We start from the raw sequence: 135,277 nt of genomic DNA, 5'->3' as shown, positions 1-135,277 counted from the left end.
GAATAGTGTACAGGGGGAGAGAGAATAGTGTACAGTGGGGAGAGAGAATAGTGTACAGTGGGGAGAGAGAATAGTGTACAGTGGGGAGAGAGAATAGTGTAGAGGGGGAGAGAGAATAGTGTACAGTGGGGAGAGAGAATAGTGAACAGTGGGGAGAGAGAATAGTGTACAGGGGGGAGAGAGAATAGTGTACAGGGGGGAGAGAGAATAGTGTACAGTGGGGAGAGAGAATAGTGTACAGTGGGGGGAGAGAATAGTGTAGAGGGGGAGAGAGAATAGTGTACAGGGGGAGAGAGAATAGTGTACAGGGGGGAGAGAGAATAGTGTACAGGGGGGAGAGAGAATAGTGTACAGGGGGGAGAGAGAATAGTGTACAGTGGGGAGAGAGAATAGTGTAGAGGGGGAGAGAGAATAGTGTACAGGGGGAGAGAGAATAGTGTACAGGGGGAGAGAGAATAGTGTACAGTGGGGAGAGAGAATAGTGTATAGTGGGGAGAGAGAATAGTGAACAGTGGGGGGAGAGAGAATAGTGTACAGTGGGGAGAGAATAGTGTATAGTGGGGAGAGAGAATAGTGTATAGTGGGGAGAGAGAGAATAGTGTACAGTGGGGAGAGAGAGAATAGCGTACAGTGGGGAGAGAGAATAGTGTACAGGGGGAGAGAGAATAGTGTACAGTGGGGAGAGAGAATAGTGTACAGTGGGGAGAGAGAATAGTGTAGAGGGGGAGAGAGAATAGTGTAGAGGGGGGAGAGAGAATAGTGAACAGTGGGGAGATAGAATAGTGTACAGGGGGGAGAGAGAATAGTGTACAGTGGGGAGAGAGAATAGTGTAGAGGGGGAGAGAGAATAGTGTACAGGGGGAGAGAGAATAGTGTAGAGGGGGAGAGAGAATAGTGTACAGTGGGGAGAGAGAATAGTGTACAGTGGGGAGAGAGAATAGTGAACAGTGGGGAGAGAGAATAGTGTACAGGGGGAGAGAGAATAGTGTACAGGGGGAGAGAGAATAGTGTACAGGGGGGAGAGAGAATAGTGTACAGTGGGGGGAGAGAATAGTGTACAGTGGGGGGAGAGAATAGTGTAGAGGGGGAGAGAGAATAGTGTACAGGGGGAGAGAGAATAGTGTACAGGGGGAGAGAGAATAGTGTACAGGGGGGAGAGAGAATAGTGTACAGGGGGAGAGAGAATAGTGTACAGTGGGGAGAGAGAATAGTGTAGAGGGGGAGAGAGAATAGTGTACAGGGGAGAGAGAATAGTGTACAGGGGGAGAGAGAATAGTGAACAGGGGGAGAGAGAATAGTGTACAGTGGGGAGAGAGAATAGTGTATAGTGGGGAGAGAGAATAGTGAACAGTGGGGGGAGAGAGAATAGTGTACAGTGGGGAGAGAGAATAGTGTACAGTGGGGAGAGAGAATAGTGTACAGGGGGAGAGAGAATAGTGTACAGTGGGGGGAGAGAGAATAGTGTACAGTGGGGAGAGAGAATAGTGTAGAGGGGGAGAGAGAATAGTGTACAGGGGGAGAGAGAATAGTGAACAGTGGGGAGATAGAATAGTGTACAGGGGGGAGAGAGAATAGTGTACAGTGGGGAGAGAGAATAGTGTAGAGGGGGAGAGAGAATAGTGTACAGGGGGAGAGAGAATAGTGTACAGGGGGAGAGAGAATAGTGTACAGCGGGGAGAGAGAATAGTGAGGAGAGAGAATAGTGAACAGTGGGGGGAGAGAGAATAGTGTACAGTGGGGAGAGAATAGTGTATAGTGGGGAGAGAGAATAGTGTATAGTGGGGAGAGAGAATAGTGAACAGTGGGGGGGGAGAGAATAGTGTACAGTGGGGAGAGAGAATAGTGTACAGTGGGGAGAGAGAATAGTGTACAGTGGGGAGAGAGAATAGTGTACAGTGGGAGAGAGAATAGTGTACAGTGGGGAGAGAGAATAGTGTACAGTGGGGAGAGAGAATAGTGTACAGTGGGGAGAGAGAATAGTGTAGAGGGGGAGAGAGAATAGTGTACAGGGGGAGAGAGAATAGTGAACAGTGGGGAGATAGAATAGTGTACAGGGGGGAGAGAGAATAGTGTACAGTGGGGAGAGAATAGTGTAGAGGGGGAGAGAGAATAGTGTACAGGGGGAGAGAGAATAGTGTACAGGGGGATAGAGAATAGTGTACAGCGGGGAGAGAGAATAGTGTACAGTGGGGAGAGAGAATAGTGTACAGTGGGGAGAGAGAATAGTGTACAGGGGGAGAGAGAATAGTGTACAGTGGGGAGAGAGAATAGTGTACAGTGGGGAGAGAGAATAGTGTACAGTGGGGAGAGAGAATAGTGAACAGTGGGGAGAGAGAATAGTGTACAGGGGGAGAGAGAATAGTGTACAGTGGGGAGAGAGAATAGTGTACAGTGGGGAGAGAGAATAGTGTACAGTGGGGAGAGAGAATAGTGAACAGTGGGGAGAGAGAATAGTGTACAGGGGGAGAGAGAATAGTTTACAGTGGGGAGAGAGAATATTGTGATGGGGGGCACTGGCTTCACATGCAGAGAATTCTCCATGGCTCTGTTGGCCTGTTGCCCCTCCTAATGGGCTCAGGGGCAATATACTGTAGTATGCTGGGAGAGACAGGAGGCAGAATACCCTTGGGGTGGTACGCAAGGGTGAGACACTTGGGGGTGGGTGAGACACTTGGGGGTGGGTGAGACACGGGGGGGGTGAGACATGGGGGGGTGAGACACTTGGGGTGGGTGAGATACTTGGTGTGGGTGTACCCAGTGTGCCAGAGCTACAAGGACACAGTATATGGGGGCGAGATTCTAGCCATTATGTGCCCCCAGGCAGAGGGACCCCCGATACGCACAGTGTCAGTATTCTCACACTTTTTAAGGTTTACACAGACTCCCCGTGTGTATAGAATAATTTATTGGGATTAATGGATGTCAGAGTACACAGCACTGAACGCGTTAGCACTGCCCCAAAGAGCTTACAATCTAACATGGAGCACACATATAGTCACTGGCTGCAGTTTAATACAAACTCCTTCCCGTAAACGTCATATAAAATATACTGCGCCGGATATACTCGCAAACAGCGTAAATGATAGTAAAGGATACTTTGGTTATATTGAGGGCCTGTTGGTGTTGGTGGGGTGGGGGGTAAAATGCATTCAGCCCCTAGGCCAAGCTTCAGCAGAAACGTGTCCCAGAAAGACATACTCTTTACTACTGTACAGCGCAGGCTGCAACCATCAGGCCTTACTCAGTTTCACTATACGGTGCCGTCTCTATATAATGGCCGCCCTGTGTGATTGTGGGTCGGGAGCAGGACAGAGACCCCTCTGACCATCATAGGGTTAACTCACAGTGTTTGTATATAACCCACCCCTCTATGGCCGCCTGTACACATGCGCGGTTACAGAGGAGGCATTTGCCAGCCTGTCACAGCTCACATCCCCCCCCTGTGGCCGTATGTGGTAGTTGCAGGTGCCCCCGGTGGGTATAACATGCCCCCTTTATAATGACTGCGCAGTGAAATGCCCCAAGACTACGGACCATACTTACCTACTTGCCCGATAAATAGCAACCCAAAGCACTAAATAGGGGTCCCACTGCGAGGGCTTCGGGTATTAAAAGCTAAAAGCGTAATCGGGCACAGCAGACGGGGAGAGCGCCCCCCCAGTGTGAATCGATCATATTCCGCCCCGGGCCGCCCGCCACTTCCTCATCTAGTACTCGCCGTCCCTCCATCTCACCTGCTTATATTTTATACATAGTGCCTGTACTGTATCCGCCGGATGATGGGCTATGCCGTTCCTGGCGGACTCCTCTCTCCTGATCTGCCCTTTTTTCCTCCCCCTTGCCACATACTGCCCCTCACATACCGTTACCCTTTTATTGATGTGTTTCTGGGACCCTCTGTTAGCACCCCCCAACCCAAACATTTAGCAGGCGGCCTTTTCTGCAGCTCCCCAAAAACTGTTAGCGACCGTCCTGATCCGTCCCCCACAATCCAGAATCCAGCCTGGGCCAATCAGAGTGCCCTGTATTGGAAGGATCTTGCTGACTGGACAGTGAAGACAGGTTGTCTGTACACCCACCTAGTAGCGCGTGTGGGGGGGGAATGTGGTGCGCGCGCGTGGGGGGGGAATGTGGTGCGCGCGCGTGGGGGGGGGAATGTGGTGCGCGCGCGTGGGGGGGGAATGTGGTGCACGCGCGTGGGGGGGGTGTGTGGTGCGCACGCAGGGGGGGGAATGTGGTGCGCACGCAGGGGGGAAATGTGGTGCGCACGCAGGGGGGGGAATGTGGTGCGCATGCAGGGGGGGGAATGTGGTGCGCATGCAGGGGGGGGAATGTGGTGCGCACGCAGGGGGGGGAGAAACCTTCTTGGATTGCCGGATTATTCCACAGAAAGAAACATGGAGAGGGCACAGGACACGCAACATCCCATCCACGCCTGGGTGGAAGGATAGAGCTGTGCTGATGTGGTCCTCTACACACGTGTGCAGTAACACAGGGACACACGTGACGTGGGAGGCAGAGCGCTACAGATGGTAGAGCCTGATGAACACTCGCTGCCGGACTTGGATGATGGAGCCCGAGCTCGGCCGTCCACAAAGAGCCAGCAGGGGGAATTATGGATCCTGAGCCCACCTGGGACATAACGGCACCCGATCGGTGAAGAGGAACTGAGTCAGGATCCTTCAGGGGATGGCGAGCACGGGGCCCGACACGCACCCTGGCAGAGGGTGACGATGGCTGAAAGTCCCGTGTGATAGGCGATGTATGGCACGCAGCACTGAAGGCAGTTCTAGGCTCTGCTTGCGATGTGGTTGAAGGGGGATGGTTCTGGTGGTCGCTGAGACGGTGGCGAAGTGGGGCCTCGCCGCTGGTACGGCCTTGGCGGTGGTGCTGGAGCCAGGCTACGCCGGCAGGTGACTCGGCCAACGTATGGTGATGCCGCATGGTTTAGATCAGTGCGAAGCATGGCGCGGAGGCTGGGGGTCTCCAGGCTTGCGGCCCCTCATCACGGAATACTCAGCAGAACCTCAAGCCAGCAAGGACAGGAGGTGATGAACTGGCGAGAGTAGCAGGAGCCCCAGCCTTTGGCGAAGCTGATGCGCACACTTCGGGGGTCACAGGGCCCGTCTCCCACCACTGGGTAGCCGGACAACGCCTGCTCGGAATCAAAGACCTTCACCGAATACCCAGGGAGCAGCTTGTGGACGGCCGGCCCGCGGGTGGCCACGGGGGCCAGGGTGGGGGAGTTGATGAAGATGGGGTGCTCGCTGCGGTTGTAAACCCAGACCCCGTCCTGCTCGTAGCTCAAGGTCAGACCCTGCCCTATCTTCATCCGTGTGCGTCTGACCACCTCACTGCGGCTTTCCGAGCCCAGAAAGCCCAGACAGAAGCCGCTCCCCTTGGGCAGATCATGGAAAATGTGGACAGTCGGCTCTGTCACGCTGTAGAGACGCCCCACGCGGGTCCGGTGTTCCCAGTAAGCCAGTTTGCACCAGTAGCCCTCCTTAGTAGAGCTTCTGGACAGAGTGGTGTCTGGCAGAGTGAGAAAGAAAGAGACCGTGAGGACGGACAGACAGCTGTCTGTACTAAACATTACATGGGCACAACTAGACTGTAAGCTCCTGGGACACTGTCTGCCATTATACCACTAGACTGTAAGCTCCTGGGACAGGGTCTGCCATTATACCGCTAGACTGTAAGCTCCTGGGGCAGGGTCTGCCATTACACAACTAGACTGTAAGCTCTTGGGACAGGGTCTGCCATTATACCGCTAGACTGTAAGCTCTTGGGACAGGGTCTGCCATTATACCGCTAGACTGTAAGCTCTTGGGACAGGGTCTGCCATTATACCGCTAGACTGTAAGCTCCTGGGGACAGGGTCTGCCATTATACCGCTAGACTGTAAGCTCCTTGGGACAGGGTCTGCCATTACACCACTAGACTGTAAGCTCCTGGGACACTGTCTGCCATTATACCGCTAGACTGTAAGGTCCTGGGACAGGGTCTGCCATTATACCGCTAGACTGTAAGCTCCTTGGGACAGGGTCTGCCATTATACCACTAGACTGTAAGGTCCTGGTACAGGGTCTGCCATTATACCGCTAGCCTGTAAGCTCCTGGGGACACGGTCTGCCATTATACCGCTAGACTGTAAGCTCCTTGGGACAGGGTCTGCCATTACACCACTAGACTGTAAGCTCCTGGGACACTGTCTGCCATTATACCGCTAGACTGTAAGCTCTTGGGACAGGGTCTGCCATTATACCGCTAGACTGTAAGGTCCTGGGACAGGGTCTGCCATTATACCGCTAGACTGTAAGCTCCTTGGGACAGGGTCTGCCATTATACCGCTAGACTGTAAGCTCCTTGGGACAGGGTCTGCCATTATACCGCTAGACTGTAAGCTCCTTGGGACAGGGTCTGCCATTATACCACTAGACTGTAAGGTCCTGGTACAGGGTCTGCCATTATACCGCTAGCCTGTAAGCTCCTGGGACAGGGTCTCCCTTCATGCCATTAGATAGTAAGCTCTTTGGGCTTTTATTAAATCCCTCCGCCCCTCTACTCACCGTTCCTCCCTCGGATGTTGCTCTGGGTGCCTCCTGCACTTTTGGTAGTAAAGCCCTCAGGCAGGGCTGATCGGGGGGCCCCTCTGCAGGATCCTGGGGCCCGGGGCTCTACAACTGGAAATGCAGACGTGACAAGGAGCGGGCGAGAACCAAACGGGGGCAGCAAGAAAGAGACAGGAGCGAATAGTTACAATAATGAGACAGGCAAAAGGGGTAATTCCTACGAGGGGGCAATTATTCAGCTATTAGCAAAATGTCTTCTGACCCCCCCCCGCGGTGAAATGCCCCCCAATGATTGCAGATTAGATGGAGACCAGCAGCCTTTGGGCAATGCATTTACCCTGCCTTAAAGTGCCCCACAGACCTGGAGCCGCCAACCGGCTGAAGTGGTACGGGTTGCAGCAGATGGAGGTCCCCTCCCTGCTCTTCCTCCAGAAGTTCTCACATTGGTTTAGCCGCTTCAGTTCCGATGCCTGCCTCAGGTCGGGCCAGCGATAGAGCCGGCAGAGGAGGACGTGGGGGGGCGAGCCCTGCTTCCCGGCCCTCGCCTCCCACGGCAAGCGGACGCAGCCGCAGTCCCAGCGCCCCTTGCTCTCCACCGCCTCCGCCAGCCGCCATAACTGCTCATCCTTCAGCTTCTTAAAGAGTTGGTGGGCCGCCGGACGCAGGGCATTGTGGAGGTCCTGGGGGTTTGGGGGTGCCCCCTCCCCCGGCCCCCGGCTCGGCGTTGTGCAGCGCTGCCTCCAAAGCTGCCTCGCAGAGACAGAACGGAACATAAGATGGAGACGGACCCCCGATGCGGCACGGAGCGCGCCGTGAGAGACCCTGCGGGGCAAAGAGACGGGGTCACTTTAATACGGGAGAAAGGGGGTAACGTTACCCCAGGGTCACTTTAATGCGGGAGAAAGGGGGCAACGTTACCCCGGGGTCACTTTAATGCGGGAGAAAGGGGGCAACGTTACCCCGGGGTCACTTTAATACAGGAGAAAGGGGGCAACGTTACCGCGGGGTCACTTTAATACGGGGGAAAGGGGGTAACGTTACCGCGGGATCACTTTAATACGGGAGAAAGGGGGTAATGTCACCCCGGGGTCACTTTAATACGGGGGAAAGGGGGCAACGTTACCCCGGGGTCACTTTAATACGGGAGAAAGGGGAAACGTTACCGCGGGGTCACTTTAATACGGGGGAAAGGGGGCAACGTTACCCCGGGGTCACTTTAATACGGGAGAAAGGGGAAACGTTACCGCGGGGTCACTTTAATACGGGAGAAAGGGGGTAACATCACTGCGGGGTCACTTTAATACGGGGGAAAGGGGGCAACGTTACCCCGGGGTCACTTTAATACGGGGGAAAGGGGGTAACGTTACCGCGGGGTCACTTTAATACGGGGGAAAGGGGGTAACGTTACCGCGGGGTCACTTTAATACGGGGGAAAGGGGGTAACATCAATATGGGGAATAGGTACTAACTGGATTTGGGTTCAAAATGTCTAAGAATTAACCCCTGAAAGGCTGAGACGTGACAGAGTCCCCGTCTGGGGGAAGTGACCCCCCCATCCTGTGTCTGGCTCCAGGACCCCCCCATTGTTATTTTCTTCCTTTCTTACCACAAGTCCCAAACCCGCCCCTCTCTCCAACCCTACGCTTTACAGCAAGACCCCTGTGTTAGAGAGTAAGACCCCAGTGTTAGAGAGTAAGACCCCTGTGTTATAGAGTAAGACCCCTGTGTTAGAGAGTAAGACCCCAGTGTTAGAGAGTAAGACCCCAGTGTTAGAGAGTAAGACCCCTGTGTTAGAGAGTAAGACCCCAGTGTTAGAGAGTAAGACCCCAGTGTTAGAGAGTAAGACCCCAGTGTTAGAGAGTAAGACCCCAGTGTTAGAGAGTAAGACCCCAGTGTTTTTTTTTTCTCCCTCTATCTAAACAGCTCGATAAATGCCTCAGTCTCTTCCGTTCCTATATTCTCTTTTCTTTACTTCTTAGTCATTCGCTCCCTCCCCCTCCCAAGCCTCCCCTCCTCATCTACTTCTTTCACTTGTGGCACCCTTATTTTTCCCCCCCTATATTTTCCCTCAATGGAATTTATATATATGTATATATAGTGGGAATTTATAATAGATAATATGCCCTAACTCTTAAAACTCCGTATGGATATGATACCTGTACTTACAACAGGATGGATTTTAAGATAGAGAATCTTAAAATGAATAAGTGTATGTTAATGTGTAGAATGAATGCTTTTTTTAAAAAAAATGTTCTAAAATATATAATGGTATCATTTAGAAAATCAGATAAACTACAAAAATGGTTACTTCTTTAAAGACCCCAGTGTTAGAGAGTAAGACCCCAGTGTTAGAGAGTAAGACCCCAGTGTTAGAGAGTAAGACCCCTGTGTTAGAGAGTAAGACCCCTGTGTTAGAGAGTAAGACCCCTGTGTTGGAGAGTAAGACCCCTGTGTTAGAGAGTAAGACCCCTGTGTTAGAGAGTAAGACCCCAGTGTTAGAGAGTAAAACCCCTGTGTTAGAGAGTAAGACCCCTGTGTTAGAGAGTAAGACCCCTGTGTTAGAGAGTAAGACCCCTGTGTTAGAGAGTAAGACCCCTGTGTTAGAGAGTAAGACCCCAGTGTTAGAGAGTAAGACCCCTGTGTTAGAGAGTAAGACCCCTGTGTTAGAGAGTAAGACCCCAGTGTTAGAGAGTAAGACCCCTGTGTTAGAGAGTAAGGTTAAAGCTGTACTAAAAGGTTAAACATCTCACCTCTTGTGTTGGGATTAGATGCTCTGGGATGTGATGATCGGGGAGGAAGAAAACATCCTGCAGATGAGTTACTGAACTGATGCCATCTCCTGTGTACACAACACACGGCACGATTACACACAACACAGCCGGGCAGTCCCCCACACAGCCGGGCAGCCCCCCACACAGCCGGGCAGCCCCCCACACAGCACCCCCTGCCCCCCCACACACAGCCGGGCAGCCCCACACACAGCACCCCCCACACAAACAGCCGGGCAGCCCCACACACAGCACCCCCTGCCCCCCCACACAGCCGGGCAGTCCCACACACAGCACCCCCTGCCCCCCACGCCACAGTGTCACCTGCAGCCCCCAAAAACAGTCACCCACTGACAGCCCTCCACAGACTATCCACCATGAAGCTTCCTACAGAGCGTCACCCACCGGCAGCTCCCTGCGGACTCTGTGAGTGTGTGTGTGCGGGACTCGGTTGGGTCGCGCAGTAAAGCTCGACGGGCTTCCTGTCCGGCCCCTGTCACCCCCTCCGGACTGCCCGCGTCACACGATGTCACCAACACAGACAGCGCCGTCTGAGGAGAGGAATGTGGGGGGGGGGGCGGGCGGCTGCGAGGCGTCATTAACTCATTCCCTGCCGGAGCATTGCCGCTCAGCTCCCTGGCACACAGAGAGTTAAAAGATGGGCTGGGGGGCTGCTATTGAACTATCTCACTGCCAGAGAAGCCGACTGCGTGCTGTGGCCCCCACGCAGGGCCAGGAGCTCAGTTCCGCAACGCATTTAGCATGCGCCTCTGCTAACACGGTGCTAAACCCACGCAGCTGCACCAACGTTGCGGCCTCCTGCGCACAGGGACGAGGAGGCCATACCGCCATCACATCTGCGCAGGTGACAGAACACGCAGGTGCGGCCGAGTACACTGACAGCAGAGCAATGTGGAGTAAGAACAGCTTAGGAGTTTTATATATGAAGCAATTCTAGTGCAAGGTGCTAAAAGCGGAGCAGTCGCCGTGGCAACCAATAGAAGCTAGAACCTTTATCCAAAGTTGATAGCTTTTATTGGAACAATAAAGAATAATATGTGGAACCTTAAAGGTCTCCTCTTCAGATGGAATCGTCACAACGTCACCCACAAGCCCATTTATATCCCACTTCACGCTGATATCAGAGCTGACATATAACATACGTGTAAATGCACATTAATTAAACATGACCCTGTGCCATACACCCCGTGACCCAGCACACAAGGGGTTACATATATCCGCATCCACTCACTTCCTTCCCTGCTCTGTTTACTCAGCCAGAGACTTCCCTGGGAGATAAGGGAGAGCTGCCTGGCGCCTGCTACGGCCCCGCTCCCCGCTAACGGCGTCCTGCAGGGTTCAGCACACCGCGGCCGGCACGCGGGGAGCCCGAGGGGCGCGCGCGGAACGGGGAGCCCGAGGGGCGCGCGCGGAACGGGGAGCCCGAGGGGCGCGCGCGGAACGGGGAGCCCGAGGGGCGCGCGCGGAACGGGGAGCCCGAGGGGCGCGCGCGGAACGGGGAGCCCGAGGGGGGGGGGCGCGCGGAACGGGGAGCCCGAGGGGGGGGCGCGCGGAACGGGGAGCCCGAGGGGGGGGCGCGCGGAACGGGGAGCCCGAGGGGGGGGGCGCGCGGAACGGGGAGCCCGAGGGGGGGGGCGCGGAACAGACTGCACAAGGGGCGCATGTGAGGTACGCGGGGTGATTGTATTAAACATGCATGGGATAGGGATACAGCTCCTGAATGTAACGGCTGGTTAAGGTTTGAAACAGAGGGGGTGAGAGGGCCGGTTGGACAGCCTCGTCTATCGGATGGAAGAGAACGAGACATTCTGCACAATCACAGCTCCAGACAGTCTGGGACCGCGGCACAGGGACAGGGGCCACAGCACAGAGCCGGGCACAGGGACAGGGACCACAGCACAGAGCCGGGCACAGGGGTCACAGCACAGAGCTGGCATAGTTAGGGGGCTGCGGCACTTTGGGGCAGTTGATACGCAGTATGGCGCAGGCTGGCACATTTGCAAAGGGCTGGGAGGTCTGAAGAGGGTGCAGTCGGCCCCCCCATCTCTCAGGGGCTGAGTGATAGCCGTGTCGCCAGCCTGCCTGTCCCCGTCGGGCCAGTCCTGCCCCTCGCTGGCTATTCAGGGCCTGGAATTTCCTCCCCGTCTCTTGCTTATCGTGTGCTTTCTCTGCCCTCGGCCGGCCGTCTGGGCCACGAGCAGGAGGGACCAGATTTGGATCCTGTCCAGTCTGTCCGCACTGGAACCCCCACAACATCCTAATCCCGGCCCCCTATGCTTCCTGCGGCCCCCGGAGCTGCCAGCCGGGGCAGGATGAGGCCTGCGCTTTATTTAGAGTTTGGTCACAATGAGACCGGGGGGGGGGGAATAATCCCAGGGAATACACCATTAATAGTTATTTGCCGTACTTCGACCCCAGCCAATCGGGGCCTGGGCTATGTCACCTAAACAGGCAGAGGCCAAGGAAATCAGGACCAAAGCATTCTGGCCCCCCAAACACTACATCTGTCCTGAAAAGCAGGCAGCCGGTTGGCAAAGCAGGACATTTGGGAGGCATGTTTTACACAAAAACAGATGCTCCCCCTCCTGGGAAACCCCCATTTGATGCTCATTAGGCCTCTTGCACCTCTGCTGGTAAGCAGTTCTCTGTTCTACTACAGGAAGAAAGAAGCTCATTTGTATGAAGGTGAAGAGACCTGTGAGGTTCGGGGGGCTCTGTGCACATGAAGAGACCGGTGAGGTTTGGGGGGGATCTGTGCACGTGAAGAGACCGGTGAGGTTTGGGGGGATCTGTGCACGTGAAGAGACCGGTGAGGTTTGGGGGGGGGATCTGTGCACGTGAAGAGACCGGTGAGGTTTGGGGAGCTCTGTGCACGTGAAGAGACCGGAGAGGTTTGGGGAGCTCTGTGCACGTGAAGAGACTGGAGAGGTTTGGGGGGATCTGTGCACGTGAAGAGACCTGTGAGGTTTGGGGGGCTCTGTGCACGTGAAGAGACCGGTGAGGTTTGGGGGGGATCTGTGCACGTGAAGAGACCGGTGAGGTTTGGGGGGGGATCTGTGCACGTGAAGAGACCGGTGAGGTTTGGGGAGCTCTGTGCACGTGAAGAGACCGGAGAGGTTCGGGGGACTCTGTGCACGCGAAGAGACCAGAGATGTTTGGGGGGCTCCTACTGATAAATCTGTCTGCATTGCGCCTCCTGCTGGTGACCACCCCTTACTACACGTCTGCCATCTAGTGACCACTTCCGGTATTGCACACGCAGCACAACTCCAGAGCCGAACGTACAAACCCAGAAACCGCCGGCAGATCGGCCCCCATCGGCCCATCTAGTCGCCAGTTTATCAGACGTTGGGCTCGTCTTAGATTCAGGAGCCATATGCCTATCCCATGCATGTTTAATCCCCTCACTGTATTACCCTCTAGCACTTCTGCTGAGAGGCTGTTCTACTTATATACTACCCTCACAGTAAAGTAAAAGTTCCTTGCATTCCATCTCTTGTTGTAATTTTTCTCCTCCTTGAAATGAATTTCAGTCTTTTACTTTGTTAAATCTCTCTCCCACCCCTTCTCTCGCTCTCCCACCCCTTCAATTAACCCCAAAGCAAAATAAACCAATTCTCACTGTAAAGGATACAAAACCAACGCCAGCAGATTATTACACTGCGCAGTAACTCTTTCACTGCCAGCGTTCCTGCTTCTCTGCCGCACGTCAATCCTCATTCTTACAGACAAAACACACACAAGGCAACCAAGTTAACACAATTTTATTTTTCGCAAACGCACGGCCCACCCCTACAACGGGATTAATACCAGACGGGAGGTGTCGCCGTGGGGTATCTGGGGGTAGTTCTGATGTCTGCTCTGATCTCCAGAGCCCCGGCTCGGGGCAGAGAAATGCTTTCACATAATGAAGGCGGCTGCAGAGAAGGGAGATGAACTCGCAGGAGTCCGAGGAAGAAGACACTGCAATAATCCTGCATGCAGCACAGCGAGGAGCAACGCTCTGCACTCAACCAGCACAACTCGAAAAACTCCGCGCCCCTCCAACACGGCAAGGGGACCACTCCGCGCCCCTCCAACACGGCAAGGGGGCCACTCCGCGCCCCTCCAACACGGCAAGGGGGCCAGGCTCCGCATTAATTCAGCATCCAGCCAGCAAAAAGAAAGGCTCTGCAGTAATCCAGCCCGGCAAGAAAAAGGGCTCTGCAATAATCCATCTTCCAGCCAGCCGGTAGAAAGGCTCTGCAGTAACCCGGCACTGCAAGGAGAGGCGCTCTGCAGTAATCCAGTATCAGCAGCCGTGCAGAGCGGGAAGGCTCTGCCACCATCAGTCCAGGAGCTCCTTCACACACCAGCAGCAGAGCAGAAAATACAAACACTCCTTGGCGCTCTGCAGAAACGTATAGCCATAATTCATTCCGGCGACGTTCTTGTACCGGGGGAAAGGTAACGTCATGTTCCGCAGAGCCTGTCCCAGGGAGAAGGGTGACAGGGGCAGCATGGGGTTCTGTGGCTGCGCGTGGCACACTGCGGGCACCAGGAACTGCCGTCGTTTCAGTGGAATCATTATGCCGTGCAGCCGCACCAGGGACACAATATATGAGCCGGGGCCCAGCCGCACAACAGAGCAGAACATCTGGGTCATTGTCCTGGAAAAGAACTGGAAGCTGCCGTCATCGTGTGACCATCACACGGGACACACGTGCCTTCCCTGCCCCCTCCCCAGAGCAGCCGGAGGGGGCAATGCCACGTCTGGTGGTCTTCACACCACATTATCTGGGTGAACGACTAACATTCCGGATACATCTCTGCCTTAACCTGAAGAAGCAGCAATTACTAGACAAATGCATCGTCACTCAAAGAGTTAACATCAGCAAGGCAGTCTGTAAATGAGGTATTTCCAGCTAAACAGGGGGCAGCGGGAGAGGCAGGCGCCCCCCGCGCGTGCGCTGCGTCAGCCGACTGGCAGCCTGTGTTTGGGATTTGCTGACACCGGGTGCCGCGAAGCTGCTGACAGCGGAGATGTCCCTGCCGTGGGGCTCAGTGCCGAGTACCTGGACGGCGCGCGACTATAATCTTTCCACAAGACAGATGTGTACACAATGGGTTAAACACAAAACCAGCTGATTTCTGCTGGAAAAGGCACTCAACACACAGTAAATAAAGTGACCCCCTCCTCCCATGGACCCCCAAAGGCACTGGTCCCCATGAGGTCTTGTGCGTATCTCGGAGGGCATCTTCTAGTCCGAATCGCAGCCCGAGGCGACCTGCAGACTAGCAGAAATATGGCAAAATGTAAGAGGGGAAAGGGAACAAGCGGGAGGCCAACAGGCAAGCGGGACGGGGAGGCCAACAGGCAAGCGGGACGGGGAGGCCAACAGGCAAGCGGGACGGGGAGGCCAACAGGCAAGCGGGACGGGGAGGCCAACAGGCAAGCGGGACGGGGAGGCCAACGTGACAACAGAGCAGACAACCGCAGGGGCAAGCAGTAAAGACGCAAGAGCTTTCAAACAAGCCATCTGTGCAGCGAGATGTCAGGACACGCTACACGTAGTTCAAACGGATCTGTGTGGAAAGATATGCAGGAAGCAGACTAATGAAATCCAGCTATGCCCGGCTGAGGGTGATGGGCGGATGCCTATGGGCCCTGAGAGTTCATTCTTATATGTTTTTCCAAGGTCTGCCCCTCCACTACCATGAAATTATCGTCACACAGACGCCATGTGCATTGTGAGAATTTCACTGTAGTACATGTGACATCACGCACTCTACACCCACCCACACGGCAGCACACGCACCCCACACGGCAGCACACGCACCCCACACGGCAGCACACGCACCCCACACGGCACTGAAAAGGGCTGCAGAGGAGGCATGTGTGCGAGCACCCAGCACAGGGAGCCATGATACATTACTTGCGCGAGGTGCGCTCATCCTCCTCGTTCTCCAGCATGTACGCCGGATGGAAGCTCTCGACCCCTGCCACCGTGGTGAACCTCAGAGAGGGGTTCTTGGTAGTGTTCTCCATGCTGCCCAAAGATGTGTAACTGCAGGGGGCAAAGAGACCAGGATCAGGCAAACAGTCACAACACACAGGAAAAGGGAACTAAGTGAACCCGTCTACTGAAAAGCAACAAAGAATAAACAAATCACGCGAAAAGACCAAGATACGCCCGGTAAGGGACATATTCCAAACATGAGGGGCAACGAGGTGGAAAGATGGAGCAGAGGAACATGAGACAGAGAAGAGTGAGGAGGCGATGAATCCGGACAATGAGACGGACAGTGAGGTCCTCACCCTTTGTCATACAGGATGCAGTAAGGAATGAAGAGGGTTCTGAGGAAATCCCAGATATTCCGATACGACCAGTCCTGAAAAACAAACGTGAGAGCCTCAGCTTTTAGCCACACACACCTGTGGGGTCAGAGGGCGCTGCAGAGTGGTGAGAAGGGTCAGTCCTGGCAGAAGACATCCAGAAGTCATACTTACAAGCAGTGGGTTGACCCTCATGTATTTTGGCCAGTCGGGGTCTGTCAAACACATGGGCGTAAGCGTTGCGGAGTAAGGGTCTGTGCGACGGGTCCCCATTAGTATGGCTTCCAGCTGCGGCTGTTCAGCCTTCAGATCCATGAGGGCCTGTTTGATGTCACCTTGGATAGTGTAGATATGAAGATTGTACCTGGAATTAAAGGCGAGAAGAGTCAGGGCACACGTCTAAAAGTATGACGCGACTCCCAGAAGACATGAAGTCAGAGCCACGCACACGTGAAGAGAACCGGAACCGGGTCCCGGAGGAAAACAATATAGATACGGATATTCAGAAGCTTCAGGACTGTTAGCTCCAGGGCCAAGAGGGAAGACCAACCATGTATTGCCTCTCAGGGCCCACCTGGCAGCATGGCACGTGTCATACCGTTATACACAGCGGGTGATCTTACTGCCACCATACCCCCCCTTCTTACCGTTTGGCGGTATCCTGCATGAAGAGCTCCATCTCCGGGAAGGGAGACACAATGCGGACGTAGAGAGCTTGAAGCTTCTCCTTGCGCTCGGGGTACTTCCTGGGGAGGAAGAGACAGTGAGAGTCTGCAGACATCTCTCCTGTCCCACGCGTTGCTGACAAGATGGAGGGAGTCTTACCTCTGTACAGCAGCGTGGTACAGGTGCAGGAGCGCAGTGCAATCTTTACCGCCGTTAAACGCCATGCAGATCCTATCCAGGCTGTACTTATTCAGAGCTTCTTCCACGGTCTGCAATGCAGCGGCAACCTTGACACCCAGAGGAGAACCTGCGCGGTAGGGGAGAGTCAGAATGAAACATCTGCTATAGGTTTATGAAAGGTCCAGTCATACGGGAAGTAAAGAGCCGTGACAGCCTAGCTCTCGGGGGACAGTACCTGACTGTGCCAGCTGATACACCTCGGCAGCGGCATGAGACACCGGGTCCTTCACGTAGGGAACCACGACTCCCGGCGGCAGCCGCTGGATCAGGAAGTTGTAGGCCTCTTCAAGCCGTGCTTCGGAGTCCGAGTCCAGAGTCAGCTGGACGCGATAGTAGTTGTTCCCCCAGTCGGGGTACGAGCCCAGACTGACGTGTCTGCGGAAGCAGGCGTTCGCTTCGTCCAGTACAGCGGCGATAGACATCTCGTCTGCGTTCACAAAGATCTCCCGGCAGTAAAAGCGGGTGTTCTCGTTCCGAAACAGATGGTCCAGGCCCTCCAGCGCACGCTCCATCAGCGTGGGAATACCCGGAAAGACGTACACATTGCGCACGCTGATGAGCGGGTATTTGAAGCAGTCGCCCGTCCGCTTATCGGTGCCGTAATTCAGCTTGGAGGACACGGGGATCCGCGCCAACTTCATCTCGGGACACCACGCATCGGACTTCCCAAAGAACTTCTGCACCAGGGAAACCAGCTCCGGGTGCGGGAACACGTCCTCCCCAAACGCCTTCGCCACGGCTTCGAAGGTGACATCGTCATGCGTGGGGCCGATGCCCCCAGAGGTTAGCACGTAGGTGTACCGGGGGGAGAAGGCGGCAATCTCCCCTGCGATGGCGTCCACGTCATCGGGGATAACGGAGATCCGGCTGACCTTAACCCCGATAGAACGAAGCTTCTTGCACATAAAGAAGGAGTTTGTGTCCTGCGTGTGCCCCTAAACCAAGAGACAGAATAATCAGTAGGGATGCTGCCCGACGGGAGGGGGCCATTTGTCTTATTCCACCCATTAGGACTCCCTTCCCACACACGGATGGACGGACAGACGGACGGATGGACGGACAGACGGACGGACAGACGGACGGATGGACGGACAGACGATGGACGGCTGGTGCCGCAGCGCAGCTCACCTTCAGGATCTCGTCCCCTATGATGATGATTCCAGCGGTCACGGCTCCCTCTTCGGACGGTTTGCTCGCGGGCGACTCTGTGCACATCTGGTTAGCAGACATGGCCAGGTGCGCATGCAGCCTCGTCAGCCTGGACACCGCTCTGCTTAACCACAGGCCACTGCATGCGGACATGAGGGGCCCCTGGGGCGAAAGCAACAATGTGAGATAAACACTAAGGGGGTGATCAGGGAAATCACTCCATCCGGGGGTCCCCGGCAAGCCTTGGCTGGCCACACACGTCATTAGGCAGCCATGAGGGGACTGTCGGGGCAAGCGGTTACACGCACGGGCCGGGGAGGGGGGGCGTTATCACTACATACAGAAATGTGTGGGTATTAGAGAGACCCCAGTAATCACAGGACACCCCATGAGTGACCCCCACATTCACCTCACCTGATTTCCGGGATGCTGTGCGATACACTGAAGAACTTTCCTGTTTCCCGCCCCGACCTATCACCATTCTGGCATCCCATTGGCTGCAGCAGCCGTTGCTCAACTAAACAGGAGCGAGGGTTGGCCAGCAGCTGCTTACGTAACGCCGGCCAGTTCTAAACACTGAGGAGGGCTCCAGGAACCCGGTCCGCGCCATTTTGCTGGAGTCCGAATACCAATCTCCGTGTTTATAAGGCTTCCCAAAAATGGCCGCTCGTTATGCAGATTAGAAATCACTCATGTGTCAGGGACTCTAGTGCTTAGAACATTGGATTTATGTATATAGCGCTGTTCGAATCAGTGGAATAACTTGAGTGAATTGGGGTTTATATTGTTATTTATGCCCAGAACAACAACAACAAAAAAAAATGTGTTACGGCTCAAACTGAAAAATAAACATTAGGTGTAATAGAACCTGCGCTATATTACACCGTTCACAATGGGAGCCTGGTACTGAAGATCACTGATCTTGGTCCAGAGAGGGGGGGGAGATCAGCTGCTGCCTAGCAATAGAGGTCCGACAGCGATAGAATTCCCATGGAGGACGGCGCCCCCTGCAGCAAGAAAATCTCAATAAAGCGGAGCCCATGTAAAACCAAACCACTTTATTCAAGTGAGTTGCAATAAAACACTTGCATCGTCGTGGTAACATAGATAGAGACAGACGGGACGCATCAGCAGCCACCGGCCGGCAATAACCAGCAGCGATCCACGCTCGATATCACCCACACACAATCCACACGCCATAAATATCCATTCCAGCCAATCGTATCCTTCCCGCGCTTCAGTCCAAAAGAGACGGTTATACGGACAGCCGGCACGGATCCGGAGAAGACAAGCTTTACGAGAAGGTGCTTGCAGCCAACGGGAGCAGCGGGGAGGCCTGCGCCTACGACTTCTGGGGCAATGGCCTTCGGAACAGTAAGATGTGGGGCTCTGGAGACAGAAAGACATTCATTAACACAGATTGCCAGCGCAGCCATCGGAACCCTTCTTGGGGATTGAACCCCGTACCAAATACAGAGAGCCCACATACCCCTCCCCGTGTCTCCGCATGGGGTATATAACTCACCGGGTTCATGGATCATGTAGTGCACCCAGCCCTGGCTCTGCTGAACCCCGAGATTCCTCCACTCCGTCTCAGACATGAGGTGTGTTTTAGGGACCAGCTTGGCGACGTCTTTGGGAAGCATGACATGGCTGCAAGACAAGAAGGAGTTAATACCACGGCAGGGGAGCGAAGCTTCCCGAACACCACACTTAATACAGACTGGCCCGTTACAGCCCCCCCGGTCTATCTCTGTTTAATTCCGCCCTCTGTCTAATTTCATTCTGTCCCGGACTCCAACCCGCTCTCTTTTACTTCTTTCATTGTCTGTCCTATACTGTCACTCACTTCCAGACCCTCGCTGCCAGCACGCCACCCCCCCAAAGCAAGACCCTAGCTGCCAGCACGCCACCCCTCCCAAAGCAAGACCCTCGCTGCCAGCGTGTCCCCCCCAAAGCCAGACCCTCGCTGCCAGCGTGCCCCCCCAAATCCAGACCCTTGCTGCCAGCACGCCCCCCTCCCAAAGCAAGACCCTCGCTGCCAGCGTGTCCCCCCCAAAGCCAGACCCTCGCTGCCAGCGTGTCCCCCCCAAAGCCAGACCCTTGCTGCCAGCGTGCCTCCCCAAATCCAGACCCTTGCTGCCAGCACGCCCCCCCAAAGCAAGACCCTCGCTGCCAGCATGCCCCCCTCAAAGCCAGCATGCCCCCCCAAAGCCAGACCCTCGCTGCCAGCATGCCCCCCCCAAAGTCAAACCCTAGCTGCCAGCATGCCCCCCCAAAGCCCGACCCTCGCTGCCAGCATGCCCCCCCAAAGCCCGACCCTCGCTGACAGCATGCCCCCCCCAAAGTCCGACCCTCGCTGCCAGCATGCCCCCCTCTCCAAAGCCAGACCCTCGCTGCCAGCATGCCCCCCTCTCCAAAGCCAGACCCTCGCTGCCTGCAGTCACAGCTGTCAGTCTGTCCTCTCTGTCGTTCATTAACGTTCACTGTACATCCAACACATTGAGGGGCAACAAGACCCCTGTACTACACCCGGTACACAACGACTTATAATGTCAGGGGCCACTCATTGGCAGCTTCCTCCGGTGGACCCCAATGCTGCAGCTTCCCCGCTGTCCTGGGAGGGTTACCCATTTATATCACACTGCCGGTTTCCATGACAACCACTCCTCACTTCGTAGTCTACCCCCAATTTACCCGCGCGCACACGGTACGACCTGCACCGCACAAGTTACCGCTCTCACCGGTACTCGAACGTGTCGTCATCATATTTATCCGAATAGTAAATCTGACGCGATGCGGCGGACATGGCGCGGCGACGATGCGAACTCTCCCTGATAGTACTGCCGCCCCTGACAGAGGCGCCCTGCCTGCTTCTGCTGCCCCAGTTTCCTCTGCAGGACTACACCTCCCGGTAGGCAACGCGGCGATCACGTGACAGGATGTGCGTGACGGCTCCGGCTGCGGTCCTGGTTGTTGACGGGTACCCGGAGGAGAAGCGGCGGCGGCGGCGGCGGCTCCTGTAGCGGCTCCTGTAGCGGCTCCTGTAGCAGCATGAACCGTGAGCGAGACTTGTCGCCTCTCCCCCCAAACAGCGTGCGGGCTCTGAATGACAAGATGTACAAAAAGCGGAAGGTGGCGGCCGGTCAGCGGCCAACTGTGGGGGAACCTAAGTCTCTGCCACCTATAGCTGTCCCCCCTGTCTCTCTCTGCCATATACAGGTGTCCCCCTGTCTCTCTCTGCCATATACAGGTGTCCCCCTGTGTCTCTTTGCCACCTATAGCTGCCCCCCGTGTCTCTCTGCCTCCTATAGCTGTCCTATGTGTGTCTCTGCCACCTATAGCTGTCCCATGTGTGTCTCTGCCACCTATAGCTCTCCTCCCCTGTGTCTCTCTGCCACCTATAGCTGTCCCATGTGTGTCTCTGCCACCTATAGCTCTCCTCCCCTGTGTCTCTCTGCCACCTATAGCTGTCCCGTGTGTCTCTCTGCCACCTATAGCTGTCCCCCTGTGTCTCTCTGCCACCTATAGCTGTCCCGTGTGTCTCTCTGCCACCTATAGCTCTCCTCCCCTGTGTCTCTCTGCATCCTATAGCTGTCCCATGTGTCTCTCTGCCACCTATAGCTGTCCCGTGTGTCTCTCTGCCACCTATAGCTGCACTCCCCTGTGACTCTCTGCCTCCTATAGCTGTCCCCCTGTGTCTCTCTCTCTGCCCCCTCTAGGTCTCTCTCTCTCTGCCCCCTCTAGGTCTCTCTCTCTCTGCCCCCTCTAGGTCTCTCTCTCTCTGCCTCCTCTAGGTGTCTCTCTCTCTCTCCTCTAGGTGTCTCTCTCTGCCTCCTCTAGGTGTCTCTCTCTCTCTCTGCCTCCTCTAGGTGTCTCTCTCTCTCTCTGCCTCCTCTAGGTGTCTCTCTCTCTCTGCCTCCTCTAGGTGTCTCTCTCTCTCTCTGCCTCCTCTAGGTCTCTCTCTCTCGGCCTCCTCTAGGTGTCTCTCTCTCTCGGCCTCCTCTAGGTGTCTCTCTCTCTCTCTCCTCTAGGTGTCTCTCTCTCTCTCTCCTCTAGGTGTCTCTCTCTCTCTCTCTCTCTCTCTCTCTGCCTCCTCTAGGTGTCTCTCTCTCTCTGCCTCCTCTAGGTCTCTCTCTCTCTGCCTCCTCTAGGTGTCTCTCTCTCTCTCTCTGCCTCCTCTAGGTGTCTCTCTCTCTCTCTCTGCCTCCTCTAGGTGTCTCTCTCTCTCTCTGCCTCCTCTAGGTGTCTCTCTCTCTCTGCCTCCTCTAGGTGTCTCTCTCTCTCTCTCTCTGCCTCCTCTAGGTGTCTCTCTCTCTCTCTCTGCCTCCTCTAGGTGTCTCTCTCTCTCTGCCTCCTCTAGGTGTCTCTCTCTCTCTCTCTCTGCCTCCTCTAGGTGTCTCTCTCTCTCTCTGCCTCCTCTAGGTGTCTCTCTCTCTCAGCCTCCTCTAGGTGTCTCTCTCTCTGCCTCCTCTAGGTGTCTCTCTCTCTCAGCCTCCTCTAGGTGTCTCTCTCTCTCTCTCTGCCTCCTCTAGGTGTCTCTCTCTCTCTCTCTGCCTCCTCTAGGTGTCTCTCTCTCTCTCTGCCTCCTCTAGGTGTCTCTCTCTCTCTCTGCCTCCTCTAGGTGTCTCTCTCTCTCTGCCTCCTCTAGGTGTCTCTCTCTCTCTGCCTCCTCTAGGTGTCTCTCTCTCTCTCTGCCTCCTCTAGGTGTCTCTCTCTCTGCCTCCTCTAGGTGTCTCTCTCTCTCTCTGCCTCCTCTAGGTGTCTCTCTCTCTCTCTGCCTCCTCTAGGTGTCTCTCTCTCTCTCTGCCTCCTCTAGGTGTCTCTCTCTCTGCCTCCTCTAGGTGTCTGTCTCTCTGCCTCCTCTAGGTGTCTGTCTCTCTGCCTCCTCTAGGTGTCTGTCTCTCTCTCTGCCTCCTCTAGGTGTCTGTCTCTCTCTCTGCCTCCTCTAGGTGTCTGTCTCTCTCTCTGCCTCCTCTAGGTGTCTCTCTCTCTGCCTCCTCTAGGTGTCTCTCTCTCTGCCTCCTCTAGGTGTCTCTCTCTCTGCCTCCTCTAGGTGTCTCTCTCTCTCTGCCACCTATAGCTGGAAGGTAAGGTACTCACAGTGCTGTACGCGTTACTCTGCGCTTCCTCAACGCCTAGGATGATGAAGTAAAAAACTCGCCAGTAAAGCCTCCTCTAGGTGTCTCTCTCTCTGCCTCCTCTAGGTGTCTGTCTCTCTGCCTCCTCTAGGTGTCTGTCTCTCTCTCTGCCTCCTCTAGGTGTCTGTCTCTCTCTCTGCCTCCTCTAGGTGTCTCTCTCTCTGCCTCCTCTAGGTGTCTCTCTCTCTGCCTCCTCTAGGTGTCTCTCTCTTTGCCTCCTCTAGGTGTCTCTCTCTCTCTGCCACCTATAGCTGGAAGGTAAGGTACTCACAGTGCTGTACGCGTTACTCTGCGCTTCCTCAACGCCTCCTCAACGCCTAGGATGATGAAGTAAAAAACTCGCCAGTAAAGCCGCTCAAAAAGCATCACGGGAGCCGGAGGCTGAAAAACTATTTTGAAAAAAGAAGGTGGTCTGTATAGTTATAGTTTTAGGGGGTCAGGCATAATATGTACGCGGGACAGAACACAGTCAAGCTGCCTGCTGGTGTAACGGGTAGGTGAGATACCTACGGTGCTGCGGGGCATGGGTTTGATTCCTGCTGCAAACACCTTACCTGCTGCATAAAACTAAATAAACACTGGAATGTTATATTTTTACATTAATTATATTTACATCGGGGACAAAAAACTAGGTGCTCTGCCTCCTGGTTCTAAGTCCCATTCGTCCTGACCCCGCACTCCTTTCACACTCCACCGATCATACTCATACACCGTTCAAACTCCATTGATCACACTCACACACCGTTCACACTCCACTGATCATACTCCACTGATCATACTCATACACCATTCACACTCCACTGATCATACTCATACTCCGTTCACACTCCACTGATCATACTCATACACCGTTCACACTCCACCGATCATACTCATACACCGTTCACACTCCACTGATCATACTCATACACCATTCACACTCCACTGATCATACTCCACTGATCATACTCATACACCGTTCACACTCCACTGATCATACTCATACACCGTTCACACTCCACTGATCATACTCATACACCGTTCACACTCCACTGATCATACTCATACACCGTTCACACTCCACTGATCATACTCACACATTCTCACCACAACCACTTGCCAGGACTCACAAAAATTAGAACCAGGGACCAACTACATGGCAGGCAAAGCACCCAGCACCGAGCCGCAAGAGCAGCAACCTGAACCAGCTCGTCCGTGATAGATATCCTCACATCCGCAGCTCTAAAACCTAAATCACACATACAGCGCCTACAGTGCTATATACTGACTCGGGAAACAAACCCAGAACCCTTCGGATCAAAGGTTAGGCGCCTAACCTCTACGCCACGAGATAGATGGCAGGCATTTGTCCCCACGGTTATTTAATGCCTGTTCCTGACTCACATATACGCATTGCCCGGCCTCATATATCTACGGGGAGGAAAAGCAGCCGGCTCTCTCTTGGCCTAATGGGTAGTTGTCTGACTCGCCCTGCGTAGCGATGCTGGTTTGATCCTGGGTGACTCTAGCGAGTGTTATAGCGGCTGTGCGTACGTTTAATGTATTTATGAGATCACATCCACTAAACACATTTTTATGGGAAAGCAGTAACTCCACACACCGGCTCTTCAACCAAGAGGAATCACACTGTTAGGGATATGAATGGGGGATTAATATTGTATCACGTATGCAGATTGTGGGGCATTTCCACTTAATAGGAACGCAGCCACAACAACACAAAGAGTGATTCCATGTTTTATCTCTGATCCGAAATTCTTTCAAATCCCCCCAAAATCCAGCCGATAAATTACATCACGGCGGAAGGTAATGGAGAGAGAATTTATTGTGAAAACGTGCATTTACCTTCTCAACATGAAAAGATCCCATTATCTGGCTATTATTCATCGGGTAACGGCTAGAACTCGCAGGGTTATGGCTCCAACTCATACCGACATGCAGCACAAGCATTACATCACAGAGCAGAAACATGTCCCACTCATCAAAATGACATCACCACGTGTACTCAGCAATACTGAAGCCAAAAATGGCATGTACTAGTCCGTTCTAATGTTACTAGTAATGGCAATTAATAAAGACGCGATATTTCCATAATATATGGATATTATTACTAGACGGAAATATTGGCAATCTTCCCGCACTAAATTCTCTGCTAAATACTGCGCTCGGCGTTGCCGTGGTTTCAGGATATCAGCTACCAACTCATAAGCCGTCGTGCTATATATCCCAAAACGGGATGAAATCCCTCAAAATTCAGATAATGGAAATAGTGTGGTATTTAGCAGCTGTTCTTGCCGGTGTCCAGCTGAAAAAACGCTTTAAAAGAATTTGATTCACCAAAACATTTCGATTTGCTAGGAAACAACATAAAATATTAAGAATATTTCACTCACACTCACCTGCAACATTGTGATGTCACTCACACAACTCTGCTCCCTCATGTTGTCCTGTTGATTTTGTTACACGCACTCAGCATCATCTTAAGCGTGCCACACTCACTGCCCTTCACTCACTCCACACGATGACGCCAAAGGATGTCAAATCACAGCGTCACACCATCAAAGCAGATATGTAATTACACAGTATGTCCACACGACGGCGCCAAAGTACAGCAAATTCCAACTTAATATTGTTAATGGGACTGTCATGCGCACAAGTGACCAGCAGGGGTCAGCATTTTCACGACATACAGTTCCATATGATATAAATGATTTATTTGATGCCAGACAGAAACGTGAACATTCTTTATGTGGAAATAAAAGGTTTGGCTTCACTGTGTAAAAAGCTCACTAACGGAGCGAACAAGCCATCAGGGAGTCTTTAGAATTTCTAGATGAGGATATCGGGACGGCAACAAACGCCGAAGAAACCATTCAATGTAACAAAGTATTTCTGTAAAAAAACACACAAAAACAGGCAAAATCTCCACCCCTTTGTGAATTGGCCACAAGAACGTGCAACAGGATCAGAGCATGGAAATGCCCTGGGTGTCCCACAGCGAACATGGGACTGGGCAGCCAGCCAAGCTGGGGCTTGGGACACAAGACAGCATTGGAAAAAAGTCTTCCCGATGTATAGTTGAAGTGGGAAGCCAGCCCTGTGCGATGTATAGTTGAAGTGGGAAGCCAGCCCTGTGCGATGTATAGTTGAAGTGGGAAGCCGGCCCTGTGTGATGTATAGTTGAAGTGGGAAGCCAGCCCTGTGTGATGTATAGTTGAAGTGGGAAGCCGGCCCTGTGTGATGTATAGTTGAAGTGGGAAGCCGGCCCTGCGTGATGTATAGTTGAAGTGGGAAGCCAGCCCTGTGTGATGTATAGTTGAAGTGGGAAGCCGGCCCTGCGTGATGTATAGTTGAAGTGGGAAGCCGGCCCTGTGTGATGTATAGTTGAAGTGGGAAGCCGGCCCCTGTATAATGTAAAACCTGCAATGGGAAAGAACCCCCCTCTCTGTTGTTTTCAGGACCGGGAAGTGTACAGCGCTGCAGAATATGATGGCGCTACATAAACCAATTAGTAATAACTGCCCTCGGGCCCTGAGTTGGCCGGGCGCTGCGGGAGGCAGATATCACGGCGGCTGAACCAGCAAACGATCCACTCCACGGACGCGTCTCACGGCCCCCACAAAGCGCTACCGCTCGGGAATCACTATAACCGTTTGTGGCACCCACAGCTTCCACGGCGCTGTACAACACAACACAACACCCTCCCACACACACACACTGTACAACACAACACAACACCACACACCTGGAGAGAGCGATTAACTGCGGGGCTCCTGGGAATCCTATAGAGAGATATATAAAGAGAGAGATGTGTGTAGGTGCAGCACTCCTTACGTGTGTGTGTGTGTGTGTGTGTGTGTGTGTGTGTGTGTGGCGGATGGAACGTGAATCAGCACCCCCACACTAAAAGGGTTAAAATGCAAGTGATGACATAACCCCTGAGCAGCCACAGCACAGGGCACTCACAACCACCCCCCCGACCAGCAACAGCAGAGGGCACTCACAACCCCCCCCCTCCGAGCAGCCACGGCAGAGGGCACTCACCCCCCCCCACCACCACCACCGACACAGGGCACTCACCTCCCTTTACTTGCACGTCTCTGTGCAGAATTATGAAAGATTTCTGGAGATAAAAGAATAGCATGGGGTTTATTCACTAAGGCCAGAGCTTGCACTCTTAGACATCACTGAGGCAGCCCTGTATACTGTATAGTTTAACGCTCCTCTGGTAACTTTCGCACGTGTACCCGGAGGGACAGTCCCCGTCGCGCGTGGACCCGGAGGGGCAGTCCCCGTCGCGCGTGGACCCGGAGGGGCAGTCCCCGTCGCGCGTGGACCCGGAGGGGCAGTCCCCGTCGCGCGTGGACCCGGAGGGGCAGTCCCCGTCGCGCGTGGACCCGGAGGGGCAGTCCCCGTCGCGCGTGGACCCGGAGGGGCAGTCCCCGTCGCGCGTGGACCCGGAGGGGACACGAGCGTGCATCTGTGCAAGGAAAGCCAAAGCAAGAGCCGGAGCACTTTATTTTCTTTACACGTGATTGGCTGAGAGGAGCTCCAGAAATAAAATCACAAAAACACAAAAAAAAATGCAAACCGCACACAACGCCAAGCGACTATGTACAAAAAGGAGCGCACGCTGTCCGCAAACGGCCCCCGCGCACCCAGGAGGAGCAGTGCAGCGGGTACACCTTACCTACCCACGGGACGGGCCCTGCAGCCCCGGGCCCTGTATGTGTCACCACGTACTAGATGTACACTGCATATACCCAGCACTCCTTACCTCTGTATAAAACAACACTGCTTGGGTTCCCTTTTCCCAGCATGCACCTGCCTCGGCTGTGATGTTTGCCAAACAGCCGTAAAGGAGCCGTCCCAGTGTGATACTTTACACCGATATACTGTATTAAACACTGGCTGTCGCAGCCCATCATACATCGTGGCCCCCAGCCCCGGGGGTCCGACCCGTTACCGCAGAAACCATACTTCGTCTCATTCACAAACTTCGGGCAGAATTATAGTTATGGGCCGTTGCTATGGAAACACAGACTTGCCAAGGTTTCTGAGACAGTGGAACTGCACCCTTATCACAGATAGATTTAGGTTTAAGAAACCGTCCTACTCCCTGACTTCACCGCGCAGGACCAAGGGCCAATACGGGTTATTTCCCTGCAGGGAGGCCTGAGCCGGTCCTGTATAATGCATGGATAAAACAGCAAGAGTTCTCCAAAGGCCCCTGATTTAACTATACATGATACAGGGGCTCAGCTTGCCAATTTAACTAAACATTATACAGGGGTCAGCTCACTGATTTAACTATACATGTTACAGTGTCCGACTCACTCATTTAACTACACATGTTACAGGGTCAGCTCCAGCCTGTCTGCAGGGTGAAAGAACACGAGGTCAGCCTTTCATGCCGCAGAGTGTTTTATGAGGAAAGATTTGTATTTAGTAAATCCGGCACGCGACAGGCGGCCCCCGCAGCGGCAGGCGGCCCCGTTTGTATCCAACAATTTCACAGCTTTTTCTGCTTTGTTTGCGATAGAAAAGAGAACAAAAACTAATAATTAAAACGAGTGACCCCGGTCTGTCTCGCTAAAAATCTTGTGCAGAAAAATATATATTTATAATAAACGTACTTTACATATATTTATAAGATTCGTCCAAAGGATGGGTTTAGTGGTAACGTTACAGCAACAATCCCCGTCCCTCCAGTGAAACTCATACAGTGACCTCGGGCTGGAGTCACAATATCTACCCAAGGCTGCCGGCTTCCAGTAACGGGAGCTCCTCACGTAACACGCAGCCGGGGCCATCGCCGCGTCCTCACGTAACACGGAGCCGGGGCCATCGCCGCGTCCTCACGTAACACGGAGCCGGGGCCATCGCCGCGTCCTCACGTAACACGCAGCCGGGGCCATCGCCGCTTCCTCACGCAACACGGAGCCGGGGCCATCGCCGCTTCCTCACGCAACACGGAGCCGGGGCCATCGCCGCGTCCTCACGTAACACGCAGCCGGGGCCATCGCCGCGTCCTCACGTAACACGCAGCCGGGGCCATCGCCGCTTCCTCATGTCTTAAGGAAATCCACAAATTGAGAGGCTGGCTACGGAAAAATCCTCCTGGCGACAGGAACTGGAAAGGGCGAGCCGGCGGCAGGAGAGTTTGTAGAAGGTAGTAACGGTGATACCGGTGGTTACGGTGATACCGGTGGTTACGGTGATACCGGTGGTTACGGTGATACCGGTGGTTACGGTGATACCGGTGGTAAGGCACCTCGGGGCTTTGGCTACTGTGGTGGAAAAGGCAGCGCCTCTACTCTGCAGCGATGATCTTGGAGGGCCGTATCCCGGCTGAGCAGTAAGACGTCCAAATCCCGTGGACCCTCAGCCAGAGTCACCTGGCCTTCACCTTCCAACCCCCGGCGGAGGAGCCGTGAACTTCCACACGCCTGTACGCGGGGCACAGACGGGTATCGCGGGGAGCCCCTCAGCTGTCGGTGCCGACAGTCTGCCGCTGCTTGATGAAGGCCATGCCGTGCGTGCGGAAATGAGTGTTCAGGTTGAGCTGGCTGTCGAAGCTCTTGTTGCACACCCGACAAGTGAGCTTGCCCTCCGAGGACTCGTCCGCCTTGGACGGGGGTCCCGGGTTCTCCTCCTCCGCGACGCCTTTCATTTTGTGGGTCATGAAGCGGTGGCGGTTCAGAGAGCCCTGCGAGGTGAAGCAGACGCCGCACTCTTTGCACTGATGGGAGCTCTCGTCGGTGCAGTGCTGCGGGATGTGCTGCCGGAAGTCTGCCAGGCTGCCAGTCTTGTACCCGCAGGCGCGGCACTGGAAAGATCGCTTGTGTTTCTGCGGAGCCGGCTTGGGCTTTTTGGGCTCGTCGCTGCCGGAATCATCTGAAGACAGTTTCCGTTTCTTAGATGAAGCCTTGGGAAGAGACACAAGAAAAGCATAAACACTTTTTGAACTGGAGGGCCCCCCACGAACAGCAGATACGGAAGTGAAATCCCTCGGCTGTCTTACGAGCCCTGCGAGTAACCAGCTGCCCCAGAGCGATCCAATCAGAGCGATCCAATCAGAGCGATCCAATGAGAGCGATCCAATCAGAGCGATCCAATCAGAGCGATCCAATCAGAGCGATCCAACCGTCACACTTTAAATGGGACCAGAGCTGGAAGTTGTGTTATTTGCGCCTCGACACCGAAAAGACCCAATCTGTGCGCTTCTTCGTTCACTCACTCACTCATTCATTCATATACTCACACAATGGCCGCTCAGCGCTGACACCAACGCGGTTTATCCGGATGCGGCCAGCGCACAGACCCCACTCAGCGTACACTCAATGCACACATTGTCAGCTCGTACCTGAGACTTTGTTCCGTTCCGAGACACTAAAACCTCCTGACTCCGAGCCTGGTCCGTGACCTTGATCCCGTGTCTGACCTGGATGTGCTTCTCCAAGATGAGGCGACTACTAAAAGTCCGCTTCCCCTCCGTACAGTACCTGCCAACCAGAGGGGGTGGGTCAGATTATCAGAGAGGGGCTGCGCTTCCACCGAGGACATCAATTTCACCGCAACTCAGCTACGAGTTTTTTCGAAAGCACGATAGCCTAGCCAGGCCGTAGCCAGGAACGCGCGGCCCCCCTCTAGGTACAGCGCGGCCCCCCCTCTAGGTACAGCGCGGCCCCCCCTCTAGGTACAGCGCGGCCCCCCCTCTAGGTACAGCGCGGCCCCCCCTCTAGGTACAGCGCGGCCCCCCCCTCTAGGTACAGCGCGGCCCCCGCTCTAGGTACAGCGCGGCCCCCGCTCTAGGTACAGCGCGGCCCCCGCTCTAGGTACAGCGCGGCCCCCGCTCTAGGTACAGCGCGGCCCCCGCTCTAGGTACAGCGCGGCCCCCGCTCTAGGTACAGCGCGGCCCCCGCTCTAGGTACAGCACGTCCGTAACTATGGGGTAAGAGGCATTATAGATTCACAGCTACCGGGAACCCATTAAGGCAGCGCATGCAGACATTCTGGCCACGAGTTACTAACCGGCACGGATAAACCCGCTTAATGCCCTCGTGATTCACACGAACGTGCCTCCGCAGACTGGGAGCCGAGCAAAAGGAGCGTTCACAGAGACGGCACGGAAACTTCTTCACCGACTGAAAAGAGAGAGACAGTCAGAGACACAAAACAGCAGGGAGCGCTCTCCCCCACGCACCCTACTGCCCCGCTCCACACAGACATAACCCGGGGAGCGCACCCTACTGCCCCGCTCCTCACAGACATAACCCAGGGGGAACACGCACCCTACTGCCCCGCTCCACACAGACATAACCCGGGGAGCGCACGCACCCTACTGCCCCGCTCCTCACAGACATAACCCGGGGAGCGCACCCTACTGCCCCGCTCCACACAGACATAACCCAGGGGGAACACGCACCCTACTGCCCCGCTCCTCACAGACATAACCCAGGGGGAACACGCACCCTACTGCCCCGCTCCTCACAGACATAACCCAGGGGGAACACGCACCCTACTGCCCCGCTCCTCACAGACATAACCTGGGGAGCGCACCCTACTGCCCCGCTCCTCACAGACATAACCCGGCGAGCGCACCCTACTGCCCCGCTCCTCACAGACATAACCCGGGGAGCGCACCCTACTGCCCCGCTCCTCACAGACATAACCCGGGGAGCGCACCCTACTGCCCCGCTCCACACAGACATAACCCAGGGGGAACACGCACCCTACTGCCCCGCTCCTCACAGACATAACCCGGGGAGCGCACCCTACTGCCCCGCTCCTCACAGACATAACCCGGGGAGCGCACCCTACCGCCCCGCTCCTCACAGACATAACCCAGGGGGAACACGCACCCTACTGCCCCGCTCCTCACAGACATAACCCAGGGGGAACACGCACCCTACTGCCCCGCTCCTCACAGACATATCCCGGGGAGCGCACGCACCCTACTGCCCCGCTCCTCACAGACATAACCCGGGGAGCGCACGCACCCTACTGCCCCGCTCCTCACAGACATAACCCAGGGGGAACACGCACCCTACTGCCCCGCTCCTCACAGACATAACCCGGGGAGCGCACCCTACTGCCCCGCTCCTCACAGACATAACCCGGGGAGCGCACCCTACTGCCCCGCTCCTCATAGACATAACCCGGGGGGGCGCACCCTACTGCCCCGCTCCTCACAGACATAACCCGGGGAGCGCACCCTACTGCCCCGCTCCTCAGACATAACCCAGGGAGCCCACCCTACTGCCCCGCTCCTCACAGACATAACCCGGGGAGCGCACCCTACTGCCCCGCTCCTCACAGACATAACCCGGGGAGCGCACCCTACTGCCCCGCTCCACACAGACATAACCCGGGGGGGCGCACCCTACTGCCCCGCTCCTCACAGACATAACCCGGGGAGCGCACGCACCCTACTGCCCCGCTCCTCACAGACATAACCCGGGGAGCGCACGCACCCTACTGCCCCGCTCCTCACAGACATAACCCGGGGAGCCCACCCTACTGCCCCCCTCCTCACAGACATAACCCGGGGGGGCGCACCCTACTGCCCCGCTCCACACAGACATAACCCGGGGGGGCGCACCCTACTGCCCCGCTCCACACAGACATAACCCAGGGGGAAGACACACCCTACTGCCCCGCTCCTCACAGACATAACCCGGGGGGGCGCACCCTACTGCCCCGCTCCTCACAGACATAACCCGGGGGGGCGCACCCTACTGGCCCGCTCCTCACAGACATAACCCGGGGGGGCGCACCCTACTGCCCCGCTCCTCACAGACATAACCCGGGGGGGCGCACCCTACTGCCCCGCTCCTCACAGACATAACCCAGGTGGAACACACACCCTGCTGCCCCGCTCCTCACAGACATAACCCAGGTGGAACACGCATCCTGCTGCCCCACTCCATCCAAGCATCAACCAAGGAGCGCACGCAGCCTATGCTTACACACGGTTATATTCGCAGTGCCCTTCAGCATATACGGTATTAACCCCAGAACCCCCATCACACACACTGTGTCCCTTTGCCTCACTCACCTTCCCATGCTCCTTTTTCATATGAACAACGTACTCGTCCCTCTCAGGGAACCACGAGTGGCAGATCCCACAGGTCCAGCAGTTGCTCCTTTGCCGCGGCCCCTCGGGCTTTCGGGCCTCTTTCGGCTTTCCTTTCTTACGCACCTCAGGAGAGCTCGGTGGGTCAGACGACGACGACTCCTCAGCCTCCTGCTCCGGTTCTAACTCAGGCTCTGGCTGCTTGGTCACAGGGATCTCCATGGGTTCTGGTTTAGGTGTGAGGGGCTCCGGGGTCTGAGGAGGGTCCTCCTTCACATGGCTGTTATGGGTGGTCTGCAATAGAGAAAGTGAGCTCCACACACGGCCAAAAACAAAATGGGGGCGTCAAAGTCTGAATACAGTGCGAGACCCCAGCAGGGAACACATGCAGAGCCACCACATCAGGCACTACATCCAAAAACGTTACCTTCAGATGTTCCAACATGGTCCGTTTCTGGGCGAACAAAAGCGGACACTCCGGGCACTTAAACACGCTGACCCTCTGATTGCCCAACTGCTGGTCGAAATGCGAGTGGTCCAGGTGGGAGCAGAGAAGAGGCTTGTGGGTGAAGACCGTGTCGCACATCGCACATTTATAAATCATCCTGATGAAAAGATAAATCGGGAAATAACGGTGAACGACGTCTTCGCATCCCACAAACGCTCAGGTCGGGGTCACTCCGCTTACACTCAAAGCGTGACACTTACTTGGCCTGCTGGCTGCTGAATCCTGGGTGCTGGGTATATATGTGGGCATGCGCGCTGGGCGCCGATTTAAATGCCATGGGACAGATGGGGCACTTGTGAAAGACCTCGCAGTGGGATGTCTGGATGTGAGACTTGATGGAATTCACCCCACCAAAAACCACCGCGCAGCTCTGGCACCTGGAAGGAGAGTCGCATGTTTAGGCCGCAGCATAGCCCCGCACCCGCACGCCGCCGCTTATCCTTCACTACCGCAATATTGTGTGTGCAGAGAGCTCGTATAACAGACTTCGCCTTCAGCTCCAAACACGCCATCTCAGACCTCCCCAAAAGAATAATAATAATAATAATAATAAGAAGAAGAAGCGAAAGCAAACCCAGAACGCCAACGTATCCAACAGAAACATGCGCAGGCCATACTTGTATCCGATCCTGCGGGAAAAGTGCAGACAGGTGTCTTTCAGGTGAGTCTGGAAGTTTTCGATGCGGAAGTTGCCGCCGCACTCGGGGCACACGTGAGGCGGGCTCAGCTTGTGCATTCGCTGGTGAGCTTCAAAGCTGCAGCGGTTGGGCATGATCATGGGGCAGAGAGAGCAAACCTGCAAAACACGGCAACAATCACGCCAAGGTTTTGTGGCGCAACATCTAGATTTCCGTAGCATGCTCTGCCGGTACAAGAGCAGCTAGCACACACGCACACGGAAAGAACACGGACAGAACGCGTTGGCAGAAGACTCCACTCACCGTGCTGCCTGACGCGGCGCCCGACCCCGGCTGCTGGAAGTGCACGGCCAGCCCTGCCTTGTTCTTACACTGCTCCTTGCACTCCAAACACCTAAACGTGGAGTAGATGGACTGGTCAGAGCCGCCCGGCACGACGTCCCCGCTTGCTGCATCTTGCGAGGGGCTTGGGGTGGCAGCTTTGCCTGGGGTCACGACGGTGACCGAAACCAGAGGTGTAACGTCAGGCTGTCCGATCATCTGCTCCAGGGCGATGGGCCTCATGACCAGATGCGAGCATTGCATTACCAGGCCGTTATCCTTGTGCTTCCGCGCATGAAGAAGCAAGCTGCATTTGTTGAAAAACACCAGGCGCTTGGTACAGTGGTTACAGGTCACCTCTATCCTCATGCTCCTCCGGTCATAGTGTCTGGCCAAGCTCTTCTCCAGAGCAAAAGAGTCGCCACACTCCAGGCAGCGGAAGCCAAACACCGGGAGGCTGAGACTGGACTCTGCCGGGGGGCTGAGGTTCGGCTTGTACGTCGGCAGCAGATTCTTGCTGTTCAGGATTTTGTTAAAGGTTTCCACGAGACTGGATTGCGTCCTGGAGATGACCGTGCCGGCGACCGCAGGAGATGCCTTCTGGGACTGCACCATCACGACGGTGGCATTGCGCTGCGGGCTGGCTGTGGTTGTGATGGAAGAGCAGGGCGACACCTGGTTGCCCACACTGAAATTACTCAGAGGGGAAGCGTTGGCCAGCGGCTGCTGCACCAAGTGAATAATGTTCTTGGTCACAACCTTGCTGGCCTTGGAAGGCATGACGACCGCTTTCTGCTGGGCCACGCTGGCCGCCATCAGCATTACACTGCTGGCGTTCTGAATGGTGGAGATGGGCAGAACGGAGCCCTTCAGTTTCACCCCGTTACCAAGCTGCACTTTCACCACTTGAGATGCTTCCGCCCTGGTTGGGCTGGAAACGTCATATTTGTCCCGTGAAGGTGCCTGCGCGACGTCTTCCTTTGCGTCTGTGACTTTCTCCTGGGGGGATTCAGACACCGGCTCCTGAGACGATGCTTCCGTTACCTGCATTGACGCGGCGGTATCTGAATCCGAGGAGACCCTGGTGACCGTTCGCGTGATGCTCCCTGACTGCGTCTTCACGGTCTTGATGCGGACTTTGAGTGGCCTTGACGAGCTTGAAGAAGGGGAGCTGATGCCGTCTTCATCCTCGCCGTCGCTGGACAAACTTTTCGGGCTCCAACACGGCTCCTCCTTTAAAGCTGCCATAGATATTGGAGGACTGCTTTTCAGTTCTGGTGGGGCATCTGGGAGGTCCTCAGCTGGCTCAGGGTCTACAGGACCCTTGAGGAAGTCATCCTCCGAGTACCTCGGAGGACTCCTCTTTTCAATGGCATCGGTTGCGCCGCTCTCAAGTTTCGGACCTGCTCCTGTCCAGGGCGGAATGGGAGAGTCAGCCTTAGGGTAGTGAACGGTGACAGACTTTAGGTGCTCCAACGGAGAGGCCTTTGGCTCCAGCCCCATTTGAAGACATGAGCCCCCCATTGTCTGATCATTGGGCTCCTCCTTGATGGTGGGGGGTCCCAGGCACAGCCCTAGAGAAGCATTCTCTGCAGTGACCTTGCCGACAGAAAAGGTTTGGGGACTGCTCCTAATGAGATTGTGGGTGCCTTCTGCTGCGGGTTCAACAGGAGAGCGACACAGTCCAGGGTCAGGTGACTCAAACACCGGCCTCTCCTTTGGCTTAAGATCACGGGATCTGTCGATCAGGTCTGAAGCGTGACTATCAATGGGATTTTCCACCGAAGCAAAGTCCGTAAAAAGGTCTATGGGCTTCACTCCTTTCCCCCTGTGCGCCCAGCTCTCCCCTACGCTGGAAGCCGCAGGGGCAGATTCCACAGGCCGTTGTATGGAGGATCTAATGACATCTGGGCCACTGAATCCATTGTGCAGGAGCCGAGCACCCAGGCCTGGGAGTTCCTTGCTGTGAATAACGTCCAGCGGGTCCACTTGCTCCGGACATACGGTGTTCTTGACTATGACGCTGACAGCCGTGATGTCTGCATGGGGGAGCCCGTGCTCGGCGCTCGCCGTATCTCCCACTTGCGGCTTGGCTTGTTCGTTGTCGTCGTCATCGTCCTCGGGCCCGGAGTGGATGGCCTCGTTCGCATCCATGTCAGGTATGTCAAAAGCAGCCAAGAGATCATCGAAGTCAGGGGTTTTCATATCGCCCATGGTGACCAACACAACAGCGCCTAGGGGAGAAGACACAGAAGAACACAGGTCACATAACCTGGTAACGCGTATAAATCTATACGGTTATTGGCCAAGCCCCCATGTAAACGATCAGAAACGTCTCGTTACCAGAACTTAACCTCGAGGCCCCCGGTAATTAAAGAAACGATACCCCGATCCACTAACAGGAATAATAATAAAAAACCCTCCGCGGTCTGAATCCAGCGGCCTCGCTCCTTACTGCCCTACACTCACAGCACAACAATGTCCCATTAACCCTTCCACCACGCCACGTGGAGAGCGTGACCGCCTGGCGGCAAAGGCAAGATTCTCCTTCAACCCGGCTCCCTTTATATCAATTTCGAGAGACACGGCCATGTAGCTCGCTCCAGAGCGCATGAGACAGAAGTGACGCCGACCCCCTCCCCCTGTGCAACAGGATCTACACATTTTGCCTCGTCCTGCAGACCCAAACATCTGTCGCGCCGGGGTGGTAAGGAAGGCACAAAAGCTGCTAGCCGTGAGTGCCTGCTTGGGGGAGGGGGCATCATACTTTGGCACTAAACCAGATTCAGAGAAGCGCCGCTTATCTAACCAGCAGAGGGGGGCATGTGGGGTCTCCTAGGGCGGAAACGTACACGTTAAGCACAGCCGCTCTGTGACTGCCCACGGTATCAGACGCATTCTTCCCCGGAGGAAAGTCTGTTACCCGGCTGCACGCAGGGCCACGTCCAACATCACACACTGCGCTCAGCATCACAGCACCCTTTCAGCGCCAGGTGCTGCAATGCGTTAGTTACCTCTGCTCTTGTTCAAAGCGTTCATAAACCTCCGCAGCTTGAGAAGAAAACGCACCGGGCCCTCGGCTGCTTGTTAGCTATCAGAGCGGGGCCCCCGCAGCAATCCCCAGACTCAGCGGGCAGCAGCCGATAAGGTGGGTATGCGGTGTTCGGCAGCGTCAAGGAATGCAAAAAGCTGCAAGAGATCAGCCAAGCGTTAAAGCCCCAGCGAGAGGGAGTGCCTGGGCAGGCGAGGGTTAATACACGGAGATGTCTCCAGGCTACTCCATGTGTCTTCTGAGATGCTCAGGATGCCCTTCCGGCCCGGGAAGGAAGTCTGCGGAGCTAGCCGCTTGCTGGGGCTGCAGGGAGGCAGTCTGTTCAGTCAGTAGCCACTTGCCGGGGCTGCAGCCTGATCAGTAGGCCCTGCCGGGGCTGCAGCCTGATCAGTAGGCCTTACTAGGCCTCCACAACGCCAACCTGTACCAGGAACTGCTCAGGTTTCATGCAAAGAAGCCAAAAGAGAGGGCCTGGTTAAACAGCAGCCAGTGTCATGTGACCGTGACATCACAGGGTCAGAGCAGCCACAGAAAAACATTCTGATCCTGCAGTGCATGCTGGGAAGCCAGGCTTGGAGTGCAGCTTTAACTCCGCAGCTGCTGGAGGCAGGAAGTGAGCAGACGGCTAGAACAGCTTGTGTGTGAAGAAAGCAAACGAGAGAGAATAACCATTACTGTTACCATCTGGTGAACACGACTGCTCTATGGTCTAAGTGAAGTATAATAGATTGCAAGCTCTGGGGACTCTCTCTAAAGTCATATCTATTATTATGCTGAGCTCAGCCCCCCCCCCCAGACTAAAGTGGTACAGACCTGCCCATCAAGTCCACTCTTTATTTACACAAAACAGCTCATTAGCAAATGCATTGTAAGGGAGGAGGGTTATCTGGAGGGAGGGGCAGTACATTCCCACTGTCAGGGGGCAATTACAAGCTTTAAGAGGCAACAACCCCCCCCCCCAAAAGACAGACAGGCGACGCCAATGTTCCTGCCCTACATCAAAAGGCATGATAGTCCACACTAATCCAGCAACAGATGGGGCCCCACAGGGCCCAGGCAGCTCCTCACACACTAACATATCAGAAGGATAAGCCCCTGCCTGTGAAACGGATACTAAGCATCAGCTCCCAGGCAGGGGAGGTTATTCCACTACAGGAGAGATGGCATGAATACATTTCATCGGACAGGAGAACAGCTTTCCTTGTGGCAGCGGCCCCCCACGCACACACGCAGGCGGGCAGCCATTTATGTTCCTGCGGGGGGTGCGGCACTCACCACCCTTACAGTCTCTTAGTCTAGAAATAGGGTCCAGCCCTAGAGCTCCAAAAAATAAATGGCAGCTGGCATATTAATAAGGCTTTCAGGACCTCGGAGGTCTTTTCTTCAGATAGAACGAAGAGGAGAGAGCAGGATCCTAAAGCCGGAGACAGGGCCCCCTCACCGTGCACCGATGGGGGGACCTCACAACTAACTAACCTCAGCCATCCCCTCACCGGCACAAACGACTGACCCCCAAACAGTGCTTGCGGCGCTAATAGAGCGCTACGCAGCCTAATACAGGCATATACACAGTAATTAACAAAGCTAAAGCCCCGCCCCCTTTAGGTTCCCTTCACCATAACCCTGCCCCCAAAGGGTTGGGGGACACCCTACACTTCCTTCGCCCCCTACATTTTGTAGGTAACCTCCCAGCTGCATATTTACCTTTGGGGCTGCAGTGCCCCCCCCGGCTGCCATCATTAAAAGGCACACAGCGGATGTAACACACGGACCTACGGTGGCTGAGCTGCCGCCATAACATTAATAGGCAGCTGGGGAGGCCCTACCTAGGCCCCGAGAAGCGGGACAGGAGTAGCAAAGAGGGCATAATTGTCTGACAGGATAATCACACACACCCCCATTTGTAGAAAGGGGGCTGCTGCCCCCAGGCCATAATATGCCACTATATTTGTCCCTGTAACCCTATCTTTAACATGTCACCCTCGTATTATAACCCCTCCCTCAGGGTTTCCCCTAACCCCCCCTGCACCTGAGGTAACCACATCCTTTACAATGTCCCCTTCTTATGCAGACCCCCTCCCCTAAGAACCCCAAGTCTCCCCGCTATATCCTTGCACTCCACCCCCCCACACACACACCTTACTATGTCCCCGCCCCCGCGGTCCTTCCATCTCTCCTATTCTCCTCAACTGGGCTACTCCCACTACGAGGCCTGCCCACTTGAAACTTCCAGCTATAGGTTTACCTCAGGCGGCCGTTTCCGGTAAGTCGGTCAGGTTTCCGGGGGTTTCCTGCACTGCTCACTCAGTCAGTTGGTCTGTCGTTAAACTCGCGATCTCGCAAACCCATTCGCGGTCACCCGCGGGATAACTCTTTGGCTTCCTCTGACCCCAGTCTGCAACCCCTGCCTCCCGAGATCGCCCCGGGCGGCACCGACCATCAATTGGCTGCCTCTCCCATCACTCGTAGAACGGTACGCCTCTCGCGTTTTCTTTTGCTTACCTCATTTGCTCTTTCCACGTCAATCGGACCGAGTCCCGCCCATTGTATTGGGCGCGCTAAGGAAATTGCATCAGTTAACAGGATGACGGGCCTGGTTCATTGTGCGCAATTCTATTGGCTGAACGTTTGCCACTGGGAACGCAATGGCTGTAGAGGCACGTCAGTCTTCTGTACCGAACTCTAATTGGCCAAGTACTCTGCTTCAACAGAGCCCGCCTATAGGCCCTGACTCTTGCAACTTTATTGACAAACGAAACAAACAAAACCTTAAATTAAGCACAGCGCACAGAGCTGTGAATCAGGCGTTAAAGGGACCGTTCAGGATGCGTGTTAAATACCCCGTGAATACTTTACTATGCATCTTGTCAAAGGGTTAAAAATATTTAAACTGCTTACCTGGTGGAAGCACCTGTGGTCTGACCGTTCTCGCCAAGCAGCCAATGGGTGGCATGAATCAAGCTGAAGAAAATGGGGGGCTACATCACATACATGTAAAGGGGGCTACATCACATACATGTAAAGGGAGCTTTCTGCGTGTCCATGTAAGAGGTTATGCCGTGTCAGCGATGGCCCTCGGAACAACCTGGACAAATGACTGACAGACAGGTGCCAAGCTGCCTCTTACCGTGAAGTAGCCTGCGAGGCAGAGCCGTGGCGTGACAGAATGTACACCGTTTAGCGGCCCTTTTTCCTCCCTGCTGTGGCCCTGAAGGCCAGGAACAAACAAGTAGCTTCCATACTTTGAGACTCTGCTTGACAGGCCAGTCCTTGAATAATCACGCGTCTGGCGGCCATAGCGTGAAGTCACGCTCCTCAGCGGTAGGCTGCTTCAGGACACACGCGTGTCCCATGTAGGGATCCGGCCGATTTTAGGGCAGGTCCAGTAATCTCAGCTCCACCATCTGTGCTGGCAAGCTATTCCCTGCATCCACAACCCTAAGAAAGGTTGCTTCACAGTTAAAGGAGTGAATGGATGGAGCGGCCGCCGTTTTTGGTATCAGCGCACTTTTCTCTGGGTCTTCCAATAAAGATATGGAACAAAAAGAGTCCTTGTGTCTCTAATCGGCCCCAGGGACAGAACAGAACAATGCCTCTCACAGTCTGCAGGTGCCAGACAGCTCAGATACCTGCCCCTGGGGGGGGTAAATGGAGCGGGGCATTTTGGGGGATGTGGAGAATGTGGAGAGCCATTCATCGCTCTACATAACAGAGACCTCCTGTTCCCAGGGCTCAGGTATCCGGCTCTTGGCACGGCCTGCGCCCCCATTATCCACACCGGCAACGTGATTTCCCCCCCCCCGAGAGAGGGGAGCGAGCGCAAAACACACCCGCCTCTGTGCTCCGCGGGAACGGTGGGAGAACACTGCATTCCCGCTCGCCATCCAGCACCCCAACACGCTTGCCATCCAGCTCGCCCACTCGCCACCCAGCACCCCAACGCCCTCGGCCACTCGCCACCCAGCACCCCAATGCGCTCGCCCACTCGCCATCCAGCACCCCAACACACTCGCCATCCAGCACCCCAACGCACTCGCCCTCCAGCACCCCAACACACCATCCAGCACCCCAACAAGCTCGCCCACTCGCCATCCAGCACCCCAACACACCATCCAGCACCCCAACAAGCTCGCCCACTCGCCATCCAGCACCCCAACAAGCTCGCCCACTCGCCATCCAGCACCCCAACACACCATCCAGCACCCCAACAAGCTCGCCCACTCGCCATCCAGCACCCCAACACGCTCTCCCACTTGCCATCCAGCACCCCAAGACACTCGCCATCCAGCACCCCAACACACTCTCCCACTCGCCATCCAGCGCCCCAACACATTCCCACTCGGGAGAGTCCCATCCGACGCCCCAACACATTCCCACTCGGGAGAGTCCCATCCGACGCCCCAACACATTCCCACTCCCGAGAGTCCCATCCGACGCCCCAACACATTCCCACTCCGGAGAGTCCCATCCGACGCCCCAACACATTCCCACTCCCGAGAGTCCCATCCGACGCCCCAACACATGCCCACTCCGGAGAGTCCCACCCGGGGCCCCAACACATTCCCACTCCCGAGAGTCCCATCCGACAACCCCAACACATGCCCACTCCGGAGAGTCCCATCCGACGCCCCAACACATTCCCACTCCGGAGAGTCCCATCCGACGCCCCAACACATTCCCACTCCCGAGAGTCCCATCCGACGCCCCAACACATTCCCACTCCCGAGAGTCCCATCCGACGCCCCAACACATTCCCACTCCCGAGAGTCCCATACGACGCCCCAACACACGCCCACTCCGGAGAGTCCCACCCGGGGCCCCAACACATTCCCACTCCGGAGAGTCCCATCCGACGCCCCAACACATTCCCACTCCCGAGAGTCCCATCCGACGCCCCAACACATGCCCACTCCGGAGAGTCCCATCCGACGCCCCAACACATTCCCACTCCGGAGAGTCCCATCCGACGCCCCGACACATGCCCACTCCGTGTCTCACACCTCTCCTCAGTACTGCAGGTAGTGACGGCCCCGCTCCCGCATCAGGTTTCTGGCTATTGATTGGTTAACAATGTGGTAAGGGTGGGTGGGTGTTACTGCATAAAGCCTCCACCCTCTGCCCAGCAGATCTTAGATCCTGCAGGCTCACCCGCAGCACACATACTACCATCCAAGAAACTGGCATGTCTGCTGAAGACAAGACCACCGAGTCCTGGCCAGCCAGTGCGCACCTGAAGAGCCCACCCTATGTAAGTAACCGAAAGGTACCCATCACCCACAGCCCCCATTCATGTAGGCAGCTTAACCAATTCAGTGCTGGAAACCATACATAGGTGGGCTTATTTCAGGAGAAATGCAAGTGACCTTTGCGCATGATGTGTACACAAGCAATGCACCCTGCGCACCCACCTTAATCATTGTTAAAATAGAAACTGAGGACAGTTTATTGGGAAGAAACCCTGTCCAGGGGGCCACAATCCTGTTGCATAACTCACAGACCACATCAGAAATCCACAGGGCAGACAGGAACAGCAGGAGCCCCCCGCAGGGCACCCAATCTATAAGAAACACAGACATGGCGTGATCACAGGGCACCCGATCTATAAGAAACACAGACATGGCGTGATCACAGGGCACCCGATCTATAAGAAACACAGACATGGCGTGATCACAGGGCACCCAATCTATAAGAAACACAGACATGGCGTGATCACAGGGCACCCGATCTATAAGAAACACAGACACGGCGTGATCACAGGGCAGCTGATCTATAAGAAACACAGACATGGCGTGATCACAGGGCAGCTGATCTATAAGAAACACAGACATGGCGTGATCACAGGGCACCCGATCTATAAGAAACACAGACACGGCGTGATCACAGGGCAGCTGATCTATAAGAAACACAGACATGGCGTGATCACAGGGCACCCAATCTATAAGAAACACAGACATGGCGTGATCACAGGGCACCCGATCTATAAGAAACACAGACACGGCGTGATCACAGGGCAGCTGATCTATAAGAAACACAGACATGGCGTGATCACAGGGCAGCTGATCTATAAGAAACACAGACATGGCGTGATCACAGGGCACCCAATCTATAAGAAACACAGACACGGCGTGATCACAGGGCAGCTGATCTATAAGAAACACAGACATGGCGTGATCACAGGGCACCCAATCTATAAGAAACACAGACATGGCGTGATCACAGGGCACCCGATCTATAAGAAACACAGACATGGCGTGATCACAGGGCACCCAATCTATAAGAAACACAGACATGGCGTGATCACAGGGCACCCAATCTATAAGAAACACAGACATGGCGTGATCACAGGGCACCCGATCTATAAGAAACACAGACATGGCGTGATCACAGGGCACCCGATCTATAAGAAACACAGACATGGCGTGATCACAGGGCACCCGATCTATAAGAAACACAGACATGGCGTGATCACAGGGCACCCAATCTATAAGAAACACAGACATGGCGTGATCACAGGGCACCCGATCTATAAGAAACACAGACATGGCGTGATCACAGGGCACCCGATCTATAAGAAACACAGACATGGCGTGATCACAGGGCTGCTGATCTATAAGAAACACAGACATGGCGTGATCACAGGGCAGCTGATCTATAAGAAACACAGACATGGCGTGATCACAGGGCAGCTGATCTATAAGAAACACAGACATGGCGTGATCACAGGGCAGCTGATCTATAAGAAACACAGACACGGCGTGATCACAGGGCACCCAATCTATAAGAAACACAGACATGGCGTGATCACAGGGCTGCTGATCTATAAGAAACACAGACACGGCGTGATCACAGGGCAGCTGATCTATAAGAAACACAGACATGGCGTGATCACAGGGCAGCTGATCTATAAGAAACACAGACATGGCGTGATCACAGGGCACCCGATCTATAAGAAACACAGACATGGCGTGATCACAGGGCAGCTGATCTATAAGAAACACAGACACGGCGTGATCACAGGGCTGCTGATCTATAAGAAACACAGACATGGCGTGATCACAGGGCAGCTGATCTATAAGAAACACAGACATGGCGTGATCACAGGGCACCCGATCTATAAGAAACACAGACATGGCGTGATCACAGGGCTGCTGATCTATAAGAAACACAGACATGGCGTGATCACAGGGCACCCGATCTATAAGAAACACAGACACGGCGTGATCACAGGGCACCCAATCTATAAGAAACACAGACATGGCGTGATCACAGGGCTGCTGATCTATAAGAAACACAGACATGGCGTGATCACAGGGCACCCAATCTATAAGAAACACAGACATGGCGTGATCACAGGGCTGCTGATCTATAAGAAACACAGACATGGCGTGATCACAGGGCACCCGATCTATAAGAAACACAGACATGGCGTGATCACAGGGCACCCAATCTATAAGAAACACAGACACGGCGTGATCACAGGGCACCCAATCTATAAGAAACACAGACATGGCGTGATCACAGGGCAGCTGATCTATAAGAAACACAGACATGGCGTGATCACAGGGCAGCTGATCTATAAGAAACACAGACATGGCGTGATCACAGGGCAGCTGATCTATAAGAAACACAGACACGGCGTGATCACAGGGCACCCAATCTATAAGAAACACAGACATGGCGTGATCACAGGGCAGCTGATCTATAAGAAACACAGACATGGCGTGATCACAGGGCACCCGATCTATAAGAAACACAGACACGGCGTGATCACAGGGCACCCGATCTATAAGAAACACAGACATGGCGTGATCACAGGGCAGCTGATCTATAAGAAACACAGACATGGCGTGATCACAGGGCTGCTGATCTATAAGAAACACAGACATGGCGTGATCACAGGGCACCCAATCTATAAGAAACACAGACATGGCGTGATCACAGGGCAGCTGATCTATAAGAAACACAGACATGGCGTGATCACAGGGCAGCTGATCTATAAGAAACACAGACATGGCGTGATCACAAGCGGGCTGCTGTCACAGGGCAGATGATTATTGACCCCGGGCTCTCGTTTCCCCGCAGCCGTTCCCGACTGGCCTGGATTTTCCCCCGTCCCCACCTCCGTCCAGCCGAAAGCTGCTCATAATGACGGTGGGAGCCGTGGCCGCGCTGGCCATCAGTGTCCTGGGAGTGCTCCTGGCCACTTACCTGGGGAGAGCGACCTGCAATCAGGTGAGATGGGGCCGGGTGGGTTACATGTCCCGCTGATCACGTGTCACAAACGGCTTCACTTTTAAGAAAGAAATAAAGGGAAGAGCCCACAGGACTGAAACTGCCCCATTACCCGCGGACTGTGTGTGCGCACACGGACATATACAGACACACGCGTGATCTGGTAATCGTGAGAAATGGGAAGAAAAGCATTTATTTGATTATTACCCCCGAAATGATTCGAGGTTGCACTTACCGCTGTTTAACCCTCCTGTGTCCGAGCAGAGAGACACGTCCGGGTACCTGCCACCACAGCTCAACGTCCAGAACGAAGCGTCGCTGCTGCTGGCCCTCAGCGATCTCACTGATCAGGGATCCACTCCAGGAATCACCTGCGACCTTAAAAACGTGAGCATAAGGGCTGCCGGGGGTATGAAGGCAGCGGAACGTTTACTCGGCTTTACTCTGCGTCAGACTGGAGGTCCGGGGACATCTCTGGTGACAGACGGGGGGGGGGGGCAACACACGCAGACACAGCCAATGACCCTCCATCTTTTGACCCCTAGCATCTGATGGTTTACCACGGACAACCCGAGGGATGTGTCGCCCGCCGGATGGATGCCACCGATGCCCTCCCGTCTTGCCAGGACCTTGAGATGTACTTCCAGGCAGTGCTGGTAAACAGTGGTCCATATCATGCGACGCGGGGGCATTTACGGGGTGCTGGCATTGTGACCCATGGACTCTCTCTCTGCAGAGGAACGTGACGCTGGGCCTGTCCCTGGACGTGCAGGTCGTGGCCGTGGGGACGCTGGGCAGCCTGGTGACTCTGCTCTGCAACAACAAGCCCACCTACCTACTAACTACTTCTCCACGTAAGTGTCCTCCCGCCCTGAAGCAGACACGTCACATACATGTTCCTGTGGCCCCGCCGTCTACGTATTGCTGCTAATTCCTGCTGTGTTTGCTTCCAGCTCCCAGCGGGGGCAGGATAAGCCTCAGCGCCTGAGGAAGCGAAACGCGCGGCCCCCCGGACAGGCACCGTGCACAGTAGACACCAGCAGCTCCCCCGCTATCCGTGCATGTCTGTCCCGACAAGGATATTATAAAGAAATGCTATGAGGGGCAGCCGTTTGCCAATAGTGCAGACTAACCCGCATCGCTTGCAGCCTCCGCTGCCAACGTTAAACCCCCTGCGCCAGGGTGGCCGCTCCCAAACAACACAGGGCCCCCCCCGTTCGAATCTCAAACTTCTGTTACAATCAATCCCAATAAAATTGAATCCTATTTACCGTTTCCTTCGCTTATTACACCGATTTCATCACACGATAAAATCGCCGAATAATCTTTCCAAGAGCAACGAGCACACTGCCAGCAACAGGCTGGCAACTGCAAACACAGAGAACGAGAAGCCGCAAGCATACTTCCGTACAGCCAGCCGCCGCAAGCATACTTCCGTACAGCCAGCCGCCGCGCGCCCTCCCGGACAGCCAGCCGCCGCGGGCCCTCCCGGACAGCCAGCCGCCGCGGGCCCTCCCGGACAGCCAGCCGCCGCGGGCCCTCCCGGACAGCCAGCCGCCGCGCGCCCTCCCGGACAGCCAGCCGCCGCGCGCCCTCCCGGACAGCCAGTCACAGCATGCAGGAGGGCATCTACGGCAGGCGCAGCGTAGGAGCGTTTGGCTAAACTATTCATCCAGCGATCAGAGGGATAAAGTGGGTTTTATTAATAATTACAGCAAGTAACAAATGTCATTATGCTAGACCTAGGAGCCCGTATATATAGTGAGCGAGTACGTCAGCGCCCGCCGCCGGCTGTCACTTTTTCTCCTCCTCCTTCTTATCTTTCTTTGTGTCCTTAGAGGCCTGGGAAGCCAATGACCCCATAGCGTTACGGATGGCCTCGTTATTGGGGTCCACACCAGGCAGGTTCTCCAAGACACTCTGAAGAAACTCCGGGTCCTGCATCACATCGTAATCTTCCTCCTCCTGCAGCCGCGAGAGGGAGAGAGAGAGAGGGGGGAGAGTCAGACGGACAGAAGACATAAAGGTGGAGAGAGCGCACAGAGCGGGCGCCGGGCGGCAGGCGGCACGCGTAACAGTAGGCAGCGTTAGTTGACCCCACCTTGGCCGGTTCGGATGTGTCCATCACCGCGCTGCTGTCCAGGTCACCCGATTCCGCCTGGCCAAACTCTGCAGGGAGCGATTATTAGGATCAATACATGAGTGGTATGTGGGGGGCTTTTTATTTGACCCCAAAGAAGGAGGCAATAAATCCCAGGCAGTCAGCCCTTACCCTACCGAGGAGCCCGATGATTCCAACAGAACGATCGGAAAAGCATATCTAATAAAACCACCAGCTTTAGGGTAACCAATTAACCAGCCCACAGAAACACCGCAAGTAACGAGCCTGTCCGTACCGGCCCCCTGTAAGGACATCTGCATGGCGTACGCAATCTGCTCGTCCTCTGTCATACTGCTGAAATCTGGCAAGCCGGTCCGGCCCCCCTCCTGCTGGCCGATGGTCATCTTCAGCAAAGCGTCATCCGAATCTGCAGGCACCAAACAAACGGCAAACCACAAGTCACAAGTCAGGGCAAACGTCCCCGGAGCCGGCGTTTCCAGCCCAAAGCTTCTCACCATCAGCAGCGGTAGAAGTTATTCCCGCCTCAGCGGCGGACACGGCTGCGGCCCTCCTGGCCTCCTCTTCCTGCCGCTGTCTCTGCTCCTCCATGGACACACGCAGGGCCTGAGGGGACACATAGCGGGAAGGAACCCATCAATACCCCTCACCATCCAAGCCACGCTAGGGCAAAGGGCAAGCTGATGGCCTGTAGCCCTTTGGCTGCCTCTGCTCCAATACAATGAATGAAAGCGGCATGTCTTTCGTCTACTCAAGAAACCCATCCTTACTTACATGAAAAGAAACGGATTATATCTTAAAACCATGTTTACTTAGCAGTCGCTATCCACTTCCACTGCTTTTAACTGCACCAGCCGGCCCCCGACAGCACAGGAGCCAAAAGCGCGCCCAAAGTGATTCTGCAAACCCTATAAGCACGCTGCAGCGGTTACTCGGGGCATAACGGGAAAGGAATGCCCCCGGCAGAGCTGACTTTGTGGGAAAGCGTTTAGTCCGGGTGCAGGGGGGGCGACACGGAGAGGTCAGGATCAGTCAGCACTCACCAAAGCCAGCTCTGGATCAGCGCTGGGATCCACTCCAAACTCAAAGTCACTGGCTCCCAGGCCGAGCATGGCACCTCCTTCTCCGGCCAAGATGGGGGAGCTGATGAGGGCGTCTGCCAGGCTGGGTCCTGGGGGGACGGTCACGAGGTGAGAGCCGGTCCCGTCCTTCCCGTTCAGGGTGTTTATGAACGCAGTCAGCTTCTCTGTGTTGGATTCCTGGGGGGTGGAATTGGAGGCACGAGTTACTCCATGACCCTGCTGCAGGGGTTCCTCTTAACGCACCGGGTCGTAAAGGAGCCCCCTGCTGCATCGATCAGATCACCAGCGATCGCACGTACCTCCTCTCCGAAGTTGATGATGTCGACACTGACTTTTTCTTTCTTTAGCCGTTTTGCCATTTTTACCAACTGGGGGGGAAAAAAAAGCATTATGTGGCATGAAAGGTTTGAGGGCCGCCCCTTCACGACAGCCTCCGTGGCGCAGGAGACGGTCTATTGCACGGAAAAGGAACGGCGTCTCCACTCACGTCTTTCTCATTGTCTTCCACTGGGCTTCCCACGAAGGCGATGATCCGCATCTTGTGATTCTTGCCCTGCCGATGCTTCAGAGCCAGCTAGAGACGGCAAGACACAGTCTAATCACTCACGGATCGAGAGCGTTCAGAGATTAGGGAAAGTATGGCGTGTGCCGGCATTCCCCGATCACGGCTACTCCGTGGGGCTCCGAGGCCGCGCGGTACTTACATGCGCAATGCGGATTCCTGTGCAGAAGCTGATCTTGCCAATCGGCTGCACGGAGTGAAGCTTGGAGAGGATCCGGCCGGTGTCTGGCGTCAGCGTGGTCAGCACCTCGCAGTTACTGGAAGCAGACATACGGTCATTTACACGGCACCCGCGGACAAGAGCACAGGGAGCATATGCGGGGAACAACTCCCCGCAAACAGCCCCAACTGAGCGTGTAATATCTGCAATCTTCTTATCAAAGCTATAAAAGCCCTGTTACAACCTTAAAATGAGTTAAACGGCCACTAGAACGGCACCGGGTCTCACGGGGTTAAACGGCCGCTAGAACGGCACCGGGTCTCACGGGGTTAAACGGCCGCTAGAACGGCACCGGGTCTCACGGGGTTAAACGGCCGCTAGAACGGCACCGGGTCTCACGGGGTTAAACGGCCGCTAGAACGGCACCGGGTCTCACGGGGTTAAACGGCCGCTAGAACGGCACCGGGTCTCACGGGGTTAAATGGCCGCAAGAACTGCACCGGGTCTCACGGGGTTAAACGGCCGCTAGAACGGCACCGGGTCTCACGGGTTTAAACGGCCGCTAGAACGGCACCGGGTCTCACGGGGTTAAACGGCCGCTAGAACGGCACCGGGTCTCACGGGGTTAAACGGCCGCTAGAACGGCACCGGGTCTCACGGGGTTAAACGGCCGCTAGAACGGCACCGGGTCTCACGGGGTTAAACGGCCGCTAGAACGGCACCGGGTCTCACAGGGTTAAACGGCCGCTAGAACGGCACCGGGTCTCACGGGGTTAAACGGCCGCTAGAACGGCACCGGGTCTCACGGGGTTAAACAGCCGCTAGAACGACACCGGGTCTCACAGGGTTAAACCGCCGCTACAGCGACACCGGGTCTCGCGGATGTCGGGGGATCGTCTCTAGCTTTAGGGCTGCGTGATCGAAGTGTTCATTTGCGAGCCCCCGGGGGCCCCGCCGCACGTACTTTGCTAACGTGATGAGCCCCACGTTGTTCTCGGGGTTGCTGCGCGTCTTCGAGTGACACACGATGTTAACGGCGTCCTGCTGGGCCTGAAGGCGCGTCGGCAAGAAGTCCCCATTCCTCATGTATTCGCTGTTATCCACACTGCGGGGGAGACAAAGGAAACGGGTGAGAGGGAGCAGTCCGGCAGGGGCCGACCGCCGGAAATCTAACCCGGTGACTCAGCATCACAGACGCCATGACGCCTGTGAACTGCCCCGTCCACCTCTCTCTGCCCCCCAGGTCTGTCCCCCTCTCTCTGTCTGCCCCCCAGGTCTGTCCCCCTCTCTCTGTCAGCCCCCCAGGTCTGTCCCCCTCTCTCTGTCAGCCCCCCTCTCTCTGTCAGCCCCCCAGGTCTGTCCCCCTCTCTCTGTCAGCCCCCCAGGTCTGTCCCCCTCTCTCTGTCAGCCCACCAGGTCTGTCCCCCTCTCTCTGTCAGCCCCCCAGGTCTGTCCCCCTCTCTCTGTCAGCCCCCCCAGGTCTGTCCCTCTCTCGCTCTGTCAGACCCCCCAGGTCTGTCCCTCTCTCGCTCTGTCAGACCCCCCAGGTCTGTCCCCCTCTCTCTGTCAGCCCCCCCTCTCTCTGTCAGCCCCCCAGGTCTGTCCCCCTCTCTCTGTCAGCCCCCCAGGTCTGTCCCCCTCTCTCTGTCAGCCCCCCAGGTCTGTCCCCCTCTCTCTGTCAGCCCCCCCAGGTCTGTCCCTCTCTCTCTCTGTCAGCCCCCCCAGGTCTGCCCCCCTCCCTCTCTCTCTCTGTCACCCCCCCCCCAGGTCTGTTTGTCTGTCTGTCTCTCTCTCTCTCTCTCTCTGTCAGCCCCCCAGGTCTGTCACTGTGCCAGTCAATCCCGGTGTGTCCCTCAATCTGTGCCCTGACTCCCCAGGATGACTCAGGGTTTTCGGGCCGACTCTCCTTCTCTCTCCCGCCTCCATCTCCTGAGCCGCCATTTAGATCTGGATTCCGGCTCCCAGGGGCTCTTCTCTCTCATCTAGAACCCCACGCCCTCACCCACCGGCCCCGCTCCTCACCAGACCATAGTACTCTCCAACACCATCTTGCTGTATTGTCACTGCGGCTCCGACTCTCCAACAACAAGCTCGGTCATTGGCTGACAGCCCTGAGCCAATCCCCACCCAGCCGACGCCGCTTCCGCCCGGCGCAAAAAGGCTGCCGGGAAATGTAGTTCACCTCTCCGAAGGGGTCCTAGAACCAATCCTGCACATAGTACTGCCTGCACCCAATAGAATACCTGCCAAGTGTCCCTGTTTAGATTGTCCATTACCCCCCCTTTCCCCCAAAACCCTGATACCCCTCTTTCCTCCCCTGATGCCCCTCTTTCCTCCTCAGTGTCAGTGAAATCTGAATTAGTGATCTGGTGACTCAGAGCTGCTCTGAACGGTTGTTTGAGTCAGTGAACTGGTGACTCAGAAGTGCTCTGAACGGTTCTTTGAGTCAGTGAACTGGTGACTCAGAAGTGCTCTGAACGGTTCTTTGAGTCAGTGAACTGGTGACTCAGACCTGCTCTGAACGGTTCTTTAAGTCAGTGAACTGGTGACTCAGACCTGCTCTGAACGGTTCTTTAAGTCAGTGAGCTGGTGAAGTTCATGAACTGGACATCACTAGTGTCCGCAATCCACACCCGCTGCCCGACGCGCCATTTAATGCAAATGTAATGTAGGATAACCTTTCACGAAGCCACTCAACGGCCTCGAGATATCTCGTGTAATTACAAAAATCCCATTCATCTGTATTTACATAGCTGATGTCGCCATCCTGTGGACATATTTTGTAATTACATATACTTCTAATCATTAAATGGCATTTAGACAACTGGTGGCGCCACCTTGTGGATGTTTTGTGGAGTTACACTTACTTCTCATCAAATGGCATTTAGGAAACGGATGGCGCCCTCCTGTGGAAATATTGTGGAATTACAATTACCTCTAATCATTAAATGGCATTTACTCAACTGATGGCGCCATCCTGTGGATGCATTGTGGAATTACATTTACTTCTAATCATTAAATGGCATTTAGGCAACTGATGGCGCCGCCCTGTGGCTGTATTGTGGAATTACATTTACTTCTAATCATTAAATAGCATTAAGGCTACTCATGGCGCCCTCCTGTGGATGTATTGTGGAATTACATTTACTTCTAATCATTAAATGGCATTTAGGCAACTGATGGCGCCGCCCTGTGGCTGTATTATGGAATTACATTTACTTCTAATCATTAAATGGCATTTAGGCAACTGATGGCGCCGCCCTGTGGCTGTATTGTGGAATTACATTTACTTTTAATCATTAAATAGCATTTAGGCAACTGATGGCGCCCTCCAGTGGAAATATTGTGGAATTACATTTACTTCTAATCATTAAATGGCATTTAGGCAACTGATGGCGCCGCCCTGTGGCTGTATTGTGGAATTACATTTACTTCTAATCATTAAATGGCATTTAGGCAACTGATGGCGCCCTCCTGTGGAAATATTGTGGAATTACAATTACCTCTAATCATTAAATGGCATTTACTCAACTGATGGCGCCATCCTGTGGATGCATTGTGGAATTACATTTACTTCTAATCATTAAATGGCATTTAGGCAACTGATGGCGCCCTCCTGTGGAAATATTGTGGAATTACAATTACCTCTAATCATTAAATGGCATTTAGGCAACTGATGGCGCCGCCCTGTGGCTGTATTGTGGAATTACATTTACTTCTAATCATTAAATAGCATTTAGGCAACTGATGTCGCCCTCCTGTGGAAATATTGTGGAATTACATTTACTTCTAATCATTAAATGGCATTTAGGCAACTGATGGCGCCCTCCTGTGGAAATATTGTGGAATTACATTTACTTCTAATCATTAAATGGCATTTAGGCAACTGATGGCGCCCTCCTGTGGATGTATTGTGGAATTACATTTACTTCTAATCATTAAATGGCATTTAGGCAAGTGATGGCGCCGCCCTGTGGCTGTATTGTGGAATTACATTTACTTCTAATCATTAAATGGCATTTAGGCAACTGATGGCGCCGCCCTGTGGCTGTATTGTGGAATTACATTTACTTCTAATCATTAAATAGCATTTAGGCAACTGATGGCGCCCTCCTGTGGAAATATTGTGGAATTACATTTACTTCTAATCATTAAATGGCATTTAGGCAACTGATGGCGCGGCCCTGTGGCTGTATTGTGGAATTACATTTACTTCTAATCATTAAATGGCATTTAGGCAACTGATGGCGCCATCCTGTGGATGCATTGTGGAATTACATTTACTTCTAATCATTAAATGGCATTTAGGCAACTGATGGCGCCGCCCTGTGGCTGTATTGTGGAATTACATTTACTTCTAATCATTAAATAGCATTTAGGCTACTCATGGCGCCCTCCTGTGGATGTATTGTGGAATTACATTTACTTCTAATCATTAAATGGCATTTAGGCAAGTGATGGCGCCACCCTGTGGCTGTATTGTGGAATTACATTTACTTCTAATCATTAAATGGCATTTAGGCAACTGATAGTGCCCTCCTGTGGAAATATTGTGGAATTACAATTACCTCTAATCATTTAATGGCATTTACTCAACTGATGGCGCCATCCTGTGGATGCATTGTGGAATTACATTTACTTCTAATCATTAAATGGCATTTAGGCAACTGATGGCGCCGCCCTGTGGCTGTATTGTGGAATTACATTTACTTCTAATCATTAAATAGCATTTAGGCAACTGATGGCGCCCTCCTGTGGAAATATTGTGGAATTACATTTACTTCTAATCATTAAATGGCATTTAGGCAACTGATGGCGCCGCCCTGTGGCTGTGTTGTGGAATTACATTTACTTCTAATCATTAAATGGCATTTAGGCAACTGATGGCGCCCTCCTGTGGAAATATTGTGGAATTACAATTACTTCTAATCATTAAATGGCATTTAGGCAACTGATGGTGCCATCCTGTGGCAATAAAGTGTCCGGTTCTTTGAGTCAGTGACCTGGTGACTCAGAAGTGTTCTGAACGGTTCTTTGAGTCAGTGAATCGATGAGTTGTAACATGATCTGTGAGTCTGTGTGCCGTGCAGAAGACCCGGTCATAGGATCATATTATCAGTATAGTTAATGATTCACAAACTGAACTGTTACAGATGAGTCATTCAGTTTACTGAACTGAATCACCCGGTTCATTGAAAAGAATCAGCTCCAAAGAACTATTCGTCCATGAATTGGATATCACTAACCACACAAGGATGAGAGATATCATCCCAGGCTGGGTATAACCAGCCCCGAGCGTTTTGACTGCAATATATACATTACAGCTGGTTATTTCTAATATTCCATGCAGATGATCATTACTATACCGGGTCCAGTCTTACTGTATTAGCCTTACTGTATTATTATTCTGGCATGATAAGAGTCAGCGCATTGGATTTCAGGCTGATATTTCAGAAGATGATCCTGAACATCCTTCCCACTCGCGTGAAATAACACACACCAACATTTGATTTCCATTCCGTTTATAGGCTTCCTTACATACAGAGATATAGCTTTGCTCCAGCTCAGAGCTTTCTGTATGAAGAATTAAAACACTTAAATAAATAGTAAAACACGGGTGTAATAAGAGGGGAAATAAATGAAAATAAAACAAACGTAAAATTACAACCAAAAAAAAAAAATAAACACCAGGTGAAGTTACATGGGGCAGAAGAGGCAACGATCCAATCCTCAGTCACTGCCCTTTATAAATAGGGTGGGCAAACGTGTCAGTTACCCCAAAAAACAGAGCCCCCTTTCTTGCCAGCAGAGTCTCGTAACCACGGAGCGTCAAGAAGCAAGGCAATATGAACGGACACAAGGAGTTCTGTGAATGACCACGAGCAGTCTATTTAACATTCGTGCCGGGCGATGCTCGCTCGGACCCCCGGGCCGCGTGGAGAAGCAGGATGGCCGACCCCTCACGGGAATCGGGCTTTGGCGTCGGCGCACATGCACAAGGCAGCAGACGGGTTGGCACTGGCACTGTTTGGTCATAACCGCGTGTCACAGACAACGTGGGCTCCTCCGGAGGGGAAGACAGGCGCCGCGTCATTTCCAAACACTGTAGGATATGAGAAGTCTCTGGCCCTGCGTGGACCCTGTGGACCACAGAGAAGTGAGGTTACAGCTCCTTGTACGGGAAGGAGCCCCGAAATTAGGCAGCAAATGCTTTTGGTTTTTGGTCCGTGTCTTCTCAACGCAGCTTCAACACAATTTCTACAAGCAACAGTCTGTCTACTTCAAAAATATATATATATATATATTAAATAATAAAAGAAAAAGAAACTTCAAGAAAGGGTTACAGATTAAGGCAAATTGGAGGAGAACCCTCCCCACCAGCAACCCTTCTGAAGAGCAGCCTTTTAACCCTTTGTAACAGAAGTCCGGGAGAGGGGCACAGGAGACAAACCGAGTCCACTCATTCATAAAGCAGGTTCCTCTCCACACAGAGCAGTGTCAGCGGCGCCCCCTGCTGGACTCCCCGTCAGCAGAGCCATCTAACATTGCACGTGGTGCTGCACTAGTCCGGCTTCAAGATGTCGGCATATAGTGTATCCCAGTTCACTGGGGCAACAAGAGAAAGCAGATCAGGGGAGTCCAAGCCATCAAAGTCAGCGGGCAGGAAACAGCACCTCATTCCTGCCGGGGGGTACTTACAAAGCAGATCTCGGTCTCAATCTGGCTGACATCCAACGCGTCGTCCTCCTCCCCTTCCTGCTCGCCAGCTTCTTGTGTCCTGCGTCTGTAGGAACTTCAGCACAAACATGAGGCGCAATTAGTGGAAGTTGCTATTTTCTGGCCATATAATTCGAGATATTGGGGGCCACGTCCTGCACATTACTTAGGGCACAAATGCAACACCTCACCTGTCAGACGAGGCACTGCCATGCCGTGTGTGTAACTCATACTCCGTTGCCTCTGCTTTGTGCACTTCCACCCCTACGGACCTAAAAAGAAGACGACTATAGGTAAGGGTACAAAACGCAAGCATGCAGCCTGAAGCAGGCGGCAGCCTCAACGTCAAAGGCTGTAGAACCATTACAATGACATTGATGGGCAAACAAGTGAGTGGCCTGGGATCTGAACTCATACCTGTGTGCAGGGGAATTCTGCCCGCCACTGCCCAGCGAGGAGGTAGATAAAGTGGTTGCCAATGAGTCGCTGGCAGCTTCATCCACTGGTGGTGTACGTGGGAGCAGGTCTGGTCTTCCTAAGAGTCCCCCTGAAAGAAGGGACACTGAGCAAAGGGGTGGACAGGGAGGAATCTGGGTCCTGACTTAGGGCTCAAACCGGGTGCTCACCCTGCTCTGTGTCCCCTTCAGCCGCCAGATACTGCTTGGCCTCTCCACCCAACAGCAACTGCGAAGGCACCGCGGTCTGGGTGGCTCTTCGTGTCAAGCCAGGCATCGTCCGGCTCTTCTTGGAGGGTGAGGCTTTTACTGACAAAATAAAGGGTGCGGACAATCCTTAGCTTTGAAGTTACAAAGGAGGAGCCATCTGACTGGCAACCAAAGCCTACAAATCTGCTGGCCTCCAATGACACCGCCCATGAGGAGCAGTTGCGAGCTTCTACTCAAACCACCCACTCTCTTACACATCCCAGACGACTCACATGGGATCTTCTTAAACACGGTGTTACACATGAACCTCTGGAAACGTTCGGCATAGAAGCCGGGCCGGTGGACAGACACAGTGTCCTGGGGCAAACACAGAAATCATTGATTAAGACGGGACGCGCGGCAGCCAGACCAATAGTCCTATCCCTGCGTGGAGCGAAAGCAGGAGGTACTCACCCCATCATGCACCAGCGCCTTCCACGAGTGCTCCAGTTTTTTGATAAACCTACAAGGAAACGACACAATACGGTAACAACTCACAGAGAGAGGGGCAGATAAATAAACACAAGAAGGGTAGTATGTGGTTCTTGTGGTCAGCCACTGACCTGTAAGACTGTAAGACGTCGATGACTCCGATATACAGCAGAAGACGCTCTCCCTTCGAGTTCCGAGCAGGAATTCCGCCCATTCTGTTGGAGAAACATTGTAACGTCACGCACGTTCTTTCAAAGAGATCTTTTTCTTTATGGCAACTGCCCCAACGAACAAAACCAGACAGAGCGGCAGCTGGGCAGCAGCAGACTGGTGGGTAGAGCGAGCCGCTCGGTCACAGACTATTTAAAGCGCGCCCAGGAATAAAAACGAGCAGACAGTAAGGGATACGATTTCATAAACACATCCCTCCTGTAAATCCACAACCAGATGTATGAACACCAACCGACAACACGCAGCCCAAAACTACGGCTGCCACGCCGGCCAACGATCTTCATACAGGTAGTCATCGGCACGGACTCCAGTCTATTTAAAGTCATTCTGCCTGGGGGCGTGAAGATAGGCGAAAACACCAAATAAAAACCAACATACTGATCATCGGTCTCAATGGAGCCGCCCCGACGGGCCTCCCCCTGGATGGACTCCATGGCCGTGGAATACAGAGCTTTCTGAGCCGCAGGCCTTCGCAAGTCCGAGCTCGAGTGTCCGTCCACGACTGCCCTCTCTTTCTGAGCGTGGTCCATGTTGTGGATGCCAACAAGCAGGCTGTAATCCATGATCTTGAAGCTCTGAAGGACCTAAAGCAAAAAAGACCTCACATTTACCTTCTGGGATAAGACAGGAGAACGTTCCACGATCTAAGCACAATCTAAAACTATAATCCATAACCCCCCTCCCACCGACTTCCGTCACCCGGACCCTCACCAGACAGTCCCGCTGGATGGTCTTGCAAAGAGCGCTGTACATGTCGGGGTCCAGGAAGAGCCCGTCGGGCAGGTCCTGTCCAAAGTCCAGGTCTTTGTAGGTGGGGAAGCTTTTCTCGCGCTCTTTGGCCGAAGCGCGTCTTTTGTAGGTGGACCCCTTCAAGTCGTACTTCAGGTGCATTTTAACCGAGCGAGGGAGCAGATTGTTCATGACGACGATGCGGATGTTCTTCCCGCCGGCCTGCACGCAGTACAGCCCGTAGAACTTGGGAAGCAGAGTCCGTGGATTCTGATTCAGGTTCTAATGGATCAAGAACAAGAAGCGGTTACCCCAAAACGAGCAGCTCTCAGGGAAGCAGCGGCCAGGTCCGTCCCTGCTACCCCCACGCAGCCAGCGGCACCTTACCATGTAATATCCGGGCAGCAGCTTCTGCAAGAATTCCGCCTCCTTGTGCTGAACCGTTTTAATGATAAACTCATCGTCGCCAGACACATAGAACAGAGAACCGCTGGCTCCAGAGTTAGACAGCTCGATGAGCGGCTCGTTACAGAGAGAATACTGCACACAAAACAAGAAAATCCAAACAATTATACCGCCAGACTGTAAGCTCTTGGGACAGGGTCTCCCATTATACCTCCCGGGTCCTTTACGTACCAAATAATCATCCGGCCGGATGCCGAAAAGCTCCCTGAAGTAGCGGAAGGCCACGGGCGCGTACGTCTTAAAGCGAAAGTCGTTGTAGTGATGGGCCGGGGTCAGATTGCTTCCCTCGCTAAAGAAGAAGAGAAGAAGAGGTTACTGAAGCCGAGCTCTCTATATTAGAGGCAGACACACACCTAGCACTGGCTCGAAGCATCTACTGACAGAGCCACTGTTAGAAAAATGCTTATGTTATCATAAATATTATTGCTGACAAAGACAGTAGAAAATGTCTAGTCTATGATATATCACGAGTTGCGCCAATATATCTACTAAGAGGCGTAACCTGCTTAAAAAGTAGCCAATCAGAATGATGCATGCTATTAGAAGCAGATAAGAAGTATAAGAAGTTATATAAACCATGTAATCCAAATACGTAATTAGACAACGCTTCGACTTTTGTGTGTTGTGTGCCTTGTCTCGATTATGCGCATAATCTATTAAAGGAAATAACTTTTTCTGAGGAGAATTCGACCATTAATTCAACCAACAGCCACCAAAAGAAAAATCACGCGTACCCCGGGAAGAAGATGCTTTCCACCACGTAGAAATCCTGCATGAGGACATCCCGCTCCGGCTTGGTGCTCAGGCTGCCCACGGTGTGTGTGATGCCCAGCTGGATGGCACCTTTCAGGGCAGAAGACGTCGTCTGCGGAAACGATAGAGAGGATGAAACCGCGAGGCCGTATCGGTGAATACCCCGGGAGACAGCCGCCTGTCCTCCGAGTACCCATTGGCATCACCGCAGCCCCCTAACCTTTTTATAAGTGGTCTCTCCCGTTGAGTCCACCCCTCTGTGGCCAATCTTCTTCATAGTTTGCGCCCCGGACTGACCCGAAGAGCTGGGCATCTACAGGGAAGAGAACAGGTGGTCAGCTTCAGACCCGGAAATAAACATGCGCGGCCATCCGCGTCTCCCCGCCAACTACAGAGCAGCAGCATCAGACCCCGAGCAGCCTCACACAGAGACCCCCGAAGACTGTCCGGAGAGCGAGGGCAAAACGCTGCTACAAGCCCCAGCGCCCCCCCTCTGGCGATGACCACGAGGGCCCCCCCCACCTTACCACTAGGTGAGCGGGGGGAGCATCACCTTCCCAAAATACACGACGCTGCTGAGCATCGCTCCTCGCCGGCTCTTACCTCTGACGGGGGCGTTTTTCCCGGGGCAGCGGCTCCTGCGGATTCAAACACAGCATTAGGAGAGGTTCTCGGAGGGTTAATACACGGAAGCTGCAGACAAGCCATACGTGTCAGCGGACAGATCGCATACAAATCCTCATTTAAAGCTGCCCACCCCAGGCCCACACAAGCCCCCCGTCCCGCGAACGTTCAGCTCCATCCGGAGAGAGCGCTCGGCCATTAAATGGGGCGAGAAAAACACCATGCAGGAGTCTGCTACGGCAAGGGTTAATGAGGCGTTGCATCCTGGGTCTCAGACAGGCAGGTGCACGCTGCGGCAGTCGTCATGGCAATTAAAGGACACCCCCACAGACCCCCCCCCCCCGGGGGCACACCGCACTTGTCACACCGCACGCCCGGGGCCGGTACCTCTCCGGGAGACTCGAGAGCCCAGACCACAGCACAGAAAGCCGAGCGCTGCCGGGAGACAAGAAGACTGCGCTAAGACAATCACTACACGAATCCGCATCCCAGCAGAGGTGGGAAACATTATCCAGAATAGTCCTATGGCCCAGTATTACCGTGTGGACCAATCATTGCTATAAAGACATGTGGGGTAAATATGCCTCTGCCGGATGAAGGGGGCTCAGGGGGGGCTCCCGGGACCCGAGCGTATTTGGCCTCTCACAGGACCCCCCCCATCTGCAAACAATGAGCATCGCGTAGAGCATGCGCCGCCGCAGACTTGCATACCTGCGCATGTACGTGTATGTAGCGTGTCACTGTAATGCTTGGCATGTGGGCTGGGTGGAAATTAATTAACTCCCAAACACGCCGGGACGGGAGGGGAGCGGGCGTGCGGTGAGCCGTATCACGGCAACAGCGGTCACCGGACTCCACGCCGCCGTCTGCCCCGTTAATGTGTAACTGCAGCCCTGCCGCTTTAACAGGGCTCTTGGTCAGGTCTCGCTGTCCTGGAGGGGCTTGAACGCGATACCCCGCAGCTGGCATGACACGAGGGGGGGGGCAATGGCATGGATCTGCCCCCCCAGTAGATGATCAGATCCAAATGCTTGATAGTCCCGTCCCCCCAATCACTGGAGAACCCCCCCCGAACATTATCACAAGCTGACACGACCCAGGCACTGGATCTGACAACAGTTCGGCCCCATCCGGCCCCCTTCTAGTCGCCCGCTGTAAAGACTCAAACCTTAATCAGTCGCTGGTCTCGTCTCAGATTCAGGAGCCGTATGTCTATCCCATGCATGTTTAATACCCTCACTGTATTACCCTCTACCACCACTGCTGGGAGGCTGTTCTACTTATCTACCTCTCTCTCAGATTCAACCACAAGGGACACAGGCTTGCCTCATTTCCACGGACAATAAGCGACTCCCCGTGGCAGCCGCACGGCACGCATGATACATGGCTGAGCCGTCATAATTACTATTCTCAGCAAAAGCAACACAAACAGCGATTAGGCGGCCGACGCTTCGTAAAAATAACTACTACTCCCTGAAGGTGATGTCAGACAGCGTTATGATGTCACTGCAGCGACCGTTCCCTTACCCCGCGGGGGACGAACCGCCATCCTTTGTATGGGGTCAGACTCAGGGTCCTTTGTAGCCGTCCCCACCCCCCGCAGGCACAGAGGGTCTCTATGGTGGATAAAGGTCTGAGGGCTGCTGTCTGGTGTAAGAGGGGCAAACAGGGGTATTTAATGCGAGCTCCTAAGCTAAAGCTAGTGCGGAATACAGAGCTGGCGAGGCAGTAAGGGGTGTATGTATATATGTAATATATATATAGTTACCGGGGGGGGGTCATCGCACACCTGTCTCTGCCCAAAGCATGCAATGTGCTTCATGTTATTATTCCCGTTTACCTGAGACAGAGGGCCGATTAAGGTTTGAGTCAAAACAGCAATAAAGCCGGGTCTAATGGGCCTCTCCAGGTGGGGTATCTGCCTCGGGGGCCCCGGGCCGCGCATGGACCTTACCTGCGCCGCCCGCCGACTCGGAGATGGCAGATGCCATGTTGTCCTCAGCTGGTCCAGAGAGAAGCGTCACTGATCAGCAGAATCCCCAACCGGGGCGCACCCCGTCCGTCAGGGCCCGCGCTGGCGGTATACGGGCTCCGGGGGGGCTGGCACCGCGCAGTTATCTGTACGCTGGGGTGGAAAGGGCTGTGGGTTCGGAGGCAAATCTTTTGGGTATACCGGGCGATGTGCCACACTCAGGGGTCCGGGGTACTGGGGTCTGAGGAGATTGAGTTAGGGGCCGGTAACGGGTTCACCTGGAAGCCAATATCTTCCTGGGGGCTCCAGCAGTCCCTAAAATACGCTGGGGATGGCGCTCTGTCCCCTGGCTCCCCTCAGAGTCTCTTGCTGTGGTACTGGGGGCCAAGTTTCTCTCGGGGTCTCTATTGGTGGTATTGGGGCCCCTGGGTGCCCTCAGGGTCTCTTGCTGTGGTACTGGGGGCCCAAGTTTCTCTCGGGGTCTCTATTGGTGGTATTGGGGCCCCTGGCTGCCCTCAGGGTCTCTTGCTGTGGTATTGGGGCCCCTGGCTGCCCTCAGGGTCTCTTGCTGTGGTATTGGGGCCCCTGGCTGCCCTCAGGGTCTCTTTCTGGGTGTATTTGGGGGGGGGGGCGGTTGCCCTCGGGGTCCCGTGTTGACGTTCAGTGCCCTGCTCGCCGGTCTCGGGATCCCGTGTTGTGTTTCTGTGGCCCGCTTGCTGCTCACGGGGTGCCGTGTTACGGTTTTGTGGCCCGCTCGCTGGTACCGTAGATCTCGGGCTCGTTTCCTGTTGTCCCGGTTCTCTCCCTCCCGTCCCGGCCTCTTCTCTCGCGCAGGCGCACTACGTGTGGGGCGGAGCCAGGATGACGTACGGAGCACGTGGGAGACCGCGCCTGATGTGACGTTACCTGTCACGTGACCCGGAACTGGCAGCTTGAGCGAAACCACGTGGTCGAACACGACACCCCGCTCTGATGACGTCACCCAGGTGTGAGCTTACGACTTTTAGGGTAGTTCCGGGTCAATTACTGAGACTAGGATTCAGTAACGGGGCTGCCCTCCTCACATTTACCCCCATAGTGACGCCTGAGCTCCCTCTGCTTGTGCACCATTGCACCCAACTGCCCTGTCTGCCAGGACTGTTTATCCCAGTTATTGATTATATTTTTTTTTTACCCCTCATAACAACGTGCTGTCCCCTTCCCACGCGTTCCGCACAGCAGACCGCGCTCATAGCCGGTACTCAGCGCCGCTACCGATTCACCCCACAGCCTCGCCCCGTTAATCTCCAGAAGTGCATCGAGCGAAAACCGTTTATTGTTTAGGATAGCACTGTCATATTCCATAGCGCCGTACATACACAGTGCTCAATGCGAATGAAGCAACGGCTCAGCTGACTGCACAGGGTTAATTACTTTATTAGAATCATAAAACGTGCCACCAAAAGGCCGTGGGCCCCACCGAGTCCAGCCCCCAGGCCCTTAAAACGTGAACCTAGCCTAAACAGCGTGGGGGGGGGGGGGGCGAATGACCTGCGCCCGCTGCTGCCAGGAAGGAGGGGCATGGGGACCAGCCAATGGCTGATGGGCATGTAACGTGGCCAGAGCTCCGTTGCCACTGCACAGGACGGGGTAATTACTGGTGGAACCGCCCCCACGGGGCTCACAGAGGGCACTCCAGCATGCTGTGAATGAAATCCAGTAGTTTCTGCAGCTGCCCCTCCAGGGCCCCGGGGGCCCCATCGTTGCTGATGATCCAGTTAAAGACCACCCCGTGGTCCAGGCCACATTCGGACTCGGCGTCGTCAATGTCTGGAAGAGAAGGCAGATGATTCACGTCTATAACGTGCCAGCCAGCCCCCTCACCTGGGGAAACAGACCCGGCCCCCTCACCTGGGGAAACAGACCCGGCCCCCTCACCTGGGGAAACAGACCCGGCCCCCTCACCTGGGGAAACAGACCCGGCCCCCTCACCTGGGGAAACAGACCCTGCCTCCTCACCTGGGGAAACAGACCCGGCCTCCTCACCTGGGGAAACAGACCTGGCCCCCTCACCTGGGGATACAGACCCGGCCCCCTCACCTGGGGATACAGACCCGGCCCCCTCACCTGGGGATACAGACCCTGCCCCCTCACCTGGGGTATAGACCCAGCCCCTGGCCCTCCTGGTGTCTTCCGAGGCCGTCACACGGACCGTCTGGGTGACGGCGCCGTACGTAGAGATAAACCAGTCCACGTCAGATCCACGCCGCGCGTCGCTGATGATCTGTGGGAGGAAACATCGGGAATAATGAGCGAACCTTGGGGAAGATGCCAGCACTGGCTCCCGGGAACGAGGGTCTCAGCAAGAAACCGATGGCTGCGGACCCCACTCGCCCTGGGCACGCCGCCATGTAAGCACTACAGACAGCGCCACCCACACGGCACGTGTCACCCACGTTCCTGCCCCCCCCACTCACCCACACCGGCTGTTTCACGCCATCCACAGCGCCTCTGCAGAAGAACGCGGGGTCCGCGCGCCGCCTCTCCTCCCCCCAGCGGATCATGTCTGCTCGGTACTTTTCTTTGTATTCGCTGGCGTCCAGCAGCCGCTCGTAATCCAGGCCGTGCTCCTGGGGGCAGAGAGTCATGTGACACACAGGGGGCAATAGTGCATGGGGGGGGGGGTATCCTGTACGTGCCCCGCAGAAGAGGAGGATCCCCCATCCCATAATACCGGCCACAGCAGGAAGGTGACAACATGTGCCAACAACTCCAGTAAGCCTCGCCGCGGTCACCGGTACTATACCTGTGGCACACTCACCTTGGCATACTGCTCCTTGAGGGGCCCGGAGAGCCGCAGCACAGCACAGGTGTCAGGACCCAACCTGGGGCAAACAAACAGCACAGGGGTATATACAATTACCCCACACTCATTGATGCCCCCTCACCGGACTACCCCCACTCATTCACGCACATCCCCACTTACCTGTCCCGCAGGAGGGCTGTCACGTGATCCTTGCCCGACTTCCTCTTGCCGCTGAAGACGAGCAGCAGCCGCGGAGTCTCCATCCCGTCCGAGCTGCTTTGCCGGTGCTTGCCCCGCCCCTTACAGTCAACCAATGACTCCCATCGCTACCCTAACACCGCCCACACTCCCTGGCAACCGCCGCCCGCCCCTCTCACCACTGTCAGACCACAGGGCCTGCCTCCTCCAAGTGATTGACAGGAGCTGATTGACATAATAACGTCAGAGTAATGCAGACATGTAACCCTTCCCTCTCAGCGTGTGCAATATATACATGTAACCGCTCCCTCTCAGCGTGTGCAATACATACATGTAACCCCCTCTGTGTGTGTAATACATATATGTAACCCCTCCCACTCAGCATGTGCAATACATACATGTTACCCCCTCTGTGCGTAATACATACATGTAACCCCTCCCACACAGCATGTGCAATACATACATGTAACCCCCTCTATGTATGTGTGTGTGTGTGTGTGTGTGTGTGTATAATACATACATGTAACCCCTCCCACTCAGCATGTGCAATACATACATGTAACCCCTCCCACTCAGCATGTGCAATACATACATGTAACCCCCTCTATGCATGTGTGCGCACGCGTGCAATACATACACGTAACCCCTCCCACTCAGCATGTGCAATACATACATGTAACCCCCTCTATGTGTGTGTGTGTGTGTAATACATACATGTAACCCCTCCCACTCAGTATGTGCAATACATACATACATGTAACCCCTCTATATGTGTGTGCGCGCACAATACATACATGTGACCCCTCCCACTCAGCATGTGCAATACATACATGTAACCCCCTCTATGCATGTGTGTGCACGCGTGCAATACATACACGTAACCCCTCCCACTCAGCATGTGCAATACATACACGTAACCCCCTCTATGTGTGTGTGTGTGTGTAATACATACATGTAACCCCTCCCACTCAGTATGTGCAATACATACATACAACCCCCTCTATGTGTGTGTGCGCACAATACATAAATGTGACCCCTCCCACTCAGCATGTGCAATACATACATGTAACCCCTCCCACTCAGCATGTGCAATACATACATGTAACCCCCTCTATGCATGTGTGTGCTCGCGTGCAATACATACACGTAACCCCTCCCACTCAGCATGTGCAATACATACACGTAACCCCTCCCACTCAGCATGTGCAATACATACATGTAACCCCTCCCACTCAGCATGTGCAATACATACATGTAACCCCTCCCACTCAGCATGTGCAATACATACATGTAACACCCCCATAAAACAAACGCAGGGCTTCTCTCAAAAACTTTATTTCAAACATCAAAGTGCATTAACTTGTGACACTGTTAACCCCTCCCGCACCAGAGGACTCCAAAACTACACCTACTGCTCTGGTACTCAACGTGTTAAAGTGTCCGGGGCCCATGCGGCCTCAGTCATTGTGTTCCACAATCAACACCCCCCCTATCACTGGGTGACAAATTCCCTTTCAAACAACACAAAACACACGTAATCCAGTGTAATCTGTACAGCATTAAAGACCCCCCCCCGACACCGGGAAAGTTATGTCAGAGACAATTCCGGTACAAGAAATACAAATGCCCCCCAAATCTAAAGAAAGCCGGGGGCAGCAATAACCGCAAAGTGTAAGGAGTGCGAGGAAACAGGGAGCGGGGGCCCCGGCGTCATATAAAATAAACAATCGCGCTGGGGGCCACGTGAGGACATCTATCACCCTGGGGAATAATGACGATTACAGGACGGGGACACTCCGCACTGCTCAGACAGCCCCGAGTCCTAATACCAGGGGCAATTGGGCTGTCCTGTGTGCCTCTGGCCAATGGGCCGGGGTCCAAGATCTGCCCCATTCATACTATGGAGGCAAGCGACCAGCTGGAACTGCCTCTAGAGTATCTAAACCCTGAGCTTCATTCTGTGGTTCAAGTATGACATCATATGCCAGCTCTAACCACAGAAGGAAGGGCAAGAGGAAAATGCCCCAGGCTACTAGGAATACACAACTTTACCGACTGGTACAGAGATGGGGAGACTAACAAGCCAGGGAGAAGATGAAGGCTGTCCGTGGGAGTTGGAGATACAGTAGCTGTCCTGTGATGGGGATCAGACACTACATCGGGTTTTTTAGCGTGGAGCCACCCCCTCCACGCGCTGGCGTCCATCCTTTGCATTGTGGCCGTGTTCGTGCCCCGGTGGAGACTCCTGCTGCCCCCGGTAGGGTTGATGTTGGCTCCTGCGTTCCTCGCCTGCAAGCTTTGGGTTGGACGGGTGGCCCTTTGTGTAGGTGAAGTCAGGCTGTCTATGGTCGTGATGGGCAGCTCCTTCCTTCCACGGCTTGTGGTCTGGGCACCTGTGGCGATGGCTGTGGCTCTGATCGTTGTGCTCGTGTCTGCGATAAGGTGTCATGTCCTCCTCGTTCTTGGGACGGGGAAAGGCGTTATGCTTGTGTTCTCCCTTTGCATGTTTCTCGCTCTTCGGCCCATGTTCATGGTAGTTAGCGTAGGCTTCCCTTCCGTGATCTTTTTTCCCCTCATGGTGCTGACCGTACTTCTTTTGGCGAGTGTCATGGCCGTGCTGGTCCCTGTCCCGGTAGCCATGGTTTGGCTCTTCTTCTCCGTTATGACTTGGCTTGGGTTTTTCGCGATCGTTAAGTCGGTCTTCGTGTATTGCGAAGCGATGCTTTGAAGGTTTATGGCTCTGCTGTCCTTCTTCCCGATATCTGTGATTCACTGGCGTGGGATCTCGATAGCGGCTACTCTCGTCCCCGACATGCAGCTGGTCTGGTGGCAGCGATGTCCGGTGGTGGGGAGGATGTCGTCGTCCTTGGTCTTGATGATTAAAGGCAGGCACGTGGTCTGGAGTGTAATTATCCGGTCCCTCTTTGAAGGGTTTCTTGTTTTCGGGTCTAGATTCGGGTTGGTTCTTATCCCGTTTTTGGGTGTTATAGTGATGACGATGTTGGTGTACAGATGTCCCCTCCCAGGTGGCTTCTTCGTGGTTGGCTTCTTTGTAGGGTTTTTTCTTAGGGGATCTAGAAAAGGAATTCATTGAGTCCTGCAACATGTTATTAGAGGAACTGCCACCAGCACAACTGCCACCCCAGTCATCACCGAAACCCACCATGGCCTATTATATTGTCATAGCAGAATCTACACGGCAACGTCAGTAACTTAAGAACCAGAAGATCAAGCCTAATTTGGGATTTGTGGTCCTATTTTAAAATTACGCAATAAAAAGGGACAGCGGCTGCTCGTAGAACCCCGGGTCATCGTTTACGTTAGAAGGAAAAGAAAGTCCCCGCTCACCTCTTTCTGCCGGCGGCTGCTTCCCCAAAGAAGTTTGCATACACGTATTTCTCGAAGTCGTCCACCGCGTCATCGTTCCCAGTCTCTCTCCTCGCCAGCCCTTCCAGGAAATCCTCCATATCGTCCACAAAATCTCGGAAGCGGATCTTGTCGTGGGAGAAGACCGGCCCTTCAAAGAACCCGTCCAGGAGAGGGATCAGCTCGGGCAGGTGTTTGGAGAAGTCGACCTTTGCTAGGTAACTCCGAAGGACGTCCTCGAACTGCTTTCTCTGAACCGGCTTCAGCTCCACGTTGAAGAGGTCAATGCCATCTTTCCGAGCGCAGCCCTCCACCCCGGAGCAGCCCTCTGGAACACGGTACTGATGGTCCGACAGCTTTTTCCAGAATTTGTTGTGGTCATGGTGGCGGTGGTCCTTTCCGTGTGCTTTTTCACCTGGCACCTTGCGCTTTCTGTCCTCCTTTGCTTCCTTGGGACCCTCACGGAATTCTTTCTGCCCCTTGCGGGGATGGAATTCACCCCCTTCCTCTTCATGGTGGTATTTTGATGGCCTTTCCTTCCAACCTCTCTCCCTATTTTCATGGTGCTTATGCGCTGGGCCTTTCCCATGGTGATCTCCTTCAGGGTGGCGTTGCTTCTTCCCATGCCAGGCCGGATCCTCTCTTACATCATGATTCGTCCATTCTTCGTGCTGCGTTTTCTTCTGGCCTCCTTCCTTCCCTGGCTTCTCCTGGTCCTTTCTGTGATTTCTGAACTCACCTTCTGAGTTTGGGGTATGGTGAGCATGACCCGACTTCTCTCGCTTCTTCCCCTCTTTATGGCCTTGGTCCTTGACTTGCTCCTTCCGCCTCTGGGCATGCTCTACATAAGTCTTTTCCCATGTCTCTGACCTCTGAAGCTCCAGCGCCAGGCGGTTGTTCATATCAGAGATCTTGTCCTGCAGCTGTTGCTCATCCTCCATTACTTCAGGATCGGACTTCTGCGCAGTCAGACTTTCCAAGTCCCGCCGGATCGAGCCCACCAGAGACCTCTGCTTGTCTAGTTCCTGCCTAAGCATCTGCGCTTCAGCTACTAGGATCTCCTTCTGAATCAGAAACCCTTCAATCTGCTTCTTGGAGGAGTCCAGATCTTCCTTCAGCTTGGCATTCTCCGACACCAACCGCTGCATCTCCAGGCTGTCCACTTCCATGGTCTCCGTTTTCTCCCGCAGGCTCTGCAGCTCCTCCCGAGCGGACAGGTGGAGCGTCTCCTCTTTTAGTAAGGCATCCTTCAGTCTTATATTCTCTTCCATCAGCTCTTGATGCGGAGGCCCAGCGGAGACTCCCTCATCTTCACCAATTCTTAGCATTGATTCAAGTTCTTCTTTCTGTGCCTAAGACAAAAAGAATGTCCATCAATGGCTGTAAGCGGGGCATCTACAATAGCCCCCCCAACCTCTTGTGCTAACCCTCACCCTCGGGTAGAAAATTGCCCAGCTGAGCCTCCTTCGCCCCCCACCCCTAGTCTCCAGGTTGGCTGAGCCTCCTGCAATAATCCTCCCAGCCACGTCGCCAGGCGGTGATGGCGCTACCTGCAGATTGGCTTGCATCTGCCGTATGTCCTGGTTCTCCTTGGCCACTCTGTCCAGAAGTTCGTTAACCACCGCCAAGCTCCCGGGGTCACCGGTGAAGTGTGCAGCATGTATCTTTATCCAATCCTGGAAAACGTCACAAGGCAAGAGGCATCTTACATCCCCCTCTCCATTGCATCATGGCCGGATACCGTGTCACACTCACCCCCCCCCCTGACTCCAGTCTTCAGTGTTAGCATGGTGCCCCCTCAGCTTTCTTTCCCATTCTATAAGCTGGGTGACGTTAGTAAGAGAAAGCCTAGTCGCTGACATCGTCCAGCTGCTTAGTAGCCGACACTTGTTGCCCACCTGAACATCTTCTACAGCTCGTGGCTGACCGTCCCCTCCTTGAGTGCTGCGCGTTATTACCGTCTGCGGGGGATCTAGGCAGAGAATGACAGCTCGTAACCGCTGCGGCCCTCGCAAATCCCAACACACAACAAAGTATGTTCTCCGAGACCTTTCCTCCAAACCCGTACTCACCGTCATCGGCCACAAATCCTCCTGTCAAAGAGAAACAGAGCGTGTCAGAGCGCTTGCGAAATAATCCTGCGAATATCCCACACCAGACTGCTCCTGCCCCCGCGCATTCCTGCCATGCGCATCGGGTTCTCCCGATTTTTATCTGTCACAATAGTAACATAGAACTGCAAATGCCGTTATTTAAAAGGTCACGGTAAAGAGGTTTGCGTCACTAGTTGGAGTGGAGTAAACGTGCACGGGGTACATCTGCAGTTAGCGGGGCGGACAGTAGAGGGCGCTATTCATTTCCAAAAAGGGCTGACCTGATAACAGGAGAAATCCAATGCCAGCCAGCGCCAGGGCGGCAACGATGCACTTATTGAGAGTCAGACCGGACGGCCCTTCTTCTTCAGGCGCGGTGGGTTCCTTGGGTCCGGCTCCAACATTTACCGGTGAAGCCCCTTTCACGACACGTTTTCTGAGACCCTCCACATCGTCGTCACTGCTGGAGCAGCTCACTTCCTCCAGGTCCTCCCCTATAAGAGCGAGGGGCAGAGAAACAGGACAGGTGCGAGGGGGGGGAGCAAAGGGCAAAACATTGGGGAGGTGGAGAAGTGAGGTGGGGTGGGGTGTGAGTGCGAGGGGATGAGGGAAAATGATTAATAGGAGAGAAAAGAAAATGTACAGTGAGATGACACGGGTCCCAAGGACATAGTACATGCACATGCCAAGCTTCATAGAAAGACACGTCACACGCGGTGCCTGGGAACACGCTATCCGAGCAGTAAAATTATTCCCCTCCATTGAATGGGGAATATACTTAACCCCCGGTCTGCGAGTTATATGACACACAATGCTGAGCACCCTCTCTCTGTATACAGTAGGGCCCTACCACCTATGCTGAGGGTAACAGCACTGATCCACTACCCCCCCCGTGAACTGGGTCTCATGAGACATGCGCACTTGCAGTTCATGCTGCCCTCTACCATCACAGCATGCGACACGCAGCACCTGTCCTGCTTGCCCTGCGCTGCGCCCAGCTCTTCAGGCCGCCGAGCGACAATGTGTCGGGGAAGAACCGCGCTAGAGTCCGAACGCAGCGCTCTTCAAAACAAGAAGACAGAGGGGGGGGTTGGCCCCGGCAAACGGTTTGGGGTCCGTAAGAAAAGATGTACACACGCCTAATCGCCCGGCCCCACGCCTGTATCCCAGCGGCTGAGACCCCTCATTCTGCGGCACGCCACCAGCTATGGCGGAGGAGGGCCGCCTCGAGTGTCACTCAGGTACTGACCGGCTCTGCCGGGATAGGACGAGCTCGGCTTGGCGTTGGGGCGCTCCGCGTCCTGTGTGTCAGGCTCTTCCACGGGTATGTCTGTCGTCTCCTCCGGTGCTGGTACCGCCGCCGGCGGCTGACGAGGCTCGCGCTGCTGGGGATAAAACGGGAAACCCAGAGTAACGCTCCACACAACGGTGACCGTATAACACCCACCCGCCCCCACGCGGGGCAAACGCTTCCGAAAAGGGGTCCTGCCATTACACAGCCCCCACCGAAGCTCTCACCTCGGGGTCTGTGGGCGCTGCCGATCCGTCGGATCCCACATCTGCCAACAAAACAGAAGGGAAAGCTGGTCAGAGGGGAGACGCCGGGCTGATCCCCGAGAAGCATCATTACGGGGGTGCACTGGAGAGCTACCTGCGGACTGCGCCTCCTGCTGGCTACGGGGGGCTTCGGGCTGCTCAGCCCCCAACGTCTCTACGGCAAGTCCCTGCGGAGGATCACAGAGAAACTACACGGTGACAGCGGCCCTCGCCAGAGCCAAACGGACAGCAAGCCCAGCCCACCCATAAAAATCCACGGCCTCTCCACCACACTATCCACCTTCCTCCCTCCACCACACAATCCACCCTCCACCACACTATCCACCCTCCACAGCCTCTCCACCACACCTTCCACTCTCCTCACTCCATGGCCTCTCCACCACTAATCCCTCCTCACTCCACAGCCTCTCCACCACACTATCCACGCTCATCCCTCTTTACTCCGCCATGCAGTGGTTCAATTAAACACGCCAAACGCCACCTCTCCATTACACTTATTACAGATCAATGACTTCATAAATCAGATGGAAAAGCAGGATCACCAATTATACTGCTAGAGCGCAAGCTCTTGGGACAGAGTGGCTCGCACCAGACTGTAAGCCCTCTGGCTGATATAATGCTGGGCTCTATTGCCCTTTAATGCCCCTGCGGGTGACGCATGTACAGGCGGGGACTCCCAGCGCGGGGCCGCAGCTGTCTCCCCGTCTCGTGGGATAAAGGAATGCGTTAGAGCAGCGCGTCCATTTATAGCCGTCAGGCGGCCTGTCCAGCTGCGGGCCGCATCTGCTAAGCGGTGCCTCTCGAGGACAGAAACCGGTTTGTAATGCCGGAAACGTATACAAAGCGGAGGACACGTACCTCAGAGCTTGCAATCACCCAGTTATTCTCAGAGTCCCTGGAGTCTGGAGCCTCCGCCATCCTGTTCACTGCTCAGGAAAGATAAACGGAGGACATTCTTATCAGCGTTTGAAAAAGAGACCTGCGAGGTCTGTCGTTTGCAGAAGTTGGTTGCTGGATTTGCCTAAAGTGGATTTGGTTTGTAAATGAGCAGCCCGGCGCATTTAGCAGATATGCCCTCCTCTCCTGCCCCCTAGTGCCCATCCCTGCCGTGCCCCACGCTCTCCCATCACACCAGACTGCCTTTACCAAAGGTCGCTGCCATGACCAGCACCTGGGGGCCCACGTTAACACTGATTAGAGCGTGCAGGAAAGACCAGCTCTGCTGGTTGTCCGTGCCAGCTACCGGAAACGGGCCGTAACAATAAGAGGAACCCAGTTCTTTCACTGGGCGCCAGGACCTCCAGCGCTGGAAAATAAACAGAGCCAAAGATCCGACAGAGCGCGGGCCAACGGGGGTATTGAAGCCAAAACCAGGTAACCATAGGCAACGGATCACCAGTCAACAAGAGAATGACAAACCCCGGGGGCGATAAACGGGGACTCTGTGTCCAAAAGACCCCAGGGTATTCTAGCGGGGCAGGAAGTTAAGGGGTAACGGAAAGGGCAAACTCATCACACCACCGGGGCAAGCCGCAGAGGGGAGCGCAGGGCAGATGGGGACGGAGCAGCACGTACCCCCGTCACGCTGCATACAAGGCTCCGCTCACAACGCCCTTAAAAGGAGCTCCTCGGCGGCCAAATTCCTCCAGTCTGAGCCCAAATTCAGCCCCAGCTGGGAACGCGTTTAACCCTCTGGGTGCCAGCAATGCCAGCTGCTCTTCCAGTCCCAGCAGCTGGCTGAGAGTGATACATTAACCCTTCGCGGCCCATTTGGTTATAGATTAGGGGGGTCAGGGGGCACTCGCTGTGGGGGTATCTGCCACTCGAGAAATGGCCACACTGGGCACGGAACAAGGTCACGGCGCCCCCACTCAGGAGATGGAGCCCCCTATCATGCTCCTTGGCTTACTCCGAGTAGCTACCAGTAGCTGCCCCCTCAGTATGTGTCCTTCCTCTTGACGTAACGGGTGCCCCCCTCGGCCAGTGCCCCTCCCAAGGCCCGGTGAGTGAGTGCCCCCTCGGTGAGTGCGCGCCGGCTCCCCGCTCACCTGCTCGGAGTCGGCTGCCCCCGGCTCTCGACTTCGCGTCCGCTCGCTTTCCACAAACTTCTCGGGTCTCGGACACGTGACGCACTCGGCCAATCAGCGTGCAGGATGGTTATAAAGCGCGCCACCCCTCATGAAACGAGGCGGGGAGTGAGAGGAGATGAGTGACAGCTGTCCACTTAACGCTGTGAGCGCTGGAGGAGAATGACAGGAACAGGTGGCCACACAATACGTCACCCGGTGCCACCCAGACTCATCCCAACTGTCACAGTGCCAGACAGGACCCCGCTGCAGCCACCACCCAGGGAAACCCACTCTGATCCCAACTGGCACCACACGGGTCCTGGGACAGACACCATCTAGACTTGTCCCAACCATCACCGAGGGCCACTCAGACCGATCCCAGGCTAACCACCCAGCGCTACCCGGCCCAGTACCCGGCGCTGCCACCACCCAGCCCTACCTGGCCCGGTACCCGGCGCTGCCACCACCCAGCGCTCCTTGGCCCGGTACCCGGTGCAGCTGCCCCCAGGCCTGTCCCAATACAACATGCGCAGTGTACCCACATCTGTGTACCTGCAGTGCTCCCCGCTCTACCCACACCGGTCTGTCAGTGGCCAGTATGTGAGAATTGCCCCAGGACAGGCAGGAGCCGGCTTGGCTGGATTCCTGGTGACATCTCTGTACTCCATGAGAAGAGGCCAGGTCAGAGTGACCCTGCATACTAAACAGAGCCGAACGCCTGCGGCCCCCCAACACATCTGACAGCTTCTGATGGCTCAGAAAAAGCACAGACCCAAAGATGCCCCCCAGGGATAGAACGCTGCCAGTTCACCACTTGGCGGCTTCAGTAACAACCAATCCATCAGGATAAAACATTGAAAATCCGCTTTAACGTATAATGGAGGCTTTCGTTACAGCCGATTCCTTTATGGGGAAAAAAAAAAAAACAGAAAAAGATGTAAAGGTGCATAAACTTCATCTGAAGAAGAGACCTCCGAGCTCCTACGATCTTATGTTACTTCACATCCTAATCAATGCTGGCCCCAAAGGGCAGAGGACACACACACATTGGGTTTTATTGAACCCGTCCATGTAATTATACAGGGTTCCTTAGCAACCTACTGATTAACGCGCATGCGACGGTTGGAGCGACCCATTAAATGGCATGTGTTTCACGCAGCGCCATTTAACGGTCACCGAGATAATCGGCCCACTTTGATGCATCAATGTGAAACATAACCCACAGAGGACAACGTCTCGCATAAGCCTGTCGCTAGCAAAATAGGGGCCGGTCTGCTTAACACACACAACTGGCAGATACACCGGGAAGGAAGACCCTCAAAGGAAAGTGAAGCAGCCACGTCAGACCCGCAGGAACAGACATTTAATATGAATTATAGACAAAAACATACACGTTATCAAAAATACAGACAGGCAAAAAGGAAGTACGTCTTATCTGTACAAAATAAAACGGAACGTCACATTAAAATGTTTACAGCGTGAAACGTGTCCGTGTAACACACCGATATCTCGAGGTGTTTATTCACCGGCAGCCGGTTTCATGCCACACGGCTTCTCCGCAGCCAGATTCCTACACTGCTAGCCCAATATCTGTAGGTAATAGTTTCTCGGGTCCGTGCCGGCAGGTCCTGCTCGATGCCCCTTCCACCACAGCCAGTCATGTTTAAGGAACGCCGTTAAGCTGGAGTCATGGCGTTGATCTTACGCTCATCCATCGTTGGCGGCCACGAGTTGTCCCATGGCCTCTCGGATGTACACAGACTGAATGTCCTTCGTCTTCAGGCAGTAATCGCAAGCCCACACGGCTGAGGACTCCCTCGTGAGCAGGCTGTAGGCACTTTCTGTCATCCCTGTGCATTCCCTGTGGAACCATTTCTGGCAGGAGGCCTCACACAGGATGGCGTCCTGGTCATCATTCACCTCGTTCCTGCAGGCTCCACAGGGGTAAACAAGTCCTGGGGGTGGCTGGTGGCCCGAGTTCCCTGCCGGTTTGCTGGGAGGAGGGATACTGCTATTGACCTCGGGAGTGCTGCTGTTGCCCCTCGTGGCACTATTGGGAGTAAAATTTGGCTGATTCCCATTGACAGCTGCCGGAGATCCCACATGCTGGTCTTGGCTGAAGGAGTTGCTGGGAGGGTTGAGATTCTTGTTATGCTCTTCCACCCCTGGAGGGAAATTCTGATCTGCCCCTGCAAACGGGCTAGTGTTGGGAGGAAGGCTAGGTCTCTGCATTGTGGGCTGTCCAAAAGGGTGGCCAGGAGAACCAAACCTTTGAGAAAAAGGAGGGCCACCAGGAGAGTTCATCACAGGCCCAGGCCCTGGCCCCATGTCCCCTCGTGGAGGCTGCCCCATGGTCGGAGACATCATTGGCCCAAATCCACCCACCGGCCCCTGCATCATTTGCCCGGCTGGAGGACTAAAGCTCTGCCCCATGGCTTGATTGAAAGGCTGGTTAGAAAAGTTCATGTTTCCTGGCTGCACATAGTTTGGGTTCTGAGGCATGCCAAAGCCGGGGCCCATCTGATTCGGAGGGAATGGGGGAGGCTGCCTCCTTATAGGCTGAGGACCACCAGGGTAGCCAGGAGGCACCTGATGAGGCATGCCTCCCTGCATCCGGAAATTACCAAATGGCACCGAGTTATTCATGAAGGGAGAGGCTGCTGCTGCGTTAACCTTAGGAGCCCCAAAGTCATCTTCAAAAGGATTTGAAGCCACCAAGTGGTCAACCATCGGAGTGGGTGGTGGGGCAAATTCAGACAGGTGAGAATAAGCAGGACCCTAAAAACCAAGACAAAAAAAAAAAAAGAAAGAAGTCAGATGTGTTACCCAGCACACATTCATCGCAGGACACGCAAAACATTTAAACGCCTAACAAACCGCACCGGCCTGTACAGTGTTTATGGTGCCGCTTATAGCCGACCACTGGAGCTGAAGAACACACATATCGTACGCAGACAATGCACAACAAGCTACAGCTCCGGTGGACCGGGGTCTTCCTCCAACCTACATTTCTCTTCATTTAAGGAACAAAGCAGTCAAAAGCACCCCCTTGGACGAGCGCAGCCCTGGCGAGAGATGGATAAAACGTAAAAGAAACGGCACTTCCCTGCAGACTGAGACGCCGTTACACGGAAAGCGACGTGAAAAGAAGCGGCAAGACCCAGGTCTGATCGGGAAGACGCCGTATGCTGCCATCCGACATTCCCTCTGAACACAAGCATTCCCATCTCATTCTGTTTCAATGTAAGACAAACTAAACAGCGGGGCTGCGGGGCCGATCGAGCTGTCAAAAGAACGTCTAACGGCCGAGACAGCCTAACCAAAGAGTACATAGAGGAGGATCCCAACCTGATGAAACTGGTCATTCACCGGTCCCTTTACTCTGCGCTGTGATCCTTCCCAACCCCCTGTTCTCCATACCTGAGTGTTCGACTTGCGACGTTTCTTCTCAGGGCTCTTCATTTGCATGCCTAAAAAATACATTAAAAATAACGATCATAATAAATACAGCAATAAGTCCTAACAATAATAACAAAGCACCACTTAGTCCGCCATAGCGGCAGCGGGGCTCCTCAGCGCTTCACACGCACCCCCCTCCCAGGGCAGCTAAAAGAAACTTTATTGGCATCAAGGCGCACAGCAGACAAGCACTTATTTGTCCGCTTCTCCGAAAATACCCTCTCCCAACGATTGATGTACCCCACCCGGCTCCCTACAACCCCACTCACATCATTACAGCACACGAGTTTAATGCCCCTCAGTATCTGCCCACCTCCTACATACAAACTACCCCATACCAACCATCTACCCGCCTCCTCCTCTCCATACCCCTATACAAAACAGGAAACCTCACCTGCTTTGGCTCTGCGGCCCGGCAGGGTTAGTCCGTCCAGCTTGTCCTGATCAGCGGCCATCAGACGACAAACGATAAAGAAAGGAGCTCACAGGCCTCGCATATCACGGGCCCGGCTCCCGTTGGCACTCAGTTGCCTCTCGACAGCGCCAGGCCTCTCATCCGCACAAAAACCGGAAACCCGGACGGCGCACCGGAAGCCGGCCAGGCACCTACCACTTGTGGGCGGAGGGACGGATGTACTCACAGCGCGCACAGGCATATGGCGTCCGCCCTGCTGTACGCAAGCCAGCCGGGAAGAGGGTTCTTGCCTCGGTACCTACAAGGACGCTGGCGGAATAAATCACTTTAATGCACGATAATGGTTCCGCTCATAAAATGAGCTGTGCAAACGCAGAGTTGGACGGGTTCTCTGTGCCGACTGACATTAAGACACGAACGTTTATTTAATTCAAACCACGTGACATCATATTAACGTGAAATACACCGGATTAGATACTTCCGCTCTTACACCCCTCACACGCGAATAGTACACTCCAGTACTCAGTACCGGCCTTGCGGGGCATTATGGGAGGTGGAAGTGGGTAGCTTGCAGGTTTGCGCCGTTTTAGCCATATTTGTTTTGGGCAAAGGGGGGTAAGGGCTCCATATCTCCTAAACGGCCTGTGGCCCTACAAAGATTGGGGGCCTGGCTTCCACTGTGGCCCACTTGGAGCACCCGCTCACTTTCTTCCCATTGGAGGGCGGGAAGCATGGTTTATCCAGCGTCCTGGCCTCAGAAGCCAACCACATCCAGGGACCAGTGACATGATACCTCCCAAGTGTCCCAGGCTAGTCCCTCTGGACAAAATGCCTGTGGCCCTCTTTTCTAATAGCGCTATATAACCCGTAGAGGCCTCAAAGGTCTCTCATTCTTCTTCTCCATCTTTACGAGCGACAGTCTCCCCTAACTCCATGACAGTCACTAACGACACTATCTGATCCTCAGTACGATTAGAGCGTAAGCTCTTCAGAGGAGGACCCCCGCGGCGCGTCTCGCAGCGCTTTTGGCTGCCGTTACATAAATCTCGGGGCACAGCGACCCCATCCATGCACCCAGCGCTGCCTGGGGGAAGGTGACCGGCGCATGACACGGTCTACAAAGCCCCCCTCTCCACACGCGTTGCCCCAGCCAACCCACCGAGAGGGCAGAATCGATCCTCGGCAGAACTGTCCCACTGATATCACAGCCTGGAGCCGTTTGCAAGAGACAGCAGAGTAGCCACTCGCCCACAAAAGGGTCATATCTCACACTACGACGGGGTGACAGAACGCAACGGAGGGCAGGAACACAACCCCCCCCGTATTAAAAGGGTTAAAAACACCAGCGACTCTCCACACGGGCAGTCTGGATTTTTTTTTTTTAAGAAATACTAATTTTATTAAGCATTTTTATTCTTTCCTTTGGTATAATCAAGGCATTTTTTTTAACATATTGTTTAAAAAAAGAAAAAAATACAATAAAAACATATTCATGGCGAGGAGCGAAGTTACCGATATGTGCCGCCGGCAAGGCTTTGGTATCAGGATACAAAGTGAACCGTGCAGAACGCGGACAGCGTCTATGTACATGATTATAGGGGGGGGGGTAGTCTCTGCCCCCACCTTGTACCAAGCCCTTGGGGGCCCCATGGGCCAGAGTCTACCTTTTATAGGGGGGCTTTTTGTGTAGTGTGAACCTGCCCGGGGCAGATGTGGCCGGCCCCGGACCCTGCATTGTACTCGTATACCGCTGTATGAAGCAGCCTGTCCAAAGGGCTATGGTTAGGGCCGACTGGAACTATTAATTGTAGCGACACAGACAACGAAGAAATCATTAGAGGCGCAGGCCGAGTGGGGCAACTAACCGAAAGTAAAAAGCCCCAACCCTTTGCTTACTGTTTGCCCCAGCCCTGGCACGGAAGATACCCCCCTTTTCACTGACCCCGTCACCTAAACAGTGCTACAGCATGAGACAAAACCAATGCCAAGCGCGGGCACGAGAAGGGGCTTTAAAACCTGCTGGCTCCACCCATTATACAAATAACATTGGCAAAGGAGACTACAGGAAGTTGGAACGGGGGCACCAAGGTAGTCAACACGGGCAGCTGAGCCAGGCCTTGCCTGAGATAATTACCGTTTCGAGAACGCGCTCCAGAACACAGCCACGCATGCCGAACGGCCCTCACAGGAGTAACGGAGGAAACCGTTAATCAAAAACCGAGGAAAAGTAAAACAAAACCCAACATCATCATAAAAACCCAAATAAACGAGCAGGTAAAGGCACAGGTCAGGTGTGAGTCGTAGAAAGGGTCGTGTGCTTTACGGACCCCCTTGTGTACTTGTGCTTAGAGGGTCTCCTGCAACCGCTACAGGGGGCTTCTCTGTTGGAGACGCCCGATCTTCCAGGTGGAGGGGGGGCAGAGGCTGTCCTTTTGCCCCACGGCAGGGTCTTCAGCATGGGCCGACTTCGCTCCGCCGGCCTCCAAGTTTCTTCACGTTCGTCAAGAAGAAGGTTTGTTCTTCTCTGGGGCAGAAGGGTCACTCGGCACGCACCACGCTGGGTGTGGGTATCGCCCCGATGGCGCTGAGGAACTAGAAAGGGGGTGCAACCAGCATGGTACCACCACGGCCGGGGGGATAAAAGGCTGTGCCAAGGCCTGTATTCAGCACACGCCACGCCCTGAGGCAGAAGTCTCTACTTTAGAACAGCGGTGGGACGGGGCAACAAGGGGGGGGGTGAAGGTGGTGTCAACGGAAGGCTCAGCGTGCAGAGCACGGGGCGGAGGGGACACGGAGCTGACGTTCACTGTCTCCGCTCCACCGGCTGCCGGAGACACAGCTCGCTACCGGCAGAGATTATGGGTAAGTGATTGTCCATGTGGTAACTGATCAGGTGACTCACGCTCTCGAAGCGGTGGTCCTTTGTCCGAACCTGCCACGCAATTCAAGGAAAACAAAGTTAAATATCTAATCAGGTAGTGTGACAGAACCCCCGATGCTTGTTTTTTTTGAGTGGTATTCGCTCGGTACGCCACCGCCTCACTGTCCCCCACCAACCCTTTCACTCACCACTCCCTCGGGGTCCACCAGGAGCAGGTGTTTGGGTTGTCCATTCTGCAGGCCAGTCAGTACATACTGTCCCGGTGTTGTGGTGCTCTCTCGCACCAAGAAGTCTCCGTTCACTCTGAGCTGTCTCTCGGCTTCCTTTCTGGCCATCCTCCCGTGGTACCAGGGCTCTCTCTTCAGCTGCTCCTCCATGCTCATGAAGGCTTGGTTAGGGGGAAGGGTGTCATCAAACGGCTCTGTGCAAGAGAGACGGTGACTGAGAGCTTCCGCTTTACCCAAACCTAAAAACCAACCCCTTCAAACATGGCTTCCACTAGAGGGTGCTCATGCTGCAGGGGGCAGCAAATCCACAAACTCACTCATGTCAAACGCATCTCTCTGTCCATTCGTCGACCTGAGAGGCTGCCGAGACTTGTCCAGGTTCTGGACGTTAACGTAGGATGGGTCATCAAAGAGGTCTGGCCGGTTCGGAGCTTTCCCACAGGGGGCCGGGAATCTGTCCCTCCCTGAGCAAGAGACACACGGTCAGGAACGAGAGCGACGGCCAGACGAGGGGACGAGGACAGCGGGACGCGTGAGACGTACCTTGCGCTGTGGGCTGCGGCTGGACCTTCCGAGAGTCCAGTTCTGCTCCTGACGTTTGCCCCACAGGCTGAGAGATAAAGCAGCAGAGTTAACCGTCCATTCTTTATCTACCGCTCTTTCCCCCTTCCCAAGATTTCTTACCAGAGTGGCCCCCATGTGGTTTGGGCTCTGCCTGGGTATCGCTGGGGCGACTCCATCTCTTAGTCTCATGTCCACCACTCCTCCGATGGGTGGCTCCTTGCCAGGAAAGTCATTGTAATACGCATGGTCTGGCAGCTCCTCTTCTTCTTCATCCCACGCAGAGCCATCAAATCCAGCCATCCTGAGGGATAGGGAGAAGAGGAGCCCAGTGAGGACAAGAGGAGGGAGAGCGAGAGAACAAGACAGAAGAGACAGAGAGAGGGGAACATACAGTATCCAGGACAAGAAGAAGGAAAGAGGGAGATGGAAGCACAGACACGGCACCCCCATACGACACGGCACCCGGACTGTACCTGTCATGAGGGGTGACCAGTTTCGGGGGATTTTTGAGATACTGTTTAAAGCGCAGTTCGAAGGCCTGTCCGATGGTGCTGATCACATCCTGAGCAAGACCGTCCGGGCACTCCAAGATGTGGCAGGCTGTGGGGGAAAAAAGAAAGGGGTCACATACTCTGTGTACAGGGGTCACATACTCTGTATACAGACAGCAGGAGCACCGACTCCTAGGGCCACACGCATTCACGCTGCTGCTCCGGGGTCCATGCTCATGCCCCTAAAAGCCCGTGTAATATTCTGCACGGGACACCTAAGGACCGCTGCCCCGGCACCCAGGGGGCCAGACCGCTGGGGATTACCTCTCTGATTTACCGGATCTTTGGCGACATACGCGACATATTCGGCAGTATCCTGCAAACCAAAGGGATACACAAAGATTAGACACGCAGCACTATCCGAGAGCCCCCGACCGGCCTCCACCACACCCCCGGCACTCACCGGATCTCCCCCAGAGGCAAATGAGATAGACTGCATGTGATGGTTTGCGATGATCTGCAGAGGAATGAACACAAGGTACATTAGTGCATACACAAGCAGGTGGCGTTATGCTGTAACCATGGTAACTGCCCCGTCACCTGTTTGCAGTCGGAAGCCATAAGGTTAAGGCTGCTGGTAGAGACGGTGAGGGTGATCGGCATTCCGGCAAACTTCAGGTTACTCTTTCCCAGGATAGAATTCAGCGCTCGACCACCCGTCTGAGGGCAAAACAAGCAGGGGTGATTATTATGCCCGGGAATACACGTAAGGGGTATCAGGCCATCACCGTCCATCCCATCCCACCCTGTTTGGTGCTGCAGATCAGGGGCTGGGTAACGCTGCAGCCGGCATGTGCAGACCACCGGGATAAGACGCACCATTTACTGACCCGGGGCCATATGCAACACACACACACAAACGGATCAATAAGTGCCCTGCCCCCTCCCCTCGCAGGCGGCTCCATTATCTCTGATTAGCGGGAACATGTCAGTGACACTTAGCGTCAGCTCGCAGGCCTGGAGTATGCACCGGCGCGGGAGGGGGAGCGGGAAGCTGCAGCCCCTGTCCACGCCCGTCCATTAGCAGAACACGATGGGCTTATTGATCTTCCTTATTAGAATGCCTCCAATCACCTAACCCAAGGGGTGCCTGTGCTGCCCTGGGGGGGGGGGGGGTCAGCTGGGGCACAAGGAGAAATTGACTTACCTTTCTCCTGCGCAGGGCCCCTTTTGCACTAGGAACGGCATCGCAGACCAGGCTGATGGCTTCCCTGTACAGACAGACAGACAGACAGACAGACAGACAGACAGGCGTTAAAGGACCAGGGCAGGCAACACACGCATTAGAGAATGACTGCAGCGATCAAGGGGTTAAACCAGCACGGGCAGGTGGGCTTAGATTCCGCAGCCAGCACAGCGTGTGCACAGGGGTGACGGAGCCACGTGCAGGGCCGGGCACATAAGCGCAGCCAGGATCAGGGTCTCACCTGGTGACCTGGGTCCGGGTGTTGAAATCCAGAGCCCTCATGGACTGCAGAACCTCCACGCAGCCCATATACTGAAAGAGAAGGCAGAGAGCGGCTGAAACATCCCCCCAACCAGAGCCCGCCCCGCGAGAGCCCCCCACCCGGATATGTGCCCTTACAGCAAGAGTCAGAAAGAGGGGCTGGAACATGCACATCCCTGAATGAAGCACACCTGCGGCCCCCGGGGACCAGCAGAGACATCAGGGTAGATACCGTGCCGAATTGTGTGCGTTGGGACAGTGCAGGAATAGCAGAGAGGGCTGCGGGGCAGGACGGTGGGGCAGTGTGTGTGGGGTCAGCGCAGGAATAGGGCTGCAGGGCAGGACGGTGGGGTCAGTGCAGGAATAGGGCTGCAGGGCAGGACGGTGGGGTCAGTGCAGGAATAGGGCTGCAGGGCAGTGTGTGTGGGGTCAGTGCAGGAATAGGGCTGTGGGGCAGGACAGTGGGGCAGTGTGTGTGGGGTCAGCGCAGGAATAGGGCTGTGGGGCAGTGTGTGTGGGGTCAGTGCAGGAATAGGGCTGTGGGGCAGTGTTTGTGGGGTCAGTGCAGGAATAGCAGAGAGGGCTGTGGGGCAGGACGGTGGGGCAGTGTGTGAGGGGTCAGTGCAGGAACAGGGCTGTGGGGCAGTGTGTGTGGGGTCAGTGCAGGAATAGGGCTGTGGGGCAGTGTGTGTGGGGTCAGTGCAGGAATAGGGCTGTGGGGCAGTGTGTGTGGGGTCAGTGCAGGAATAGGGCTGTGGGGCAGTGTGTGTGGGGTCAGTGCAGGAATAGGGCTGTGGGGCAGTGTTTGTGGGGTCAGTGCAGGAATAGCAGAGAGGGCTGTGGGGCAGGACGGTGGGGCAGTGTGTGAGGGGTCAGTGCAGGAACAGGGCTGCGGGGCAGGACGGTGGGGCAGTGTGTGTGGGGTCAGTGCAGGAATAGGGCTGCGGGGCAGGATGGCGGGGTATGTGTAATCTGTACCCCAAAATCTATCACAAGAACACAACCCCACACAGGACGAGCGGAAAGACCTCTTACCCTGACCAGGTAGGAGACCCCGGAGCCCATGACGGTGTCGTCCGCATGAAGCCATCCCCGTGTAGGTTTGTTCACAAAGCTGCCGTGCCTGGTCCATTCGTCTCCCGCCAGCTGCCCCCCTTCCACGCGGGACTTCCTGCCGCAGCTCAGCTTGTTCATATCCTGGGAGAAAATGGTGAAAGTTCTCCCTAAGTCAGGGCTGGCTCCTCCTGGGGGGGTGTCCGCGCGCTCGCCCGGGCTGCCCGTCTCCTTCCCCGCCCCCGAGGAGAAGCTGCGCAAGTTCAGGAGGTTAGCTGGATTAGACAGCTTTAGGTTGGCCATTTTGGGGAAGAAGGAGCACAGAGTGGTGGGGCTGTCCTCCGACTCCGAGGACAGTTCGGCCAAGGGGAGAATCGGGGCTAAGGAGGAAGAGGAGGACGAGCTCGGCATTGACTGAGGGGCCATCATTTCCATAGGCGGGGTGGGCAGCCCGCTGCCGGCGGCATCCTCCACGGAGCTCACAGACTCGTTGCGAAGGTGGTTGTATTTGGTTTTGGGGAGAAGATCCATGATGCCAGCTTGCAGCCTGCACTCTACAGCCAGGATGGGTCCGGGTCTCATAGTCTAAACACTAAACAGAAAGCACCCAAAAACTACATGCGCGGCATCGGTGCCCTCCGATCACACCCCAAACGCAGAAACAGCCAAACGGACGCTCTTCAGCAGCCCCGGGGGAGACGACCCATCCGACGGTCCATCAGGAGGAAGCCGGGTCGCCGGAAAGAAGCAAGGAGAGAGTCAGAGGAAGACAGGAGACAGTCAGGTTCTGCCCAGGACAACACATGGCACGGACTACCCTCTCCCCAAACGGGCACACGATCCCCGCGGCCAGAGACACCGGGGTTCCTCGTCCATGCGCAGGGCACGCCGCAGAGGAGTGCAGAGGGCCGGTGACAGATATCCTGCGGGGTAGATGCAGGAAGACGGCTCACTGCTGCCTCCTCCACCCAACGGGAGGAAACTGAGAGGAAAGCAGACGGCGAGCGAAGGAAGGATGTGCAGAGAGCGGCCACAAGGACAGTGGGACAGATGCTCTGGGAGGAGAGGCTTTTTACGTGCGCTGCCAACCCTCGTGGGGATAACTCAGCTGGTCGTTGGATCCTCAGTGCAGAACGATAGGCTACGTGCATCAGGGGGAGGAAAAAAGAAGCCACGGTGGACACGCCTCCTCTTGTCTTAAGAATGAAGAGGAGGAAAAACGTCAGGCACGGTGCGGAGACTGCTGTGGCTTCCCAGCACCGAACCATCAGCTGCTCGGTCCACCCAGATCCACGCAGGGCCAGATCTCCATCAGTGCAGCCGGGATGGCAGCGAACGCCCCGGTTACATGCTCAGAGGCTCGCAGGAGCGATGCCCGGTTGCGCATGCTGTGCTGACTCACAAGCCATGCTGACAGGAAGAGAGCCTTGCAGATACCGCGGCTCATTTCCTGCACCTGAAACCCGAGCCCTGCACCCACCACTCTCACAAGCCTCTCTACAAATTAGAGAAGCTCACAATCTAATGCTTCCAATGCACTGCCTGGGGAGGTAGATATTTTAGTAGCCATTTGTATTTGTATTTGTATAAATATTAAACATACAAAGGGGCCCTTAAGAGCCCAAGCTTGGGTACTTTGCCCACCGTGGCCCCTGCAGCACGTGGAGCGCATGCACTCGCCCGTCTCCGTGGATGGGAATTAGAGGCTAAACGGGTCTGTAGCACCAAGGTGACTCCAAGGGGAGCTCATTACGGGGTTAACAGTGCAGCCTGGGGTGTTTTATCTGCCCTCAGACTCACTGCTTAGAGGACATGGCCCTGTATACAAACATAGCAGCATACTGCGCCCCCCTCGCCTTCCGCTCGCTATTAATTGACCGGCCAGTCAGTCCCTGGAGACCCCCAGCTTCCTGCAGCCCTCGCACTCCCCCCCCCCCACTATGTCTGCACAGAAGGCTGCACACGGGAAGCAGCGGAGATGGACGGAGGCAACATGCCCATTAACTCCGCTCCTGCCAGGCGCGCGGGGTCCCCGCCAGGCGCACTGAAATGCTAACTTACAGAGAAGCAGCAGGTTGGGCTGAGGGTCCGCAGACACGGACCCTCCACGTGAGACAATTCCCGGGGGGTAATCAATATAACCATTAATGCGGACACCGGCGTCACAAACCCCCACCCCCCCACATGTAAGTCTAATTATAAACCCCGTAAGGCAAGATCTGCACAAGCCAACCAGGAGGAGCTGGGCCGTGCGGCCCCCGGCTGTATCCACGCTCTAGAAACCGGGAACACGTCGTAGCCCGCAGGCCCCCGGGGCCCCTCGCCTCATTTCTTCCTCCTCGCCCGTAATCCAAGCATTTCTTTTAGGGATTATAACGCTGGGGCGATTAGCCAGAGGCGAGCAGAATAACGGGACAGTCTGTCCGTATCTCACACCCAGGCAGTAAGGAAGTCACGGAGAGCGGGGGCAGTCTCACTAAATGCCTCACACTCCCCGACTCTCTCACGCATAGAACATAAAGAAACCGGCCCCGCCGGGCATAATAAAGCCTCACACCTTAATCACTCATAGCCGTGTGCCTTCCCCCTCACTGTATTACCCTCTACCACCTCTGCTGGGAGGCTGTTCCACCTATCTACCACCCTTCCAGTAAAGTAACACTAAATTACTACAGATATGTCACATTCGGCAATTCCTCTTCAAGAACTCTCTATTAGAACCAGGAGCCACCAAACGCAGCACCGCCGGCCAGCAAACCCTCCGCCAGACGAGGCACCACCGGCCACCAAACTCAGCACCGCCGCCACCAAACCCTCCACCAGAAGCAGCACCGCCGGCCACCAAACCCTCCACCAGACGCAGCACCGCCGGCCACCAAACCCTCCACCAGACGCAGCACCGCCGGCCACCAAACCCTCCACCAGACGCAGCACCGCCGGCCAGGTCTTACCACATACTCCATCTCTGGGACTGACACAGACTGGAATCTTCTAGCACCTGCACGTCAGCAATAAAAAGGGGGTTATAGCAACGGGTGTGGGGGCCGCGGCCCCTGGACACATATCAGCAAACTTCATCGGGAGACTCCCTTTGCGGAGACACGGATGACACACGCCTGATACATACAAGTAACCCAACCCCCCCCCCAATTCATTAGGAGAAATGATTATGAAATAAATGATTTGGCTTCCACCAAGGGGGGGGGGCGATTGCACAGGATTTGAGGACCTCACCTGCCTAACTTCCTGATTCCCGGCACTTACCACCCCCCACCCCCACCAGACCTCAGGACGAGCCCTGACACATTGGAAATTCTTTCACGGATGGAGGCAGGAAACATCCCCCCCCCCCAGTCCCGGCCCCCATCTGCAGAACCTGCAGTTTAATGTTAGAAGAATGGGGGAGAGCGCGGCGGCTGCAGTTTAATGTTAGAGGAATGGGGGAGAGCACGACGGCTGCAGTTTAATGTTAGAAGAATGGAGGAGAGCGCGGCGGCTGCAGTTTAATGTTAGAGGAATGGGGGAGAGCGCGGCGGCTGCAGTTTAATGTTAGAGGAATGGGGGAGAGCGCGGCGGCTGCAGTTTAATGTTAGAGGAATGGGGGAGAGCGCGGCGGCTGCAGTTTAATGTTAGAAGAATGGGGGAGAGCGCGGCGGCTGCAGTTTAATGTTAGAAGAATGGGGGAGAGCGCGGCGGCTGCAGTTTAATGTTAGAAGAATGGGGGAGAGCGCGGCGGCTGCAGTTTAATGTTAGAAGAATGGGGGAGAGTGCGGCGGCTGCAGTTTAATGTTAGAGGAATGGGGGAGAGCGCGGCGGCTGCAGTTTAATGTTAGAAGAATGGGGGAGAGCGCGGCGGCTGCAGTTTAATGTTAGAGGAATGGGGGAGAGCGTGGCGGCTGCAGTTTAATGTTAGAGGAACGGGGGAGAGCGTGGCGGCTGCAGTTTAATGTTAGAAGAATGGGGGAGAGCGCGGCGGCTGCAGTTTAATGTTAGAGGAATGGGGGAGAGCGCGGCGGCTGCAGTTTAATGTTAGAGGAATGGGGGAGAGCGCGGCGGCTGCAGTTTAATGTTAGAAGAACGGGGAGAGCGCGGCGGCTGCAGTTTAATGTTAGTAGAATGGGGGAGAGCGCGGCGGCTGCAGTTTAATGTTAGAAGAACGGGGGAGAGCGCGGCGGCTGCAGTTTAATGTTAGAGGAATGGGGGAGAGCGCGGCGGCTGCAGTTTAATGTTAGAGGAATGGGGGAGAGCGCGGCGGCTGCAGTTTAATGTTAGAAGAACGGGGAGAGCGCGGCGGCTGCAGTTTAATGTTAGTAGAATGGGGGAGAGCGCGGCGGCTGCAGTTTAATGTTAGAGGAATGGGGGAGAGCGCGGCGGCTGCAGTTTAATGTTAGAGGAATGGGGGAGAGCGCGGCGGCTGCAGTTTAATGTTAGAGGAATGGGGGAGAGCGCGGCGGCTGCAGTTTAATGTTAGAAGAATGGGGGAGAGCGCGGCGGCTGCAGTTTAATGTTAGAGGAATGGGGGAGAGCGTGGCGGCTGCAGTTTAATGTTAGAGGAACGGGGGAGAGCGTGGCGGCTGCAGTTTAATGTTAGAAGAATGGGGGAGAGCGCGGCGGCTGCAGTTTAATGTTAGAGGAATGGGGGAGAGCGCGGCGGCTGCAGTTTAATGTTAGAGGAATGGGGGAGAGCGCGGCGGCTGCAGTTTAATGTTAGAAGAACAGGGAGAGCGCGGCGGCTGCAGTTTAATGTTAGAAGAATGGGGGAGAGCGCGGCGGCTGCAGTTTAATGTTAGAAGAACGGGGAGAGCGCGGCGGCTGCAGTTTAATGTTAGTAGAATGGGGGAGAGCGCGGCGGCTGCAGTTTAATGTTAGAGGAATGGGGGAGAGCGCGGCGGCTGCAGTTTAATGTTAGAGGAATGGGGGAGAGCGCGGCGGCTGCAGTTTAATGTTAGAGGAATGGGGGAGAGCGCGGCGGCTGCAGTTTAATGTTAGAAGAATGGGGGAGAGCGCGGCGGCTGCAGTTTAATGTTAGAGGAATGGGGGAGAGCGTGGCGGCTGCAGTTTAATGTTAGAGGAACGGGGGAGAGCGTGGCGGCTGCAGTTTAATGTTAGAAGAATGGGGGAGAGCGCGGCGGCTGCAGTTTAATGTTAGAGGAATGGGGGAGAGCGCGGCGGCTGCAGTTTAATGTTAGAGGAATGGGGGAGAGCGCGGCGGCTGCAGTTTAATGTTAGAAGAACAGGGAGAGCGCGGCGGCTGCAGTTTAATGTTAGAAGAATGGGGGAGAGCGCGGCGGCTGCAGTTTAATGTTAGAAGAACGGGGAGAGCGCGGCGGCTGCAGTTTAATGTTAGTAGAATGGGGGAGAGCGCGGCGGCTGCAGTTTAATGTTAGAGGAATGGGGGAGAGCGCGGCGGCTGCAGTTTAATGTTAGAGGAATGGGGGAGAGCGCGGCGGCTGCAGTTTAATGTTAGAGGAATGGGGGAGAGCGCGGCAGCTGCAGTTTAATGTTAGAAGAAATGGGGGGGTCCCCCAGTGACAGCAATGGGGGGGTCCCCCAGTGACAGCAATGGGGGGGTCCCCCAGTGACAGCCATGGGGGGGTCCCCCAGTGACAGCCATGGGGGGGTCCCCCAGTGACAGCCATGGGGGGGTCCCCCAGTGACAGCCATGGGGGGGTCCCCCAGTGACAGCCATGGGGGGGTCCCCCAGTGACAGCCATGGGGGGGTCCCCCAGTGACAGCCATGGGGGGGTCCCCCAGTGACAGCCATGGGGGGGCCTAATGTCAGTAATGATGGGGGCTAGGATACTCCAAGACATAGAATGCAAAATAACCGGGGAGCGATGGGGGGCGCAGTGACGACTTTGAGTTGTTCGGGGCGTGCTGCGGCAAGACAGGGAACAGAGTATAGATGGCCGCCCTCCGCTAACTCACCGGGGCAGCATTAAGCGCGAGGGGTCCGGTTTCCTGGTTCCGCTACTCGACTCTACAAACTTTCACCCCGGACTCTGCAAACTTTCCGCGTTACTTCCGGCACCGCCGGCCCCTCCGCCTTGATGCGACGTCACTAAACGGGGCGTGTCGGGATAAGGCGGGGTCTGGCACTGCCGTGTCGAGGAGATTGCGCGTCAAGCCTCATTCTCCTTCTTCGCTCCACCTTCTCGGACTGGTGTCTCTGCGGATTGGATGCTTGGCTGCTGGGTGCCGATTGGGTTTCGTTGGGCCAATCACAGGAGGCGGCGGGAGAGTTTGAAGTATCAGGGAGAGTCCGCATCGTCGCCGCGCCATGTCCGCCGCATCGCGTCAGATTTACTATTCGGATAAATATGATGACGACACGTTCGAGTACCGGTGAGAGCGGTAACTTGTGCGGTGCAGGTCGTACCGTGTGCGCGCGGGTAAATTGGGGGTAGACTACGAAGTGAGGAGTGGTTGTCATGGAAACCGGCAGTGTGATATAAATGGGTAACCCTCCCAGGACAGCGGGGGAGCTGCAGCATTGGGGTCCACCGGAAGAAGCTGCCAATGAGTGGCCCCTGACATTATAAGTCGTTGTGTACCGGGTGTAGTACAGGGGTCTTGTTGCCCCTCAATGTGTTGGATGTACAGTGAACGTTAATGAACGACAGAGAGGACAGACTGACAGCTGTGACTGCAGGCAGCGAGGGTCTGGCTTTGGAGAGGGGGGCATGCAGGCAGCGAGGGTCTGGCTTTGGAGAGGGGGGCATGCAGGCAGCGAGGGTCTGGCTTTGGAGAGGGGGGCATGCAGGCAGCGAGGGTCTGGCTTTGGAGAGGGGGGCATGCAGGCAGCGAGGGTCTGGCTTTGGGGGGACATACTGGCAGCGAGGGTCTGGCTTTTGGGGGGGCATGCAGGCAGCGAGGGTCTGTCTTTGGGGGGTCACGCTGGCAGCGAGGGTCTGACTTTGGGGGGGCATGCTGGCAGTGAGGGTCTGGCTTTGAGGGGGGCATGCTGGCAGTGAGGGTCTGGCTTTGAGGGGGCGTGCTGGCAGCAAGGGTCTGGATTTGGGGGGGCTCACTGGCAGCGAGGGTCTGGATTTGGGGAGGCACGCTGGCAGCAAGGGTCTTGATTTGGGGGGGCTCACTGGCAGCGAGGGTCTGGATTTGGGGAGGCACGCTGGCAGCGAGGGTCTGGCTTTGGGGGGGACACGCTGGCAGCGAGGGTCTTGCTTTGGGAGGGGTGGCGTGCTGGCAGCTAGGGTCTTGCTTTGGGGGGGTGGCGTGCTGGCAGCGAGGGTCTGGAAGTGAGTGACAGTATAGGACAGACAATGAAAGAAGTAAAAGAGAGCGGGTTGGAGTCCGGGACAGAATGAAATTAGACAGAGGGCGGAATTAAACAGAGATAGACCGGGGGGCTGTAACGGGCCAGTCTGTATTAAGTGTGGTGTTCGGGAAGCTCCGCTCCCCTGCCGTGGTATTAACTCCTTCTTGTCTTGCAGCCATGTCATGCTTCCCAAAGACGTCGCCAAGCTGGTCCCTAAAACACACCTCATGTCTGAGACGGAGTGGAGGAATCTCGGGGTTCAGCAGAGCCAGGGCTGGGTGCACTACATGATCCATGAACCCGGTGAGTTATATACCCCATGCGGAGACACGGGGAGGGGTATGTGGGCTCTCTGTATTTGGTACGGGGTTCAATCCCCAAGAAGGGTTCCGACGGCTGCGCTGGCAATCTGTGTTAATGAATGTCTTTCTGTCTCCAGAGCCCCACATCTTACTGTTCCGAAGGCCATTGCCCCAGAAGTCGTAGGCGCAGGCCTCCCCGCTGCTCCCGTTGGCTGCAAGCACCTTCTCGTAAAGCTTGTTTTCTCCGGATCCGTGCCGGCTGTCCGTATAACCGTCTCTTTTGGACTGAAGCGCGGGAAGGATACGATTGGCTGGAATGGATATTTATGGCGTGTGGATTGTGTGTGGGTGATATCGAGCGTGGATCGCTGCTGGTTATTGCCGGCCGGTGGCTGCTGATGTGTCCCGTCTGTCTCTATCTATGTTACCACGACGATGCAAGTGTTTTATTGCAACTCACTTGAATAAAGTGGTTTGGTTTTACATGGGCTCCGCTTTATTGAGATTTTCTTGCTCCAGGGGGCGCCGTCCTCCATGGGAATTCTATCGCTGTCGGACCTCTATTGCTAGGCAGCAGCTGATCTCCCCCCCCCCTCTCTGGACCAAGATCAGTGATCTTCAGTACCAGGCTCCCATTGTGAACGGTGCAATATAGCGCAGGTTCTATTACACCTAATGTTTATTTTTCAGTTTGAGCCGTAACACATGTTTTTTTGTTGTTGTTGTTCTGGGCATAAATGACAATATAAAGTTAAGTGTTTTAGTAACAATATATATAATTAGTAACAATATATATAAGTGTTTTAATTAATCTAAGTGTTTTATGAAGTGAATTGTCTTAATTGTTGTTTTTCTTATAATAATAATATTCATGTTACTTTAGTTATACTTTATACATGTTGCATGGATGGTGGGGACACTCTCCCATGACCACACCCCCTGAAGGGGGTCTTTGTCTCACAATATACAAAGAGTATATGGTGTTTGTTTTATTAGAGTCCTGAAGGAAGCAGAGAGAAGGAATGGGGTGGCTGCCGGTGATGCCCCGTCCTACTCCGGATCTCTGGTATCGAATCTGTGGTTTTGTATCGGCCATGATGATTCTCCATGTAAGTCACTGTGTGGGCTACTGTGCACGGACAGGAACGGGTCAAGCGGATGCGCACACATTCTGAAACCAGTGTTTTCGGTCACTGCGTGCGAGGACACACAGCTTACCGCAACCTTCAGGTGTTATCAGTGACCTTGTCCACAACCGGCTATGTGTATGCAGGTGAGGCTGTAGATGTGTATGTAAGCGTCCGATGTTAGAGTGCCACAGAGCCGCTTTAACACCATCCACTGGCACACACAAGCAGAGCCACACAGCGTACTTACGTGCAGAAGTCATCATGAGGATTCGAACCAGCGATCCATTGTATGTCAGGCAGGCAACTATACCTTCACGCCACCGAGCAACCGATCGTGCTTTCTCGGCGTGGATATATGACCTTGCTTTCTCCCGACTCACATATACTTATATATACGCCCCTACTCTAAAACATTATATTCATCAGGATTCGAACCAGCAATCCCTGGTATGGTAGGCAGGTTACTTTACCTTTACACCACCGAGCAGCCAAATGTGCTTTCTCGCCGTGGATATATGACCCTGCTTTCTCCCGACTCGCATATACTTATATATACGCCCCTACTCTAAAACAATATATACATCAGGATTCGAACCAGCAATCCTTGGCAAAATAGGCAGGTTACTTTACCTCTACACCACCAGGCAGATTGCTTTGCTTTCTCCCCGTGGAAATATGTCCCTGCTTTCTCCTGACTCACATATACTTATATATACGCCCCTACTCTAAAACAATATATACACTCAATAGTTATGCATTAACACCACCTTGTAGCCATCTGGATTCAAACCAGCGATCCTTTAGCTTGTTGGGCTGCTTACCTTGCTTTTACGCCACCAGGTCCGCAACCGGCTCTGCTTCCTCGCCTAAGGAATATGATGCCTATCATCTCCTGACTCACAAATACTTACATGCACCTACGCTAACACGATACATGCCCTTTAAAATTATGCATTGCTAACACCATATATATATATATATATATACACACAAAGTAACTCTAACAATACATACTTACACTTTAACACTAAAACATGTAACGCGGTATGAACCGGCAACCCTTTGCACATCAAGCGAGGTATATTACCATTACTCTATCAGGGAATAGGAGGTGACGCGCCGCCATGACCCTGTTTTCTCCTCACTGACATTTACTGACATACACCCTCTCTAAAACATTACATACACCCTACATATATACACACAGCAACTGTAACAATACATACACTAACACAATAAAGGAGCCTCGAAAACACTAGATACAGCAATACCAAATATAAATAAATAAATACACTGCAACATACTTACACGCAATAAATAGCCCATCGGGGTCCAAACCGAAGACGCTGTATAAAGCAGAGAGGTCCCATTACCGTTACACCGCCAGGCAGACAGCCTCGTGCTCTCGCCATTGGAATGTGATGCCTGCTTCCTCCTGACTCACATATACTTATATGCACCCTCTCTAAAACAATACATTCAGTAATGCTAACACCATAGATATATATATACACAAATACAGCAACGCTAACAACACATACTTACACTTTAACACAAAACGATTCTCGGGGATCCGAACCACCAATGATTGGAACATCAGGCGGGTCGCCTTACCAGTAACCCAACAGATAACTGGAAAATGCCTCTTTGCCTTGGAAATATGACCCTGCTTCCTATTTACTAACATTTACTAACATATACCCTCTCTAAAACATTACATACACCCTACATATATACACACAGCAACTGTAACAATATATACTCACACTAACACAATAAAGGAGCCTCGAAAACACTAGATACAGCAATACCAAATCTAAATAAATATATACACTGCAACATACTTACACGCAATAAAGAAGCCATCAGGGTCCGAACCACGAACCCCTTATACACTAGGTAGGTTAACTTACCGTTCCACTGCCAAACTAGACTTCAGCTTTGTGCCTGCTTTCTCTGGACTCACAGATTGAGCCACTCTAACACCGTAAATCATTTTACATACAGCAAGTATAAGGTCATATACCTACCCTTTAACCATAAAAACGAATGGTCGGATTTGAACCACCAATATTCCGCATGCCGTATAGATTGCTTTCCCACTACACCACCCGGCACACAGGCTTTGGTCCTTAACATGTAATTATGATGCCTGCTGTCCCCTGACATGTACTTTTATAGACCGACTCTCAAACATTTCACACAGAAACTCAAACACCATGGATAAGTAGATGCATACACCAAGCAAAAAGAACATACGCTTACACCATAAAGAACCCACCGGTAATCGAACCAGGAACTGATACGGCAGACATGCAGCACACAGAACCTTTACTCCACCAGGAAACTTGTACTCGTCCTGCCACAATGGTTTTATGATGCCTGCCTGCTCCTGACTCATACATGTATTTACATGCAGCCAATCCAAAACATTACACACAGAGACTCAAACACACTAGATAAATATACACACACAGCAAACAATAAGAACACCATACAGGAGATACGATGATTTGAAGCAGTGGCCTATGTGGTACATACATAGAACGATTATATTCCAGGTAGGACATACGACTAACCTTTGGGCCACGAAGCCGCCGGACTCTGTGCCGCTCCGTGTATGAAGCCTAGCTGTGACTATTTCCCATATACTTATATTCACCCACACGAAACCCTCGCATACAGTCCCTGTAACATTATATATATATACGCAGTGACTATAACATTATATACTTACACATACGTACAACAAACACCGTGAAAGCTATTTATTTACATTTGAAATTGGCTATTTTAATACTTGAAATGCTTTTTCGCATTATATGAAGTTTATCTCTCGGGTATATACTCTCTCAGACATGATGTCACGGCGTGATATTAGAGATCATGTGTGTCTAATTCATAACTAATATGTTTGTTAAATACACTTTTTAAATGCAGGGTTTGCCCCTTTTCTGAACACAAAATATTGGGGCCAGAACGCGCCATGTGCAGTGCGCCCGAAATGGCACCATGAAATACGGGGCCGGTACTCAATTATTTCCAGGGCTGGCTTTATATCCCAGTCCGGCTCTCGATGGGACGAAAGGATGTCTGTAACAAAATAGACAAGACGTCCCCGCTCCTCCCTCAATGTACTTCCCTCCAATTCGCTCTCTGAGCTCTTTGTCCCCCACCGTTCTTCTCTCCTTTTCACTGAGTTCCTCCTTCCAGGCTGTTTTCCCTCCTATTCTCTCTCTGAGCTCCTCCCCCAGCGTACTTCCTTCCTGTTCGCTCTCTGGGCTCCTCCTCCCCCAGCGTTCTTCTCTCCTTTTCACAGAGTTCCTCCTTCAAGGCTGTTTTCCCTCCTGTTCTCTCTCTGAGCTCCTCCCCCAGCGTACTTCCTTCCTGTTCGCTCTCTGGGCTCCTCCTCCCCCAGCCTGCTTCCCTCTTGTTTGCTCTCTAAGCTCCTCCTCTCCCACGGTTCTCCCCTCCTATTCGCTCTCTCAGCTCCTCCTTCCCCCATCTTTCTTCCCTCCAGTTCGGTCTCTGAGCTCCTCACTGCCCTCTTTCTTCCTTCTGCCTGCTCTCCTAGCTCTCAGTCCTTCTCATAGTTCTTTATTCATTATGAACTCATTTAGTGGTTTTGCTGGATTTAAACGGTGCTGCAGAGGTTCTCGATGACTACATTTCCCTCTTTTTATGCAAAGATATTTTCGTTTCTTAGTATTTTGTATTTAGATTTTGCTATTTGAAGAGGGAATAAAATGGCCGAGATTATGGTTTTTCATTATAAAGCTAAAAAATGGCTTCAGTTTATTGCAAATAACTCCGTAAACGAGTTCTTTATCTTAAAAGAGAAATAAAAAGAAAAACACAATGGCAAATAGCTGTAAATTATGTAAAATCAAACAACTTCTGAAACCGGTGAGACGCGCCGGTCCGCGCACGTTTGCGGGAGACATTGTCGCTGTGTATTGTAGTCTGTGTGTAGCGCATGCACAAAAGACAGGGTCCTGGTTACAGCCCCCACAGCCATGTTACGTTCTAAATTTTAAACTGAGGTTTTTTATTTTGTTTTATTTATTTTTTTTTTTTACAGTTTTATTGATATATATCTTTGTTTGTAATTACACTCAAATATGATTAAAGACATGATGAGTTGTTGTAAGCGTTGATGAATTTAGCAGCTGCAGCCCCCACTTTTTATTTATATTATTTCGGTGGCAACTCGCTCACACGCATGTTTTTTTTTTTTTTTATTGCTATATTTTTTGTAGGTTCCAGGGGCTATAAAATTTGATGAAAGCACCTGAACTGTACAATTCTTGCCTGCTGCTCAAAGGTTTAGATATATATCTCTCTCTCTAATATATAAACACCTTTGAGCGTAGTGAAGTGAGTAACATGAAATGTCCAACTCTGCCGTTAGTGAATAAACCCCAGATTTGAAAGGCACAGGAGACCCGCAGGCGGCCAACCATCACACGTACAAGCAAATACTCATGACGTGCGGCTACATGTGAATTAATGCAGCCCCGTAAGAAAAGAAAAAAAACAGCTGCCATAGTTATTTCTCATCTTCTCTGCAGATCCTGGAGCATGAAAGCACGTTAATTCACAGCAGCATGAAAGCCCATCGAAGCCATGGGCATTACGGGGTGAGCAGAGAGCGCGGACGCTCGCGGTCGTTATGGTTGCTGGAGCAGCTCTTCTGTCATCGCATACAAGGTGTCCTGAGTGACGCTGAAGGCCTCTGCGATGTCTCGAGGTTCAGTTTTACCGAGTCCACGTTCGCTGTCCTGTTGGTGGTGAAGCAGATCCATCAAACAGATCCAGATGTAGAAACTGGGGAGTGGGGACCAGCTTCTGTATGTACATAGGCCCCTGTGTGCAGCCCTCTGTCCGCGGGGCCAGATGTGGCCAAACGTATGGATGTGGCGGTGTTATTCTCCCATTCCCCAGGGCTGCGCCCACCGGTGTCCACGGCAGTCAGATCTTCTCCACGTAGTTCCCAGGGAACAGACCTTGCTTCCCTCGAATCCGGCCCTGCCACCAGCCGGAAGAATCTGGAAAGAGGAATTCAGGTATTAACCATAAAGCGAGCCAAATAGCATTAAATACAGCAGGACACACATTGTGTACACGCCACACGGTTCTTCGGTTATAGTAAAGCTGGGGCAGGAGAAGCAATCGAGTGCTTGGGACTTGCTGGAGCCGTCACACCAGGGGCAATGTCCCTAACGTATCCGGGGCCACCGCGGCAGGCGTTCAGTGAACTCATCCCGTCCCAATCTCACCCACTGACCTTCTCTCACAATCTCCAGCTCATCGTTGGCGTTGAAGCTCAGCTCGTCCGTGTCCTGCGCATCGTATGCGTAGAGCGCCCGGCAGCGAGGGAGCGCTGGCTGTGGCTTGGGTTTTGGAGCAGGTTTGGGTCGGCCTCCTCCTGGTGCAGGTTTCATCTCCTTGGAAAGGCGTCTGAGGACACTGGGGGGGGAAATTGCATTTCAGCAGCGTAAAAAAGGGCGAATGTCGTGTCACCAAATGGAGACCCTTGGCCCCTGGTATCCATGCTCACCATAAACCTATAGGGGGAAGCACCAGGGACACCAGCACATTATTACAATCCTATCGAAAGCCATAAAGCACCTCCATTGGTAACTTCTACTCACGGCTCGTGCGCTTTGTTTGTAGATATCAGGGATCTTTAGTTTGATAAATTTGGCTCACGGAAGCTGAGAGCTGAGGCAGAGCCAGCATATCTTTTCACGATCCTGTCCTCAAGTTCTCGCCCTCCAACCCCACGCCACAACCAACATAGGACATGATTTAGCGTGTGCGGCGCATGGTGCACCACTTGTAATGGGTGCCACTTCAGCAATTAGCAAGTGTATGAAGTGCATAGAGCTGACCCTGTGACCGGACGCCCCATCTCCACGTTCTCACCCGGCTACTCCTTTATCTGGCACGTTCATGAAGTCCATGTCCACATGTGCTGGCGGCACTTTGGCGCGGGGGCTGGCACCCTGCCTGGGTAACGTGGGCTGCTCCACGCTGCTCTGTCGTGATGTGAAAGACATTCTCTGGACCATGGGTGGGCGAGCACTCAGTTTATTGCCCCCATTTGGCTTCTGGTTTCCTGAGTGGGGGTAAAAAGCAGGCTGAGATCATTCCATTATCGTGGGGGCCCGGACTTTGTGGTAGCCGAGCCGTATTGTAGTATAGTAGTGATACATGGTTTGGTGACACACGGCTGCATGTGCCTTAACTAGAGACTTAAAAGCCGGAACGTGTATAAAAGGGCAGATATTTGGAATTCTCACGCATGCGCGTTTCGAGGACACTGATCTCTCACCTGTAGCGTAGCGGTGCTGTCCATCCAGATATTGGCTTTTTCTGGGGTCTTTCCTCGTGGGTCCTGAAACACACGTGACAGGGATTGAGAAGCAGCTGTTTGAAACGCAGTAAACACACAGTCCTAGCATGAGATGCCATGTCTTATCACCCGGCCCTCGACTTACGTGAGTTTTTGGGTAGTCCCGGCCCAATAATGACCACAAGCAGTTTCCCGCTGATCTTTGTTTGGGCCACGTCCCCTGTTCCAGTCTGGAAGTTAATTTGCCGTGTTCCCGCTGATGCCCAAGGAGTCCATCCTTCCTTCTTAACCTTAAACTCCAGCCTGGCAGAGAAGGACAAATCAACGGAAGGAGCCAAAAACAAAAGGAGATGACACCATAGAGAAGTCACTCCCATGCGCACAAATAAAACAAATATTAAGTGTTCATCCCTCTGAGGCTGAAAGAATATTCCTTATTGCAAGGAAGCTTAAACTCAAAACATAGCCTCTAGGGGGAAAAAAATTCATTTAACAAACATCAAAAATATCACCACAGCCTGGGCCGCTCCACCTCACCGGTAAAATGACACGCTAGAAACACGTACTGGTTGCTGAAGTTGATTGGCAGTTTTTTGCGGGTCCTCTCCTCGTAGCGCTTGTACAGAAGGCTCAGGAACTCCGTCTTAAAGACTAACTCCAAGACGCTGTCGTACTGCGCTTCATGTATAATGACAAAGTCATCCTGCAGGCAGCTGTGGAGGAGAGGACGAGGGCGCGTCAGGGGGCCGAGGGCGCGTCAGGGGGCCGAGGGCGCGTCAGGGGGCCGAGGGCGCGTCAGGGGGCCGAGGGCGCGTCAGGGGGCCGAGGGCGCGTCAGGGGGCCGAGGGCGCGTCAGGGGGCCGAGGGCGCGTCAGGGGGCCGAGGGCGCGTCAGGGGGCCGAGGGCGGGTCAGGGGGCCGAGGGCGCGTCAGGGGGCCGAGGGCGCGTCAGGGGGGCGCACTCACCTTAAAGAGACAGACTGGATATTCTGCAGCTCAATCTTCCGCTTCATTACCTCTTTGATTTGACCCTTCTCAGGTCCCTGCTTCACCTTCTCCCGACCAATCAGATACAGGAACTTGGGCGTCAGGATCAAATCACGCTTCAGGGTCTAATCAGAAAATGACAAGGTCTGTCATGTGACAGCGGTGGGACGAGCTTTTTGTTTTTTTATTTTTAACTAAAAAGGTGTAGCGTCAAGGAGCAGCCTCTGTGTCATGCGGAGTCATTCATGGTCTGTGAGTGGACAAATTAAATATTAGGGCAGAGGCAAAAGGGCCACAGCAAGACAAGAGGGGGCAACTGAGCACCAGAACCCAGTTATCAATTCGTACCGGAGAATGTATTTTCTTTGTCACTTACCGGTAGCACGGGAGACGGCTCTGCATATCCCCCCTTACCCTCTGCGAATAATAAAAATACCTAGAAAACTTCGTTATTAGGTGACATTCTAGCAGGAAGTGACAAGAAAATCCCAGGCAAGAATGTAGTGTTTCCGAGTCCCAGGAGATAACATCTTACAGGGAGGGTCAATTAACAACGGCCTCCAAAACTCTTCTTCAGAACATGGACTCAGACATTTTCGGCAAGAGACCTTGAGATTCGAAGGTGTGAACCTCCGTGCAGCAGCCCTGCAGATCTGGTCAACAGGATCCCCCAGCTGCCTTACAATTACTTGGTCAAGGCGGAAAGGAGAAAATACCCTTGGCAGAAACTCGGCGTGCAGGAAGCCTAAGCCTTGTTTTAAGGGAACGTAATCCAGCCACCGGGACTGATGGAGCTCCAGGAGCGGAACTGCCACCAGGTCTTCTCATATCGTAGATTTAGTAACCTTCAGAGAGACCTGAATGGACTATTCTCTCCCTTTCAGAAGCCATGCTATCATCTTTAGGTATGAAGGATCTGGCTGGATAACAGGACTCTGTCCTAGCAGCTCTGGCTTGATCTAGTCTTCTAGGACTCTCCACTGACAGGCGGACGAGCTCCGGGTACCAGATCCTCTTGGTAGAAGCAAGACGTCTCTTGATCTTTCGTAGAACCCTGGAAATGAGGCAGAAGAGGAGAAATGCAGCCCAAGTTAAAGTCCCATCTCTGGGAGCGGTGCATCGAGGGTAGAGGATTGCCTGCTGCCAACGGAGTAGAAGCAATACAACTTCTTGTTAACTGCTGTGGCCATAAGGTTGATGTCCGGAAACCCCCATTCATCTGTAATCCGAAGGAAGGTAGAGAGGTCCGGACTCCATTCTCCTTGAATAACTTCTCCCCCGCTGAGGAGGTCTGCAGTAACATTTTCTTTCCCTCGAATGAACACAGTGGCCAAGTGGGACAGATTCTCCTTGTCCCATCTCCCTTCTCTCTGTAGAAGTTCCCCCTCTAATTGGTCACCCTTCGTGCCTCCCTGCTTGTTTAAAACCGTCACGACTCGTATTCTTCTCTGCCAAGACTGAAGGGTTTTCCAGACAGCTAGGCGTTCCAACATACTTAGGTGTAAGCACTTCTCTTGCATCAACCATAGCCCTTCTTGGGACCTTCAAGCAGGTTCGGTCCAAGTTAGTCCCATTCTCAATTTTGTCCTCAGCAGCCACCATCTGAGAAGCACATACGTCTGGTGGAGAAGGAACAGACCGATCCCAGGACTACAGGATACAATTCTAGAGGGTAGACATGTAGTAGAAGAACCCAGGCGAGGCCCAGAAGGCACACTAGTAGTCTCAGACTGGAACATTGGTTTCTTAAGACCAGGCAAACGAGTCTGAAAATATTCTGGATTCCAATGCTGCGTCACAGAGAAAGTCAGCAGCGCCCTTGACGTCCGAGATGCTCCAGACGATACCTTCCTCGCCTGCACCTCCCAAGATGTCCTCTAGCTGCAGAGGTTTTGAATGTCCTCTTATCTGCCCCTTCCACGCTCCTGTCCACCAGGTCAGGGGAATGGAAGTGATAGCCGAGCGTCTGGCGGCCCTTGTCACTGGTGCATCAATCTTGGGAGCTATGCATAGCTCAGATAAAAGTCTTCTGGGAACTGGAAGAGGCTTCACATTCTTCTAGAGACACTTCACTTCCACTGATCTGCAATGATGGCCTTCAGAGCCTTAAGTACTGGAAAGGTCCTAGACTTCTTAAAGGACCCCTGAAAGAACAAGATCCAGCTTCTCTTCCTCTAGGTCCAGCATAGCTCTCACAGCTCCTACCAATTTACCTCTTCCATCAGAAAGAGAGACCTCTTCAGAGACCTCCTCCTCAGGAGACCAAGGATCCAACAACCATTCTTTCTCTGAATCCAAATCTTCTCTCCTGGTTCTGTAAACAGCAAGAGGCTTAAGACAGCCCAAGCAATCCCTTACAATTCCTGCATGCGAGATGCTTAGTTTTAGAGGTGCTTTCCCATCAACTGGGGACTCCCCGGTTAACTTGTTATCTGAGGACATCCTGACAGAAAGGGACAGGAAAAGGTTAATAAAGCAAATAAAATAAAGAGCATGCGGGAAGCGAATATTAACCTTAAACCTACTTGGGCTAAGGTACCAAAAACATACACCAGGGTGTCAGCAGGCAACTGCAGCAAACAATAAATGGACCGGTAATAGCCGCAATGTGGGGGAAAAACCCGGCCAGAGTCCATGAAATGATTCTTTATGGCTGCATCTGCTGCCCGTGGACGTCGGCCTCCGACGCCCTCCTCCGGAAACAGCCCGTCCGCGCACGCCACGCCGAGGAAGCCACCTGAATCCCCGGCTGTGGCTGCTTGCAAGTAGCGCTAGGGTCCGTCCAAGACAAAATGATCCCCTGGGATCCGATAAACAGATGCCCCTGCCCCGGAGAACGATCCTCCCCACGGAACGACCCAGGCAGGCGTGGATAGAAGCTCCGAAAAAATAACTGCACGCCCACCCAGAATGGGGCAGGAAAAAGGGTTCTGGGGGTCTTATTTTTTCCTTCCCTACCCGGTTAGCAGAGCCATCTTCTGTGCTACTGGGACTGACTAGAGAAAAGGTTACATCCATATTAAAGAAAAGCATCGCAAAAAACATTGAAAAATGAGTGAAAAGGATTACCTCCCGCCTTTTGGTGACCCCAGCCACGTATCGGTGGAGTCACTCGGCTCTCACCTTGAACCTGCGGTCATATTTCACCACAGTCTCCGTGAAATCGATCCTCTCCCTGCGCCCCACAAACTGCTGAAGCTCGGGGTGTCCGTCCATCCCGATATAATCACCCACAAAGTTGCGGTTGATGCTGTTGCGGCGTCGCTCCTTCTTGTTGAGCACGACGTTGGAGGCTGAGGGAGGGGAGAGAAGGACGATTATTTTTTTGATCCCATCTTACGGCCCCCACGCCCTGCCTCCAGCTCACCCATTTTCCCCCTCACCTTCCTCCCGCATTCGGATGTACTTGCGAACCGCGGTGTGTTTGCGCCAGGCCTTCTGAATCACACGCGCAAAGCCGTCATACTTCCTTTCCCGCATCTCCTCCAACAGAAAGAGCTGCAGGAAACCGCATTGAGAAATACGCCAAGGAGCCCCCAAACCCACTGGCACCTCCGCCAGGGACCCCCCAAACCCCATATGCATTAAGATACTCACAGACTCCGGGGCTTTTATAAACACTTTGCTCTTTCCCAGCTGGTATTGATCAGAGTCCATGTTTACTGATCTCAGGAGATGCAGAACTCCGGCCTTCTCATCCCCCCTCCACTCCGGCCAGGACTCCCGCGTCAGTATGGCATACCTGGCAAGGCGGCAGAGAACGAAAAATCGCTGCTACACAAGTACACACTCTCGTGACCCCCTACCCTACCTGACACATATTGAACGCACCTGTTCAGGAATTTCCGGAAGATTCTCCGATAGGCATACCCTGCCCGCCGCACGCGGATATTCTCTCGCAGTCCAAGATACTCAACCTGGTGCTTTACCCTGAACAGAATAGAAGGCAGAGGGCACAGCGTTATAGCAGCTCCCAACCCCATTACATACCTGGGACCCCCCCATACACACACTGTACCTGCTCTCCTCCCAGTCGCGTGGCTTCTTGGACTCGTTGGGCTTGATGCAGCGGATGTAGTGGGGGGTGCACTTCATCAGGGTCTGCACAAGATCATTAGCTTGTTTCTAGAACAGAAAGGCTTGCATTTAAAATCAGTGGCTACCAAGTGGAGAGCAGGTTCCCATAATCAGCTCACATTTCCTCCTCAAACTCCCACCTTTATCTTGGAGCTGGCGGTGCTGGGGCGGCCTTTTTTATCCGCGCTGAGGTTTTCGGGGAAGCGCTCTCGGATGAAAGGTCTATAAGAAGCAGAAACCCCGTAAGTCTGGGTGCTTGGGGTGACCGGTGTCTCATGTTAGGGGTACAGACAGGGAGAGCACGCCGAGCGGGTCGGGAGGTGGGTTTCGGGGGGAAAGAAGGGAACCTCACATTTCACTGCTCTGCATCAGCTCGATCAGGTCAGGAAAGAGAACATCCCGGTTCCTCTCGCAGAATCCATTAGCGTCGTACGACACCTAAACCGGGAGGAGGAGACGAGAGAAGCTGCAGCGACAGGGTGCAAACAAAACCAAGCCTGCAGGTCATACGTTATACCCACCCCATACCTTTCCCGCGTAATGGTGGACGATAAACCCTTTGTTCCAGCTGTTGAAATGTTCGTGGCCACCAATGGCCGACTGGAGCTTCTGGAGCAGGGTCTGGTCGGCACCCTCACCTTTCGCATGCATCGTAGCACACACGTCATCCAAGATACTCATTATCCCTGGGGGGTTCTACACGAAGAGGGAGGAATTGCCTTTATAAAGAAGTAATGAAGACAACGTCGTCCCCATGATTTTATAAGCCTGTTACTAAAACTCACCACTTTATTCTCTATCAGATCGCACACAATTTTATTATTAAAATAATCTATCGGAGTCCAGCAAATGCCTTCCTGTACATACTCCTCCTGCAAGAGATCAAAGGGTCAGAGACATCTCACCCCAAAGAGACCCCTTAACCTGCCCCAGAGACTTAACACACCAAAGAGACCCCCTATCCTGCCCCAGGAAGAGGCTACAAACAGAGACCCCTCATGCTGCCCCGCACAAGCCCGTTGCCCCTCTCACCTGCTCAGCTTTCAGAGTCAGCTCTATGAAGATCTGCTGTAGTTTTTCATTAACAAAGTTTATACAGAATTGTTCAAATCCATTTTTCTGAAAAGGAAAAGAAAGTAAAGTTTCGGTGAAAACATTGTCCTACCCCCCCATCACACCCGCAGTCCGGAGTTACCCCCAAACAAGTGAAGATACCTGGAATATTTCAAAGCCGTATATATCCAGCACCCCGATGTTATACTCCTCCTTGTCTTTCCTCATCGCTTTATTAATGGCCTGAAGAAGAGACCGTGGTCAGACAGGCAGTGAGCAGCACAACGAACAGAGAGAAAGAGACGGGCTATGCCACGGACAGACGGGCCGGGGTATTTCACCGACAGACGGGCCGGGGTATTTCACCGACAGACGGGCCGGGGTATTTCACCGACAGACGGGCCGGGGTATTTCACCGACAGACGGGCCGGGGTATTTCACGGACAGACGGGCCACGCCACGGACAGACGGGCCACGCCACGGACAGACGGGCCACGCCACGGACAGACGGGCCGGGGTATTTCACGGACAGACGGTCTGTCCGTGGGTCTTGAAAACATACAGAGATGCAACAGAAAACACAAGAGGTGGATGGATGGGTAGGCAGGTCGGGGACACAAACGGCTCTCACCTCTACCAAGTAGTCAAAGAGGCGAGTGTACAGCGCTTTGGTGAGAGCGTCACGGGTAAAACACGCCTGCTCCACGTTCAATGTGACGTCAATCACCTCCGACTTCCCACCCCATTTACTGTCCATCTTACGGCTCGTTAACTTCTCCTGCAGCCGGTCCTGGTCAATGCCAAGCAGGTATGCAGGAAACGCCAGGACTAGCAGAAGGGACAGGCAGATTGGGGTCACATGTGAAATCACCCAGAGGGTCCCGCTCCCCCCCACCCCTTCACTCACAGTCTCTGCTCTCCACCACGGCGTAATTGCCGCTCTCTCTGAAGGCAATGTTTCCCAAGTGGAGGATTCCAGCCACTATCTGCAGCACGTAGGCCTGAGCATCGAAGGGAAGTCCCACCACTTCCATGGCGGCCTGGAGGGACAGAGAGCACTGGGATGAGCACACAAGGCAGCCACCACAGGGCAGGAGGGGCAGAGAAGCCATAGTGGGGCAGAGGCAGATGGCGGGGTCAGTTCTCACCATAGTTTCTGCGAATTCCTCCTTATCGCTCACATCATCCACGTGGTAAACGGCAGATTGGTTGAGATAGAAGTAATAATCTGGGGTTGTGATTCCAAGATTCTCCCGATCCTCGTCGGTAGCTCCTTCCAGCAGCTGCAAGATCACATACAGTATTTACCAAGGGCCTGTAGATCGCAGACCAGACCCCGCCGCCAGGGAGAAGGACCAGACCCCGCCGCCAGGGAGAAGGACCAGACCCCGCCGCCAGGGAGAAGGACCAGACCCCGCCCGCCGCCAGGGAGAAGGACCAGACCCCGCCCGCCGCCAGGGAGAAGGACCAGACCCCGCCCGCCGCCAGGGAGAAGGACCAGACCCCGCCCGCCGCCAGGGAGAAGGACCAGACCCAGCCGCCAGGGAGAAGGACCAGACCCCGCCGCCAGCCCGCCCCGCTAGTCGGTTCCAGAGTCTCACCTGGTAGAATATGTGGAAATTTCGCTCCCCTGTGTTCTGGTTCACAACTCGTGACTTCTCCAGCAGGAAGTTGGAAATCTTCCCTCCATCCGGCTCTCCGCCCCGGCTGAACTGAATCTCAAAGTACTTTCCCTGCAGTGACACGGAACAAAGTGCGACTTACTGTACATCCGGCCTGGGCCTCACTCGCTACAAACTCAAACCAAAAATCGAGCTGGGGCACCAACTGTAGGATACGGTTGGCGATAGCGCTGGCCAAAAAGTCAACTCACAAATCTGCTGGAATTGTTGTTCCTGACGGTCTTGGCGTTCCCAAAAGCCTCCAGGAGCGGATTGGACTTCAGGATAATGTCTTTCACATGCTGAGAACGTGGGGGAAAACAATTAAAGTGAATTGTGGTGCTTTCAAACCAACGCGTCTCCCCCACAGCCTGTGACATGCGTGTCATACAGATTTATTGCCCTGTATAGTACACGGTTCACAGGTAAAGTAGATGTTGCCCGTACCTGAACCTTGGCGCCCCCGCCGGACACCTTCGAGATGTACCCCATGATATATTTGGCAGCCACCGTCTTTCCTGCTCCACTCTCGCCGCTGTAGGAAACACAACATCTGAGTTAGTGATCCCCCGCTCCCTGCTGCCACTACCCCAACAGCGCCAGAAGCAGCACCTCACCTGATTATCACGCACTGGTTCTCGCTGTCTATTAGCATGTTGCGGTACACGTTGTCGGCCAAAGCGTATATGTGCGGCGGGTTCTCATACTGAGCCTGCGGAGGGCAACCAAGAGAGGTTATCGAGAAATCCCCGATGGAGGGTAACATCTGCACATTTACTAAACTTCTCTGTGAGTGAAAAGATAATCAGCTAACAAGCTGCAGTACTGCAAAGGTCCACCGAGCGACAGCACTGAGCTGGCAGAATCGTGCACCAGGTGTGACTCCTGACTCACTTCCAGCCCCCTCCTGACTCTCCTCCCATGACCCTCTCTGTCTAGTGACTTCAGAATTAGGATCGCCCTGAATCATCTACACATGACCCACCGTACACTGCACACACGTGTTTGCTTGCAAAACATGCAGGAAGCAATATGGTTTTTGCCGACACTCTCTCAAAAACTTTCCCTTAAAGATACCGTCTTTACGACACTGGGTATGATCTCACCGGTGTGACATCATCATCACCCCACCAAGGCTGAAAGGGCAGGAGGGACTCACCGCTCCCTGGTACAGCTCAATCTCCCGCTCTGTAAAGTATGGCAGCTGTTTGAAAGGGTTAACAGATATCAGCACCGGGCCGATGTATGTCTGAGAGGCGTTGAGGATCAAACACGCTTGAAGACTGGTCAAGTGTCCAACCGGCGGCCCGTGGGCCACATGTGACCCCTAAAACTATACGGCATGTCTGAAGCCACGTGTTCTGCTGTATGACATCACCAACTGAATGCCCCCCCCCCAGCCCCTTATATACCCCTCAGGTTGTTTGTAAGCCGCCACACAAGGATACAAAAATATAATCGTCCATGTAACGCTTCTTCAGGTTATCCACGATGGCTTCTTCCGTGATCTTGGAGAGAAGCACCATGTCGTCCACGCCGCTCTGCCGCACATTCTGCGCCTGCCAATGGTAACGCTCCTTACTGCCCTGTGGAGAGAGAGAGAGAAGGGAATCGTACAACATTGCTTTACAGTGCCCCCAACCATCATCCTAATCAGAGCCATCGGAACAAAAAGCTTCAACACATCATCGCAACCAGATCAACTCATCCCCATCCAAGCCGTCCTATCGTCTCACTCCCCTCAACCACCGACTAGATTGTAAGCTCCCGGGAGCAGGGCCCTCTTCTCCTTTGCACCAGTTCGTTATTGTATGTGTTATTGTACGTGTTATTGTATGTGTTATTGTACGTGTTATTGTACGTGTTATTGTACGTGTTATCGTATGTGTTTATAAATTGTTGTAACGAATGTAACAGCGCTGTGGAATCGGCCGGTGCTTTATAAATAAATGTAACGAGCTTGTGGGGGGATACCGGGGCCACAGTTAACTCTTGATGAGGGCCCAGCAACAGGGTAAGAACTTATAAACATTTACATCGGGAAATTCTCTCCTTTTGGTCACCGCGGGGGGCTTATTACTTCACACAGCACCACGCATCACCCCACCACCGGACCCGCGCAGAGTTTACACCTCGGCCCCAAGCCCAGGTGTCGTGGACAGACTAATCCATCGAGCTTACATCTAGGGCAACAGGAGGTCATAAGACATTGTCATGTTGGAATCCACCCCAACTTGAGGGCAATTACTTCCGTAATGCTAAAACAAAAAACACAAAAGCGCTTCTGCCCCAGACCGGTATCTCCACAGAGGGCCAGCCGGGGCATTAGCACTCCCTTATTTTGCTCGAACGGAGACGGCGCACCGGCCCACGAAGTAGCCCCGTGCATCAGACACAAAGGGGTTAAACGTGCCAGGAATGTTACCTGAGTCAGTCCCGGGCCGCACCCAGTCTCCTCCCCCCTCCCGTCACATGGTACGTCTCAGCCCCCCATGCAGGCCACAACACAGCCCGACACCTATGGGGGCACCTGGGGCAGGGCTGGATGCACAGACGGGGGGGGGGGGGACACAGACAAACAGGAGCACACAACAGATCCTGACAGGAGCGAGATCTCTAATGTATATATTTATTGCTTTATATAACGCCATCCTATTCCACAGCGCTGTACAATGAATTACCCCCATAATGTAAATATTTTCAACCCCCATTATGTGTACATCAGCCCCCCATAATGTGCATTTTATAACCCCCCCCCTATAATTTAATGTGTACATTAACCCCCTGGCTGCATCAGGAGGACACAGACTCATTTACATACCAACACACAGGGGCACTTTCTCCCAGACCACTGTTGCCCCTTGCTGGTTCCAGTCTAACCAGTTGAGGGACTTTCTGCATGTTTATGGCATGGACCGTGCAACACAGGCGTGAGGGGAGAGCTACCCCATTATCACTCGCTCCCTTGGTGTAGTAGTATTACCACTCCTGCTGGGCAGCAGCTTCATAAATAGAACACTTGGAAGAGTTTCACTCAGCTCTCTGGAGCTCAAAGGGTTAGAGCGATAGAGTCAGATAGTCAAAGCCCCCTCATGATTTACATGCCGGCCCCACCTGCCCGGGGCAGCTCCCCAACCCCAGCCAATGCTAATGGGCACACATGGGGGTAATTTGGGGCCCTCAAACATTTCACACTGACAGCACCCCATACAGGCTAACCAGTGCCTCCCAGTACAAAGCTTAAACCAAACCAGCGCCTCCTAGTGTCCCCCCACCCCCCCAGTGCAAAGCCTACACCAAACCAGTGCCTCCTAGTGCCCCCCCAGTGCAAAGCCTACACCAAACCAGTGCGCCCCCCCAGTGCAAAGCCTACACCAAACCAGTGCCTCCTAGTGCCCCCCCCAGTGCAAAGCCTACACCAAACCAGTGCGGCCCCCCCCCAGTCCAAAGCCTACACTAAACCAGTGCCTCCTAGTGCCCCCCCAGTGCAAAGCCTACACTAAACCAGTGCGGCCCCCCCAGTGCAAAGCCTACACCAAACCAGTGCCTCCCCCAATGCAAAGCCTACACTAAACCAGTTGCTCCAAGTAAAATGTGCCTCAGTTGAAGCCGTCTCACCATTCTGCTTCCGCCGCTGCTCTCCTCAGGTGGCTCGGGCTCTCCTCCGTTGGGCCCCACTGCCGGCTCCCGCTCACTCCCAGGGAACTTCGGACACGCCCCTCGCCGCAGCACCTGGGCGGATCCCACAGGTGAGCGTGTCACAGCGGCTCCTGGCGGCCGCACGGGGTACTGCACCCGGTTTATACTGCTACAGCCCTGAGGCCTGGGGGTAATTAGCTGCTCCAGGCACAGAAACACGAGGGGGCGATTTACCCCTTAACTACCTGCTGCCTCAGAGGTGGCAAAGTGTCGCTGTGCATGGCCTACTACACAAGCTGTGAATGTATAGCAGAAGAAACAAACCAAATGCTGCAAGCCTGACCCGTCAGAGGCTCCGGCCCCCCGCAGTGCCATCAGTGATGCCCCTGTACATACGGGGCAGATGTTCCCCGATGCCTCTCCGTACACATCACAAGAGACAGAAGCCGAACTGGATTATTTCATTTTAATAGAAAGTAGACATAAAAGCATTGTCTTTTTTAAAAGTCCCCCCCCCCCACACCATAAACAGGAGCGGCACATCTGTGGTGTTAATGCCCCCACTACAGCAGGGATACAACCTGTCCGACCCGCAGGGACCGCCGATTCTTCCACGAATAAAAGCATTTCAATTAAAAGATAAAAAAAGTGCCAATAATATTGAGGGGTTTTAGCCAATCACATCAAAGTGGTTTAACCCCTGTTCTACCAAGATGACACCCCCCCCCCCATTGGGCAAGGGCTCTGGACGAAGAAAAAAAAAAAAAAAAAAAGGTGAAAGACAGCAAGAGAAGTGAACAAGTGATACACTGGCTAGCAGGGAAAGTAATGGAGGGGGCAATAAAGTAGGGGTATTAATGGACAGTTTTTAATGGCCGCAGAACCCCGCGGCTCGTTCTCCAGGTGGCCACCCATGTAGCAGACAGTCGCGCAGCCCCTCCATCTCCTGGACCCCAAATTCAACTTGCAATCTCTTAACGCAAATGGAGAGATCCACGAGCGGGAATAATTGTGCCTCTCCGACCAAGGGCAGAGGATAAAAAAACAAAAACCTGTCCGGTGGGGAGAGTTTTTTTGGACGCGCTGAACACTGATTTTAGCGGAAATACTGAATGAGGGGCTTTGACCCCATGAGGTCAGCCCCGCGAAGCCCCAAATGGTTAGAAATGTCTCCACGGGGCCACAAATTGTCCCTTCTCTGCCATCTGTCATGAAAATAAAGTTTGGTGAGAGCGTGTCCTTCCGAGTCTCTGCGCCGGAGCAGGGGGTAAGCCGTCCCGGTCAGACGGCGGCCCCCCGCTCACATGATGCCGTTGGTCAGGTACTGGAAGCCGTCGTAGAGCTTGGTGGTAATGGATCTCATGCTGCCGTCCACCATCTGATCCACCAGGACCTGGAGCTGTTCCTCCGTCATGTTCATGTGGAACCGTTCCTTGAGGTTGCGTATGGTGCTGGAGCCGTGGAAGCATGGCAGCTGCGAGCCTGCAGGAGGAGGGAGAGGAGCCGGTGACTACCGAGAACAGTTCCTAGCGGCCCCTACGAGCCACCCCTGCTCAGAGTCTAGAGCAGCACCACGATCCTGAAATGTTTGGGCCATGGGCTGCCAGCGCCGGGTGACGCTTCCGGCGAAACATCACAAGAGCTTAAAGGAGAACCGTGATAAAACGGCGTACCGGCCAACAGCTCCAGGGGAAGAACCCAAACTCACGTACCTTGCTGCATGATCTCCACGACCTGGACCACCCTGTCCATGTGTTTGCGAGCAGCGATCAGTCCCTGCAGCATCAGCATCTTGTAGTAATTAAACATGTCGCCGTTCAGACCTCCCATCACCTGGGGAGAAATAACACGTCACGCCCCGGGCCTTCTAGCGCTATCGCCCTCGGCCCCACGATATCGGCCCCCCGGATGATCCATCGTCCCAGTAAACCTGCTCAGCACTTACGTCCACAAACTCAGACGTCAGCTTGAAGGCAGACGTCTCGAAGCCAAGGTTCCGGGGGGAGCTGGACAGGATGAAGCCGAAGTCTATGTGTATGATGTGCCCCTCGGAGTCCAGCAGGATGTTCCCGTTGTGCCTGGGGAGGAAGAGCAGCTGTGAGGTCTGCCTCACAAGTTAAAGCTGCCGGCCCACCCGTTATGCTGAATTTAACGCATGTATAACCGACGCGAATTAACATTTAGAGGGAATAAAATGGCAAATCTGCCAAAGGTAACTTTCAAAATGCTGGAGAGGGCGAGCACGTTAGTCCAAGTGGAACTGCACCCTTAAGCCAGTCTTCTCCTCCCGCCCGTCGGCCCACGTACCTGTCCTTCACCTGCAGCAGGTAGCAGACCAGGCAGTACCCGGCACAGCTCTGCACGAAGTTGCGCTGCGCCGTGAGGAACGCCTCGGTGGTGTAGCTGCCGTGCTCCTGGACGAAGTAATCCAGCAGGGAGAGCTGCGACTGCTTCTTCACCTGGTGTATGGACACCGTATTTACCACCGGCTCGATCATCCCACTGTCCGCCGAAATCACCAGGATCTTGTAGGGCCGGATCCACAGCGGGACGCGCTCGCTTTCCCAGACGGACTGAGTAAAAGGGGAGCGGGAATACAGTCAATGCACTGGACAGCTACAGTTCACAGCAGAGATAGAAGGTGGCCATTTCTTGGCAATAGGTAGCCAGCAGAGGGAGCCCTGCAGTGCTGCAGGTAGCCAGCAGAGGGAGCCCCCCGGCCAGGCAGTGCCGCAGGTAGCCAGCAGAGGGAGCTCCCCCCTGCCCGGCCAGTCATGCTCACCTGCAGCTGTTTGAGGACCTGGTAGGCCAGCAGCTCCTGGCGCAGGTCGTCCCCACATTTGACGATGACTGACAGGAGCCTCCAGTTTGGAAAGTGACCGTACGGGGAGCCTTCTCTGATCCTCCTGTAAAGAGTAAGGTGCATAGACATGGTACCAGCCCGGCACAACATCATGCCACGACGACCCGAATCCCAGCCACCTCTTAAACCGTTACGAGACCCTAAAAAACTTCCTAGCTTGCATGTCGGTGAAGAGACATCCCACCCCGAATCCGGTGCACTCCACTCGCACAGACTTAACGAGCTTGGGGCAATTGCACACAAAATCATGACCCACGGGGCAGGTGTGAAGCTTCTGCTGATTCCTGCAGCATCCATTTCTTATGCCAGACCCACCTGACTGCGGTACCAGAGGGGCAGAGCTATTCTTCACGTCACGGGGCGCACAATGCATTTAAAGCTCAGAGCGGACAGCAGGCTCAGAGCGGACAGAGACGACCCCGCACCTCACCTGACTTTCTCTTGCCATGGCTCCTTTAGGGCTACAGCAGAGGGGTCTTCCGGATCCCGTCGGAAGGTGGTGGGTGTATGCGCCAGCTGCTCCGACAGACGCCTCCTACAGGAAGACATTCATCAGCCCCTTCTCACCAACCCGCGCACGTCTCCTCTATTTACCCCTCCACGGTTAATTCAGAGTAGTTTCGATATCCGCAATCCTTCTCTAGCACAGAGGTCGGACAGGTTTTTACCCCGTTAGACAGCATTTTTCTTAGACAGCCTGTACTCTAGCAATTGAAAGCTTTTTTCTGATCTGAGGGTCCCACAACCTCACCCAAAACCTACGAGCCCGCGGTAGGAGCTATTGGAGCGCAGGAAGCCGACTCTGACGTCTCACCTTTTAACGCTCGTGGCTGGCTAGGAAATAATTTGAGTTACTGCCTAAATCTTACGAGTCAGTTTGCTTCAGTATTTGGAGACATAGCCCCCCCCAGCTGGACGGTAGCGGGAAGTCCTCACCGGATGTCGCCGGCAGCTATGAACACCGGCTCCTTGCTCTCCTGGCTGGTTATGCTGTCCACAGAGAATTGGGAAATGTTGTCACAGCTGTTGGTGTGGAGTTCAGGCAGCTGGAAGAGGCCAGACAGACGTGTCAGGACGCACACAGAAGACATACGCACGCACAGTCCAACCGCAGGTGCCATGCGACCCTCTCTACCCCCCACGTCAGATCAGAGACTGCTTTACGCGACTCGCTCCCCTGAGCTCACCTCCACCTGTAGCTCTCCGATGTCATCCACAGACCAGGCCTCGTCGTCATTATCGTAATTTGGGACCGTAGTAAAGCTGCTGGCTCTCTGCTCGTGGGTCATACCACAGTCTGGCAGGTTCTCCACGGAGCGCGTGCTGCGAATCCTGTTCTCCGGGATCCGGATGGGTACTACAGAGGTCTCGAAGTTCTCACACTCCAGGACTTCCACGTAGATCAGATAAGGTGCCTAGAGCAGGGGTGGATAGTGAGAGGCGACAGAAAGCAGGACTGAAGACACAGCAGACACAGGACTCCAACACATGCCCAGCCTATCCCCATCACACAGACTACACCTCAACGAGACCCTCGACGTCACCAGAAAGAGTACCTTGTCCTTGGAATTCAACACGACGGCCTGAGTGTGAGGGACGCGAACCACATGGTGGTCGAAGCTGGCGGTGGGTAGCCATACGCGTGCCGGCAGCTTGTGGTTGAGCAAGGACAGTTCAGAGATGAGCCTCTGTGTCTTCTGCTCCTTGGTGGGGAGAGTCGCCAGACGTTTCCCAATGGCCATCAGGGACTTTATGAACTCTCGCTCTGGAGCGAGCCGGACCGGCTGCCAAGAATCAAGAAGAGGTGTTAAAGAAGATAAAGATGCCCTGAAACTCGTATGCCTCCCCTGACCATCCAGCGTCACATACGGCTGTCCATAAGCTGAATGGGAACGGAAGCCGGAGCAGGGGCCGCGCGTCGGCACTCACGTGTCTAGATACCCCCTAGCGTCGGTCTGCACCAACAAGGATATAGCATGGGCCTGCAGACCAATGCCCCTCTATGGCAGCTTAGATGCCCCCTGTATGTAACAGCGCCACCTAGCTGTGCTGGTATTCCTGACACTACTAGCTGCTCCTACGAAAGAAAAAAGCATTCAAATTCAGGCACCGGCTCGGGGTAAAACGCATTATTGGGGCAAAACCAGCACAAACTGCAACCTCCAGCAATGAGATGAGCCGTCACCCCTGTACCAGCCTAACCCTACCCAGCAGGTTATTCTAATGCCCACAGAACCCAGGCCACCTTCACATGCCCGGGCCAGTAACAGAGGACTATCATAACTCTCAGCCGATCCAGAAGGCTTTCCTCGACATCAGGTCAAAGACTTTAGAAGAGGGTCTCAGAGAGATTGTTTGGAAGCAGGAATAGTTTCCTGGCCCACGGGAGAGACCGCCCCCGAGGAGCCGAGTCTTACTATCACACTGTACACTGCAATCGAGCCAACTGGGCCACCATAGCATTAATGTATGATTTCACGGTTTCTAGCTGTGACATCATTGAGTTACAGACTCCTTAAAGACAAACAAGTTAATTTACCACAAACATGAATAAAAATAAAGGGGAAAACAAAGAAATGATTCAGATTGTAGATAAATCATAGGAGGAAAAAAATCCAAAATGTAAAATAAAAGGTAATTATAATTCTAGGATTTGATTAAATAAAATTTCCAACAAGAAACAGCATTTCCTCTGCCCGGTCACGTGACCTGTTCAGACGCGGATCGCTCCGCGTGATTTCCGAGCCACAAGACTTTGAAGGTTATTTGTATGGATTGGTAAAATCATTCAGCTTCCACGTTTACCGACTGACCGTGAAAAGGTTCATACTGAACGTGAATCAGACATGTTAATAGCGGAAAAGGAAATGACCAAGCGGTCCTGCTGGCCCCTGAATATATATAATGTGGGCTCCAGAAACACTAGAAGGGGGCGGCTGAGGGAGGCAGGTTGGGGAGAGTTACCCGCAGGCTCACTCTTTTCCTCATTACTTCTACACGCGTGTGGGCACAGTCAGTTGCCGATCATGTTGAAGGTTTTCCTTTAATACGAGGATGCCCCCTCCCCACAAGCTTGCATGCAGGTGATAGCATAGGGTGGGGGCAGCAGAATGTGGGGTGCAGGTGGTGGGGCATAATCTCTTAATAGCTTCCCCAGCACAGTGTATAGCCACGAGGCAGCCATATTGGACTAAATAGCTAAAAGCAAACAAAACAGAACCCCATGCAGCAGGGCACCTGCTTGAAATACTCTGCCCCAAGAGCAGCCAGAATACGGCGTGATGGGCATCTCCACCTTTGAACATGCAGGGGCCGAGTGATGGAGGGGGGTAACATCTGAATTCCCCGCAGAGGAAATGCTGCTGCCGTATAGAGAAGCCAGTAAGACCCCAGCCAACTACACCAAAACTGGCCACTTACGGAGGAGAAGGACCTATCGAGACTTTCCGAACTGGACGAGAGCTCCTGGGAAAGAGGGAATGACAGGAGGTAAAGGCAGATAGGGGCAGAGGGGGGAAAAAGGCAGAGGTTTAGCCACCAATATCACAACGATACCCTTTACCCACCCAACCCCGGACGGAGGCAGCGGGGCAAAGTCTCAGCTGCTGAGCTTTTATCTACGGGCGCCAGCTCTGATAAGACATTGATCCGGACGCCCCGGCGGCAACTCCGTCTGCATTCTGATTTACAAAGAGCCTGGCTGAACGGCTGCACAGAGCTGTCCACTCCAAAGCGTTAATTGCCGGCTGGGCAGCCCCCCAAACCTCCAATTCACATGGAATCTTGAAGTACGTTCCCCGGCTGCTCCTATTGGGCTCGGGGCACCCCGACTGTCACTCAAACGCTGGGGCAGGTGGGCAGAGGCTGCCCTCGCCACTTGCATGAACAGCTAGATACGGCCGCATGGGATATAGGGTTACACAGCTTGGTACGTATGGCTCCGTCTCACACCGGGGGCTGTAGCTTTGGTTTCACAGGTCAGATCTATCGGAGCTTTTAGCCATTTAACTACCGATGAGAACGTACCCCGGCAGGGTCTGATGCCTGACGTGCACAGGAAGTGCTCCCTACAACGCGTGCGCTCCAATAATACCGTCAGCTAACTAACAATATGTAACAGGGTTCCACGCAAGCTGCCAGCTAGGCACAGAAGCAGTGAGAGGCGACTTTCCTCTTACAACACAGGGCATCCTGAAAGATTATTCTATGGATCTGCAATGGAGAGAGCGCTGCAGCTTTCGTTGAGCTTGCAGGAGGTGGTGAGCTGCCATCTGTGGATCTAACTCGCTAAAAAACAAAACCACTTTACATACAAAGGGGTCACAGGGTTTGCCCCAAGTAGGGTGCCTCAGCCATGGAGTGTCATGTGACGCCACGGTCAGCTGACATGGTCCATCTGTGGCTGCGAGTATAACGGTTACTCAGCTCCTCTATGCTCCTTATGACAAACGCATGATGCCCCTGAAACCCATCACTGCCGGCACGGCTGGACAGACGTACATTTGTAGCACATGCAAGCTTTTGCTCACCAGCAACATTACAAGCTATCCCAATCCAATACAGAAGCGTCCTGCCATTAGCCACGCAGGGGGTGGAAACAGCCGGGGCATTTTTATGAGATGCCCCCGCTTCTGACCCCAATACCTCCCCGCCCGACGTGTAACATTGCAGGGTTACTGAGAGCGAGTCCTGCCCAGCGCCAAATCCTGCCCTCCACACGTTGCCCGTGGCACGGAGCTGGCAGCATAGTCGGGTGCGTGCTTATCAACCTGTGACCAGACAGGCAGAGCTCAGGATTAAGAAGGGCCTAGACCATGAGTTACCACCGGCACATGAGGGGTTAAGATGAGGCTGGCACTAATTGGACAGTCCAAGGAAATACAGAGACCGCAGGAAATCTCTCTCCACTTATCCCCAACCCAACACTGTCACCATTCATACGACTGCACGAGGGCACCGGGGAAAAAGCCATCAGAAAGAAACCTCAATCACTCATTGTCCCAACAGACAATGAACAAGCTGACTGCGTGTCCGTTATCTGCCGGGGTCCCCGGCGTCCCCGCAAACAAGTAGGGGTAACCGGGCAGGAAGCCCTTGAGGAAGCCGCCAGTCACACACAACGCACCATACAGCCTCCACACGCAGGACGGACACACAGCCACGTGGATTACTGCAGCAAAGACCTATATAAACCAAACAGGTAGACAACACCGGCATCCAGCCAGGACTAGTGACCTCCAACGATAACCTTACGCATGTTTAGGGGCCATAAGACCTGCAACTTTGGCCCCCGGGCACCGTTACACTTTATATGTAACAGGCAAGCCCCTGCTGTTAGGGTAACACACGAGTCCCCATCACACTCGCCGCTCTTACCTCTTCATCGTTCTCCACCTTCGGATTGCTGGCCGTCCGCTTCAAGTTGCTGCTGAGGCTGATGCTGACCGTCGCGTCCGACTTGGACCTCTGATGAGTCCTCTTGGAGGGAGATAAGCCAGTGTCCGGGGCCAAGCTAAGTGGTGCCAGTTCCCGTTTTTTGTGCGCCGGCTTAAGCTCATCGGAGAGGATAAGCTTGCGCAGTTTAGTGCCCCGTGAGTGCCGCTGAGTGGAGATGTGCATGTCGGAGGAGTAGGCCCCCAGGAGCCAAGCACATTGCAGCGAGAAGTTGATGCTCTGCCGACAGCGGTGGACCACGTACGGCTTGATGGCGTCTCCCACGTCCTCGTCCATGTGAATGTACATGTTGAGTAGCTGCGGCAGGTAGAAGTCCACGTCATCGTTTCGGAAATAGAACAGGCGGTTGCCGATGTAGGCCTGGACGCCCGGCTCCTTGGAGTTGTAAAGGTACGAAATGGCCATGGAAACGTCAAACAACTTGCACTCAAACAGCCGCAACAGCCAAGACTGTTTGGCAGAATTGTTCTTCTGCTTTCGCCGGGCGTTTTTCACACTATTAACGTCCATCAATGACTCATCTTCCTCGGTGATCTTTGAGCCGGTGACGGCAGGAGCCGATGGCCCTGGTGGGACAGGGGAGCATCCGTCGGCAACTTCCCCGCCGTCTACCTCATCACTGCCACCCACCTTGTCCAGGCTCTCCAAAGAAGAGCCATGCATGAGCTTGACCTTCTCCAACACTTCCTGACAAGCTTTCTGGGCCACGTCAGGGTCTATGACGAGAGACACCTCCGCCACCCCCTCTGTGATCACACAGAGCGGGCCGCTGTTACCGTGCAGGGCCACAGCTTGGTCGTTTTTCACCAGTGCTGGTTCCACCATGGTGTCCGCCATCCCGACGATCAGTCCTCAACGCTAGGCTGGAAAACATACAAGATAAGTACAGGCGGTCCTTCGGTACATTACGGGAACAGAAGGTGGAAAGGGGATAGAGGAAAAATAAAATCCAAATAAGGGGGTCTCAGGTGCCAAGAGACTACACCGAATCGAAGGGTCTGGAACACGGAGTTATAGACTTACGTTTACAGTGTGGCAATACGTGTCTAGTTCGGAAACCACACGTACACAGCTCACAAACATCTGCAGGATCTGCCTCCCATGTTGCGTCTGTACAGGAGACTGGAAGGTAAGGTGGGGGCCAACGGCATCTCAAGGCTCTCGCGGTCCAGATTCACCCCTAAACCTGGTGTGAAAGAACAGGAGGAGATGCTACAGGAAAGATCACTTACAGAAGCATTACATTAAAGGGCCAATATGCCAGGACGCCGTCATGGTTACAGGAGCCGGCAGGGAGGCCAGCGTGGGCTGTGTGTTCTCCGTGGCAGGTAGCGCGCTCTAGGGGTTAATGCACAGTATTTGCATGGCTTTGTGCGACAATCCATGCGCAAATGGCAAAGTAGAAAGTGGGGGAGGGTTTGCAGTGGTGAAAACCCCTCCGTACAATGCCCCGGGTCGAAGGAATTCAGAGGCACGGAGAACTGTTTGACTTACTGCTGACACCTGAGCCAGGCGTGGATATCAAGCTACAGGTTTCCAGGTGAACAGAAAGGAGACAAACATCACCTGCTGAAAGCGGGACAGCGCAACCCCTACAGCAAGCATGTTATTCCTAAAGCCTCCCGTTACACCGCTAGACTGTAAGCTCCTTGGGACAGGGTCTGCCATTATACCGCTAGACTGTAAGCTCCTGGGACAGGGTCTGCCATTATACCGCTAGACTGTAAGCTCCTGGGACAGGGTCTGCCATTATACCGCTAGACTGTAAGCTCTTGGGACAGTGTCTGCCATTATACCGCTAGACTGTAAGCTCCTTGGGACAGGGTCTGCCATTATACCGCTAGACTGTAAGCTCCTTGGGACACGGTCTGCCATTATACCGCTAGACTGTAAGCTCCTTGGGACAGGGTCTGCCATTATACCACTAGACTGTAAGCTCCTTGGGACAGGGTCTGCCATTACACAGCTAGACTGTAAGCTCCTTGGGACAGGGTCTGCCATTATACCGCTAGACTGTAAGCTCCTTGGGACAGGGTCTCCCATTACACCGCTAGACTGTAAGCTGCATGGGACAGGGTCTGCCATTATACCGCAAGACTGTAAGCTCCTTGGGACAGGGTCTGCCATTACACCACTAGACTGTAAGCTCCTTGGGACAGGGTCTGCCATTATACCACTAGACTGTAAGCTCCTTGGGACAGGGTCTGCCATTACACCACTAGACTGTAAGCTCCTTGGGACAGGGTCTGCCATTATACCACTAGACTGTAAGCTCCTTGGGACAGGGTCTGCCATTATACCACTAGACTGCTCACACGAAACTGGATGCCACAGCTTTGTAGGGAGATCTGAATAAAATCTTGTGTGAGCGCATGTAGCAGGGAGCACTGTCTGAGTGTCATGACTCTCCCCGGGTGTATTTCTGCCTCCCGTCAGCTTCTGTCTGACTGAAGAGAATGGATAGGGAGGGAAGGTACAGGCGGCTCAGGTTTACGCAATCCTTCCTGTCCCGGCTGACGCAGACGCTTGACAAGTGAAACTTCCAGATTCCTGCCGAGTGGGTCCTCACATGACAGGAGCCCACAAGTGACGGCTGAGTCAGATCCCAGAGAGGGGCAATGTCCACGTACCCTGCCGGTGCTCTGACAGCCCCAAATAATGCGAGATATTACACAGCCCACAATTCACAGGTCACTGCCTGAACGCTGTATGGGGTGTACAGAGCCCGCACACACGGGGCACAAGAGACATAGGAAAGCAGTATAGAGTCAACATACGCAGGATACAGCCTATATAGAATGGAAATAGAGAGCACCCATACACAGGCCACAAGAGCTGTATAGGAGGGGGGGTACAGAGCACCCATACACAGGCCACAAGAGCTGTATAGGAGGGGGTACAGAGCACCCATACACAGGCCACAAGAGCTGTATAGGAGGGGGTACAGAGCACCCATACACAGGCCACAAGAGCTGTATAGGAGGGGGTACAGAGCACCCATACACGGGCCACAAGAGCTGTATAGGAGGGGGTACAGAGCACTCATACACGGGCCACAAGAGCTGTATAGGAGGGGGGTACAGAGCACTCATACACGGGCCACAAGAGCTGTATAGGAGGGGGTACAGAGCACCCATACACAGGCCACAAGAGCTGTATAGGAGGGGGTACAGAGCACCCATACACGGGCCACAAGAGCTGTATAGGAGGGGGGTACAGAGCACCCATACACGGGCCACAAGAGCTGTATAGGAGGGGGGTACAGAGCACTCATACACGGGCCACAAGAGCTGTATAGGAGGGGGGGTACAGAGCACTCATACACAGACCACAAGAGCTGTATAGGAGGGGGGGTACAGAGCACTCATACACGGGCCACAAGAGCTGTATAGGAGGGGTATAGAGACCCCATATACGGGACACAAGAGCTGTATAGGAGGGGGGTATAGAGGCCCCATATACAGGACACAAGAGCTGTATAGGAGGAGGAGTAGAGGCCCCATATACGGGACACAGGAGCTGTATAGGCCCCATATACGGGACACAGGAGCTGTATAGGCCCCATATACGGGACACAGGAGCTGTATAGGAGGGGGTGTAGAGGCCCCATATAAGGGACACAAGAGCTGTATAGGCCCCATATACGGGACACAGGAGCTGTATAGGAGGGGGTGTAGAGGCCCCATATACGGGACACAGGAGCTGTATAGGAGGGGGGTGTAGAGGCCCCATATACAGGACACAGGAGCTGTATAGGAGGGGGTATAGAGACCCCATATACGGGACACAGGAGCTGTATAGGAGGGGGTATAGAGACCCCATATACGGGACACAGGAGCTGTATAGGAGAGGGCATAGAGACCCCATACACGGGACACAAGAGCTGTATAGGAGGGAAGTTTAGAGTCGCTATACAACGCACAAGAGGCGTATAGGAGGGCTGTATAGAGCCCCCATACAAAAGGCACAAGAGCTGTTTAGGAAAGAGGTATAGAGCCCCAATAAACGGGGCACAAGGGCTGTATGGAGTCACCACTCTGCCCCTCTAAACCCACCATGCTCCAAGACCGGCCACCCGCACCTCCCGGTAACCCATGGCCAACCTGCTTCCTTACCTCCCTGGGGCTCACAACAACGCCTCCATCCCAGTAGCAGGTCATCCAAGTGAAGCCTTCGCAGCCCAGGCCTCCACAACCCACCGAGGAGGACCCCGCACCATAGAGACCGAGAACGCCAAGCGGATACCACAGAGTTGCCACGGCCGCACTGACAGCGACAAGCGGAACGTCTCCCCGGCACCACAGAGTGCGCGTCCGCACAGAGCGCCGCTGGAAACTTACCATAGAGACGAAAGAGTGGGCGGAAAGGCCAAAGAGGGGAGGAGGGATCAGATTTATAGAGTGCGCCAGGTGGGGCGGATTAATAATCTCCCAGCCTCAACCACACCCACTACTGCGAGGAACTCGGGCTGGCTGAGCGTCTTGCGAGTTGTATTACACATCAGCTGCTACTGAGTGATGCTCAGAGGGCAGCTAATATCATAAAATACCGTGTATAGAAATTAATGAGGGGAGGAGCCAGGACCGCAACGGGTTAATCAATCACAGCAGTCTATCCATGTGCGCAGAGCCCCCCAAACCTCACAGGTCTCTTCCTCATGTGCACAGAGCCCCCCAAACCTCACAGGTCTCTTCCTCGTGTGCACAGAGACCCCCAAACCTCACAGGTCTCTTCCTCGTGTACACAGAGCCCCCCAAACCTCACAGGTCTCTTCTTCATATACACAGAGCCCCCAAACCTCACAGGTCTCTTCTTCATGTGCGGTACCGGCACACATACACACACACACAAACCGACGCATACAGACACCGGGGGACACACACTGACACATACAGACACCGGCGCACACACACACTGACACAGACACTGGCACACACACTGACACCAGCACACACACACTGACACCGGCACACACACACTGACACCGGCACACACACACACAGACAGCGGCACACACACACTGACACCGGCACACACACACACACAGACAGCGGCACACACACACTGACACATACAGAAACAGCTCAGCACCCTCAGCCAGCGCGCGATAGAAACGTACATCACGGTATTTGCAATAACTGTATATTATACAACGAAATGTAACATTTTACAAACATTATACAAACGTTTCTAACTCGGCCCAACGTGTTCTCGTGAAGCGTGACGCCGGGGGCTCTGTGGCTTGCGTGCTGTCAGGAAGCGGACCCCCACGGACGTAAGGCAGGGACCCCCATGGGCAGGCAGGAACAGGCCGCCGGGAACGTTCTGGATCACAGGTGCAGTGTTTTGTCAGCTGCATCGCTCCCAATGAGGGTCCGCGCCCCGTGGGTGGCCGTTAAAGGGGGGACGTGTGGACTGTGTCGCGCTCCCCTTCTCCCGTGGCAGAGCCCACCGTTTGCTCCGTTGCTCTCTGCATTCTCTCGACCATTCCTCTCCTCACCGTCCAGTGTACGGCGCTCTGCCTCCCGTCCTGGATGACGCTCACCTGAATGGGGGCCGTCGCCGCTGGGGGGTTCCTGGGCTCTGCCGGCGATGGCTTTTCTTGTTTCTCTGCCGGCTGAGGAGGGACTGGTGGTCTCGGTGGGGTCCCGCCGGCTGCCGCTTCACGCCGCAGGGTTTCCTTTGCCTCGGCGTGCGACGCTGCAGCATCTTTTGGTTGCGAGGGGGTGGGTGTTGCGGTGGTCTTCGGGGGGGTGCAGCCGCGGCTGGAGTCCTCCCCACATCTCCTCTCTATGACTGAGCCTCCTGGGGTGGAAGACTTGGCCAGGTGGGGTGCGTCTAACTTCCTGGGGCGACCCCGCTTTCGCTTCGATGGGCAGTCCCCGCCAGCTGCGGAGGGGGACGCCGCGTGCCGCCTGGCCCCTCTGTTTTCACTGTTGCCCCCCGGTGCTCCAGGTGTTTCTCTGGACGGCCCTTTCGGAGTGGTTTTGGGCAGGGGGGGAGTTTCCAGGCTTACTACTTCGGGCAGAATCATGCTGATGACTTTAGGGGCTACGGGCTGAGAGACCAGCCCGGCCCCGTTCACCCCCGCAGTCACAGCGAGCGGCACGCCGGGAGGAACGGACGCAAAAGGCAGGGGGGAGACTTTCAGCGGCCCCGGGAGTATATTTGAGGCCAGCACTGGAGCGGCGAAGCGGATGGGAGAGCTGGAACTCACAAACTTATCCTCTGAAGAAAGCCGGGGCAACAGCACGGGCAGTCGGGCCACCAAAGCATCTACCTGGGGGCTGCTGACTGTCTTGGGGGCGTCCGAGGGGCGCTTCTTTAGGGGCTGGGGGCATTCCGGAGGCGGGTGTGCGACCTTTTTGATCTGGGGGGTAAGAAGATACATAAGACTCACATGAAAGCTTCATACGATCCACAGAACACGGAGCAGGACAGTATGGATCCCTATGGATTACAAGCGATGTGTGGGGAGGGGGGGACACAATTTTCCCCAACACTCTAGGGGGGTCTCCCGCTGCCCTGTGTGGGGTCCTTGTGCTCCTGCCTATGTGGCCCAGCAAGCAGCGAAGCCCACCTTTGCTGAGGGGTCGGAGCTGCCGTCTGGGGTGGCCGGTCTTGCACTGCTCGTGGCGTCCGCTGTCGGTTTGGGTATTTTCTGGGCGCCGCTCTGAGAATTTTCTGTTAAAAGAGCAATATTTTCATTATTTTCGTTCTGGTAACACAGCGGTAACTGACCGAAAATGACTATAATAATAATAATAATAATAATAATAATAATAATAATAACTGTTGATTAGGTTGTCGGCGGTCACAATACAGGAAGAAAAGCCCAAAAAGCAGAGGTGATTTGGGTAATTCAGCAGGGGCAGAAAGGAAAGGGGCAGATTGGTTGTTACTGCCTGAGCAGGACTGACGCGCTCTGCCATACCCACCTGAGAGGACCATAGACAGGACGAGCTCGGCGTTGGCACTGCGGGGGTTAATGATGTGCTGCTGTATTAGGAACTGAGCTACCTCGACCACGTTGTTAAACGAACGCTTCAGGATCTTCTCTGCCCAGTTGCAGATCAAGGCGCAGGAGGCGTTGATCACGTCATTGTTGTAAGACTGAACCAGGTCGGTCAGCTCGGACTATGGGGTAAAAACACAGATCAATGGACGGTGTGGAGAGGCAGAGAGACGCAGTACGGAGGGGAGAGGGACAGGGGTCTTACACTCTCCGCCATTTTCAGGTCCAGGCTGGGTAGCGGAGGCATGCTCACCATGCTCTTCCTTCGTAAGCCGCTGTAGCAATATGTTCCGGGCAGTTAAAGAAAATACCATTTGCAGAGCGACGCGTGTCCAGGGGTAGCCTGCATACAGAGCATACTACATACTGCTCTGTGGGCATGACGGGCACTCTAGTAAAAAGTACACATACCCAAACCTCCACCAAGGGGCAGCGCCTCAACCAACAGGACAAAGAGCCGTGACGGACTGGCGAAGCTTGGCACAACCAATGAGATTAATATAGACGTGATATAGAAAAGGATATTTGGACTGTCCTCTTCCTCCCAGCCTCCTGGCCTTTATATTAGGAAATATTTCTCGTATGATTTTGCCGAAATTGGCCACGCTGAGTGGGCGCCCGCAGAGGTTATCGCAGTATCGCCTGCAACAGAGAGAGCAAAGTCAGCAGCCGTCAAACTACTGCCCCTCGGCACGCGCTGACGTCGCCGTCTACTCACTTGTAGGCATCATACACGTCTTGTTTGGGCAGGCAGGTGTCTGTATGTTCCTCTAGATGGTTACGTATCCAAGTGCAAGCGTACATGTGCTCCGCCGTGTTCACACCGCTAATGTCCACGTTGCTGTATCGAGCGAGATCCCGTTATAACATATATATTATATATATGTGGCCCTAATATTCACAAAGAATGCCAATAGCGCCCCCTAGTGCCACGCTGAATTATTGACCGAGAAAAGCCAGATAATACGGAGTTCCCCATTTCAGAGCAACGGGGGGGCACCAGAACGCGAGAGATCCCCTCTCTCCTTGAGCACTGTTACCTTTTCTCCGGGGCGCTAGGTCCGGGTGGGAGTTGGAGATACAGGTAAAGCTTGTCATTGTCGCTCAGCTTCTGCACATCAAGCTACAAAATAAAAAGAGCAGAAAAGACGTGGAGACGCGCCATCAGAGAGCGAACAGAAAGCCGCGGCTTCCAGGAATGAAGTCATGAATAAACCCGCTGGGGTATTTGTTAAATGTAAAGGGGTGTTTACTACCCGCCTGGCAGCCCTCTGTCCGATCAGCCAAACATCCCATCACCCCATCCCAAAGAGCTGGGCGCGCTGCGGTCACTTACCAATATACTGTCCACCTTGGACTGCACCGATTTGCTGGAAGTGAAGAGAACGTGATGAGAGCACGGAAACACGCATGTTACAGGCATTCAGAAACTGCACATGCTAACTACAGCAATCCAAAGAGCATTTTTGGCTAAAAGCTAAAATCATTCCGAATACGTGAGAAACGCAGTATGTGCCGGGCGCGCGGCGAGGAGCTTTCCGGGCCGTGTGATAAATAATATCGTCTCACGTGATCCTGGTGCGCAGTTTCTGCACAAGGCTGAAGGGCTCTGTCTCTCCCTGGCAGTCTCCAGCAGTCAGGCCTCCCTTCTTAGAAACCTTTTCATACAGCTCTCCTTCGGCCATCTCCTCCGTGGGACGGAACTGAGGGGACACAAGTTATTTCTTTAAGAACAGTTTGCGGGGGCCAGTGCTTTCTGCCCCCCCACAGAGCCCCACGCTTCCTTCCCCTGCAGAGCCCCGCACTTCCTCCTCCTTCTCCTGCAGAGCCCCGCACTTCCTTCCTCCTTCCCCTGCGCTTCCTTCCTCCTTCCCCTGCAGAGCCCCGCACTTCCTCCTCCTTCCCCTGCAGAGACCCGCACTTCCATTAACCCGCCCTGCTCTTCCTTCTTCTTCCCCTGCCGTGTACATTACCCCCGCGACCGCTGGTGGGTACATGTCTGGCGTGGGTCTATTTGTGTTTTTTGAATTATTTATAAATCATCGCGTTTAATCCCCAATATGTCTGTTTGCACGTTTTTGTTGTGTTTGCGACGTCTGCGCTCCTTCATCTATTATTATTCTCACTCCACGGGGTAATAAAGGGGGCACTTTACACATTTTTATGAGCTTACACTCTAATGTTACCCCTTACAGACACCCCATTCCACCTCTTATTGCCCTGTCTCCACGAAGCAGAATGCGGTCACAGCGCCTCTGCAGCGAACAGGAGACGTAAGGGGAGTGGTTTGGCTGTAACCCCACCCCCTTTGTACCCCTCCATTTCTTACCCATGTGGCCCCCTCTCCAGCTAAATAGCACCCCAGGGGCAGCTCCCTATGTGCCCCTGTCCCTACCATGACAGTCAGAGTGACTTATAGACCCTAACAGCCCCCTCCCAGATGCCATGACCAGTGTTCTTTACATCCCATGGTACGTAAGTGCCCCAATACCCCAGTCCTGCTTGACCTATTTGCTATGCTGTGGTGTATTATTGCCCTTTGGGTGCTTGTTGACCCGAATATCATACTGTCCTGATGCCCCATCCCTGGAAAGCTGCCTTGCCCCACCACAGAGTGGCAGCGTGGCTGCCTTATTACCCCGGCAGGGGATTAACATGGGTTATCTATCCGGGGTATTACTTAACTCTCCCACCCCGTCGTGTCACACACTCATATCGTGACATATGACGCCCCTTGAGGCCAAACGCGGACACCTGCAGACAGGCCTGAGAAACACACTCCGCAGCCTCACGGACACGGGATAAATACCCGGGAATACACCTACCGCCACCTCGGAAACCTCCGCCGAGCTTTTTTTTATGATTGGTGGAAAAACTCGTGTCCCTTAACCTTTTCTCAAAATTCTATTGGCTGCGGTGGCGTAACTTGCCCGGACACAGAAAGAACCTGCATATGATTGGTTACTTTTTCTCTTTCTGCATAGCAACAAGCGGCGATGGGCAGCAACACACAAGGGCGCGCAAACAAAAGATTGTATGCGCTGTGTCACAACATTCAAGCCTGGTTGCGCGGATTCTGGAGTAGTTAGACCACGCCCACTTCTTAAAGGGGAAGCGTTCGCTTTAGAGAGAAGCTTCACTCACAGCCTTTAATGTCCGTATTTCCGTATCCATGGGAACCATAATAACCGGGCAGATACATTCGCTAATGTTTAGTGTCCTTGATGTAATATTCAGCCCCTTAAGCATATACTTTATTTCCAAAAATCAGGCCATCACACCTACACTCTCTATATGGATTAGAACATTATTTATTCACTTCAGAGACTGGATCCACTATGGGCTCCTTGTGTAGGAGTGATCTGCGTATACAGTCAGATTCACGTTTTATTTCATGTTATTCACATCAGTCAGAAAAATAAAAGGGCCTGATTGGTCCTTAGTGTGGTCACATGACCGCTATGATGTTTTCAAATTTATGGTAAATCATGATTGGAGCATTCCAACCAGGAGCCCTAGCCCTAACACCGGTGTGATTGGCTGATACAGTCATGGTAACACATTACAGTGATTGGTGCATTGAAATGAGGTCTGGTGTGATTAGTTGTTTCAGAATCATGTGATTAGGATTCCCCCCATAAATAGAAATGGCAAGATGGTCCTGGTTTGATGTCAGTTGGTTGGTGGGTCTGCTGAGAGGAGAGGCTTGTCGTGGAGGATTGTGGGTAGGCCATGTCTGACTGGACCTGGTCGGGTGGTTTGGAGCTCCAGGCGATCATCCTGGGTTTGTTTTAGTTTCTGGTTTTCTGTTGCCTTCTTCCTATTGGCTGCACAGTCCATCAAGTGGCACCACAGCCATAGAGGCCGGTGAGAGCCATGCTGGGGCAGCATGCTGGCTGTTACTTATTATGTAAAATGCTGCTAAGCTTGTGAGTTTGGTTTATTAAACATATTTTTTACTTTATCTTGTACTGTGTAATTTTTTGGGGGTTACACGTGTGGGTTGTGGGGATTCTGGGAACCATTAAGGCTGATAGTCTGCATTTTGGAGATAGAGGTATCCAAACTGCACAGTATGCTTGCAAGATGGTGCTGGTGGCTTCATAAATGCTAATGTGTGACAGTAAATATCTCAAGTTTTGTCCACATAATGGTGCCATTGGCTAACTGAATACAGGTTAAAGGGCGTTTTAAATATAATTGTAATGATACAATGCTGTTTGGTGGTTAAGTAAATGTAGATACACAATGGGTCCACAAGATGGCGCTATCCCAATGCTGTTCAGTGGTTGAAAGTAAATGGACGTACACCCTGTGTCCACAGGATTGTGCTATCAATGCTATCCAGTGGTAAGTAAATGTAGGTACACAATGGGTCCACAAGACAGCTCTATCCCAATGCTGTTCAGCAGTTGTAAGTAAATGTAAGTACACAATGAGTTCACAGGACTGTGCTATCTGCTATCTAATCGTGTACTAACATTTACTTTCAGCCATTGAACAGCAATGTGTCAGATGGCCTTATTTAAATCCTGTTCAGTGGCTGTAAGTACACAATGTGTCCACAGGATGGCGCTCAATAATGTTCAGTGGTTGTAAGTACACAATGTGTCCACAGGATGGCGCTCAATAATGTTCAGTGGTTGTAAGTACACAATGTGTCCACAGGATGGCGCTCAATAATGTTCAGTGGTTGTAAGTACACAATGTGTCCACAGGTCTGTACTAAACATTAGTCAATGGAACAAATAAACTTGAAAACAAAGGGTAGCTGATTGTAATTACACAAATGCGCAGAGGATGGCATAATTGGCCACCACTACTAAACTCTACACAATGTCTGCAGCATGGCATGCTGTTACCTGTAAATATAAGGGGATTTTTGCATGTCGATGTAATTACACATAACTACAAGATAATGCCATCAGCTGATTCATTACTGTTCTATGATTGGAGGATAATTTAATTTCATAATATGCCTCCACAGGAGGGCGCCATCAGTAGCCTAAATGTCATTTAATGATTAGAAGTAAATGTAATTCCCCAATACATCCACAGGAGGGCGCCATCAGTTGCCTAAATGCCATTTAATAATTAGAAGTAAATGTAATTCCACAATGCATCCACAGGAGGGCGCCATCCATTTCCTAAATGCCATTTAATAATTAGAAGTAAATGTAATTCCACAATACATCCACAGGAGGGCGCCATCAGTATCCTAAATGTCATTAAATGATTAGAAGTAAATGTAATTCCACAATTCATCCACAGGAGAGCACCATCAGTTGCAAAATGCCTTTTAATATTTAGAGGTAAATGTAATTCTACAATACATCCACAGGGTGGCGCCATCATTTAATTAGTAAATGACGTTTTGGCAACTGATGGCGCCATCCTGTGGATGTATTGTGGAATTACATTTACTTCTAATCATTAAATTGAATTTAGGCAACTGATGGCGCCCTCCTGTGGATTTATTGGGGAATTACATTTACTTCTAATCATTAAATGGCATTTAGGCTACTGAGGGCGCCCTCCTGTGGATGCATTTTGGAATTACATTTACTTCTAACCACTAAATGACATTTAGGATACTGATGGCGCCCTCCTGTGGATGTATTGGGGAATTACATTTACTTTTTATCATTAAATGGCATCTAGGCAACTGATGGCGCCCTCCTGTGGATGAATTGTGGAATTACATTTACTTCTAATCATTAAATGGCATTTAGGCAACTGATGGCGCCCTCCTGTGGATAAATTGTGGAATTACATTTACTTCTAATCATTAAATGACATTTAGGCAACTGATGGCGCCCTCCTGTGGATAAATTGTGGAATTACATTAACTTCTAATCATTAAATGACATTTAGGCAACTGATGGCGCCCTCCTGTGGATGTATTGGGGAATTACATTTACTTCTAATTAAATGGCATTTAGGCAACTGATGGCGCCCTCCTGTGGTTAAATTGGGGAATTACATTTACTTTTTATCATTAAATGGCATCTAGGCAACTGATGGCGCCCTCCTGTGGATGAATTGTGGAATTACATTTACTTCTAATCATTAAATGACATTTAGGCAACTGACGGCGCCCTCCTGTGGATAAATTGTGGAATTACATTTACTTCTAATCATTAAATGACATTTAGGCAACTGATGGCGCCCTCCTGTGGATAAATTGTGTAATTACATTTACTTCTAATCATTAAATGACATTTAGGCAACCGATGGCACCCTCCTGTGGATGTATTGGGGAATTACATTTACTTCTAATTAAATGGCATTTACGCAACTGATGGCGCCCTCCTGTGGATGAATTGTGGAATTACATTTACTTCTAATCATTAAATGGCATTTAGACAACTGATGGCGCCCTCCTGTGGATGCATTGTGGAATTACATTTACTTCTAATCATTAAATGGCATTTAGGCAACTGATGGCGCCCTCCTGTGGATGTATTGTGGAATTACATGTACTTCTAATCATTAAATGACATTTAGGCAACTGACGGCGTCCTCCTGTGGATAAATTGTGGAATTACATTTACTTCTAATCATTAAATGACATTTAGGCAACTGATGGCGCCCTCCTGTGGATAAATTGTGGAATTACATTTACTTCTAATCATTAAATGACATTTAGGCAACCGATGGCACCCTCCTGTGGATGTATTGGGGAATTACATTTACTTCTAATTAAATGGCATTTACGCAACTGATGGCGCCCTCCTGTGGATGTATTGGGGAATTACATTAACTTCTGATCATTAAATGACATTTAGGCTACTGATGGCGCCCTCCTGTGGATGTATTGGGTAATTACATTTACTTCTAATCATTAAATGGCATTTAGGCAACTGATGGTGCCCTTCTGTGGATAAATTGTGGAATTACATTTACTTCTAATCATTAAATGGCATTTAGGCAACTGATGGCGCCCTCTTGTGGATGAATTGTGGAATTACATTTACTTCTAATCATTAAATGGCATTTAGGCAACTGATGGCGCCCTCCTGTGGATGTATTGTGGAATTACATTTACTTCTAATTATTAAATGGCATTTATGCAACTGATGGCGCCCTCCTGTGGATGTATTGTGGAATTACATTTACTTCTAATCATTAAATGGCATTTAGACAACTGATGGCGCCCTCCCGTGGATGTATTGTGGAATTACATTTACTTCTAATCATTAAATGGCATTTAGACAATACATCCATAGGATAGCACCATCAGTTGCCTATTGTCATTATGCGGGTGTGGATTGTGGACAGTCACGTTGTGCAATCACTTTTATTACGATGTGTAATTAGTCCTCCATACCCCCTTAGTCCCTGTATTTATTGCCCCTGCACCTACAACTGCTACTGCCAAACGCTGCACATTTACAGGTGAGAGTCAGTAAAAGCAACACCAATGAGCCGCCTCGGAGTGGGGGCCAAACGCCAGTAGGTAAAGGATCAGGTCCAGGCGCGGGTCTCAGGATCCCAGACGCTGGATAGCTTGTCTTTTTGGACTAAAGACTCGTCTCTTTCACAAACACAATATCTTCAATATCCCTGTTTAGGTGAAGGGGTGCAGAGAGGGTAGTAGATACCTGAAACTGTCTTCCTGTGGAAGCAGTACATGTACACAGTAAAGGCATTCATGAACTCCTGAGATGTGTAACGGAGGCATAGGAGACAGGTAGTTGGGGCCAATCGGCTCTTTTGTGCCGTCGCCGTGTGTACCTGAACCCTTTACCTTGAATAACTCATGCAGCGCACACCCCCGAGGCCAAGCGGCTTATCTTCCACAGACTGGTCTGACGGGCTCACGGGCGCGAGAGTTGTATCAGCGGAGTAACCCCAGCTGTGTGCTTTACCTTTATGTTTAATGATGTGCAGTTACGACAGATTTCATAAACTCAGCACGTTTATCGCACAGCCGCATCCTCCCCGCTTGTGTGACCCAGGCCACGGTCGCGCAGGCACAGCAGGTTCCTGGACTTGATCCACGCACTGCAGCCCGAAAGGGTGCGAACTGTAACCTTTTATAGCCACATGTCGGACTCGTTAACTGGTTTTATTCCCAGTAAAATAAGGTCTTTCACCTGGATACGTGTCCTGCAGGAGTTACTGAGCCCTACCTTTCTCTCGATACTAATTAACTCTTCACATAAAGCAGCGAGGCGCCGGCTTCAGCCTATAAACACCTGCACCTGGCAGAGATGGGGGCTCTGGACCTCACCGGCAGAGGTTACAGGGCAGTTCTGGGGCGCTCGTCCCGTCTAGAGAGACAGCCGTGGCATGTTTAAACTGCTCCTCATTCACAACGTGGAGGGAGACAGGCGAGAGAAGCTTTATCCCCAAACGGTCATACGAGAGACACGGAAATCAGAGCTGCCCAGACGTTTATTCGCAGTAAAAATATAGAAATGCATTTATTTTATCCCCACATCGACGGATTATATGAAAAATAATTTGAGGTTCTTAGCATAAAGGAAGCAGACTAGAAAGAGCGGTTAGTGCGCAAGGAACACGCATGTGCTGCGCTGCCGGCA

At 53.7% G+C, this 135,277-nt stretch overlaps 15 protein-coding genes across 22 annotated transcripts in view; 2 read left to right on the top strand and 13 right to left on the bottom strand.

Annotated features, from left to right (window-relative positions):
- Nucleotides 1-4,922: 4,922 nt before the first annotated feature.
- On the bottom strand, nt 4,923-9,852 carry LOC128504650 (mothers against decapentaplegic homolog 6-like). The gene is made up of 5 exons (XM_053474785.1): nt 9,746-9,852; nt 9,328-9,411; nt 6,934-7,397; nt 6,570-6,683; nt 4,923-5,532 (listed from the first exon to the last, which is right to left on the bottom strand). The coding sequence occupies exons 3-5, from the start codon at nt 7,343-7,345 to the stop codon at nt 5,006-5,008; spliced, it is 1,053 nt and encodes a 350-aa protein (XP_053330760.1). The 5' UTR covers nt 7,346-7,397; nt 9,328-9,411; nt 9,746-9,852; the 3' UTR covers nt 4,923-5,005.
- A 4,271-nt stretch (nt 9,853-14,123) lies between these two features.
- FLAD1 (flavin adenine dinucleotide synthetase 1) lies at nt 14,124-18,219 on the bottom strand. 2 transcript variants are annotated; one of them, XM_053474781.1, is made up of 9 exons: nt 18,148-18,219; nt 17,712-17,901; nt 16,759-17,518; nt 16,503-16,650; nt 16,325-16,423; nt 15,852-16,041; nt 15,660-15,733; nt 15,277-15,408; nt 14,124-14,635 (listed from the first exon to the last, which is right to left on the bottom strand). In XM_053474781.1, the coding sequence occupies exons 2-9, from the start codon at nt 17,883-17,885 to the stop codon at nt 14,602-14,604; spliced, it is 1,611 nt and encodes a 536-aa protein (XP_053330756.1). In that variant the 5' UTR covers nt 17,886-17,901; nt 18,148-18,219; the 3' UTR covers nt 14,124-14,601. The 2 variants fall into 2 exon arrangements, 1 of the variants encoding a protein (XP_053330756.1); XR_008355476.1 differs by lacking the exon at nt 14,124-14,635 and adding an exon at nt 15,111-15,127 and having other exon boundaries at nt 15,160-15,408.
- A 556-nt stretch (nt 18,220-18,775) lies between these two features.
- Nucleotides 18,776-20,591, bottom strand: CKS1B (CDC28 protein kinase regulatory subunit 1B). The gene is made up of 3 exons (XM_053474792.1): nt 20,477-20,591; nt 19,258-19,385; nt 18,776-19,121 (listed from the first exon to the last, which is right to left on the bottom strand). The coding sequence occupies exons 1-3, from the start codon at nt 20,539-20,541 to the stop codon at nt 19,075-19,077; spliced, it is 240 nt and encodes a 79-aa protein (XP_053330767.1). The 5' UTR covers nt 20,542-20,591; the 3' UTR covers nt 18,776-19,074.
- An 8,662-nt stretch (nt 20,592-29,253) lies between these two features.
- On the bottom strand, nt 29,254-39,993 carry ZNF687 (zinc finger protein 687). Of its 2 annotated transcripts, none has more exons than XM_053474773.1 (9): nt 39,970-39,993; nt 34,398-36,649; nt 34,074-34,252; nt 33,657-33,833; nt 33,376-33,553; nt 32,931-33,242; nt 30,905-31,017; nt 30,237-30,375; nt 29,254-29,798 (listed from the first exon to the last, which is right to left on the bottom strand). In XM_053474773.1, the coding sequence occupies exons 2-9, from the start codon at nt 36,627-36,629 to the stop codon at nt 29,358-29,360; spliced, it is 3,771 nt and encodes a 1,256-aa protein (XP_053330748.1). In that variant the 5' UTR covers nt 36,630-36,649; nt 39,970-39,993; the 3' UTR covers nt 29,254-29,357. The 2 variants fall into 2 exon arrangements, with proteins under 2 accessions (XP_053330748.1, XP_053330747.1); XM_053474772.1 differs by lacking the exon at nt 39,970-39,993 and adding an exon at nt 39,713-39,958.
- Nucleotides 39,994-42,614: 2,621 nt separating this feature from the next.
- LOC128504653 (uncharacterized) lies at nt 42,615-47,067 on the top strand. Its single transcript, XM_053474790.1, has 6 exons — nt 42,615-42,715; nt 45,550-45,699; nt 45,964-46,086; nt 46,245-46,355; nt 46,436-46,553; nt 46,653-47,067. Exons 1-6 carry the CDS (start codon nt 42,650-42,652, stop codon nt 46,685-46,687), a joined length of 603 nt encoding a protein of 200 aa, XP_053330765.1. The 5' UTR covers nt 42,615-42,649; the 3' UTR covers nt 46,688-47,067.
- A 311-nt stretch (nt 47,068-47,378) lies between these two features.
- LOC128504302 (putative PIP5K1A and PSMD4-like protein) lies at nt 47,379-62,297 on the bottom strand. Its single transcript, XM_053474339.1, is given in 28 exon segments — nt 47,379-47,664; nt 47,801-47,868; nt 48,096-48,227; nt 48,316-48,424; nt 48,862-49,077; nt 49,200-49,268; nt 49,388-49,474; nt 49,605-49,719; nt 50,587-50,727; nt 51,645-51,675; nt 51,678-51,699; nt 55,658-55,762; nt 56,322-56,415; nt 56,531-56,611; nt 56,757-56,886; nt 56,966-57,103; nt 57,277-57,361; nt 57,458-57,506; nt 57,607-57,690; nt 58,085-58,290; nt 58,418-58,717; nt 58,823-58,975; nt 59,072-59,189; nt 59,635-59,765; nt 59,874-59,966; nt 60,257-60,291; nt 60,665-60,712; nt 62,232-62,297. Coding segments are annotated over 28 exon segments (3,048 nt in total). The 5' UTR covers nt 62,269-62,297; the 3' UTR covers nt 47,379-47,493.
- Nucleotides 62,298-63,641: 1,344 nt separating this feature from the next.
- On the bottom strand, nt 63,642-65,330 carry PMVK (phosphomevalonate kinase). 2 transcript variants are annotated; one of them, XM_053474788.1, is made up of 6 exons: nt 65,215-65,330; nt 65,050-65,113; nt 64,706-64,858; nt 64,383-64,512; nt 64,302-64,328; nt 63,642-64,112 (listed from the first exon to the last, which is right to left on the bottom strand). In XM_053474788.1, exons 1-6 carry the CDS (start codon nt 65,295-65,297, stop codon nt 63,910-63,912), a joined length of 660 nt encoding a protein of 219 aa, XP_053330763.1. In that variant the 5' UTR covers nt 65,298-65,330; the 3' UTR covers nt 63,642-63,909. The 2 variants fall into 2 exon arrangements, with proteins under 2 accessions (XP_053330763.1, XP_053330764.1); XM_053474789.1 differs by lacking the exon at nt 64,302-64,328 and having other exon boundaries at nt 63,642-64,058.
- Nucleotides 65,331-67,036: 1,706 nt separating this feature from the next.
- PBXIP1 (PBX homeobox interacting protein 1) lies at nt 67,037-73,317 on the bottom strand. The gene is made up of 11 exons (XM_053474338.1): nt 73,107-73,317; nt 72,343-72,415; nt 72,210-72,250; nt 71,941-72,076; nt 71,661-71,753; nt 70,973-71,185; nt 70,671-70,691; nt 70,497-70,570; nt 70,149-70,274; nt 68,581-69,950; nt 67,037-68,306 (listed from the first exon to the last, which is right to left on the bottom strand). The coding sequence occupies exons 1-11, from the start codon at nt 73,164-73,166 to the stop codon at nt 67,400-67,402; spliced, it is 3,114 nt and encodes a 1,037-aa protein (XP_053330313.1). The 5' UTR covers nt 73,167-73,317; the 3' UTR covers nt 67,037-67,399.
- Nucleotides 73,318-75,658: 2,341 nt separating this feature from the next.
- PYGO2 (pygopus family PHD finger 2) lies at nt 75,659-78,379 on the bottom strand. The gene is made up of 3 exons (XM_053474784.1): nt 78,171-78,379; nt 77,738-77,787; nt 75,659-77,095 (listed from the first exon to the last, which is right to left on the bottom strand). Exons 1-3 carry the CDS (start codon nt 78,229-78,231, stop codon nt 76,025-76,027), a joined length of 1,182 nt encoding a protein of 393 aa, XP_053330759.1. The 5' UTR covers nt 78,232-78,379; the 3' UTR covers nt 75,659-76,024.
- Nucleotides 78,380-80,816: 2,437 nt separating this feature from the next.
- SHC1 (SHC adaptor protein 1) lies at nt 80,817-90,971 on the bottom strand. Of its 3 annotated transcripts, XM_053474779.1 has the most exons (14): nt 90,843-90,971; nt 87,866-87,912; nt 84,897-85,058; nt 83,842-83,912; nt 83,562-83,625; nt 82,955-83,074; nt 82,818-82,871; nt 82,679-82,730; nt 82,337-82,463; nt 81,984-82,164; nt 81,843-81,909; nt 81,617-81,763; nt 81,261-81,493; nt 80,817-81,123 (listed from the first exon to the last, which is right to left on the bottom strand). In XM_053474779.1, exons 2-14 carry the CDS (start codon nt 87,875-87,877, stop codon nt 80,995-80,997), a joined length of 1,419 nt encoding a protein of 472 aa, XP_053330754.1. In that variant the 5' UTR covers nt 87,878-87,912; nt 90,843-90,971; the 3' UTR covers nt 80,817-80,994. The 3 variants fall into 3 exon arrangements, with proteins under 3 accessions (XP_053330754.1, XP_053330755.1, XP_053330753.1); XM_053474780.1 differs by lacking the exon at nt 87,866-87,912 and having other exon boundaries at nt 90,843-90,954; XM_053474778.1 differs by lacking the exons at nt 87,866-87,912; nt 90,843-90,971 and having other exon boundaries at nt 84,897-86,184.
- Nucleotides 90,972-91,119: 148 nt separating this feature from the next.
- LOC128504654 (cyclin-dependent kinases regulatory subunit 1) lies at nt 91,120-92,975 on the top strand. Its single transcript, XM_053474791.1, has 3 exons — nt 91,120-91,259; nt 92,366-92,493; nt 92,630-92,975. The coding sequence occupies exons 1-3, from the start codon at nt 91,195-91,197 to the stop codon at nt 92,674-92,676; spliced, it is 240 nt and encodes a 79-aa protein (XP_053330766.1). The 5' UTR covers nt 91,120-91,194; the 3' UTR covers nt 92,677-92,975.
- Nucleotides 92,976-98,303: 5,328 nt separating this feature from the next.
- On the bottom strand, nt 98,304-111,464 carry LOC128504643 (unconventional myosin-Ie-like). Its single transcript, XM_053474774.1, has 28 exons — nt 111,376-111,464; nt 109,206-109,343; nt 108,917-109,006; nt 108,375-108,469; nt 108,205-108,292; nt 107,970-108,059; nt 107,698-107,829; nt 107,245-107,379; nt 107,004-107,136; nt 106,728-106,924; nt 106,259-106,339; nt 106,076-106,162; nt 105,829-105,915; nt 105,572-105,739; nt 105,396-105,481; nt 105,184-105,265; nt 104,985-105,091; nt 104,798-104,896; nt 104,564-104,708; nt 104,350-104,464; nt 104,090-104,259; nt 100,946-101,091; nt 100,547-100,693; nt 100,126-100,283; nt 99,960-100,022; nt 99,551-99,743; nt 98,910-99,091; nt 98,304-98,670 (listed from the first exon to the last, which is right to left on the bottom strand). Exons 1-28 carry the CDS (start codon nt 111,376-111,378, stop codon nt 98,594-98,596), a joined length of 3,294 nt encoding a protein of 1,097 aa, XP_053330749.1. The 5' UTR covers nt 111,379-111,464; the 3' UTR covers nt 98,304-98,593.
- A 719-nt stretch (nt 111,465-112,183) lies between these two features.
- On the bottom strand, nt 112,184-120,570 carry PI4KB (phosphatidylinositol 4-kinase beta). Of its 2 annotated transcripts, XM_053474776.1 has the most exons (11): nt 119,636-120,570; nt 117,680-117,724; nt 115,816-116,043; nt 115,447-115,674; nt 115,196-115,305; nt 114,690-114,794; nt 114,179-114,302; nt 113,704-113,969; nt 113,342-113,474; nt 113,109-113,229; nt 112,184-112,878 (listed from the first exon to the last, which is right to left on the bottom strand). In XM_053474776.1, the coding sequence occupies exons 1-11, from the start codon at nt 120,548-120,550 to the stop codon at nt 112,697-112,699; spliced, it is 2,457 nt and encodes an 818-aa protein (XP_053330751.1). In that variant the 5' UTR covers nt 120,551-120,570; the 3' UTR covers nt 112,184-112,696. The 2 variants fall into 2 exon arrangements, with proteins under 2 accessions (XP_053330751.1, XP_053330752.1); XM_053474777.1 differs by lacking the exon at nt 117,680-117,724.
- A 4,269-nt stretch (nt 120,571-124,839) lies between these two features.
- RFX5 (regulatory factor X5) lies at nt 124,840-129,649 on the bottom strand. The gene is made up of 10 exons (XM_053474794.1): nt 129,554-129,649; nt 128,298-128,431; nt 128,065-128,098; nt 127,769-127,851; nt 127,447-127,569; nt 127,254-127,370; nt 126,934-127,015; nt 126,652-126,850; nt 126,294-126,397; nt 124,840-126,083 (listed from the first exon to the last, which is right to left on the bottom strand). The coding sequence occupies exons 2-10, from the start codon at nt 128,411-128,413 to the stop codon at nt 125,109-125,111; spliced, it is 1,833 nt and encodes a 610-aa protein (XP_053330769.1). The 5' UTR covers nt 128,414-128,431; nt 129,554-129,649; the 3' UTR covers nt 124,840-125,108.
- A 5,461-nt stretch (nt 129,650-135,110) lies between these two features.
- Nucleotides 135,111-135,277, bottom strand: part of SELENBP1 (selenium binding protein 1) — a 4,748-nt gene continuing 4,581 nt past the window's right edge. For both annotated transcript variants that reach the window (XM_053474782.1, XM_053474783.1), the window contains exon 12: nt 135,111-135,277. This exon is cut by the window's right edge. The gene's annotated coding sequence lies outside the window, so the exon portion shown is untranslated.

The sequence above is a fragment of the Spea bombifrons genome, chromosome 9, assembly GCF_027358695.1.
Source record: "Spea bombifrons isolate aSpeBom1 chromosome 9, aSpeBom1.2.pri, whole genome shotgun sequence".
Taxonomy (NCBI): domain Eukaryota; kingdom Metazoa; phylum Chordata; class Amphibia; order Anura; family Pelobatidae; genus Spea; species Spea bombifrons.
Note: the sequence above shows the minus strand (reverse complement) of the source record. Positions and strands in the feature narration are given on the sequence as shown.

What these genes read in the sequence shown, in the direction of transcription:
- LOC128504650 (XM_053474785.1), bottom strand. Translation starts at nt 7,345, where the DNA reads ATGTTCCGTTCTGTCTCTGCGAGGCAGCTTTGGAGGCAGCGCTGCACA. An exon ending in CAGCCGGTTGGCGGCTCCAG is followed by an intron (nt 6,684 to 6,933) that starts GTCTGTGGGGCA and finishes CTGCATTTCCAG; the next exon opens with TTGTAGAGCCCCGGGCCCCA. An exon ending in CAACATCCGAGGGAGGAACG is followed by an intron (nt 5,533 to 6,569) that starts GTGAGTAGAGGG and finishes TCACTCTGCCAG; the next exon opens with ACACCACTCTGTCCAGAAGC.
- FLAD1 (XM_053474781.1), bottom strand. Translation starts at nt 17,885, where the DNA reads ATGTCCGCATGCAGTGGCCTGTGGTTAAGCAGAGCGGTGTCCAGGCTG. An exon ending in TAGGGGACGAGATCCTGAAG is followed by an intron (nt 17,519 to 17,711) that starts GTGAGCTGCGCT and finishes CTCTTGGTTTAG; the next exon opens with GGGCACACGCAGGACACAAA. An exon ending in GTATCAGCTGGCACAGTCAG is followed by an intron (nt 16,651 to 16,758) that starts GTACTGTCCCCC and finishes CCTACCGCGCAG; the next exon opens with GTTCTCCTCTGGGTGTCAAG.
- CKS1B (XM_053474792.1), bottom strand. Translation starts at nt 20,541, where the DNA reads ATGTCCGCCGCATCGCGTCAGATTTACTATTCGGATAAATATGATGAC. An exon ending in GACGACACGTTCGAGTACCG is followed by an intron (nt 19,386 to 20,476) that starts GTGAGAGCGGTA and finishes CTTGTCTTGCAG; the next exon opens with CCATGTCATGCTTCCCAAAG. An exon ending in CTACATGATCCATGAACCCG is followed by an intron (nt 19,122 to 19,257) that starts GTGAGTTATATA and finishes TTCTGTCTCCAG; the next exon opens with AGCCCCACATCTTACTGTTC.
- ZNF687 (XM_053474773.1), bottom strand. Translation starts at nt 36,629, where the DNA reads ATGGGCGATATGAAAACCCCTGACTTCGATGATCTCTTGGCTGCTTTT. An exon ending in TTCAGCAGCCAGCAGGCCAA is followed by an intron (nt 33,554 to 33,656) that starts GTAAGTGTCACG and finishes TCTTTTCATCAG; the next exon opens with GATGATTTATAAATGTGCGA. An exon ending in GGAACGGAACAAAGTCTCAG is followed by an intron (nt 29,799 to 30,236) that starts GTACGAGCTGAC and finishes TCTCTTCCCAAG; the next exon opens with GCTTCATCTAAGAAACGGAA.
- LOC128504653 (XM_053474790.1), top strand. Translation starts at nt 42,650, where the DNA reads ATGTCTGCTGAAGACAAGACCACCGAGTCCTGGCCAGCCAGTGCGCAC. An exon ending in ACCTGAAGAGCCCACCCTAT is followed by an intron (nt 42,716 to 45,549) that starts GTAAGTAACCGA and finishes GTTTCCCCGCAG; the next exon opens with CCGTTCCCGACTGGCCTGGA. An exon ending in GGAGAGCGACCTGCAATCAG is followed by an intron (nt 45,700 to 45,963) that starts GTGAGATGGGGC and finishes GTGTCCGAGCAG; the next exon opens with AGAGACACGTCCGGGTACCT.
- PMVK (XM_053474788.1), bottom strand. Translation starts at nt 65,297, where the DNA reads ATGGAGACTCCGCGGCTGCTGCTCGTCTTCAGCGGCAAGAGGAAGTCG. An exon ending in TCAAGGAGCAGTATGCCAAG is followed by an intron (nt 64,859 to 65,049) that starts GTGAGTGTGCCA and finishes CTCTGCCCCCAG; the next exon opens with GAGCACGGCCTGGATTACGA. An exon ending in GCGTGAAACAGCCGGTGTGG is followed by an intron (nt 64,513 to 64,705) that starts GTGAGTGGGGGG and finishes TTCCTCCCACAG; the next exon opens with ATCATCAGCGACGCGCGGCG.
- PBXIP1 (XM_053474338.1), bottom strand. Translation starts at nt 73,166, where the DNA reads ATGGCGGAGGCTCCAGACTCCAGGGACTCTGAGAATAACTGGGTGATT. An exon ending in GGGTGATTGCAAGCTCTGAG is followed by an intron (nt 72,416 to 73,106) that starts GTACGTGTCCTC and finishes GATCCTCCGCAG; the next exon opens with GGACTTGCCGTAGAGACGTT. An exon ending in AGGATTTGTGGCCGATGACG is followed by an intron (nt 70,571 to 70,670) that starts GTGAGTACGGGT and finishes TTCTCTGCCTAG; the next exon opens with ATCCCCCGCAGACGGTAATA.
- PYGO2 (XM_053474784.1), bottom strand. Translation starts at nt 78,231, where the DNA reads ATGGCCGCTGATCAGGACAAGCTGGACGGACTAACCCTGCCGGGCCGC. An exon ending in GGGCCGCAGAGCCAAAGCAG is followed by an intron (nt 77,788 to 78,170) that starts GTGAGGTTTCCT and finishes TGTATTTTTTAG; the next exon opens with GCATGCAAATGAAGAGCCCT. An exon ending in GTCGCAAGTCGAACACTCAG is followed by an intron (nt 77,096 to 77,737) that starts GTATGGAGAACA and finishes CTTGGTTTTTAG; the next exon opens with GGTCCTGCTTATTCTCACCT.
- SHC1 (XM_053474778.1), bottom strand. Translation starts at nt 85,496, where the DNA reads ATGAGACCCGGACCCATCCTGGCTGTAGAGTGCAGGCTGCAAGCTGGC. An exon ending in GGGCCCTGCGCAGGAGAAAG is followed by an intron (nt 83,075 to 83,561) that starts GTAAGTCAATTT and finishes TTTTGCCCTCAG; the next exon opens with ACGGGTGGTCGAGCGCTGAA. An exon ending in CTGGTCACCCCTCATGACAG is followed by an intron (nt 82,165 to 82,336) that starts GTACAGTCCGGG and finishes CCTATCCCTCAG; the next exon opens with GATGGCTGGATTTGATGGCT.
- LOC128504654 (XM_053474791.1), top strand. Translation starts at nt 91,195, where the DNA reads ATGTCCGCCGCATCGCGTCAGATTTACTATTCGGATAAATATGATGAC. An exon ending in GACGACACGTTCGAGTACCG is followed by an intron (nt 91,260 to 92,365) that starts GTGAGAGCGGTA and finishes CTTGTCTTGCAG; the next exon opens with CCATGTCATGCTTCCCAAAG. An exon ending in CTACATGATCCATGAACCCG is followed by an intron (nt 92,494 to 92,629) that starts GTGAGTTATATA and finishes TTCTGTCTCCAG; the next exon opens with AGCCCCACATCTTACTGTTC.
- LOC128504643 (XM_053474774.1), bottom strand. An exon ending in CCGCCAGCTCCAAGATAAAG is followed by an intron (nt 105,092 to 105,183) that starts GTGGGAGTTTGA and finishes TTTCTGTTCTAG; the next exon opens with AAACAAGCTAATGATCTTGT. An exon ending in CATCCGAATGCGGGAGGAAG is followed by an intron (nt 104,260 to 104,349) that starts GTGAGGGGGAAA and finishes CCCCTCCCTCAG; the next exon opens with CCTCCAACGTCGTGCTCAAC.
- PI4KB (XM_053474776.1), bottom strand. Translation starts at nt 120,550, where the DNA reads ATGGCGGACACCATGGTGGAACCAGCACTGGTGAAAAACGACCAAGCT. An exon ending in AGGTGGAGAACGATGAAGAG is followed by an intron (nt 117,725 to 119,635) that starts GTAAGAGCGGCG and finishes CCTCTTTCCCAG; the next exon opens with GAGCTCTCGTCCAGTTCGGA. An exon ending in AGGTCCTCAAACAGCTGCAG is followed by an intron (nt 113,970 to 114,178) that starts GTGAGCATGACT and finishes CCTTTTACTCAG; the next exon opens with TCCGTCTGGGAAAGCGAGCG.
- RFX5 (XM_053474794.1), bottom strand. Translation starts at nt 128,413, where the DNA reads ATGGCCGAAGGAGAGCTGTATGAAAAGGTTTCTAAGAAGGGAGGCCTG. An exon ending in AAACTGCGCACCAGGATCAC is followed by an intron (nt 128,099 to 128,297) that starts GTGAGACGATAT and finishes CTTCACTTCCAG; the next exon opens with CAAATCGGTGCAGTCCAAGG. An exon ending in GACGTGTATGATGCCTACAA is followed by an intron (nt 127,371 to 127,446) that starts GTGAGTAGACGG and finishes TCTCTGTTGCAG; the next exon opens with GCGATACTGCGATAACCTCT.